Source organism: Aythya fuligula, chromosome 1, assembly GCF_009819795.1.
Source record: "Aythya fuligula isolate bAytFul2 chromosome 1, bAytFul2.pri, whole genome shotgun sequence".
NCBI lineage: Eukaryota > Metazoa > Chordata > Aves > Anseriformes > Anatidae > Aythya > Aythya fuligula.
Window position 1 is genome coordinate 48,230,447 of NC_045559.1, and position 144,179 is coordinate 48,374,625.

Sequence of the window (144,179 nt, forward strand, 5' to 3'; positions counted from 1 at the left end):
TTCAGCTCTTTCTAGTCACCCCTCAAGCCTTCAAAAGCTCATGGCCTAGACCACAGGGGAAGGCATACTGCACTTAAATTTTTACTTGCACTTATATTTGTTAAGGCACCATTCATCTGAGAATCCCTTAAAATAAACTCAGGTGGTTGAAGAATCTACAACAGGCAGCCAGCAGAGTAAGGAACTGAAAGAAAAGATATTAGTCACTTGATTGACACTTAGGAGAGACATTGATTTGGTGGTAATGATTGTCAGAAACATACATTTTATGGAAATAGGGGAATTTGGTACTTGTGTTGTGCATACTTCTGTGGAAAAATCAAAATAGAACGGAGATGTATTCTACTGAAGCTTGAAAGGTTACAGTATAAATGACATTTACCTAAAGAATATTGTTTAATTTAAAATCATTTTATATATAGTCAGCTATATCTAATTATAGAGAAAACACCATTTCATTTTATATTGACTTTAAAAAGTACAATTCTATATCTTCTGGATTTTTCCAGAGGATCAAGTGAGCAACGGGTGGAGATGTGAGAAAGATGCTCCTGTGATGACTCCTGTCTAGTTGTAAAACTTGCTACATTTTAACTACTATTTAGCTACAGATGGACGAATCCTGCACAATCAGTAATTGAGTGGATTCTATTATTTTCTGCATTTAATTCTGTGGAATTAAACATAAGATGCTGTTCTCCTTCATCATCCCCTAAACTTATTGCTTGATAATTTTTGAGAACTTTTTATCTATTCTTACAGCATGCACTGTGCTAGCAAAATAAGGCCATTCTCTGTAAGGTTGTTGTAATAATAAAGTTCAGCAATGACTGTGAGATATACAGATATGATAGAGGGCCAGGAAAGTTCTCTGCTGCTGCCAAATACACCTCATCTCATGTTAATTACCAGTTTCTCTCAATAGTTGGAATTACTGGGTCTTTTCCCTGGAGAAATTTTAGTGAAGCTACTTTATCTTTTGATGTACTTGGATCTGAGTGTATCTCCAGAAGGAAAAAAACAAACAAACATTCCAACTAATGTGTTCAGACTTGTGCATTTTTAAATCAAAATCACATGTAAAGCTTTGGAGAAAACATATTGGTTTTGCAATGTAGTATAATTTTGTGCACATTTACACTTCAAAAGGTTATATGGGGAAATCCTAACTCAATTGTTGATGAAGTTTCTAATAAATCAGAGTCCTGAACACATCCTTCAGTGCTCAGTTACAAAAACTTACTCTGCACTACTTGGCCAGTCTGTTGATATTTGTATTGCCATGAAATTGCAGACTCAGCAACATCCAGCATGCTGCTGCCGACCACAAGTTTTGAACTACTGTAATGACCTTGCTCAACAAACACACTCGTTATTTTTGACACAGAGGCAATTTACCAACCAGCCTGTACTCTTTTGGGTTGACATTCCCAGAAGTTATCATGTATTTGGAGGGTTGCTTAATGTATAGCTAGTAGTTATTTTTGAACTGAACTGAACATTTTGTAACACTCCTATTGACTTTTTTAACCCGTAAATGAATCATGGAAAATTACTTCTGCTCCTTACTGTGAGGTTAGAAACGTGATCTTTTTGGATGTTTATATGGGGCACTGTGATAGGGATCTCTTTACACTGTACCAAATCAAAACAGAGCCTGGCCCATGGCACATAGCCCTGTGATTTACAAGCTGAAACAAGTCTTAGTTCCAGCCTCCCTAGTAACTCAGGCTTTCAGATAGAAATACAATCTCCGTATCTCTGAAGCTGGGAGAACTTATTAATCAGAGAACCTTCCCTGAGGTGATGTGTCCTTGGGAAGGAAATAAAAAAGGGGGGGAGAGGGCAGTATTGTAACTAATTAGGTCAGTTAAAGTTCCCTAACCTTGTCAGATCCTCAGCAATTCTTTACTGCTTCCAGCATGCATGCATTCCAGCCAACAAGCAAGAAGAGTTAAATTTCTCCACTAACATGCACATACAACATCCTGTAACTTTTAGAGTGGAAATTTGATGGTATGATGTTAAATAGAAAAATGCAAATTTCACACGCCATGTTTTAAAACCACGTGCACACACACAAACACACAACTGTTCGTGAATGCTGGTTGGATTATTCCTCTCAAACCTGGGAACTGAATGAGCCATTTCCTGTGTGCCTTCCAGCTACCAAGAGATATTCAGGGCCCAGATTTACTTTCTGTGGCTTTTTTTTTTTTTTTTTTTTTTTTTTTTTTTGTCCCTCTCCCCTGTGTTGACAAAGGTCTTTCAATATTTTATTTAGAAAGAATTGGAGAAATACTGTGTACTGTGCTTGCGGGTGCACTGTAAAACCATTAGCTCAGACCCTGATGGATTCTGCCTGCAGAAGTGCCTGTCGTGGGTTGGCACCCTTGGGCAGGGGCTGTCCCAGCCTGGGAAGGGGCCTCCCTTAACCTCTGCAGCTCTTAGAAATTCAGAAATTAAGTGTTCTGCAGGCTTTGATCAGCACTGCAGCTCTGTACATAGGCTTTTCTCCCAGTTTTGTTGCAGTCATGACCCTATGCAGTCACAGACTTGGACTTTGGTGTTTCCAGGCTCTGCCAAATGTCCACTGATGGTCACTGGTTTGCATCCCAGTACAGGCTGGGTCACTACATCAGGAGGATACTTGTTGGAGCACAATGTCTGCTGTTTTATCAAAGCTCTTCTTTTGGTATCTGTGTTCTTACCGTTGCCAGTATACAGTTCATAAATTTTTCTTTTCAATGTATACCTTAGCCTTTTGAGGTTCAGTTTAGGGGCTTAAGTATGTGTTACATAAACATACTGAGAACTAAGTGTCAGCCAGTTCAGCTATAAAATTAGTCAAATAGAGTCTGGGTAATTTTTTATTGTGAGGAAGGGGTATTTACTGTTGAATCATAGAATATCCTGAGTTGGAAGAAACCCATAAGGATCATCGAGTTCAAGTCTCCTCTCATCTTTCAAACAATAATTCTGCATTGCCTTTTTCTTTTTTTTTTTCCTACTTTTGAAAATAACAGCTTACCTTTAGAACAACGACCTTATCTGGAAAAAACTACCTTGTGGGCAGCTGTTTATCATAGAAGCCAACACCTGAAAAAAAGAGGTCATAACACAAAGAAGGTTTGAAGCCACACAGTATTTCTTTTCTACTCAGGCTGATTGCCATGGCATCCACCAGGTGTGGACGCACACAGTGCTGCATTCATAGTTGAGTGTAACCTAGGACAGGTCATACCTTTTCTGTCTGTCTGAACACCAAAGAGTGAGCTGTGGCACCCCTGGCTCACAGCAGAGCAGACAGATTACGGCTGAAGCAAGCATGTGCACTAATTCACCTGACGTCCCCAAATTATGAGATTTCCTTATGTTCTCACATGCTTATCAGTCTGCAGCCAGACCTCTATCATTATCAGGCAACAGAGGTGGACAGGAAAATGAAGTCAGTGCCAACAGTGCCAGAGATTTGCCTTCAGAGAAGCCAATCCTAGCTGGAGGATGAGTTTGGTTTCTGGTCTTTGTACATGCTAAGTGTTGTAAATGGAAGAGAGAGGAGTACAGAATCTGGACAGTATCTGTGGGCCACTGGGTAGTGTTTTTTTTTTCAGAAGATGTCTCTTGTAGGAGTTTCTGCAGGCCTGTTGAGTGTCAAGGGGATTCGAGGTATCAAAATGAGCTGTATGCCTGTTCCAGCTGTATTTCTTAAGTTTTGTGGTTAATCAGAACCTATCAAATTAAAAGAACATGAAACTGCAACAGAGATGTACAGTGCAAGCAAACAAGAGACAAAGAACAGCTGAGTTTATTGCAAAGCGAGAGCCACACTGCTTTTATGGCTTTTCACTGAAAATCTGCAGCCATGTGAGTGGCTCTGCAAACTGTGAATATTGCCTGAATGGAATGCTTGGCTGTTACAAGAAAACATATAAAATGTTGAGCACACAGAGGACCTGCCTCCCGTCATTAAATAACACAGCTGGCTTATGTTCACACTAATACTTTCCTGTGGAATTTTCTCCCCGCATCACTTGAAGCCCTTGACATCCTGTGTAGCCCTTTTCCATTTTGTGCTCAGTCTGTGTTTTCAGTGGAACTGAACTTAATGTGCTTGTTCTGTTTTGGTTACGCCTAGAGGTGGGCACGACTGGTTTTGGATTCACCACATTTTAAATTAAACAGTTCTCTGTCCTCCCTGCAAACCCCAACCCCCCTCTGACCATGGAAAATGTTTAAACTTTTTTTCCTGTGTGTGTGAGCTTTCACCCACTGCTCTACTTCCTGCTTTCAGCCAAAACATCGAGGTGGAGACATCAAAAGGAGAGGGCAAATGCAAAGCAGCAGTTTTATAAAAGGGGCCAATGGGCATGAAAAGCAGAACCTTTTCTGGCTTGACCTTGAAATGAATGTTGAATGTTTCTTTGGTATTTCAAGAGCTAGATTTCTTTATTTTTCTTCCTTTTCTGCAGTAAAATCTGCTTGATCTGGACACTTTACTAAAAAGCCAAAATTATAATCAGTATCCTAAACCTTGTACAGCTCTGTAGATCACCGCAGCTACTGCTTTCACAATTAAGTTCAATTAAAGGAAGGGGATTCCAATTAGAGAAATCACTTGCATTGTAATGGTGTAAAACTGGGAACAAAGCCCTTACAAACTGTGCTGCAAGCCTTCATCAACAAGCCAGGGCAATGAACAGTCTCATTTGCATGAACACTATGCAATGACACTTGGCACCTTCAGTGCATCATACATCAATATGCAAATGTTCATCAGTAACTAATGAAGCCCCAGAAAAATCAAACAGGGTCCAGGGAAATGCTTAGTGGGACTCAGTGATGGAGCCCAGGATTTTTCTGTCACATAACCCTGTATCTTAGTAAATGTTTCTTGATCATTTATGGGACCCATGAACCACCTTATTTTTCTGAGGATCCACTCGCTCATCATCAAATGAAAAATATAAAATTTCTATCTGCCATCAAGTATTTGGCAAGGTGCACAGTATTTGCTTTCTCACTTCCCTTCAGTATTTGACTAAGCAAATGATAGAAATGTTTGTTACATATATAGCAGCGTATCTTTGTCTATATTACTATAACTTCAAAAGTTATTCTTTTGAGATCTGTTCCTAGGTTTTCCACCCAGCACTTGATTTCCATCTTTACACTCTTTCCCTACACAAAGTGTGTGTACACCACATATTCATTGTTCAACCTGGAGAACAAGTTAGATTTTCTAAGTCAGTTTCTGCTGATACTGAAAACTTACCCTTTTTGCAGTGCTTTGCAGTAGTTCCTGCTGAAGCTTTTCAATAGTTTCTCAACACTTTTCCATAATTCTTTCTGAAGGACAAACATATTCCTCATGGCATCTGATGAATACAGAAATTGTAAGGACAGCTTTCAGGTGGAAGACTCTCACTTGTGTAAGACTATTTTACATTTGTGGACAACATATCATTTATGGTGTTATGTCTTGAATTAAGATACAGGTCTTGTACACAAAAGCCAGGTTGTTTTTCATTTGTTTTACATGTGAAATTGTTTTACTTACTGTGTTTTTACCTCACTGCATATGCATAAAGAAAAGAGATCACTACATTTTATAGGTGTTATTTTGATATGTTGAGTGGACAAATATTCACACTCCCCAATCTCTCCCAATAATTTGAATAGGGTCTTATCTTTAAAATGTACATGTTACCAGATGAATCATAAATGAATCTAGTGGTTATCCTGGAAAAGTGGATATTTCTAATGTTTTGTAATTGTTTTTATCAGTAATATTTTATCCCAGGCTGTTGATACTACCTTGCTGCTGGCTCAAAAGGAACTTTTAAAAATACGTTTTATACTTCACTCCATGTGTGAATTGAGTCTTTATATGGGAAATCTCACTAACATATAGTACTCCCTGCTGACTACACTGTTGACAGCAGCCAGTAGAGAATTTTATTTGATTTTTTTTTCTTAATTTTGCTTCAGCTACTTTTTCATGGCAACTAAGCCAAACAAAATGTATTTGAAAAAACACTAGGTCAAAGCGATGATGAATAGGTCACATTCATAACATTGTAGTCAATGGCTCTATGTCTGGGTGGAGGCTGGGGACAAGTGGTGTCCCTTAGGGGTCTGTCTCGGGACCAGTGCTTTTCCATATCTTCATCAATGACATAGATGATGGGATTGAGCGCATCTTCAGCCAGTTTGCAAACAATACTAAGCTGAGTGGTGCAGTTGATACAACAGAAGGAAGAGATACCATTCAAATGGTCCTGGACAATGGGAATAAGTGGGCCCATGTGAACCACGTGAGGTTCAACAAGGCCATGTGCAAGGTGCTGCACCTGGGTCCGGGCAATCCCAGACATGAGCAAAGGCTGGGAGAAGAACTGATTGAGAGCAGCCCTGCAGAGAAGGACTTGGGGGTTCTGGTGGATGAAAAGTTTGATGTGAGCCAGCAGTAAACACTCGCAGCCCAGAAGGCCAACTGCTTCCTGGGCTGCATTGACAGAGGAGTGGCCAGCAGGTTGAGGGAGGTGATTGTCCCCCTCTGCTTTGCCCTTGTAAGGCCCCACTTGGAGTGTTGCATCCAGGTCTGGGGCCCCCAGCACAAGAAGGATGTGGATCTGTTAGAGTGGGTCCAGAGGAGGACCATGAAGATGATCAGAGGGCTGGAGCATTTCTCCTGTGAAGAAAGGTTGAGAGAGATGGGGCTGTTCAGCCTGTGGAAGAGAAGGTTCCAGGAAGACCTGACAGCAGCCTTTCAGTTTTTAAAGGGGGATTGTAAAAAGGATGGAGAGGGACTCTTTACTTGGGTAGATAATGATAATTTAGTCTTAAACTAAAAGAGAATAGTTTTAGGTTAGACTTTAGGGAGAAACTCTTTACTCTGAGGGTGGTGAGGCAGTGGCACAGGTTGCCCAGAGAAGCTGTGGATGCCCCATCCCTGGAGGTGTTCAAGGCCAGGCTGGATGGAGCTTTGTCTAACCTGATCTAGTGGGTGATATCGCTGTCCATGGCAGGGGGGTTGGAACTAGGTGATCTTTAAGGTCCCTTCCAACCCAAGCCATTCTATGGTTCTGTGATAGTGTTGTCTGCAGTTTCAATGAAGCTGATTTGTGTTATCTATAAATCAGATACCTGCATTTTAAAAGATAAATGAAAACAAAAGTTTCAGCTCTCTGTCTACAGAATTAAGTTCAAAGTTGTTTTCTGCTTGATACAGCTGGAGCAATAGTCTTTTATTTGTGAACTGTCTGCCCCAAACACTGCTAAATGTAATTCTTCTCTTACTCTTAGGATCAATAAGCATTCAATGCATCCATACAAAGAGCTGTTCCTCTGGAAAAACAACTTTGTCTGGGAAGAGCGAGGAAGAATAGCACACATGATGGTTAAATTCCTAGGTTACTATCCTAATAGTAAAAAATGTGGGCCCATATCCCCTCCAGCAGAGGAGAGAATGGAATAAAAGTTCTTTGCCAGGGTACGAGGAAACCTACTCCTCGACTATGTAAACCTGCCCCAGATTAATATTTCAGACAAAACCATGAGGTGCATTGGTTCCAGCTTCATCCCTTACAGTAAAATTTGCTTTCTCTCTCAAAGTAAATCTCTGTATGATCTTTGATCAATTGCATCAATAATGCATCAATTGATGCATTACCTCTATTTTCTGATATTAACAATAGAGATGTGCTGACAATGGGAGGGTTTGATTGCTGTGTCTGTTCATTGCAGTTGTAAAGGATGGGATTCAACTCAGGTTAAAAATTAAATATACTGTGTACAGGGAAGTATCTGTATGCAGGGAAAGTGTATAAGCTCTCTGTATTGTCAACAGGAATAAGCTCAATGCAGCAGGAATAATCTGGAAAGTGATTCATCACAGCCTAAGATAGACTCTAGGTTCAGTTTGGATGCCTAACCATAGCCATCTAGAGCTTTTGGAAAGGGAGCAGGGAAACCCACCCTGCCTTTAGCTGCTGGACAAGAGAAGTCATGGGTCTCACACAGCTGAACTGAACTCCCACTGTGTGGTGAGCTGAGTAGCTTTTTCACTTCACTGGCTGTACTGCTTACACACTTGATCCAGTTGCCTGCACACGCCAGTATCTGGTGTAATAGCAGGTGCCCTGGGATGGCATGCTGGGGCTCCAGAAAGAGATGGATCTCCTGTGGGCTCTGTGCCATATCTGCCAGCCTGTGTGGATGTCCTGGGTCTCCTAGGACATGAGTGAGCACAGAACTGAGCATTAAACCTGACTTGACTATAAAGCTCCACTGCTTAGAGGATTAACAGACATCTGCAGACACAAAAATTGGGGTCTAAATGTCAGACTGTACTTGAGAGCCCCATCTCATTACATTTGAAATAATCCATTTTGATGGAGACCAGATTCATTAGTTAAGCCAAGTGCTCAGCTGCCTTGTGTCACAGACATACAGAATAGGTGGAGTTTACTATTGAATATGTCTGAAATTGCAGATAGTGCCAATGCGTGAGAGAATGGCAGGAGGCTGAGCACAGAATCTGTGTGTACTGATCTACAGCTGGTGTGTTTTCTTCATTTATCATGTTCCTTCCTCTTTGCTGAGGAAGAACTTTGCTGAATTGGCTTTTTTTTTTTTTTTTTTTTTTTTTTTGTGTGTGTGTGTGTGTGTTGGACAAATCAGACTAGTTCTTTGCATCATAAACAAGAGGCTTGCCATCCTTGAACTTAATTGAATGTCAAAGACACGGTTTATCTACCCTCCTTAAAAGAAGCTGAGGTACAGTGTGACAGAACAGTACTCTGGCTTCAGTTCATTTTATTTAAGCTTGTAAAATGTCTTTGCATGGTGTTTCTTAGATGTATTTGAAATAGAATTTTGTGTGTGTATTTCTGCACCAGAAATTTATTGGAAAAGACAGAGAATCTCTTAAATCATATTTTAAAATATGCCCTATGTGTTACAAATTTATGCTTTACAGTATCCTGTAAGAGAAGATATTTCTTGATACTCTAATCTGCCCACTAGCCTCTCATGCTGTATATAGGAAAATTGTGAAGTGGTAAACCTAGATCAAAATTATGTCAGCTTAGTCCTTTTCATCATGTTTCTTCCTCTTTATTGAGAAGGAATTTAAATATATATTTTTTGAAAATTCTCCCAGGTACTGAAATTACTTATATATACATGCATATATTACATATACACACACCTATGTAAGGAATATTTCACAATATGATATCATATGTTGTGAAACTATGCATACTTCCTTAACTCCTTAAATAATGTTAAGAAGTTAAGAACAGCAGAATAAAAGAAGTTAAATATGGGTGTCAGACTGCTACACAGAGAACTACCTCTATGTGTTCATTACTTTAGAAAAAGACAGAATAAAAAGAGGAAGCGTTAAAGTGTTAATGCTTTTAAATTCTATTCTGAAGTCATTTATATGTCAAATCAGTAGGGCAATTTTATGTGAGTTTGTAAACTAAACTGCCTGAATATTGTGAGGTAGATTGTTTAAATAATTTAGCAATTTAAGTTGAAAGAAGCAATAGAAGTAAAGTTCCTGATAATAAATTGCTGGCAATTTCTCTATTTTGCACTATAAGAAGTTAGGTGAATTAGCTTGTCTTTTCAGTATTAAAAAACAACAACAACCAACCAAACAGCATGTTGGCGTGTGTATTTTATTAGATTTATCTAAGATATGCTTTCAAAAATCTCTTAAAATGTATGCAGAAATATTTGTTTTGTCTTACTGCTTCCATTTCTTAAAATGTTAAATGGTATAGCTCTTCTTATAAGTAGGATTCTATTACTGATACTTTTTTTTTTTTTTTTTTTTCTTTTCATTTTTTTCACCTATTGAGTAATGAACTTATTGAACTTCCAGAAGTCAGGGAATTACTCTCCCAGAGCTGGATCTATTTTCCTTAGCATTGGTTTCTAACATTTATTTGTGAGGAAGCAGACCGAGAAAACAGAGAAACGTACTCTGTTCCATGCTATACATGGTAGCAAGCTGTCCTTTGACATTCACTCTGTCCAAATCATACTTTTGCATCTTAACAATCCACTACTTTTTCTGGTCACATTCACAACTCCAAAGTCTTATCTTTGTTTTATGACTATTTCAATCTCTGGTAACTAGCCTTTGCACAGATTTTGAATCACTGTATTACTACACATCATTTGCCTTTCCTTCTCTGCTCTTGTCTGCATCCTCCATGGCTTTAGATGTAGAGCTTAGGGATATGGTTTAGTGGGGACTGCTAGCATTAGGTCAGAGGTTGGACTCGATGATCTTGAGGTCTCTTCCAACCTACAAATTCTGTAATTCTGTAATTCTGTAATTCTTCATTGTTTCACAGTGATGATGCAAATAATGGTCCTGTTACACCTAAACTTAGAGGAAATAACACTTGTGCCTGAAACTTCAGGCAAAGTTTGTCTGAAAGCGAACGTGCTCTTGTCTGAAAGGCAAACACAGACATTCCTACACCTTCTGCTGCATTCACTGCGGAGTCTATTTATTTAGCTCAGTCTATTACTTTTAAACTAAGGCCATAAAAGTTCAAGGCCTAGTGGTGTTCCGAAGTGCTATTTGCAGCCCTGGAGAAACTTTTCAGACCTCCCTGGGGTGGTGCTCCTGCTCCCCTGGCGAAGGTGCATCCCTGTTACTTGGCTTGGCTATGTTGCATCATGATGTGCCACACTTGCCAGCTGGGATATGTCTTCCAGCAAGAGGGCAACAAGAGGTGTCTGCCTGTAGGCAACTCTCTGTGATTAGCTGAGAGGATTATAATTAGGGGGTGGCAAATTGATTCCAGTCCAATAGGAAAAGGCAACAATGAAGAGCCTTAGCTTCCTTGTTCCCATATCCCATTGCAGTTCTCAAAGAGCCTAAAGGATCCAAGTTGTCAACACTAAGATCAGCAAAAGTTTCCCTGAGGTCTTGACACAGAACCGCAAAGTATCGCCACTTCTGAAGCTGCGTGGACCATAACCCCTGGCTGTCTAGCTGGTGTCATTCACATCCCTGTTACCTCAGAGTAGGAACAGTACAACCTTTGTCATTGCACATACAATGCCCGGAGAAAATTAACCAGTTGTAAGACTTTTGCTGGCCTCGCACTGCTTACTGCCCTTCCATGGCACGAACTCTTTATCCTCTGCTGAGTGCAATCAGTTTGTATTCAATATTGTGAGTGTGATGTAGGAGCTGAGGCAGCAGGTCTACCAGGAACTTGTCCTTTCATTTAGTCTGTGACTCAGTACCCTGGAGATTAAGGTTGAGCAAGGCAGCAGAGAGACTTTTCAGACGTGTCTCTCCCTAGGTTCCTCATGGCTGTTGTAACTTCTCTCCTGGGGCCCAGCCAGGCTGTGAGGGGTCTGTGCCCAGTCATGGAGGGGAAGGACAGCTCAGACAAGGAGGAAAGATTTGTGACAGGGCCCATCTGGACTGGCAAATTTTTTCCTCCAGGGACAGGAACCTTGAATTTTTAGCTCTCTCCGAACTATGTTACATCTTCCAGTTGCTGTGGAGTAACAGCTTATTCACACATTCATGTGTAGGAATGTGTTACTGCATGAAGTGTGTCTGCCCTGCTGGGTACCTCAAGGCACTGCAGAGTGACAGAACTGTGCCAGGGTAAATGCTGGTGAGGACACAGGATGAACAGCTTTAGGAAGCTGGCAACAAGGAGAGAAAAGTGTATGGCAGAGAGTGGGAGACGATACCCATTATACTGGCATACATTCAGTGGTGATGGGGGAGACAGAGTTCGAATCATGGTTTCAGTAACTGGAGGTATGAAACCAAAGGATGGCAATGAGTTGTGGAAGTTGAAGATGAAGGGTTACATGGCTGTGAATCAGGGAGAATCAAAGGTGTTATCTGGAATAAAATGGCTTAATTTTAAGTCTTCTTACTGCCTGCAGCATCTGTGTTCCTGTGAAGAGGAATACAGCACCTCTTATGAAGCAGTGATGAAGAGGTCCATGGTTGACTCATGGAAACTATTGTACATTGCATTTCTGAAAGATTTCACACCTCATGATCACTGGAAAGATGTAAGCCATGATGACCCTTCACTTCAGTTGGAGAAAAGCAGACTTCTGTTACAGAAATCTCAATTGTAATATGTACTGAAGAATTTATATTAAGAAAAAAAAAGTAAAATATCATATCTATGTACAATGAGCAGAGCACTCCAGAAATAGTCCAGCAGAGTAGAGGACAGTGAGTTACTACTGGAAGGTGAAAACAAAAGAAAACAGTCAAACAAAAAAGGTAAGTAAAGGGTGAACTAAATCTTCCTCTCATCTTTCTGAAAGCACTGTAAATTAAATATTCAAGAAGGGGATCCAGAAAGCTGATGGGAAGTACTGAAGCTGGAATAACGGGGATCAAGAAAATCATATTTGCCTGTTAATATTATAGAAGAAAGAATCTCCTCTGGGATAGTAGTGGGTATCTATTGGGCATATACAATGCTGAAACTCTGAAGTGAATGCTTTCTTGTCCCTCCAGACCTTCAAGTCCATAAATCTTGGAGTATTTTACCTTGTCTGTCTTAAGTTCTTTCTTGGTTCTTCTGTTAGGATTTGCTGTCAAATGGAAGGAGAGTGCTGAAGGGACTAGGGAGATAAAATTTCTAACTTTGACAGATATCCCATTAAAAAGAGAGAGCTGACAGTCATTTTTGACTGCTATTTAATCAACAGTGCATCTAACTATTCTCTTCCTAGAGACTGATATTTTAATTATTTTAATTCCGATGGACATAGGTGCACTTTATTTTAACTTTTAATGTCTGATCAGCAAAACATCAAGACAGATTTGTGTACTTTTTTCCAGTCTGAAACTGAGAATGCTTGGATTGCTCTTGAATCCATAACAGCGGGTCTGGGTGCTAGGCGGAAAGCCGCTGGTTTGGTTTCTTCTTTTGGCCTGGCTGTATTTCTAGAAGGGACTGCCACTAATTTTAGAGGCAATTCTCTGAAAAAACAACACTATAATAAAAACAGTAAAGGAAAGAATACAGGCTCTGGTTTTCAAATTTCTGTTTTTCCTTGGTGGCTGCAGAACAAGCACGTTTAAGAGTTTCCTTACTCATGTGGATGGTTTCAGAGGGCACTCAAGGAATTTTTGTATGTGAAATGTGTGTGTGTGGCATGTATAGCAACTTTCAATAAACTCCATATTCAGGTAATGGGAGGCAGTGTAGGTTTTTTTAGGAGGGGGAAGGGAGGGCAGGAAATCAATCTCAAGTGGGACTGATTCCAAACACTGACCACTTTTATCCTGACTGCAATTTTGCCTTGACCTTTCCTGACTAATGCAAAATGAGACTGGCTACGTGGAGAGTTTTTTTGCAGTGTTTATACTGTAAGAGTCACGCTGACTCAAACAGAACCCGGCTTGTGCTCTTCCACTGAGCCACATAATAGATCCTTTGAGAGGAGTGGTGGATGTAGTGTGGAAGGTCATTGACTCTCAGTCTCTGTACATGCCAAGAGGATGCAGACGAATGGTGGTGTGAATTCACACTGCTCAAAAACACCTGATCACAAGACACAACAGGGCAGCTCAAAAACAGACAGAAGCAGCAAGGTTCTGGGACTTCCTACAGAAAGCTATAGGGACACATCCCCTCCCCTCCCCACAACAGATTAGGGCCACAATAGATTTACAGACTCTGTTTTACCTCTGCCTTTGGATGGCCCTCTGTGGACTTTTGAATCTCTTCTCCAAAATGCATAATTCTTATGAGAACTGCTGGAGATGCTGGGCCATCCCATCTATGTAAATGATTTAGGAGTCACACCTGTGATAGTGTCTAAGATCAAGACAACAATAAGTGCTTTGAGCCTTGTCCTAGCTGGAACTGCCAGGCCCTGTCACTGCACAATCAGCGGGGGGAAGGAGAGCGAATACCAAAGTCACACACCCACTGCAGGTAGTCTGTTTGCCTACAGGTCACAACCACTTTCCCACAGTGTCTGAGCTCTGGCAGCTCCAGACAGCAGGGGTTTTACTCATCTCCCACTTCACTTTCGACACTGCAAGAGGCAGGATAGCTCAGTCAGCCATCAAAGTGAGATTTTTTTCACCTGACATTAGTCATCTGAAAATTGGAGACCAGTGTAAGCAAGTCATCCAAGCTCTTTCTGTCCTGCAGCTGCCTCGATTCACCACAGGCCCCTTAGGCCTCAGGATGGCATGAGTCAGTCCAGCCCCTCTTCATCTCCCCATGGGGAGCAGAGGGAGCTGAGAAGGCAAGAGTTTACAAAATGTCTAAAATTCTGAGATCTTCTTAGGGAATGTAAAGACGGCTCTACCCCATTTTGCTCTTCTCTGGTGTCCATCAGTTACTATGTGGGTGCTGTTCCTTTTGCCTTCAAACTCCTCGCTTCTGCAGAGAGCTTGCACTGTGAGAGAGGACAATGCCTACAACTCGGGTGTGCTTCTTTAACAGCTGTAAGGTCACTAGGACTATTCACATGTGTTAGGTTAGATGTATAGTACATTGGGTATGTGACTTGTTAGTGTTAATCTGCATCTGTTTCTTTTTATTGCTGACTGGGGACATATTTGTACAAAGAATGGCCATTTCAGCAAAGTCTACACACTCCCTAAATTCAGATCTGAAGTCCTGCCAAGCATCTGTGGATGGAAAGAAGTCAGTATTGTGAATAGCTTGTCCCTTCCTCTCATTGTCATTTGTATTAAATTAGTGATATTACTGTTGTCTGTAATACCTAGGGGCTGCTAATTAGATTTAGGGTCTCATTCTGCTAGGTCCTGTGCAGGCAAATAAGTTGTTACTGGGTCCATAGGAAGTTTCCAGTTTTGCAAGTCTGCCACCCAAATGCATTCAAAAGTCATTGCTGTTCCCCCCCTCTCCCCTCTCCCCCCTCCTTTTTTTTTTTTTTTTTTGGGGGGGGGGGGGGGGGGGGGAAGCACAGGATGGAGGAATGTCAAGGTGGATTTGGTTTGCTGTTTGTAGCATGGTGAAGGGCAAGTGGCCATGTTACGGTGGTCAGAGCTGAGGAGAGCAAGCAAAGTTCTATGAAACTGGTGGCTGCTTATCTGTAGCACTGCATCTACCTGGTAAAAGTCATACCTTCCCCTGGCAGGCTGGAAGCTCCTGCAAGCCCAGAATAAAGGGCTGTGTCCTCTGTCTGGCAAAAGACACCCCAGCCCTCCCATGATCTGTATGTTCTCTGAGAAAGCAGGAAGGGACACACTGATGTGGTAAAGGTCAGCCGCCTAATCTGCTAAAACCAAAATGATAACATTAAATGATGTAACATATTTTAAAGTAGAGAATGAAAATGATACGTTAATTCAGCAGCAGTACTGTTACTGTTCCTGCCACCAGTTTATTTTGGAAACAGGTGTCTCAATAGGACCCAAAAGATTTTTAAAAAGTGTTGCACTTTCTAATATTGGGAATACACTGTTCAGTGATAATCGTCTCATCTTCCATTTATCATAAACATTTCAATTTCTAGGAATGAATTTTTTGTTTGTTTGTTTGTTTTTATGTCTCCCCCCCTCCCCCCCCCCCCCCCCCCCCCCCCTTTAGAATGCACCGCAGTGTAATACATGAAGTCTGTTATATGATCCATTGTTTTATCACAGGCCACAAATAACTCAATGAGCTAAAACAGTATATTATCCCTACTCTTAAATACAAAATCTGAAGTCTGCATTTGAGAAGGTACATGACATAATTTCCCTAACTTATTTTTTTTTCTTATCATCATTTCTGCAAGCCCAAATGAAACTCTTCCTTGCCTAAGATGTCCTCATCCTCTCCCCCTTTTTATGTGCATGCACTTTGTTCTGTTCTTCCCTTGTGTACTCACCGGACTAGGACAGTTACCAATTCTGACATTGATACTGACCTAGAAAAGTATTCACTCCAAGCTGTGCCTGGAAATAAAGCACTTCTATATTGAAAAGATAATGTAGATTTTGCAAACAAATGTAGACAAGAGAGGACAGATAAGGTTTTAGGCCTGCCAGTTTGACAGCATCCCGTTGACGTGCCAAGCCTTTCTAGCTGCGAATGGATTTCCACTCCAGCTCTGTGCAGAGCAGAGCTGGGAGGCTGAGCAGCACAGAGTGATTGCCAGGCTGGCACAAATGTTAGGTGTCGCTTTTTACCCGCTCTATGAACCTGCAACTATTCCTGTGAAATGGAAACCGAATATTTCAGCCCTCATGGTGTACACAGCAAGCTTGAACTCTCTCCGAACTTGGCTTGTGTTGAAGTCTGGAATAGTTCAAAAGGGAAGAATAGATGAATTGATAAAGGGGAAAACTGTATGGCTTCATGTTCTGGGTAACAGTGCCTGTATTGCTGTGCTAGTACAGCCAGATCAGAAAGCTGTTGCAGCCTGAAAGAAAGCTTACATACATGATTTTTATTTTTATTTTTTATTTTTTCTGGGGCTCTACTGGTTAAAGTTATTGCTACCTTGCTGGTGCTACAGGCCAGATAACCAGACATATCGTAAAATAAAATAAAAATAAACAAAACAAAACGAAACAAATACCATCAATTAAGGTAGCAAGAACACCAATTCAAGAAGTCATGGTATATATTTTTTTCTTTCTTTCTTTTTTATTTATTTTTGTCTTCTATCATTTTCTGGCAAGAGCTGTGGAAAGAAGGAGCCTAATAGATGCCTGTGTTTGCTCCCACTGGAAACAAATGGCTCTTCTGATAATGTTATCTCTGGGACTGACCTTAAACTGCCAAGTTCACTCCATTTAACATATCTGCTGGGTTAACAGCCGGTTGGAGCATGATCCCAGGATGTGCCAGGTGCCTGGGACAGTCTGTTGACGTCAGTGCTGGGGGGATGACTCTGTCCTGAATGTGTGCAGGAAGAACAGCTCCAGTGTTTATCCAGATCTTGTCCACTGGCAACACCAGTGGGAACGGCAGCTAAGTCTCTTTGAGGGTACTTTGAACTCCAGCAAGGAGATTACCTTTCCAAAGACCACTCTCTCAAATTAGACTTTAGCTTTTCTCTTTCCTTGTCCTGGCCTTGTCAGAGGAAGTTCTGTGGGGGTAATCAGTGGGGCAGAGCTGAAGCCCATTGGAGACTCCTGCTTCCTTTCCTCTGTAAAGCTCTTTAATACATTACAGTGATATTTCTTGGGAAGAAAAGACAAACAAAGAAATAAATGTGTATGTTTTGGCAAGGCAAATTAGGGAAGGATAAGCACTTTATATCTGCTATTTATTTATTTTTTTGCCATGTGCACAAATATTTATAATTGAAACCTGCATCTATGAACTGTTATATGGTCAAATAAATTACTATAAATATATTTTATATTTATATTTATTGCATATTATATGCAATAAAGCAGCATATGTAGGAATTTTTTCTTTGAAGAATTGTGTGGCTTCCATTCTCATTTCCATCACACATTCCTCAGTCATGCAAAGAAAACTGACAGTCTTTCTGGATCAGGATTATTCACTTAATTTTAAGGGGTATATCAGTTCCACTTGCCCAGACACTGCCTCAAAATTCACAGCCAATAACCAGTCAGAAAGGAGCATTCATTACAAAGCAGTAATACAGTGACATGAATTCTGAAGTTTAAAATTATATATTTTTATTTCATTAAATGAAAGCTTTTTAGACAATTTTCTTTACATTTCTTACATCAATATTCTTGTTTGCCGTTGCCTTTTTTTTTTTTTTTTTTTTTTGGCCCCTGTGAGGGTCTAATTTTCTGATGTGGGGTGGAGTGCAATTCTGTCTGTTCAGAATGGGAGGAAGTGAAGAGTTTTTGCAAAAAAAAATAATAATTGAAAGTGCAAGATCTCCACACCAGTTTCTATTTTGGATACTGGTTGTACAGAATAAAGCGCATCATGGAAAACAACTTCTCTATTTTTTTTTCAGCTCTATGGCAAGATGAAATCCTGGCATGAACTTCAGGGTTGTGATGACCCTTTATGTCTAGATTTGCCTTACCTACCCTCAGCCATATAAATGCCAGGTATTTGGGCTCAGCTAGCCTTCTGTAGCCTATGAGGACAGAGCAGCCCCAGAGGGCATTTCATCCAACCTTCCTCCAAAGACAAGCTTGGGAGGGGGCAATCCTCCTATGCAGAATACACATCTCTCCTTCAGGGTTGTTATTAGGCCTAGATGACTAGCTTCAGTTAGACACCTACCTTTCCAATGACTCATTACATGAGACAAATTTGATGCTGATCTAGGTGCAGGGGGAATACAAGGACTATGGCACTGCCCCGCGCTACCCACCAGCCTGGAAGTGCAAGAAGAAGGGAATTTGAGTCTAGACTGACTGCAACAGGGTGGCCTCTGTGCAAAGGAACCTGTGACTTTCCTCTTGGTACAATTTTATGGTACCTCTGTTGCCAAACCAAACAAATTAAAGGCCACGGTCTGTACATGAAAAATGTAACTGTATAAATGCAACAAAGATAAGAAATAAGCTCCAGATCAGAACTAAAGACAAGGCTGAATATATTAAGGTCATATTGCAATAGATTTGTTATATGTATTTTTGTTATGTGTCTTGGAGGTTTTATCAAATGCTGATATGCTATATTGTTAGAGCTGATCTCAGAAGTGATATAGGTCAAATGAACATTGCACATTCAGTAAAACTTCATTGGTGTGGTCCACCTTGTGGTAAAAGAACAATCTTTATTGGAAGATTATTTATACGTGGAACAGAATCAGGTCCTCCCCAAACTTGAAAAAGGTGAAATGTAAAAAGATGGGTTTCTCCAATTACTCCTGTAATTGTGATGTTGGCATTCAGAACCCAATGGAGGCAGGGGAGTCCACAGGAGTTTCACTATTGACTGTAATGGTGAGTGGCTGGGATTCTTGTCTGAGCCTTTCTCAGTGCACAGTAACCACTGCCACGGGAAACCACTTCGTTTGGCTGGATTTTAACCCCCTGCTGGTAAACAGTAGTTTGAAATACCAACAGGAATGGCAATACTTGTCAATGTCAGAGCTTTGGTGAGATGAAGGGGAGTGGCTAAACATTTGATTGACTGAAAACGATAGCATCCTTCCACAGAAATGTATTAAGCTGAATGGTGTAGACAAATGACCAGTTCACACCTCCTGCCAGTTTTTGTGATGAACAACCCAGCTCAGACATGGTGGGGAGAGAAAGGGGGAGGGAGATGTGAGAATGAGAACAGTCTCTGAATCAATATCTGTTTTTTAAAGATATTTCTGAGAACTGTTGGCTTGGGAGTTGTTCATTTCTCTGACTTATTATTCATTTTCCTCCACCTGGAAAAAAGAAAAAAATAAAGGTATTGTTCATCATCAGTGAAAAAAGTCCATCAGTGGGAGGGTGAATAGCAGGACAGCTCTTGCAGGACTCCGCAGCATTTGCCCCTGCCTCCCCCAGCTGGAGAATCCAACAGCTGTCTTCATAAATACTGTCACTCAGGATTTGAATAGTTTTACATAATCTGGTCTGGAGTGGGGAATCCAAGCTTTTTACTGGTCAAGTGGCAGGTGGGGAATTTAAGCTTTTATAATAGAGCCACAATTGCTGCTCCCACAGGGATTTTCTTTTACTGTCTATTGATTTATTATAAGCTCCAAAGTAAAGACCCCAGGATTAAAGTGGGGGCTGGGGGAGATATACTCTGAAGGTCGGAGTGTGAAGATGGAGAGGAAATCTGGGTCTATCCTGCTGATGCTGCACTGGCCCAGATGGGTGGCCTGCATGCCCTGTTTGTGACCCCTGTGCTGAGGAGGAGAAGCGTTTATAGTGCTGGGTCACCAACTGACACGAGAAAAGGAGAAGCTGCTATTTTAGTTATGGGACTTTGGTTTTAATTCTCTCTGTCTGTCTGTCTGTCTGTTTGTCTCTGTCTCAATATCAAAATACGTGCCTAGCTCCTCATCTTGTCCTTGCTCTGACCACAGCTCATGCCTCTGCCACCACGGTTTCACCAGAGGGATGGCCATTCCCAAGCAGCCCAAAGGCCTTGCTGGCGCAGCCCCACGCAGTGCCATGGCTCATCCACCCCCACTGAGGGCCTGGCACAAATCTGATGGCAGCATCTGAGGGAAATCACAACTGAGGAGATGTAGATCTAAGACAACATCAAAGGAAGTGCGAAGTACATCTCTTTATAATCACACAGGCGCAGTGCAGTGGGTTTTTTTCAGAATAATAGCTCACTGGTACTGTGTAAAGCATGCCAGCAAAGCAAACATGGTTAACTAAACAGTGCTGGGATTAAAGCGAAAAGTACATATTCCCTTGCTCACGCTTAGCTGACCATCCCTGCTGTTTGCACTGGCTGTGACGTCGGCCTTCAGGTGGGGGCATGTTTGCACGTTAGAGATAATGGAGCCAGGCTGCAAGGGGCCTGCCCACTGGCCTCCCTCTTCCTCCACGGCACTGGTTCCAGCCAGCGGGCCCAGGCTGGCCTGCCCCACGCCAAGACCCCACGCCAAGGCCCCACGCCAAGGCCGGCAGGGTGATGAACTGCAACCACACAAAGCAGACTTTCATTCACTGGGAACAGGTGCAAAGTGTCCTTTTGTGTGAACAGCTGGGAAAGCTGTAACCCTTCCCCTGCCCATGCTTTGCGTTGCTGCAGGCTCACGCTGCAGGAGGAAAAGGGTCAGAAGATTTCAAGCAATGTTTTCTACACCCGCCTGCTTGCCTTGGAAAAACTGCCTTTGACTCATATCACCAAACAGCTTGCTTTTTCTTTTTTTTTTTCTTTTTTTTTTTTTTCTTTTTTCTTTTTTTCTTTCTTTGTCTTCATTGTGTACAGAGCTGCTTCACAATAAAAGCTGATTTTAAATGCCTCGCTACACAAACTAATTTTCTGAAGCTTACCTTTGCCTTGCAAAGGAGCTGCATATACGTTCTAGCATCTGCTGCTGGGAGTCAGTCAATGGCTTTGAGGTTGGTCTTTGGCTATGTCCTCCACCGGACTCTGGAGTTCAGCAGAGAGTACTAGTTACTCTTTTGTTGCCCTAATGGTGAGAGATACTGGTAATGAAGTCCTCACTTCTGACAAGCATGTAACTACATACTTAAGACATGTAGCAGTAGTTCAGTGAATTCAAGTAAAGTTGTAGGCCGGCCATCATCAAAGGAACAAAAGAAAATAGGCACCCAAGATTGAATGCATCTCAGTGGGGAGGATGATTTAGTAATCATAAAACCCAAAGCAGACCCTTCTTCAGTAAAAAACTTTCTCTTATATTAGATTGAGTGCAAGAACATTTTATTTTATCAGATTCTTTGCATTTAAAAAAAAAAACTGCAGACAATGTATTTTTATTTCCATAAATAGGAAATAAGGAAGAATAATGCCAAGGTGATGCCAAGCACAAAAAAAATGAATGCAAAATGACTTAAGCTAGTGGGACAAGTTAAGGAATTTAGTAGCAGAGCAGTCAGTAAATTACTGGTTTTGAAAAAGCATATTATTTTGTGGGTAACCATCTATAACAATTTTCCTTGATAGTTATAAAATGGCTATGTGTATTCAGCGGGAATTTCATAGCATCTTTAAAACCTAAAAGATCCTCTAAGTTAGTTGAAATGACATATTGAAAGCCAATGTAAGTGCCAAGCAATTGGTTATATGACAGAAATTTAAAATTAATAGACTTTGGTAAGCCAAGAGAATTATCGACTGCTCTCACTCTCGCAGTGCTCTTTCTTACAAAATACTCTGCCTTGTACATAACAGGAAGACAGATACATGTGTCAGCATAATATCTCACATCAGCCTGGGAAATCATTGACATCAAAAAGATGGTTATTAAAACTTGGTGTATTTCTGGTGGTATATCAGAGTCAGATGCAAACAGTGACAGCAATTGGGGAGATAGTATTTGCATTATTGATCTGTTTTGATTATGCTTGGACAATGTGGGGAGCTTTGAAATTTTTACTGTGTAAGGAATATGTCTCACAAATGCCCATTGTTTTTGGTTGGTCAAGGCTGTCTTGATTGAAGTACTTCTGAGAACATGGGGAATTTTGATGAATTCAACTGAACTAATTATTGCATGTTTTCTCTTGGTATTCTGCTGAATCATACTTTCCATAACTACACAACCAACCATGGATTAAATCCTGTCTTTAGGTTAGATCAGTGTTTTTGTCATCTACTCCTCTCCCTTCTCACTCAACTTCAGCATCTGCCCTTCAACTTTTCTAACACATTGGTAGCAGGAAAAATTTGGTGGGTTGCGCTGGGTGACACATGCATGGGAGGAGGAATGCAGCTGGATTTGTTGTGTTTGTAAGTTGTTCCTTGTTCCCTGGCATGAAGAACTAGGCTGGATGGAACTGCTCTGTGGTCGAGGGGATTGAGTGCAGCAGTTATCAGATGACACCAAGTTGGGCATGAGTGTCAATATCTTTGAGAGTTGGAAGGCTCTATGGAGGGATCTGGATCAGCTGGGCTGATGGACCAAGATGAACTGTATGAGTCTCAACAAGGCTAAGTGCCTGCACTTGGGGCATAACAACCCCATGGGTATGGGACCTGGCCGTATTGGTTGGTAGTTGGCTGAATATGAGCCAGCAGTGTGCTCAGGTGAGCAAAAAGGCCAACAGCATCCTGTCTTGTATCAGAAATAGTGTGGCCAGCAGGACTAGGAAAGTGATTTCCCCTTGTATCTGGCTCTGGTGAGGCCGCACCCTAAATACTGTGTTCAGTTTTGGGCCCCTCACTACAAGAAGGACATTGAAGTGCTGGAGTGTGTCCAAAGAAAGGCAACAAAACTGGTGAAGGGTCTGGAGAACAAGTCTTATGAGGAGTGGCTGAGAGAACTGTTTTTTTTTTAGTCAGGAGAAAAGGAGGCTCTGGGAAGACCTTACTGTTTTCTACAATAACTTTACAGGAGGTTGTAATGAGGAGGAGATTGTTCTCTTCTCCCAAGCACCAAGTGATAAGACAAGAGGAAATGGCCTCAAGTTGTGCCAAGGGAAGTTTAGGTTAGATATTAGGAAAAATCTCTTAACTGAAAGGGTTGTTAGGCATTGGAACAGGCTGCCCAGGGAAGTGGTTGAGTCACGATCCTTGGAGGTATTCAAAAGATGTGTAGATGTAGATGTAGACATGGTTTAGCAGTAGACTTGGCAGTACTATGTTAACAGTTGGACTTGATGATCATAGAGGTCTTTTCCAACCTAAGTGATGCTATGATTTTATGTTAGGTCTCCAGCAGTAAGGTGTAAAACAGAGGTAGTACATATAAAAAATGAAAGCACTGTACTAGAGAAATACCTTAAAGGACACCCTGATTTCTACCTCTTTTGGAAAGAGACCAGCCCCCACATTAGTTCTGCAAAACCTTTAGTGTGCCTTAGTGAGACAACTGGCCAGCCTAGAGAACTGTAACCCCATTGACCCCCCGCCCAGAGGCCCCAGCTCCTGCAGAGAAGGGTGGAATGGAGTGCAACTTTGCAGAGTGAAACTCTCCAAGGAGCTGTGTGTATGGATGCTGATCCAGAGAACTGCTGACTGACCCTGAAAGATTTTCACACTGAAACAAAATCTGTTTAATGTTTGGAATCCTGATTTTAAACAGGCAATTCATGTGTGACTTTTCAGCAACTTCAATGGGCATGAGGAAAGTAGGGAAATCTCAAAGACCTGCAAAGAATTCTACAAAATGTGCTCTCTGCAATAAATTTAAAGGTCATTGATCTATTATTATCTGGGAATAGGAACCTGTATTACTGGTGAAATATCAGTGCTGATTTTGTTTTTCACATCTGTCAAAAAAATCACGAGGTAACACAATTACTGTGAACTCTCTATATCTTTTCCTTTTATCCTAATATGACACTGAAATCCCTTTACAAGAAAGCCCAACCGGTGAAGATGTTATATGAAATAATGTGGAAGACAGGTACAGATTTTGATGTCATGCTTCAGTTTATGAACTATATGTATGGTATTAGGAAAAATAGAATCGGTTCAGTAATACATAATTTGCATAATATAACTTACCCCAGGCCACATGAAACTTGGTAGTTACTGTTTTAAAGTATTGTGATCTGAGGGCCTCTGAGTGACTGTAAAATAACACAAAATCTGTCTGTTCCAGTGTAGATTTTTGCCTTCTTTGTTTTGGTCTTCACTGAAATCAAAGAAAAAACAGAAGAAAAAAAAAATAAATAAAGTGTATTTTGCAAATTAATAGACACAATAACTAGAGAAGCTAGTGGAGAACTAGCACCTGCAGCTATCCTTAACTATTTTATATTGGACTTGTCTTCAAGTTATTTGGGTTTTTGTTACTGCTCTTTGGAAACCTGGACAGGCAACTTTAAGCATCAAAGGAGAATCACTCAAATTGGAAGTGTGAAACTAAATGTTGTTTTCTATTGATCTGCAGTAGGGTGGTGTGTGCATCATGGCTTAAGGTGTGAAACCCCTTAGCAATGTGATGTGAACTTCTTGTTTGTGAAATCTGAAACCAACATTAGATTTGGTTAATTACATGCCACTTGTCGTATGTTGAGGGCTTTTCTTCCCACAAAACTGAATTAGAATATAGGGATGGGTAACCCTCAGCTCGAGTCTGGCCAGTGTGCAGGAGGCATGCGTGAATGATTAGCTAGCATGCTAGTATCATAGAATCATGGAATCATAGAATGGTTTGGGTTGGCTTTCTGGGCTGCAAGCATGCGTTCACAGCTCATGTTGAGCTTCTCATTAACCAGTACCCCCAGGTCCTTCTCCTCAGGACTTCTCTCAATCCATTCTCTGTCCAGCTTGTATTTGTGCTTGGAATTGCCACGACCTAAGAGCATCTCTTTGCACTTGGCCTTGTTGAACTTCATGAGGTTCACACAGGCCCATATCTAAAGCCTATCCAAGTCCCTCTGGGTGGCATTCCTTCCCTCCAACATGCCAACCACACCACACAGCCTGGTGTCATGAGCAAACTTACTGAGGGCGCACACAATTTCATTGTCTATGTCACTGACAAAAATGTTAAACTGTGCTGATCCCAATACTGACCCCTGAGGAACGCCACCTGGATATTGAGCCATTGACTGCAAACCATTTGAGTGTGAACATCCAGCCAATTCCTTATCCACTGAGTGGTCCATCTGTCAAATCCAATGTCTCTCCAATTTAGAGACAAGGATATCATGAGGGAATATTAGCTGCTGCAGGAATATTATGACTTTAAAAATCCCCATCCCTAAAATGTTAGTGCAAAAAAGAAAACATATAGGTGTAATGTTTTCTGTCAGAATCATGTTTTTATTAGTGGAGCCTGTAACACTGTAGGAGGTGGCTTGATTAGATGAGCAAACAAAGCTGGAGCAAATGCTCCATTTTGAAATGAAAAATGGAGTATGAGATGCCTGCATGTGGAAAACTAAAAATGTATCACATCAGCTGGCTTAGGAAGCTCTCAGTCAAAATGCAAGTGGGAAGCTAACCACTGCAGCTGTTGTCTTGGCTATGAAAGTAAAATCAATAAGACATCAGGGAGGTTAGGAGCATCAGGTAGGAGCCAAGATCAATGAGCATGAGAGGCAGAACTTGGAGCCCTGGCATGAATCAGGGTTTTTAATGATACCAGGCTCCCCTCTCCACCAGGGGAAAAGAAGTCTTCAGGAGGGATTGAGATCCTAGGACTTCATCACCATTGGAAAAAAAATAATCAGAAGTCTAGAAAGCTGTACATGAAAACCACCAAAAGCCCTAAGATCCCCAAGGCAGCCCTAGCATGAGGCTCACAGATGCTCAGTGGTCAGTCAAGTGTCATCACAACACAACCCTGCGTGCACTTGCCAGAAGGCTGTGAATCCACAGCCTTATAAAACACCTTTAGATTTTGGTGTATTGGCATTTTCTCATGACAGTCTTTTTCACCTTATAATGTTCAGGCAGATCTATGATCTCCATGGTGTACACTGCATACGTCAAACAGCATTTCACTGAACATCTGTTCTGCATTGCACAAGTAAATGTGGGTAGAAGTTCACCCCAAAATGATGTAGCCAATTCCAAGGGGAAGAAAGTTATAATGGGAAACTTGTAAGAGGGCACAAACCTGGCTATAATAGTTTCAGACACATCCAGGATTTATGACCAGGGGGTTAAAGCTGTCCTAAACTCGCTGGCTGCAGTCTATCCTATCCATTTTCTAAGATACTTACAACTTCCCCATTCACTCACACTCTGTGTGTTGCACTGCTTCACGCTTGTCACCAGAAACTCCTGTCCTTCAGGGTGCTTCTATCTGCAATCCTTGTGCTCTCCCTAATTTAGAGTAAGTGAATTGATAGAAATAATAATTTAGCTCTGTAAAAGTGGTCTGGAAAGCCCCATACTTCCTTCTTTCCTGCAAGTCAATCATCACAGTGATCATGTGGGTTCACTGGGGATGTTATACAATGCATGAGTCACTGGCGGGAATTTTCTATCAGATGTATAGGACCAATGCAAACCAGGGGCTTTTCTGTTTCCCTTGCATACTAATTTGCAAAATATTAAAAATCCATTTCTTTTTACAGGAATTACAACATTAAACTTATTTATTTTGATCTGAAGGTAAAATGAGAAGCATATTGAGGTATCTGTTAGGTATGTAGCAACTGAAGAGATGGGAAGTAGCCTTGCTAAAAGTTAATTTCTGAAACAGTGCTCCTTCCAAAGAGGAACTGATTCTTATTTTCTAAGTATAATAATAACAGCAACTACAAATCTGAACATAGAGAGAAAGACCTGAAGAGTTTTTTTTTGTTTGTTTGTTTTTTTGTAATTGGTTTTGTACTAAAAATTTGTCAAGACAATTTACTAGAAAGGAAGCATGCAAGACTGAATTTCTCCAGTTGTACCAAAAAACATTCTGGAATAGAGAGACCCAGAAACTTTGAGGTGTCTAAGATAAGACTGAGAGAACAGAGCAGAGGTGTTGTGTTTCATTACTATTCCAGTGGTAAAACATTTAAACTCTGTGTTTAATTCTCATTTACAAACCTGGAGTAATGTTAGCACTTTGCTTTGTGAAAACCTCCAAGATTTAAACACTTCAAGGACTAGATTATTAGTATCATTAATAATTAAAAATAAAATAAAACAATAATAATAATAGTAATAATAAAGAATAAAAATAATAAGGAATATTGTATCAGTAGTTTTAAATTTAACTATACTTATTTTTAAATATTTTAATCTTCCCTCTAGTCATATGAGAAAGAATATGTCTTGGAAACATTTATTTTGAAATTTAATATTTCTATGTCTTATGTTCTGTGTTGAATTTAAATTTGAATTTATTAATTTAAAAATAAATATTTAAATGTAAGTATCAAATTCTTGGAATAATTTTCATTTTAAATTACTAAATTACGTAGGCTTCTAACATTAAAACTCTTTAAGATTTTTTTTTTTTGTAGGAAACAGATTTGGAAAAAAAAAATCCCAATGGCTATTGCTGAAATCCCGTCTTGTGTAATGACCAGCTATAAATTTATAAATTCAGATAGTTCTAGAGGCTCTTGTTCAGTTTGTTTACATAGTCATCATATATATGTATATAGAGAGAAATCAACTTGCAATCATTTTATGTTCAAAGGTCCGCACAACTACAAGCTGTCACAACCTTTCACCTCTGTGAAGCTGTTAAGTATTATAGCTGAATTTTATAATAAATCTATAGCTAAGGTTGCACATTTCTGCACATTTACGTTTCTTAGAGCTTTTCCAGTTATCTGGAAGAACGGTGAAATATTGGGGCTGAAATTCACTGGGTTTCTGGAGTAAATATGTGATGTAACAACTGCTCATGGTGCTCGAAGAACAAATTGTCTTCTCACAAAAATCTGTGTATAAATGAAGGCTGCTAAATTCCAAGGAAGGAAAATAGTTTGGGTGTTACTATTTGATAGATCTATATGGAAGACATTTAAAGGGACTATTTTGGCTAAGCATGAAACAATAGTAAGACATAAGTCTTCCTGGGAAGAATGTTGAAAAATGTCTTCTTGGGACTTTGATGACTTGGCAAAGCACTAGCTGATGACATGCAGGGAAGCATCTTGTATTAGCAGAGAATGGCAGGAAGATAAGCTAGTAAGTCTTTTAGACACTGCATTCTGGACTCTCCCTTTCCTCCCATACGAGTAGAAAGGAAATTAAAAAGAAAAAGGTGATACTGAAAATATGAGAACATATTCCTTTGTGACACTCCCATTACTTCCTAATATGATCTCAGCAGGAAGCTCTGCAGCAATAGCTTTTCTAGTTAGATTATTGATAAAAAGTGGAGGTGCTAAAAGAATAAGAAAGAAAAAAATTATTAAGTTTTAACAAAGAAATAAGTTTTGGTGGAAGTGTAGAGTAGACTGAGGTACTGCATTCTAGCTGCTTGTTTGTGTTTTTTTTTTGTTTTTTTTTAAATAAAACTTCATCTCATGCTGACATTAGATTTCTAACATAACTGTAGGACAATGAATAGATAGTAGTTAAATATAAAGAATAGAAGATATAAAATAAATTTAGACATAGCTGGGTACACATCTGAACTGAATTTCACTAGCAATCCTTGAAAATTTTCTAGTTCCTTCTTGTGGGATACTTGATCAGATGCAGCAGCCTATCTGTCAGGTGTCACCCTGGCAACAGAGGTCTTGAAATGGTTTGTCCTAATAGAAGTTACTTCTGAATATAATTACTATGAATAGAATTTTATCATTGAGATACTTCTATTTCATCACTTCATATTGTTTTCCAGTCTCTCTTACTTTCCTGTGGGGGTAATCTGATTCTCATTTAACCTCAAAAAATGAGGTGAAGACCAGGGCACTCAGCTGTGGACCTGACAACTCTCATTACGTGGTTAGTAGATAGATGTATTTAGCTTGTATCTACTCAGAGAGACAGTTGCATGGCTATATCCCCTGTTACAATGATGAGACTCCCACTGTGCATAGGGAATTGGATGAGGCTTTTTTTTTTTTTTTTTTTTTTTTTTTTTTTTCATTTTTGAATAGCCTTGCAAACTTTCTCATGGTGAAATTCAATCAGATGGCAATTTTGTACCCTATCTCCTTCTCAGGCTATGAATAATCTTGGAAACAAAAATTCTAAAATGTAGACACAACTTTTGTTGATACACCACAATCCTATTCTTAGACCATAATTAAAGAGATCTCTGAGCTGGTGTTTATAACTTGATGAGACTTCAATAAAACAAATGTTGGAGGGATGAGTTTGGAGTGGGGTGAGAGAGCAGTCTGTGTGTTTTTCTGGCTATTAAATGATAACTGCAAATAAGTTCAAAGCAAGAGTCTTCCTGTATTCTGAAAGCACCACTTAGTACATTTTCAATGACCATATTTTCATATTACCTTATTTATACAGCATGGCAATTTTGTTTTCATGTTGATGGAAACTGATAGAAAATGGCAGAACAGGGAAATAATAATTTCCAATAGGCTGTTGCTGCTTTTCCTGGAATAGGAATACATGGTCTGGGAGAGAGACTGCATTTAAACCACACTAGTTCTGATAGGGAGCAAGCATGAGTCATACCATTTTGTTTAAAATAAATCATTGAGTATCTAAGTATCCCATTCTGTTTTGCAGATTGAACTAAACTGCTGAAAAAAAGATCTCTCTCTCTCTTTTTTTTTTTTTTTTTTTTTTTTTTTTTTTTTTTTTTTTCCTGCAGTCATAGTCCTTTTAAATGGATGTAATGGATGTAACCTCTCAACTGCCCACAGGCACTTCAGTGTACCAACACCTCCTTTCCTTACACAAACTCTTGCATATGTTTGAATGACTGTATGACTGGTTACGTCAGTAACCTTGGGCAGGAATATCTTTGCTGGGAAGGAAAATCCTTGGGAAAGAACAAATGCCAGCTAATTCCATGTGGCTGAGTTTGATATGATTATGGAAAAAATAATAATCCTCACTTAAACAAAACAATCAAACACTTCTCATTTATACAAGAGTGACTCTTCTATAATCTCTACTAGTATCAGGGAGAAAAAAGTCTTTCCCAGAATATTCAGAAGAATCATCTGTCTTTAAAGATTAACAGCTCTAATTTGTGCTTGGTCTTTGGGGCTTTTTGTTTCTTTCTGGTACTGAGATGCTAAGCAGTCTAGTAAAATAATGAAATATCTTTATTGAATAGCTGCACTGTGGTTGGTCTCAGTATAACTTAGCAACTAATGAAGGCCTTTAAAGTTCAGTACAGCCCTCAGCCTGTTACCACAGGAAGAAATTTAAAACACTAGAAAGAGTATTCGCCTGAAAGCAGGACACTATTGTGTGAGCAACTGCTGTCTCTCACACACACTTAATTCCTCTGCTTTTTCTTTCTCTGTTTACCTATTCCCTCAGCCCAATATACTGGCCCAAGGGTAGCTGTCTGTCTAATAATTTATTCAGCAATCTTCTGAAAAAGAAGCTACCCATGAGTCATTTCACACTCCCCAGGCCCTCTATAAGGAAAACATGAAAGCTCAATCATGCATGCAAACTGTTTTCTTTCCATTAAAGTAATTGGTATATCTCTTGTGAGGATATATGTCACACAACTTGGCTTTATATTGCCAGGCAGTGCTTACTGTGAAGAGTGGTGTGCCCGTGCAGTCAGCCTCTGCAGCAGGTGCCACACAGACCTGCTGTGACTGTCACCCCATTGCGCTTGGAAGTGCACGGTTTCATGATAGATGAGAAATGTTTGCCCACTGCTTCAAGATAATCTTAGGCCTGTTGGCAGTCTTTTACCACCCAATCTCACAAGAATCCTTTTTTTTTTTTTTTTTTTTTTTTTTTTTTTTTTTTTTTTTTACTTCAGCCTTTATCTGGTTTTCAACAAAGCAAGCAAAGATCCCCCCCAGCCCCTGGTTTCTAAATCTTCCAATGCGTTGCCAGCAAAGCTCTTGGTGATTATAGAAAATAAAGCAAAGCTGCTGTGTACAGATAAAAAAGAAGACTCCGTGAGTATTCTACCTACCTGATTTCATGATGAAGCTAAATGAATAATAGTTTTCAGGTTAGAGCAAACATAATAATTCACATACTGCTGCAAGGTATATTTTCAGTAGCTTAAGTAGCACTTGTCTTCTTGATCTTGTTTTTATTTTATTTCGACAAGCACATCCTGGAACACAAAACCCTGCTGGTGCAGGCAACTGTTCCATGTAATCCCTTTCACAGAGTGATCTAACTCAAAGTCAGGTGGGTTGCTTTTCCCTACTGTTCCTATTAGAAGGCTGTTCAGGAATTTCAGTCCTCTACTAGTTAGAAAGATGCTAATTTCAAGTCAAAAACTTACTTGTCACCATCCTTTGCAATTAGCTCTTATACCACATTGTCCTTTAACTTAAATGAATCTCCTCTCATGCAGTAATGCACTCTGGGATATACTAAATAATCTGATCTGTTCACAGCACTCATTTTCACAGGCTAAACAAGACTCTTGCATGACAAACTTTCAAATCCCCAGCTTTTCTGGTAATCCTTTCTTTTCCAGTCTGAATTCAGCTCTATCCAATATGTGAGACCAGAACAACACACAGAACCCCACAGGTGGGTTCACCGCTGCCCTGTACACCTCTGTTAACTATGATAGCTGACCTGCTCCACCTAAAATTATTTTGCCTGATGCTTGTTACAGCTCCATTTGTCTTACTACAGCCAAAAGACAGTGATGGTATCTGCTGGTATCTGAGCAAGTGGTGATGTCTCTACATCAAAATCACAGCTTCTACTGCTAAATATCTTTCCATTTGCAGCAACTCATTTCTCCAAGACACACAGAATTTCTTATGTATCTACATTCTTCCTATGTTTCCAACACTGCTCAGCTTCATGTTGTCAGGGAAATTTTTTAGCTTGTCTCTAGTTTCTCTGACAACACAATGAAAAATTTTGCTTAAATCATAACTATTAAAAATAAGTATCTATCTGTTCTCTTTGGGATTTTATTTATTTATTTATTTTTAACATACACATTGTCTTTATTTAGCACATACCTAAATAGACTCGCATTCCCATATCTTTAACAGAAACACACTAACGAGAAGGACAGAGACCAAACTTTTTCTTCACACTTGGATATGGCTGGCATTAAAGAATGCATTAGATCAAAGTGTGTGTTTCTCCCACCTGGTTTTGGTGATCAGTTTTCTACTTTAATAACTTTTTTTTTTTTTTTTTTTTTTTATATTCCACTGACTGACATTTAGTTGCTGCAGTAGCAAGTCCCTGACAATTACATTATCCCACTGGGCTTGTTTAGCACTGCAGAAAGGAAAAGTGGTTTTCATAAGGTGGCATTGTTGTCTTCAGTTGTTGTCTCCCATAGTAAACACTGAAGATGATTTATAAAACTAGCAATGGGGGTAAAAGGAGAAAAAAAAAAAAAAAAAAAAAAAAAGGCAGATTCAGGGGCTAATCTGAAGGTAAAGGAACTTTCAGACAGATTTAGGCCATACAACTGCCCTCTTTAATATTCTGCAAATGGTGTTGAACCTTGTGGTTCCCCAGCTTGAGTAACATTTTCCTGAGAATTACCTCTGTTGTAGAATCCTGAGTAAATGTCAGGTTCTCCTTTTCTGTCTTCTTAGGGAATTCCCTTTCTTTTCCCATTTCTTTTTGGTGTAAAGTTTGAACTGAAAGAGTTATTTTTTTAATGTGCCCAAGAGATATGTTTAAGTAATGATGACTTTCGAAGCTGGGATTTTCCCTTTTTCACTCTCAATAAAACCATAGCATTTCCAGTGTTAAATGATGTAAGAGGTATGCCCCATTTGGGGAACTGATAGATCCCAACACTACCAAAATCCAAAGCACATGTCTCTGAAATGAAGGCTTGTTTCTTCTTCTCTTAAAAGTACCTGTCCATCTTTAGTAAAGGGTGGACCCTGCCAGGGAGAGTTCAATCATGGCATGAAGAGTGCACTGACTTAAGTCATATGACACTGGTGGGATTGGATTCACTGGAAGAAAGGACCTGAAACTTGTGTTCTTTCCCTGATTTTATTAATCTGAAGGAAGAAAAAGTGAAACACTGTGTTGCAGCAGGATCAAAGTTTATGACTACACATCCATTCTGAAGGAAGACTATTAAAAAAAAAAAAAAGTCTTAAAATTCTGTCACAAAGCAAAGTTCAAAGCAAATTAGAACAATTACGAAATAGTTTGGTCTAATTCAGAGGAGAAATGTGTACATGGGCAAAATATGCATCCGTAAGGAATTACAGAGAAAGTGGCATCATAGCTGTAATTCAGCCCTCTAACAGGATTTTGGAAACCAAACACACCAGGCTAAGAATCTTTGTTGCTGCTAAAGAAGTGTAGCAGGTTTCTACCCTTCCCCATCCCTTCATCTGGAGGAGATGTGTCTAACATCACATGAGGCCAGAACATGGTGAATGGGGTGCCAGATACATGACAGTGTAGCCGTAGCTCATTGTCACTAATTGTGACCTGTTTTGTCCCAAATATCCCAACAGAAGAAGGCAGGGCATACAGGGAAAACAAGAACAGATTGTCTCCATCATCTATGCTCATGTACGAACACCATAGGCTGTGTTTCCAACATAGGATTCATGTTTTCCTGCCCCCTCTGCAGAAAGGGGTTTGGGGAGCATAAAAGGAGACCAGGTGCACCTAGTCCTGTGGATCCTTGTGGTAACTGAAAACATGGACAAAGAGATTTATTTCTGTAAGTGAGTCAGGATGTAGAACTTTTATCCACATAAGTTTTGTATAACTACCGCAGAAAATTAATCACAATGCAGGCATATGGTTGAGAATACATACCTTTATCAGTGCCTGATATAGGGTTTTTTGTCATTACTGTGTGTACTTATGGGATTTTTATAATCCCTACCATGGTAATGACTGCAGACCTAAATGTGTTCTGTACTGGCCAATGTACCTGTATACCACAGCTTCCTTTCAACAGCCCATCATGCTTATTGGAGAGTTTCATTGCCTAAGGGGATGTAGTATTCTTTAATAAAATATGTGAGCTGAAGTTTGGGTGCTTCTTGTAACTATCCTGCAGAGACAGCTTGGCTTTTAATTTCACCAGATGCCCAGTACACAGGCTGAGGGGAAAGACAAGACAGGTGAAAGGTACTGAGTCCGGACTTATGCAGAAGGTAGCTGCTATTTTTTTTCCACTAACATTGGAAGAATCCCCCATCTGACCCGAACTGAAAGAGATACTGTATTTGCTGCCACCAACAGCTTTGCTGTGATGGCAATGATCAAAGGCTCTCAATGTTGCCATTATCAACTGACTGAAAGAAGTAATGTTTGCAGCAGCACTGGCACATGGTCTCTCTATCTTAACTAAGATCAACTTTAAATCACTCAATGAAAAGAACGTACAAACTGTCACGGGCACCACAGTACAGAGTGACTTCACGCAGCTTGCTAAGGGGTTCTAGCTGCATTTTAACAGAAGGTCTTAACAGGATGCAGGATGTGGCTTCTTTCTTTGACAAGCATATCTCGAAAAAAAATAACCTTTGATTACCCCTAGTCTGTGCACATGTGCATATTTATACACAAACAAGCACCAGTAGAGGAAACCGCACTGTTCTCAGTTTTGCAGATCAGCTGTTTGACTTCATTGTGTACCTATCTACCCAGTAATCTGAGATCACATAGCAACATAAGTGTTACTGGGCCAAAAATAGTCCTGCCTTCAGCAAACTTTTCTCATACTTACCTCTGAGCAAAAGCATGTGTAGGAAATGGTGTCTGTCAGATAACAACAGCTAATTATCAGAAAATGGGGGAATGCATGATTAGCTTTCATTAGAGTTATATGCAGTTAACAAGTCAATTGCTCATATGCGTACAGACTTTATACAGTGTATGTTCTCCATTATATGTTATTCAAATATTTCAGTAGTGCTTAAGGTGGTTAACAGAGTTATTTATGATAGGAGCTACCTTACAGTGAAAAACAATTCAACTTCTATTTTCCATCATCACATTCTTTTCTGGGTTTTGTCCCTTCAGAATTTCAAGAAAATGAAACCATAATAAAAAAATCAGTTTGTGAGATTATGTTGAGAGCAGCATGTTTCTGGCCTGTAATCTGTATGAAGTTGTTTTGCATAGAATGCATAATGTGGTTTTGCAGTGCTTGTATGTATATGTATGGAATACATATATACACACACGTATGAGTGTGTGCCGTCTGGGGGACTTATAAAACAAACAGCAAAGCTTCCACTGAACTCAGTGGATTCTGAAGTCCTGACTACCAGGACTACTGCAGCACCAGTTACTATTGTCTCCAAGTGTAAAATGCAGAGAAAGTACCCATGGTATGTATATGTGTGATGCTGTAATTTTAATTTGTCTCAAAGATAATGCAAATTAGCATATACTAAAAGTTGAAATACAGTTGATAGTCAGATCTAAACTTGTAACTTATAATTTTACACTATAAGTGATCTTTTATATGTCATCACTTATGTACAAGTGATATAAAATATATCAGCTGAAACATTCTCCTATTAGTTCCCTGAAAAAGAACATATATCCCTGAAATTAATTTCTTCTTAATAAATACCCAGAGACCATTTTTTGCAGGACTTCAGTGAAATTCACCATTCAAATAAGGAAATACCCTAGCACAAGAAAACTTTTGAAAGGGATAGGAAAAGATTGCAGATTTTTCAAAATGTGGATATACATATGGAAATATTGGGAAAAGACTTGATAGCTCAGTATAAGAGTGCAAAAGTCCCATGAGTAGTACCCTTTATGATTACCAGAGTCAAGGCAGAAGAATCTTTATTTACTCACATTTACTCATTCTGCCTGTAATACATGGGAAGAAATCAATGCACTCTACAAAGATATATGGAAGTGAGCAACCTGAATCTCAGTTCAAACAAAATTTTCCATGTTAAGCAGATGACACAACTGGGACACAGCCTGGAATTAGTAAATAAAAGTGGAAGAATGTGAAGATTCAAACAGTTCATTTACTTCTGAAAAACAAACCATGCTTGCAAAAAACTAAGATGCTCCCTTCCCTTCCCTTCCCTTCCCTTCCCTTCCCTTCCCTTCCCTTCCCTTCCCTTCCCTTCCCTTCCCTTCCCTTCCCTTCCCTTCCCTTCCCTTCCCTTCCCTTCCCTTCCCTTCCCTTCCCTTCCCTTCCCTTCCCTTCCCTTCCCTTCCCTTCCCTTCCCTTCCCTTCCCTTCCCTTCCCTTCCCTTCCCTTCCCTTCCCTTCCCTTCCCTTCCCTTCCCTTCCCTTCCCTTCCCTTCCCTTCCCTTCCCTTCCCTTCCCTTCCCTTCCCTTCCCTTCCCTTCCCATCATCTGCCTGGTGCCTCAATCTGGTCTTTTCTACAAGTCTGTCTGTTAGCCAATGGTAAACACCTGGAGAGTTTTTGAATTTGGCACCATTATTTATGTATCATCTACCAGTTCCTATTTTCTTCCTTCTGCACACCTACCTTCAAGCAGATTTTTTTTGTTGTTTATTATTTTTTTTTTCTGACTTCAGAGAATTCTGTAGTTAGGAGGCAAGCTATCAGTCTTAGAACTCCAAAAAATGTTTCCCATACAGGGGTTAGCACACTGATATTCTGAGTATTCTATGTCTAGAACTGAAGAATGGAAATTGTAAGTTCTATTGCAATGCTGTGGTTATTAAACAGAAATTTAACTTTCAGTTTATTGAACTCCCAAACATGTATTTACCAGGTTTGTATACTTAATGGACATGGTTCCATCCTGATATTTCTTGGCTCCTGGTTTTCTGTTCAATAACTACATTTTCAGTTTGAATTGCACGTTGAATGCTATTCCAGGTTATGGGTTTTTATTTGTGTTGGTATTGCAACTTTTTAAAATCCCCCCCCCTTTTTTTTTTCATAGCACATTAAATGAATATATCTATCATCCTCATATATTCACAAATATTTGAAAGCAAAATAACAATTCTGGTATTAATATAATTAGTTAATCAGATTTGTTATAGCTGGCAGTTCTGAAAAATGAGAAATTACAGATTGTTTTACTCTTCGTGCTTAATTGTATAGAAAAACAATGTTTTGGAGTCTATTTTGGAGCTCTGCATCCTACCTTACTAATTTGTCTATTCTTGGTATGCTAAAGTAAAACTTTAGAAAAGAAAATCTGCAAACTGTGCAGAAGGATATTCTATCTGAGGAACTGAAGCCATGAGGCTGAATAGATATGTGCAAGACCTATACTGCCGGGGGACTGATTCAGATAACTGGCAAATTGATATGAAGATGTTCATTTGTAGTTCATGAGGAACACAGCAGCTAAAAAACTGTGTCTGGTGAAGCATGTGTGCAATGCTGTATTACTGCATAATATCTTGGCCTACCTTTGGTCAACCTCAGAGAAACCATATAGCACAAAGGAAAGTGTGTGTCAGTGAAAAAAATACTTTTTACCTGAATTTCAGAAATCCCTCTGTACAGAGCTGTCAATGTAAAGACCCTCTTGGTGTAAATAAGTGTTATTGTCATGGATTGAAACCTAGGAAGAAGAAACACTTTTCTCATGGGTCGTTTGTTAGAAAGGTGAGGAAAGGAGACCATAGAGTCCCAGAGAAAGAGGGCTGATGAGTTCTTAATTTAAAAAGTGAAAATTGAAAGTAACATAGTTGTGAACTGGGAAATCTCTCCTTTTATTTCTGTAAACAGGGTGATGGAGAAGCCAGTTGCTTAAAAATTTGATGTCTGTAACTATTTAATCAAATTACATGTCACTTTCCTCTTGATGTTGGCAAAAAATATCTCAAGTGTCTTACAGTTCTTCGTGAATAAAATTGCTTTCTCCCACTCTCTTCTAAAAATGATTTCTCATTGTTTTTCATTGTGGAATTTGAAGTGCAGTTATTTTCTGAGGCGTATCTCCTGAATGTAGGTCAGCCATTCAGCAAACAGAAGTCAATACCATGTGGCTAAGAAACAATCATATGACTCCATTTAGCAGTAAGTGGTGGCTCTTTTTGGACAACGAATTTGATTTACTATTACAAATAGGGAACATTGTGATGAGTCCAGTGAGACTTACTAGCTATGTGTACAGTCATTCATCCAGCATTAGTATTTGCAGCTGCACATACTGTACTTGATGGGTTCCTCTTTTCACATAATGCTGGTCTCTTGACACTCAGAATCACAAATTTGGGGGAAATTATGCTTTCTGACATACTACAAACTTGAAAAGTTCATTTATTTTCCAGAACATTCTCAGCTATTTAAGCCAAACTTTCTTCGTGATTACTTTATATTCAGTAACACTGTTCATACCTTGGCATCCTACCAGATACACTTTGGGGCTTTTATAGTGGTATGAGAATGTTTCCAAAATAATTTTCTGGTTTCCAAAGAAAATATGGATTTCTCTCCTAGTCTTTGTATTCATTCATTAAAACTCAGCCAGTAAAAACAAATATTTAACATAAAGTTGTAGAGCTTAACATTTGGCTGCAGTGCTGAGAATATTAATACAGTCTTTACATGTATATTACAAATCATGGATATTGATCCTAAAGAGACATTCACCCAGTTTTAGCTTTATGGTTATGACTAGTCCCACATAGGGAAGGAAACTATTCACAGACTTATGCACATGTCTTGTAAGAAGAGGTCTTTTCTTTAAGGGAATAATATGGAAGTTATTGCATTTACAGGCTGAGCTAGAGGGGAAGTCCTTTTGTTAAATAAACATCTCCCTCTAGACTTTCAGAAACCCATAAAGGTGTTTTTAATGCCCTATGGTGATATATCAAAAGGAATCACCCATAATTACTTTTGGCCCCATAATGCCTAAGGGCTCTTCACTGCTAGATGCCGTACAGAGTAGACAGTCTATGCCCTGAAGTTCTTACCATTGCATTCCCTGCTTACTGCCGCAGTTATAGTGGAATAACCATGCATGTAACACTCCTCTCCCAGAGGAACGTCCCTCTGCAGCCGTGCCATGCTTGTGCACAAAGTTGGGAGATGCAGCACGATGTGACATAACTCCGGAATGCCATGAACAAAGAATGGGATCCCTGTGCTGCAATGGGATTGGGAGTCTTTTTGGCTTTGTTTTTGTCCTGTTTTGGAGAGGTGAGATTTGGTTAGGAAGGAGTATAAACTACTGAAAGGAAATTCTGAGGGCAATGAGGACAAGAGGATGCACAGGAGTCATAGAATCATTAAAGCTTGAACAGGCCCTAAAGATAGTCAGGCCCAACCATCAACATAAATCTACCGAGTCCACCACTAAACCATGTTCCTAAGTGCCGCATCTACACATTTATTAAATACCTCCAGAGATGGCAATTCCACCATCTCCCTGGGGAGCCTGTTCCAATGCTTGGCCATCCTTTTTGTGAAGAAATTCTTACTGATATCCTCGTTTCCTCATGTTCTATCACTTGCCACTTGAGGAAAGATCCTGACACCATCTTTGTTGCAAACTCATTTCAGGTAGTTATAGAGAGTGATGAGGTCTCCCTTTAGCCTCTTTTCCAGACTAAACAACCCCCGTTCACTCAGCCACTCCTTGTACGTCTTGTTTTCTAGGGGAGAAGGGGAGAAGGCAGTGAGAATGGCAGGAGAGGAGGGAGCTGACATGAGGAGACTGCAGCTGTGAGTGAAATGTGTTTAGGGCAAACAGTGAATTGGCAAACACCCTAGCCTGTTACAGTTTCAAGGCAGTAGGAATTCTCTGATCAGTTTTGAAAAAGAGTGTTATAAAACTGTTTTCAATTTACAATGAATTTTTCATCCAAGAAACTTTTATTTATTTATTTATTTATTTATTAAACAAAAACTATCTTCTTCCAGATGAACTTTGATCTGGCAGACCAAGCTGATATAAACACACACCACCATTGGGCAGTGCAAGCAAGGGGTAGAAAGTCTCCAAAAAAAAAAAAAAAAACACCAATCCAGGAGACAATAGGACACTCCTGGTAGGGTCTGGCTTCATTACAGGCAGGGAGAAAAGGAAGGCTGAATGGAGGAGAAGATGGAAAGTAGCTTTGAAAAGCTCAGTATGGCTTTAACAGAGTTGAAGTTGCTTTGGCCATTAGGTTACTTGCCAGCCCTGGTAAGATGCTTCTTCAATAGGCCACAATCCACATTAGCTGGGGTACATGTGCATGACCATCCATAGGGATACCCATCGGGAGCACCTTCTGCTCTGGCTTCATATTATACTACACAATCAACTCTACTAGCAGGAGACAGCAAATAACAGCACACCTCATTATTATATAACTGATCATTCGGTTTGTCTCTAGTGGATATGCAGAAAGATGAGAAAAGGGGTCAGCTAGCTCCTTAATTAGTACTCTTCACTTTGGCCAGTCTCAGGCCACCTATTCTTTTGCCTTGGACTGAAGATGACTGAAGGTAATCTAGCAGCATGTAGTAAGAGGGATGGTTTATAACTGGACTGGAGGCAACAGATGCCTGATCACATCTCTGTTTTCTAGGAATGGCTAAGCAGAAGTACATGAGAGTGAGAGGAGGGAGAACAGCCATTGTGATCTAATGTCAGCCAGCCTGTTGAACCCCTCCATTGCTTCATGATCTTCTCGTTGGTTGTTTGAGACCGAATGAGGAGATAAGGAGGGTATAATTCAGCTTGGTGGCACCTGGTACATTATCAAGCATCATAAACCAACACAAACAGTGCTATATTCTACACTTATGACTCCCTTTTGTTTACTTGAATGCAGAAAGCAAAACTGGTCCTCAAATCAAAATCCTCATCTATTTTTTTTAAACATACACAGGCCACTTCCTTATGAAGTACAGCAATGTAAATATAGGATCAAATAACCTGCATTTAGCTGCTCCTGTACAGCTGCAGTGTTAGTGTGTTACAGAATCTGATGTGGGGTAAAACATTTATATATGCACTGATTTCTGCAGCCTTATCTTTAAACACCTTGTGTTCAACATATGTGAAATGATTCAGAAGTATTCAGTGGTGCCCTCCTGTCTGCCACATTTTGTCACACTCAGATGGAGATAAAACAAAAACAAAACAAAACAGAAAACCTCAGGGCATTTTAGAAGAGCCACATGAGTGATATCCTGGACCTTTTATCCATTTCATGAAAGACATTAGTGACTGATAATGATAGCCTGTCAGATAATACTGGAGCCAAAAATTAATCTGCACTTGTTAGCTATAAACCATTTATTGCAAGGGTTCCTAAAGTCTGAATGCTTGAAAAAATCAACAGAAAAAAGGCCATTATTCTGTCACCTTGTTAAAATACAACTTTGGTGGTACTGTTCAGAAGTGTTTACGGTGTCACAATGGATATACAGGCAGTGCAAAGTCACAGCACTGCAGAGAGCTAGCTCACTTTTAATAACATCCATTGGGAATATTTTTGTGAAAAGCTGTACTTTTCAAATTAATTTTCAAGGTTTTAAACTGGAAGCAAATAAATGGACAATAAGACACAGGGCTATTCTGAAGCTGAGATATGATGTTGAGTTAAAATCTGTGGTAATCTTGTTAGAGATGCCTCACTGTCAGATTGTTTTAGATTATTTCTATAGGTAACAGAACAAGGAGTATTTGAAAAATGGAAACCAAAACAGATATCTTCATGTTATTACTCTAGTATTGCCATTTGCTGCCTGTTATCTTCCTGAGTTTTGTCCTTTATTTTCATTCTCATTTGTTTCTAGTGCTCTTTTCTTCAACTCTTAAGCTATCATGGAGTGAAGTGTTATACAATTCCTTCATAACTTCATACTCTCCACACAAACTTCTATTGGAAAAACAGAACAAATCAAACAAACAAAAATGTTGTCTTTTCAACCGTGGAGAAATGTTAGTAAAGAGAAGGTGTGTATAAAATCCTTGCTTCTTCATCCCCTCCAAACCAGTTATAATTGGTGAGGAGTTTTATTATTATTATTATTATTATTATTATTATTATTATTATTATTATTATTATTATTATTATTATTATTATTATTATTATTATTATTTTGGTTGCCTGTGTTGCCAATACATTTACCTACAGAAAATCACCATCATGGCAGAAAATCAGAGAATGGTAGTGGTGTCTACATTATACATGTAGAATGTATAACCAAATAGAGAGATTGGGAAGCTCCTGAAGTCATAAAGTAAAGGGGAAAATAGATGTAGTTTAGTTTAAACAGGATTTATTTAAGATTTAAGCAGATTTTTTTTTTCCTTAGGGAATTAAGATGCTATTTTAATGTCTATTTCCAGATATTTTACACATTGCTGCAATCACTTTCAGATGATTTGAACATATGCACAGTTATTATTGTTTATTCCTTCTGTCATCTCATACATTTTCATTCAGCTGCTCTTTATTTTGAACCCTCTTTGATGTATCTTGACTTAGGTCTTGCCAAACAGAGAACTCAAACAAGAGTACAAATACTTCAAAAAGACTTTCTGGCATTACATCTTATCCCCCCAGCCCCTCCACCTCCCCCCCAATCCCCCTTTCTTCTTTCCTTTTTTTCCCGTCCTTACAGAAGAGCAGAAAGAGGGGGGACTCTCTTTGGGGAACCAGACTACCATGAGTGTATGTGATCATACAAAATATTAGACTGCTTCCCCATTTTCTTTCAGGCATGCCTCTATATCTTTCTGGTCTTGACGCAGCTCATCGCTAAATTCATGGCACTTGGATTAGAAATTATCTTATTGGTAGGTACCACTGCCTACTGCAGGACTCCTAAACTTCCTTTGTGATACAGAATTTCTTAGACACACGGAGTTTTGTTAGTTTTTGTTAAGTATAGAAGTAGCTGCAAGAAGAATTAACCAGAGGAACTTTTTGATGGTTACTCTACTTTGGACAAGGTCAGGTTCAGCCTTGCAAAGCTCCTGGTCCGTATCCTGAGGACATGCATGTAGAAGGATGGCATTTGGGAGGTGAAATAACTGCTTAAATATTACATAGACTTAGCTGTCCAGCTCTCAGTTATTCAAATAATTCAGTTAAGTTTTATTCCCTCTTCCATTTTTTTTCATGCTCGGGATGAAATCTGGTTGCAACACAGCTTACTCTCAGGTAATTTACATTTGATTTACTTGTATCAAAATGATGTTTGTTAGAAAATTCACTTAAATCACATAACACTGGCACTGTTCTGAGATCTAAGCTACTTTCATTCAAAGTGAGAGACACCTGCAGCACAGCGAGTTCCATCAGGGGTTGTCACCCACAGCCCTGCCTGTGGCTGATGGAGAATCATTCGTACACCTGGTGTATGTTTTTTGTCTCTTCACAAGAAGTATAAATAGATTAAATTAATGATTCTTTAGAATTACTTATTTCTCTTCCTGGCCAAAAAGGAGGCTATGTTACCAGGTTAGAGATAGGCATCTGCATTTTAGGCACTTTTCGTGCTTGGAAGCCACACATCCTAAATTCATACTGGAATAAACTTGTTGTAAACAAGATTTCACTTTCTCTTGATGTGAACACAAAGTGAATAGTGAAAGCATTAAAATTAGCATAGTACACCCAACTGAGAACACCTTTGGTGCAGTCACCACTTCTGATTTCATTCTGGAGTTCCACATAGTGAAGGAAAGACTGAAACTGGAACACCCTTGTCTTTTTTTCCTGCATAAAGAGTTAAGAACAGATTAAGTGTCAAAGATGGACTTTTGCTTTGGGATGGATTCTTCATCAGCTCTGTGAGTGTCAGCAATCCTCCTTGGTTCTCTTTCTTGGACTCGGAACAGTGCATTAGAGACTTGGTTATGGGATAACATGTGAAGTCTTTGGCTTTTCTATTATTGCCCTCCTCTTGGGTCATCTTTGTAGCACATCACCCTTTCTTACTCCTAAGTATTATCTCTTCCACGTGTCTTTTTGAGACTTCTGATCTTATCAATTTCTTTATGTTGTTGACAATTTCCTTTTCAAATCATTGATACTTTTCCCATGAACTTTGCACATATCTGTCTGGCTTACTCAATTATTACTTAGCTTAACATTTTCTCCAGCAACCACAGATTACCATTTCCAGCACATGTTGGCATATAAGATTTAGTTATTTCCTCTAATCTTCTTGCTTGTAGTGTTGCTTTTCTCTGGATTTCCTCTTCTGTGTTTATACATTTATTTATTTGTTCATTTACTTTTTTATTTCCATTATTGTAATAGTTTGTACTTTCCACATTATTTGCAATTTCAAACATATCAATTTTTATTTGGCTGTAAACATCCTGATGCCTCTTTGACATTGCAGTACCATTCCATCTAGATGGACTATATGCTCATATTTTTGTTTCATAAGGTAGCAGGGCATCAAAATTCACTATAAGTTGCTGGTGCATCTCAGTGATACACATCGCTTACATGACATGAAAGCTGTCTCTTTTTGCAATATTACTACTCAGAATCAGTCATGAGGTGACTGGTCAATCCTTCGTGCTTTAAGGTTTGAATTAGAGGGAATCAGGTGTTTGGGATTAAACATACATGAGCTTCCTGCTGAATCAGAGACAAGAATTTGCCCTCCATTTCCATTCACATTAATTTAATCCAGCTGAAAGTTTGCAAAGCACGTGCTACCCAGACAAAGAGATCTAGAAGAGGAAGAGGACTCATAGATGTTATGTCTTTGAGTAAAAGAATTAATAAGTTATTTTGAAACTGACTTATTTTTGATATTGTAGATTTCCATAATGTTTTACTGCTCAATATACTTTTACTCTTTTACTGTTTCATCTAAAAAAATCTGCCTTTAGGAAAACCCAGGAAATCCAGTATTCCTGGAGCAAATTTTCTTATAATCATACTACTTCAAATGAATGCTGTTAGGGTAAGGTAATTCAGAAGGCGATAGCATCCCAGCAGTAGAAGCCCCATCCTACATAAAGATCTCTTTGAATGACTCTGGTCAGACTTGTTCTCTGTGTGCAGCAGTGGGGCAGGCTCTCTGTAGAAATGCAGTGATCAAAGTCAGACTGAACTGACTAGATTTTTTCCCATGAACAGAATTTTTTCACTTTAGGATAATACCTCTGTCGTTGTTACAATCCTCTCCCTTTTTTTTTCAGCCTTAATGGTTCCACTTCAAAATTTGCTGCCTTTGCCATTCATCTAGAGGGATGCTGATTGGATAAGTAGTTACTCCTTGGTGCAATTCCACAAGGCCCTTTCAAAGCACCATATACTTCTGAAAACAAAAGAAATGAGATTAGACTTTCAGTATAAGCTTGATTTAGGAATTTCTTAAATCCTGACCTTATAAAAATGTAATGCAAAAATACAGTAAAGCTTCTCAGTCAAGCAAGACTGAAGATTTCCATACACAGCAACTGGTCACTGCTTTTCTGTGGTTTGCTTCTGGATTCTGTCCCACACTATTCAGAGTTGTTATTCTTTGAACTACTAGCAACAGCAGATAAAGAAACACCCTTAAGCAGAGTGCTTAAAGTTATTTGCTAAATTCTGAATCATATCATATGATACAAACTTTTAAAAATAAATTACACAATGTTAAGGGTGGTCAAAACAAGCCACCTGAAAAATATTACTCAAGGATTCATGATTTTTTTTTCATCCCATATATTTGAAAAGAATGCACAGTACACACCCATCAGGAATAGTGACTGTAGGACTTAAAGGGAGTAAATAGATTTTTTTTTTTTAATAGTTCACACCCAAGTTATTGGCAAACTGTTCAAATTATGCAAACAAATCACCAAGATTATTTGTAGTCTTAGGCACTGAGTCACTCACTTGAGCAATGAACAATGTAGGCAAAATTTCTAGCTCAGGAAAACAACAAACCTGCTTTATTCCTGTTAATCTTGAATTGTTACGTTTATAAGGAAAGACAATGGTTTATTAAAAAAAGCTAGTTAAAAATTTTCCAACATAGCATAGAGATATGTTATTACATATGTTATTACACTGCAAACAAAACCTGGCATTGAGACATGTCCATACATGTCTCAATAAATAAACTACATTAAAATTATGGAGTATCACAGAATCACAGAATTTCTAGGTTGGAAGAGACCTCAAGATCATCGAGTCCAACCTCTGACCTAACACTAACAGTCTTCCACTAAACCATATCCCTAAGCTCTACATTTAAATGTCTTTTAAAGACCTCCAGGGATGGTGACTCCACCACTTCCCTGGGCAGCCTGTTCCAATGTCTAACAACCCTTTCGGTAAAGAAGTTCTTCCTAACATCCAACCTAAAACTCCCCTGGTGCAACTTTAGCCCATTCCCCCTCATCCTGTCACCAGGCATGTGGGAGAACAGACGAACCCCCACCTTGCTACAGCCTCCTTTAAGGTACCTGTAGAGAGCAATAAGTTCGCCCCTGAGCCTCCTTTTCTCCAGGCTGAACAAGCCCAGCTCCGTCAGCTGTTCCTCGTAGGACTTGTTCTCCAGACCCTTCACTAGCTTGGTCACCCTTCTCTGGACTCGCTCAAGGACCTTGATGTCCTTCTTGTAGCAAGGGACCCAAAACTGAACACAGTACTCGAGGTGCGGCCTCACCAGAGCCAAGTACAGGGGGACGATCACTTCCCTAGCCCTGCTGGCCACACTGCTTCTTATACAAGCCAGGATGCCATTGGCCTTCTTGGCCATCTGAGCACACTGCTGGCTCATATTCAGCCGATTATCAACCAATACTCCCAGGTCCTTCTCCGCCAGGCAGCTTTCCAACCATTCCTCTCCCAGTAATTTAGATTTTGGTCCTGAACTCAAAACAAAACTTTAAAAGGAGTACACAGCATTACAAATCACACCATTACAGCAAGATAAAAAAGAGGTTAACTCAGAATGAAAGATTTTGACTTCAGCAAAATAAAATGTACTAATTCCATTTGATAATATTTCTTCTAAAGAAAATTCAGAATTTTAATCTTTTAAAACATAGAACTGAAACACATTGCTAAGGTAATAGAAACCCAGTGGATTTGTGTTGCTCAAATCTGATCGTTTGCAACATCTTGCCTTTCACAGCAAGACACTGTATTCACACTGTGTTCAAATGCAACTGTCTTACTGCCTTACCTCTTACAGCTGTGTTGTGGCTTGTCAAACTCAGATTTTCTCAGCTGAGTTTGCCTCTTCATATAAAATGCTAGACTCATCAGAGTACCCAAGGACTTTTCAGACAGGGAGGGCAGTCTTGTTCTTGACTCAAGAAGTGGAACTTCCATTTTATGGTAGAGAAAGAGTACCAGGCTTACCAGGAGGATAAGCTGGCACTGTCTGTCTCTCCCTTGTTGAAAGGCAAAGTGCATGCAGGAAAGCTCACTTCAATGTTTTGGAAGTATTGAAGCCCAAATCCACCAAAGGTTTAAAAACAAGATATAATACTTTTACATTTCAAAATATTAAGCATTGTCTGGGTCTGTGTGTTACTGAAAAACAGAGGAAAGTTTTCATATGGAATATATTATTAAGAGATTGACAAAATGTAAATTCACTTCTGAAAGAAATACTTACATTTTTATCATTTTAGGAACTTTTGTTATACAGCACCTGCTACATGGAGTTGTCTCATAGCTGCTGCAATAATGTAAGACTAGTAACAACAACAATACTCATTGCTGTTCTTGATAAAAGCAGTAGATGTGGATAATGCTAGCACAACTGGAATAAATTAGTAAAGGAAACATGCAAGCTGGTGTGAGAAAATATCCTGACAAGTGAGAAACTGCAAGTTCTGGACTTTCTCTAAGGGAAGTAGTGGCAACTTCATTGCTTAAGATGTGTAATGAAACAAGACAAGTCACTAAATAATACACTGTAGGAAAAAACAAAACAACAACAACAACAAAAAACACTAGACAGGGACTGAGTAACCTTCGCATCTTTTCCATCTTCAACCTCCTCATAAAAATAATAATAATAAAAAAGATTAGATAATCTTCTTGGAAATTTCATGAACCCAGATCATTATTTGCAATGCATTCTCTCAAGCAAATCACATCTCCCTCCATGCTTCACTGAAGGCACCTGTTCTGGCCCACACATCTCATAATAGATATGGTTGTTACCCACTAACTACTTTTTCTATGCTGCCATCACTCATACTATGGCAACTTGGTAAGTATATGTCAGGGCAGCTCTCTAATTAATAATGTGATATATAAATTCAGTTTGTCCCAAACCAACCAACCACCACCAACAAAATAGGTTTAAATTTAAATAGTTACATTCAGAAGTGTCTATGAGTTCCTGTCCACTGAATTCAAGTGACTCCTGGGACAGAATATATCCAGATTGCATTTATGGACCATATTTTTTGGGTCAGTCTAGACAAGGCTATTCTAATGCTTCTCAGTAGCTTAGATAGAATTCTGCCTTTTCCTTTTGTCCTCATACTTGTGACAGTCAAGCTTAGAGGGAAATTAGTGAAACAAGATCTGGGAAAGTCAGCTAAGTTCAAGGGAGCTGGTTAGAAAAGTGGGGAGACAGAGAGGCTACAGAAAAGCAAATGATGTGACAATGGCTAGAAAAGGTCTGTCAGTTTTCAAGGAGTCTGGATTTGGAATATGTGCAGGGATTAAAATGCAATTGGAGGTTTAGGGAAATGATTGCTACTTCTGCCTGCCTCTGAGGAGCAGCAGGTTGGGAGGTGCAGGTGGGAGTCAGAAACCAGATGTTCTAGCTCACGTTTCCAGAACAGTTGTTCTCTTGGCTAGAACAGCAAAAGTAGGAAGGATGCTACCCTGGGCAACCTCCTGTTCCACTTTGGTGTAAAGCTATTCCCACCTTTTGCTGCTGTGATTTATTCTGGCTAAGCAATACTATAAGCAATACTATAAACCTAGCATAGCCCTAAAACTAGTATACCGAGCTAACCTAGTGGTGATCTGGGATTATTTCATGCATAGTTTCTGGAGTAACAAAAAACTGGGAGCATATTCCAGATTTTGGTACTGAATGCAATATGAGAATGAGAGAAAAATACTTGGAGTCAAGATCCATAGCGAATACTGAGGGGTAGAATTTGGTGCTTGGAATTAACTCATGTGACATAACATAGTTATAATGCAACTATTTAGTTCTTAGGGAAGGATCTGATAAGGGTAGACATTTGAATTTTATTGTATTCTAATAGCTTTCCCAGTTGATTTGCAGAAAATTGTACTCCACCCTGACAGTAGCATGTACAAGGAAATAGTAGTGTTAATGAATACAAAGAGAGATGTCCTTTGTGACCTTGTTTTGTAGAGTCTTATTTAAGAAGATTGTTGTATTATAACAAATTAATCTCCACAGATCTCTCAACCTTCTACTTCCACATTCTACTAGCTTAGTGCAAAGAATAGTCTTGATTTTGGTTTACTCATGCAAGAAGGCCATCAGCTAGGGTCCTCCTATAGCAATTCAGTATTTATTATCAGTCTTTTATTACATTTGACCTCAGTCAAACACAGCTGGGTGAGGTTTAGCCCTGAGTTATTAGACAGAACATACAGAATGAATAAGTAAGGTCCATTGTTCTCATTTTTTCAGGGTAACCATTTTTCATAACTTAATGCCTTTAAGGACTAAACTTCAAAGGCCATTTCTGCTGTAAATATTCAACTCTTAAGTAATTTTCATACAAAAATAGGCAAGAAAATAAATCAGAAAAATACTTTCTAGCTGTCTCTCAGGCTCCCAAGGTTAATAGTCTCAACATTTTTTTAGATAAAGGTTTTGTTTCCAAGGCAAAAACATATTATTACTGGTTGTTTGCTACAGCATAGGACTGTTACCTAGAGTGAAAGAAAAATCTATCTTGCTCTTCTAGGAAATTGCTCTGTTCAGAAGTACTGGTCTTGAGGCTACTGTGCTCCTCTTTACTGTCTGACTGTTTGGATAATCCAAGGTAGCAGATCAAAACATTGGCAAAACATTATATTCCTGCATCCTTGACAGGTGAATGGAGCTTTCCTTATCTGCCTATGTTTGTCAGCTGGGTTTGCACTTTCATTTTTGAAAGTGCTACATATAACAATTGTATCTTTGGCCATTCACTACTTAGGTGCATAGAATATATGACTAGAGAATAAGAAGGCTTGAAAATCTCTTTTAAATTCATGGTTATTTGTGTCCCCACATATCTCCCCTGGCCTCATATATTCCTTTTCTTATAAAGGTTTCTAAGGAGGCAGTGTCCCTTCTCACATACTGTCATCTGCCTCTTACCTATGAACACACTTTACTAAAGGATTTGATCTTTGCAAAGTACTGAGATATTGCTGCTCAAGGCGACAGATATTTTATGAGTTCTATATTCAGGAATATTATCTCTAGACATTGCGCTAAACCAGAAAGCAGATATTAAGCTTTCTATCTCTTAATGCAGTGTTTGAAGTCATATGCTGATATCCCTGGAATGGTGTCAGATTGAATCTCCTGGACCCTAAGCCACTGGTCTCTTTTATTGGACAGCCTCTCTGCAGCTATTAGTGTGTTTCATGTGTCATGGTTAGTGTTCTGCATCTGCTTACCTCCACGTATTGACTCTTAGAGTTTTTGTGTTGGTGACCTAATGGTTTATTTTGTTCTGCTTGTGACACTATAGTGAATTCTGACTTTACTTGGAGTCTATTTAGCTCTTAAAAGATAACTGTCTGACCAACTAATAACTGACTGTTTTCCTGTTAAATATTTGCTGAATTGACTTAATAAAGCTTAGAAATCTGAAATTTTCCAGGAAACACTGGAACTTGTGTGTATATATATATATATATAGAATTATATTCTCAATATAAAACATTCGTACAAATTTTCATTAAAAAATCTTACTGCATTCATTGTTTATGACAGACTTTGAAGTTTAGAAAGGAGAGGCCTTGGGCTAGAGATGTGTCTTTTCTTGCTCCCATGCAATTCCAAAGAAGTTTAGCAGAGATGTAAGCTGCTAGATATCACCATTTCCTGTCTCTTACTTGTGTTCTTCAGAGCAATGTTAAGAGCCTGCACATAATAAGTGCAGATAAACATTTTAAATAGCTAGGGTCAAAAAATACCACCAAAGGAAAAAACAACAGCAGCAGAATGGAAACCGCAAGCTGATGGCCTCAGGAAGATAACTAGAAAAGACCAAATTATCAAATTATTTTTTTCTATGCCTCAGAAGCCCAGCTGGAAAGAGCTCATCCTAGCAGTCCATTCCCATTTGTTAAGATCATAGAATCATATCATAGAATGACTCATGTTGGAAGGGATCTTAAACACGACCTAGTTCCAACCCCCCTGGCACAGGCAGGGATACCTCCCACTTGATCACGTTGCCCAAAACCCCATCCTGGTCTTGAACATCTCCAGGGATGGGGTATCCACAACTTCTCTGGCCAACCTGTTCCAGTGCCTCACCACTCTCTGAGTGAAGAATTTCCTCCTCACCTTTAATCTAAATCTCCCTTCTTTTAGCTTAAAACTATTCCCCCTTGTCCTGTCATTATATGACTGAGCAAAAAGTTGCTCTCCATCTTTTTTATTAGCCCCCTTTAAGCAATGAAAAGCTTTAAAACAGCCTACCACTAAAGTACTGCCATCAGGCTAGATTAACTCCAAGCAGAGCAGAAGGCAGGGATGAGGCCTCCCTCATCCTGAGTTACTGGCTTCAAACTGCCCTTTCTGCAAGGGTAAGTGGCACCTCCTCTGCACCTTTTGGTGCCCTGCTTTAAATGTGAACTATGCAGCTAGATAGAGGCACTTGCTACTTTCCTACCAGTCCATATGTGATTTGAAGAACAACTCTGGTCTTTGGGTATGCCTGAAATGAATATGCTTCATCAGGCCTCTAAAGGCATCTTACTCTCTTTGCTTACTGAATATGGAACTTAAACTGCTTGAGTAGGTGAATTAGACTGCTCCTTCTGCATGCCTCATTTCATTTTCAAGCTGCTATTCTTCCTGCCAAGATGGACTTGAATCAAAAGGAACTGTAAGTAATGTCAAGGAGGAAGTGGAACAATGGCAAGGAGATAAGGCATCTTTGGGTATAACGTCAAAAAGTTAAAAAAAACAATGGCCAAACAATTGGCTGGGGAAATATTAATTCTAGGTGCCAAGCAGAGTTGCATAGGCTACTTGCTAAGGCTAAGGATCAAAATCAAACATTTATCAGTTAAAACTTTCACTTGAGAAAGGCTGGAAAAGAGTGAAGGAGAGGCAGTTGCTAGGGAAGCAGCAGATTCATACAGTAGAGATGATCAAAATACAGGTCTTACGTTATGGGCTGACCACAAGAGGTGCAAGGAACAGTAAACTGAATAAGAGTACCAAGATTGTGTGGCTTTTGTTGTTGTTGTTGTTCCTGTTCACCACATGCCTATTGCAGAGTTTCTCTGTAAGAAGTTAAGACATTTAAATCAGTAGCTTGTCACCATGTCTATAGGCAGAGTTTCCTGAAAATCTGTGTTGTGGGGAGATACAATAGCCTGGGTCACTGGTGGGTGGGAGATTTGGTTAGTTGGGGGGTGCCCAACTTGCTTCTGGAGAGAGCAGGGCAGTTACAACAGGCTTGGGAGCAGTCTTGGGGGATCATGTAGGTCCCAGCAACTCACCTGTGTGGGGAGAGGCCTGGAAGCAACATACATGAGTCTGGGGAGGTCTCCAGTGCTTGGTGATACAGAGGATGGGCTCTAATTCCCAATTTTTCTCCATGTTCTAGGCTGCTGGTGGCCTGGGACAGCAAAATGAAAATTTCTTCTGTGTAGCAAATGCAGCTGTCCCTGCCAAATCAATCATACATGTATAAAAAATAAAATAGTAATAATAAAAAAAAGAAGGTTTCATTAGAGATCTAGTCTAAAGTGCTGGATGCCAAATGTAAAGAAATAAAGTGAAGTCAGCCTGTTACCTCTCTGGGGTGTGCAAAAAAGGAAGGGAAAGGCACAGTTCACCCTACAGCCAGGATACCCAGTGACATATTTAGTCCTGCAGATGAAGTGCTGGAGGTCTGTGCTGCAGGGCTGAAAAACAGGATTGCATCTCTGATGGCAATGTGCATTGGGAAGAAGAGATCCCTGTATACAGTACAATTTGTTCTACCTTCTAATTGAACAAAAAGCAAATTTAGGAACTTATATTAAAAAACCTTCTGTTAACAGAGATGTCACTCAGACTGCAAACAGAAGAAGTGAAAAGCTAGGAAATGTCAAAACAATCTCTTTCCCTGAAGCTGTAATCAACCCCTTGCATCTATGTGTTATGATATATTTTGTAGTTACATAGCAGTGTGCACTTTGTCCGAAGAATTCAGCACACAGAATAATCACTACAACACATAAGCAGCAGTTAACAAACAAAAATAACTTCCATAAAAAGAGGAATATTTAAAAAAGCATTCTAGCCAAGCTAGCTGGTCACTGCCTTAAAAAACAGTATTAGCCTCAAAATGAAAAATCATCCATCAAGAAACCCTTGGTATTAAAACAAAAAAAAAAATCTAGTTAAACAGAAAAATAAAATGTAAATTTGTCCACATAGCCTTGTTGCTGAAATGTGTATTGCTTTGCTAAATAAAACTGACACTCTGTGATATTGCAGAAGTGATTAAAGACCCACAGTGTATTCTTCCAGTGGAAAAAGCTATATATAAAGGAAAAGGAAAACAGAAGACTTTTAGTTCATTTGGCCCTATTCATAGTTTATGTGATGAATGACTACAAGCCCAGATGTTCTAAAGAATTGTGAGCTATTTAAGTCACCTTTAATGCTTGTCATATTAGATAAGGTTGCTTCCAAAATACCATAAACCAGTGATTTTAACAATTGCCCAAGGGTTTATTTATTGTGGGTTCGTTGGTCAGCATGGTGTGGACCCTGATTGCCAGCTGCTGAGATACTCTACAAGAAGTTAGGTTATATAAATACTGTCTGAATACCATTTCTCCTTGTAAACAACTTTAAATGAACGGGGTCAAGGCTGTTGTCATCAGGCAGTAAAAGCTGTGGAGAGAGGCAGATTGTGGTTCAGGAGGCAGCCTGAACTTGGGAGCCTCACAATGAAAGTGGAGGATACTATCTGCCTAGGTCTGTGTTACTGAATCCAAGAACAGTTTGTATCCCCTTGGTCCCAGTATATCTCTGTAACATGTCAAAACTGAGTCCGGCATGCTTTTTTATTCCTCTTGCTCCTCATACCCCTCTTGTCACCTTTTGTTCCCTACACCATCCATTCTTCACAGCAAGGAACCTGGAACAGGCTGGGGATAAGGAGAAGCAGCAGTGTGGCCAGGCAGATTCCCAGGGACAGCACATGGCTGCTGTGTGTTAGGGTGGCTCCCTCTAATAGGAGAAGCAGGCTGCCCCATGGGAGCAATCCTTCGGCAGAGATTGTATTCTTCGCAAAGGTGAAAATGGAAATTTTCCCAAAAGAAAAGGTAAGCCCTATTTTCCATCAGGAAAATGGAGATGACAGATCCCTGTAGCTGGTCCGAAAAGGTGTTCTCAAGGAGAAAATGGACATGCAAATACCACTTTCAGCAAGATAAAGAACTTCAATTCCCAAATAGATTATTATTATTTTTTTTTTCCCAGAATTCTTTCCCCATGACATAACTTTGTTTTTGCTTTGTGTGCCTTTCCCAGATGATCCTTTTTCCTCAAAAATGACATTTTCAGGAGATAGAAATCACATTTTCCAGTCAGCTTCTTTCCAGCCTTAGCTATAACTGCCTCTGGCTGAGGCTCTGGGGTCTTTTATCAGGTGGTATCCTGGACACTTATGAAGTTGCTTTGCAGCCCAAGAAGAGCTCAGCTGTGTTAGAGGACTGGAAAAAGTCTCAGCAATTAGTAACCTCTTCGGCTGACAGCTTGGAGAGTGAAAAATGGACTGAGCAGCAGGCAGAGTCCCTGCTGTGAGAGTCCTTGGGTTGGATCTCTGGCCTGGGATACCACAGTGGACTTGGCTGAGCTGACCAAAAGCTGCCGTAATCCTGTGTCCTGAGCCCAGCTGTGCTACCCTCTTCCATGGGATATGCAAGTTTTATTCTGTCCTTTCACTGCATTGCCTCACTCTGTGACCTTCAGGAAACAACTCGCCCCTTGTGTTGGGCTAGGAGGCTGCAATCAACCAGTGCAAGGCTGAGGTGACAGAGACATGGGAAGGGGGCAGCGCACGCATCAGGAGCTGGGGTATGAGCAGGGCTGGTGTTAGATTGGCACAGGTCACCCTTAACCTGTGGTCTGATGAGATAGCAAAGGTTGTTTGCTGCATCCTAATGAGAGAGTCTCTCTCCTCCATGCTGCCCTCCTCTCCAAGCTCCTCTCATTCCTCCCTGCTGTCTGGATGTGCCACAGATCTCACCAGCGCACTACCAGCTCTAGCTGTAAATGGATATCTTAAAATTAACTTTTGTTAACTTAGAGCAGAAGTCTTCCTGCTGCCTAGCTTTCATCTTGGCAACCTTTTTGTGACCCTGTCACAGGAGGACCCACAGCTTTGTCTTTCTACTAGCCCTTGCCAAGGGCCAATCGCTTGCTACATATTCTCAGCCTTCTTCCCCAGCCATTGGTGAGTTTCCTGGGTTGACCTCAGACCTGGACAGTTCCCTTGTCTGGTCTGATGATCCCTGGGCTATCAGTAGAACCCATGGCAGTAACTGCCCTGCTCTGCCTATCAGTCAATGGTGGGACTGTGCCCCTTTTGTGGGGTCACCGCTCTGCTCATGATGGGGTGCCCTGGGCCCCCCACTCACCTGCCCTGAGGGAGCAGAGCTGCAACTCCTGCTCCCTGATGTCAGGCCCCTTGGCTGCCCAGCCGCTACTGAACTTTTTCTTTCTCATGGCCCTAACCTTAACTTTAGCCTCAGACCCCAAGTAGTGGGGGTAGTAGTACAGATACCAAATCTGTAGGGGGAGGTTATTTTTGTTGCCCAAACTTTCACTTGGCAGCCTCTTGCAATTCCATCCAAATGGATCACAAAGCTTTTTTGCTCTGATAGCCATTTCCCCCATATGTGGCCACAGTCTTAACCCCAGACAAATTCTCAGACTACCTCTGCCATGGGCAAAAAGAAAAAGCACTCACAAGGATTTCCTTTCTTTACTCAAACATTCCATAGACAACCTCTTTGCAGCCCTGCTCCAACTGGACCCTTAGGCTTTGTCTTACACCTTGTGTTAACCATAACCCTAAAAGTGGCTGAAGCATTTACCATTCTTCCCACTGCCAAAATGAAAAGGGTCAAATTCTTCTTGTTGTGCAAACTTTCTCTTGGCAGCCTCTTTGAATCCCCACCACAACCCTATCACAAGGTTTTGTCTCCTGTCTTCCCGAGAAGTGGCCACACACTTAACCCCAGACAAACCTATCTGTGGCCAAACAAACAAACAAAAAAATAAACAAAATCAGGACAGAATTCTTTTTGTTGCCCAAATCTCCCCAGAGAATCTTCTTTGCAGCCCTACTCTAAGTGGATCCCTAAGCTTTGTACCTCTTTTTACCCTAACTCCAGATATGGTCTGACCAAATAGTCTGGGACTTCGGGTAACATGTTAGACAGAAAATTTCTCAAAAGACAAATATCTTTTGCTGTCCAACTTTTTCCTTGGCAATCTCTCTGCAATGCCAATACTACTAGAGCCCTGGATTTTGCCTCTCTCCTAACCTCAGCCTTGCCATTTGTATGTATTGTATATTAGAAAATAACCCCCACTACCAGCCTAGGCAAAGACTGTCTGAGGGAAAATTCTCTTTGCAGTTCAGCCCTCCCATGGATTATGGCCTATGGCCACAGAAGTGCAATAGCAATTAGGCTGCCTTTTTTTTTTTTTGTCTTGGGATCTCGGTCTAAGGCTTAGCTAATGGGTTTAGGGTTGAGGAATGATTATTAGGAAGAAGATAGAGTGTAGGGAGCCAGTTAGAGAGGAGATGCTAAGGTGCGGCTCATGGAAGGTTTGAAAAAATTAGTCTTACCTAAGACTTCTTCATTTTGTCCAGGGTAAGGTTTCCTAGGATTAAAGCTTCAGCCACTTTTAGGGTTAGAAGAAGGACAAATTATATGAATCCAGTTAGGAAGTGCTGGAAGGGGCTTCCAAGAGATGGTTTGGGCAACCAATTATGTTTTCCTGAGAAGTCTCTGATCACTCTATGAGTTAGTGTTAGTGTTAGTAACTTTAGGGTTAGCAGAGGCACAAAGCCAAGGGGTCTAAGTTATGGTGGGGTTTTAAAGGTACAGGGAAGGTTTAGGCAATGAAAAAATAAAATTCTGATAACCAGTTATTCATCTTGGCTAGAGCTAGAGGTCCTTTGGTAAGGCAGAGCCATCACCAAGTATTAAGTCTGAGGTAGAAGAGAGGTGACTTCTCTCAGTTATTTTATCACTGAGGTGACTCCTCAGTTCAGTTATGTGGAGGTTGCTGAGAGGCTGTTAATGCAGAGGCGAGGCTACAGAAAGAAATCTCTCCTGGGAAGTTTTTCATCCCAGGCAGAGATGGCCTTTGTTGTCTCATTTCCCCAGAACTTTCACTTGTAGGACATCATGTTTATTTCCATTAAAACACTTTCTGAGAAGTATGAAGTACAGATGTGTTATGATGTCTTGATATGTGTAAACTGAAAATAAAATTGCAAGCAATCCTAGAAAAAATGCTCTCCAGCTGGAAAATAAAAGTTGAAAAGAAATGTCCTGTAATGTTATGGAATATAAACTGTTTATTAAAGGGTCCCTGTGGAATTTCAAGTGAAGTATGTAAGCAGTAAGGAAACATAAGGCTCATTACACTGAAGCTAGTGTATGGGGGTGAGTGAAAGACCTTCCTAATGACCTGTAAGAGAGGAATGCTAGGAGTGTGAGGTTCTGATTACAGTTATGAACATAGTAGGTGATTTAAAAACAAGCAGTGTTTTTATGAGATTCACCTATGAATTCACATAATATTCTGGTGGTAATTCAGGAAAATCCCCCAGTTTTAATCTGAAGTGAGAAGATGGATGCAAGCCCGGCCCAAAAGCACCCATCCTAGCTCAAAGGGAACCATGCCTGTAAATAACAGGAGTGACAATTTCTTGCTGCTGCTGTGAAATCCCCATACCTAAAAACTGAAAAGGAACTTGCCCAGAATTGAGAATTTCCCAGGGTTTTAAAAGTTCAAGTTTCAAATTCCCTGAAATCCAGATTTCGTGTTCTGGACCCAGTTAGGCTGGTTTGTTTTGTCTTTGGATTAGTAATGTCTGATGAGGAAACTGAAAAATACTTTGCTACCTCTAATATAATTTTATTGGGAGGATAGACTTTGCAAATTCTGCTGGAGATCAGTTCTTCCTTTGCACTGAGAAAGCTAGCTCATACTTTATAGGGGCTTCACAAGCATGAGAGCATTTTCATAACATAGCTGAGGTAGAAACCATGTATATCATGTTGCTGTAATAATGTTATTCACGTTCTGTTAACGTACTCCAAACTTAATCTCTCCCTACCATCATACTGTAGCAATGACGAAATGATGGTTATTTCTGTGATTCCTGTTTGCTGTTAGCTGCAGTAAGCGTCACCCCCATTTCAGCTGGGATAACTTTTCCTTCTCTGTCTTTCATGTTAATAGTGAAAAGAAACTCAAAGAGGAGATGATCACCAACTCAAATGGCAGTACCTGTGTACAAACAGATGATCATCTGGATGCCAAACCAGCACCCAAAACAGCATTCCCAGCATTGAAGGGCCAAGGACAAAAGACTCTTATCATGTGGCAATACTGTTGAGGGTGTCACACAGCAAAAATATGGGAAGTTGTGAGGAGGAAGGGTATTTAGTAGTCAGTTAGGGGGACCAGAAAGAAAGAAATTGCATTGAATACTATCTGAGCAAAGAAAAGTATGTATGTGTATTTACCTTTGTATAACGGAGCAGATATCAGGACCAAAAAGGGCAAAGACAGAGAAAGACTCTAGGACTCCTTAGACAGTTCCATCCAACTTCAAGAGTAATGGGGAAGCTGGGGCAGAGAAACCAGTATAGGAGTATCCAAAAGCTGATCAAAAATGAGTATTTTTGCTAAATGGCAAAACAACAAAAAAGCGATCAGCTTAGCAAAAGGTCCACAAGTGGTGAATTCAGCTAGGTTTATGCCTCTCAAATGTGTCTTGTTCCTTTTCAAAGTTGCCTAAAGGGCTGTACAAATTTGTTGCCCACTCACCTTTGTAACTGGACTACAATTTGTAGATGACATTCATAAAAATGATCTTTGTCTTGGTTAGTTCTTAAGCAATACAGTACTGTGCTTCTTTCACAAAGGCAGAGGCATCTGAACACCACTATCATTTGCTGTGGGTGCTGTGTTACTTTTGGGTCTCCAGCCTTGGGTTGTGGCAAACCAAAGACTGTGGTTTTCTTCATTTCAGTCTGCCTGTGGATCTGGTTTGTTGTCCTGGTATAGCTCACAGGAAGCACGAAGAGTTGCTCTTCAGGTATAGTCTGTATCTAGATGGAAGGAGGCCTGCCTTTTGAGCACTTAGTTAGAACTTTGCTTTCAGCAATCCCACATAAATCTCTAGTGTAATAAATCATTTCAGAATCTCTTCTTTGTCTTTGCCTTAGAGGAAAAATCACAAACAATACGCAGATACGCTCCTCATGCTTTCTCAATAATTTTCCTGTCCAATGAACTACTCCTTTTCAGGGCCAAATGGATTAAATACTCTGGTCTTTTTCTCCTGTGGGTCTGACTGACATAGTTTCTTCTTCATATAGCTACCGATTGACGTATATCTAGGGTTAGCAGAAACGGGTTTTAATGCTAAAAAAAAAAAGAAAAGCAACAATAAACTTGTTTATCAGCACTGAAGACTGAAAGCCATTCACTGTTCTTCACGGTATTTAGCCTTTACCACGTCAAGCACTACTGATTTTGAATAGGACAAACAATTTGCACTTGCACAGTAGGCACTCTGAGCTCCTCTATTTGGTCTCCACTGCAATTAACGTTGAAATAATGATGTGTAACACATTTGTCAAAGAGGAAAGACATGCACTAGATTTTCAGAAAGACATATTTGGTGTGGTGTTTATTACTTATGTAGCTTAAATCTGTAGACCTAAGTAATAATTCTGTCATTAAATGTTGTCTCACCAACTCCTTTGTCCTTTGTCAAAAAGAAAAAAATATACTCTTTTTAAATTCCAGAGCATTAACATACAAGTCTGTTAATACAGTGAATTCAGAAAGCTGAATTTGTGTACTTTGCTTGATCTAAGGATAAATTCAACACGCATTCTGTCTGGCTAATGATAGGTACTGAGATTTAACATTAAGAGGTATACATGAATTCTACCCACAAGAGTTCTTGAGTGATGCCTTTTGAAACTTAGAGTCTACATACAAACTATGTTAATAAATCACAGTATCTGTCCTTTGTGTTTGTATGATATTCTTTCAACATGTTTACATGCTGAGTAGCTAAGAAGATGTGCTCACGGATGATAATCAGAAACAAACTAAGAAAATGCAACTAATTTTGAACATGGTGATTATTTCTCAGCCAGTTTTATTAGTCCTGGCATGACATCTGAGGTTATAAAATTGTCACAAGTAATCCCATCTAAGAATGCCCATTTTCATATAAACCCATGCAAACATATTTTTTCTTACCATAGCTAGTTCATGAGTATCCACACATAGTGATTCTGGTTATAGCTCTTGTACCTCCATTGGCTATTATTTTTCACTTCCATGACACCCAGTTTTGGGCTATCTAGAAATAACTCTAACTATACGCACACACATACAAAGAAAAAAAAGAATGAGCTGTAATATTGAATGATAAATTGTGAAATCCTAAATATAATTTCTTTGCATTTTTGTTTGATTTTCTGGTAATCCAGACTTGTGCATCATAATCACGCTTACATGCTTGCTCTATATCTGGCATGTACAGCTGTTCATGTACATTCTCATGCATGTGTTTTCATTATTTTGACCTATTTAACGTATGATGGGGGAAAAGTGAACAGAATATTATATGTGTATTTGAATTGCATGACTCCATGTATGTGTGTCTGCATGTCTGTGATGTGATGTGATGTGTGTGTGACCTGTGTGTGATTGCTGGAGACTGCTTACATGTGCTAAGTGCAGAGACCACATGTGCAAACATGTAATTTAACATTATGAATATCTGCTTTCAGCTATATTGTTTTTCACACAAGGGATTTGGGCATTTTGTGTTCAGAACGGCCTGCCTGGCATTAATTTTTATAGCTAATTCCCTTCAGTGTCTTATTTAAATTCACTTCTCTTTCTGTGTATTTGAAGCAGAAGTCCCCTCTTACATAATAAAATGCAGCACAGCCCCACAACATGCTCCATGATGCTGGTTGGTCCAAGGTGCAGCAGGAATACGCAGAGCACAACGCCTGCCTGGAGCCAGCCTCCCCCAGACCCACAGCAAGCAGCAGGCAGCACCTTTTCTCTGCATCCTCACTTGTTTTCATGCACTGGGAGTAGGAGGCCATGAGGGCAAAGGGCTTGATAATGATAAAATTAAGATGCAACACTGGGCACAATCAGAGAATGTAATGCTGTGCTGAGCACCTCGGCTTTGTGAATCTCATGTTTCTGTTCTACATCTATTGGAACTCCTTTCCATGTCTAAGTCTGTGGCACTCCAGACCCAGTTTGAAATATAGGCTTAAACTGTGTTTAAATTTTGTTTTGGTGCAAGTTGTGTGCATGGTATTTGCATCCGAGAACAATGGATGCAGTCATATTTATATCTATATTGTCCTCCTACTGGTTAAACCAATATTTAAACAGTTCTCCTGCTGGTTTCCAAACCCGATCTCAAAGCATGTCTTTTTTTCCATAAGGAAAAAAAAAAAAAAGCCAGAAAAAAAAAATCACAGAAAAGCCAAGTGTATTTTTATTTTGCTTTTAGATCTGTTTTACTGTGAGAGAACAGCCTTTCTATTTTCAAAGGGATGAATTTAGAAAAATGGGTGGATTTTCTACTAGCATTATTTGAACTTTACACAATTACCTGTCTTAAATTTTAGCAGATGCTTCCCTTCACAAAATGTATATAATGATATATTCATTGCATATTCCTTGTTTCATAGCAGTTGGGGATATGTTCAATAGTACAGTTTTAAATGCAATCTGCCAGACAACAGTTGTTTTCTATTAATCATCTTAGCTGAAATAATAGAAAGACTTTAAATTGTGAACGCCAACTGTTCCCTTAAAAGCCAAAAGCTAAATATCCTCTGTGCTTGTCTGTTCATTGTGGTGAAATAAAAGGAAAGTATTGTGATGATTAGATACTTTGGGGCACCTTCCAGAAATGCTACTGTTACTGCAGAACATAATGAGGCATTTTATTTTCCAGAAATTGCACAAATTAAAAGGAAACATAAGTCACCCAGGTGTGCCACATGACTCTGGCAATGTAACATAATGCTTGATGGTAGCTGAGGCAGAACTGTTCATTTACTGTAAAACTTTTATTATTATTATTATTTATTTTATTTATAGCTGTGCTCCTTGGCAATAGTGTTGTGGAGTCTTGCAGAAGGATGAAGGGCCAAGAATGAGATTGTACTAATTCAAAGAATAGATTTTTTTTTTTTTCCTTGGATTTGGAAGTCAGAGGCTACGAATTGTGAGGAAAACAGTTAAAATTAATTTCATACTAATAGTTTGTCCAGAACAAGTCTTTCTACAAGAATGTCCAGAGTCTTTTGGGCTCTCTGAATTTCTGATGGTAGCTCTTTGTATGCCCCAACAGCTGGTTGCTTCTTTTAGAGATGTCACGGATGCTAGAGATTTGGCTTAATCCCAGTTGGAAGTTTTTTGCCTAATCAAAGGTTGAATAGGTATTGTGCTTCCTACCTTACTAAATGCTTGCTGAGATTATCCTCTGTCACTTTCTATGCTTATTATCACTGTATCCCCAAAGAGCCATCCTCTCTGATGTGGTGCTTTCAGAACTGTTATTTCATCATTGAAAAGATGGATTCCAAATAAAAAGGCACTTGATACAGAAATGACATTTCATCTCAAGAAGATAAAAGGAGCTGCCTGTAGCTAGGTCCAGATTGTGCTACTTTTCTTGCACTTCCCTATTGATTTTTGAGCTTTAGGCCTTCCCTAGGCCTAAAATGGAGAATAAGTGAATTCAGAGAGATTGCATCCATTGAAAGATCAGAGATTGAGTGTGAGATGAAGATGAATATCAGTCCTTGGTACAGAATATGATGTCTAGAGAGAATCGGCTGTCAGGGAGAAAAGAGAAAGCAGGATGAAGGGTCAAACAGCAAGAAGGAAGGTGAGGGCAAGCCTTGAAAGACCAGCTCATATTGTGGTCATACATGATAAATCTGTGTCCCATCCCACTGAAGCATTGTCATGGATAGTCTGTCTTCCTAGCAGTTTATGTAACACCAAGTTTGTAATCAGTGGGTCTAGGATTCCAACAAAGCTGTTTTTGCCTCTGTCCTGGTGAAATTAAAAAAATATCCTCCTGCAGTCACTCTTATCAGGCACACACTGCCCATAATCCTAAAGAATACTTTTCCCTTGTAAACATCTCTGAGTCAACATGCAAAATGAGGGAACTCCTATTAAAGAAAGACATAGAAACTGGTGAGCTTGGCAACAGGATGTAATCTGAATACAACTAAAATCAGCTCAGTTGTTCTACATCTGTTCACTCAAATCTACCCTGAGTATTGAATGCCCCAAACTTCTGCAATGAGGCCACTTCATAGATCAGTGCAGCATGATACGCAAACTGCCTCTGACTTTGTAGGAGTGTCCAGCTTCATTACTAATGGAGGGGACTGTTCTGGTCATGGCTGCCAAATGGAACCAGGTAAGTCATCTTCTGTTATATCACAGTCCTTTCAGTCTCTGCTAACAAATTATCTGCTACTGAGAAACACTTTCTTTGCCATAGTATAAGTAGAAAAGACTATTTGGCATTTAGAGATGACACCTTGTTTTCTTACAGAAAAGGAATTTTCCCCAGCCTTCTGCTTCCACTTCCCTAAAGAAGCTGAGCTCCATCCTCCTATGTTCACACATGGCAGAATTAGGGAGACTTAGCATCATCATTGTTGGGCTTTCTGAGAATAATTATGTTGAAAATCTGATGAAAGATATTTCCTACTGAAAAAAAAATAATGTTGATGATAAAGAAACTAATAGTTTCTGCCAGCTGAGCCTGCTGAGCTGCCTGGCTTCTCCCTTTCAAGCATTCGCTGGTATGCCCAGCTTCTGCGGCTGACACATTCCTATCTCTTGGAACTGATGGTTCCTCAGCTACTTTGCTTACAACCCATTTGGCTCTCCAGCAGCTGGCACCCCAGATGATTAAGATTTTGTGGAGATCTACTTTGATTTTCCCCAAAACTTTTTTTGATTTTTTTTTTTTAATAGCTGACACATTTTTTTTTTTACCACAAAAGGATTTTCCTTTATGCCATCTACATGAAAGATTCTTCTATCAGAATGGGGTATTTCTGACTGAGTGAATTATCTACAGTTCCTCCTCCATTGTGGTACACCAGTTGCTGAGGTCTCTCAAGCCTCCAGGCTGGTATGTGAAATCATAGTGCGTGAAATCATGGAGCAGGATCAACAATGTTCAGTGCCTGAGTTTTGACAGGTCTACAGTTACAGTCAAAACATGACTTTTACAGAGAAATGACACCCCTTTGTTCAACATATGTTTGGCCTATCAGCATACTCATTGCAGGTTAGCTTAAAGGAGATGTAAAGTAGTCGTAAGTTTCTCCATTGTAGCAGGGCCTGTGCCAGCTCCGAGAATAATACATTCTGGGAAAAACTGGAGGCAATATAAAGGCTTGAGATCTGTTTGCCTGACACTAAGAAGGTGGTGTCTCTTGATCTTGCCTCATGTAATTCTTACTCAAACAATAGAAATTTGAGAGATTTTAGAGATACCTCAACCTCAGACCTAGATCACCTAAATGAGGTCTATTGGGTTTATGTGGCAATGTTTTGGTAACCGGAGGGCTATAGAGGCAGCCTCTGTGAGCAGAGCCCAGCAGTTGCCCTGTATCAGATCAGAGCCAGCTCTAGATGGCTCCAAAAGATACCTGCCACTGGCCAGCGCCAAGCCAGAGAGCAATGTCGGTTGTGCTTCTGGGAGAGCAGATTTAAGAAAGGAAAAATAACTGCACCACAACAGCTGGGAGAAAGAGGAGTGAGAAATGTGAGAGAAGCAGCTCTGCGGACACCAAGGTCAGCACAGAAGGAGGGCAAGAGGTGCTCCAGGTATGCAGCAGAAGTTCCCCTGCAGCCTGTGGAGAGGCCCCTGGTGCAGCAGGCTGTCCCCCTGCAGCCCATGGGTCCCACATGGAGCAGATCTCCACGCTGCAGCCCGTGGAGAGGAGCCCACGCAGGAGCAAGGGTCTGGGGGGAGCTGCCGTCCATGGGGGTACCGTGCTGGAGCAGTTTGCTCCTGGGGGACAGACCCCATGTTATGGACCCATGTTGGAACAGTTCTTGAAGAGCTGTTGCCTGTGGGAAGCCCACGTAAGATTAGTTCAGGAAGGATGGCATCCCATGGGAGGGACCCTGTGTGGAGCAGGGGCAGAGAGTGACTGTGAAGGAGCAGCAGAGATGAAGTGTTAGGGACTGACCACAGCCCCCATTCCCCGTTCCCCTGTGCCACTCTGGGGGAGGAGGTAGAAGAAAATGTATGTGGGGAAGGTGTTTTTAGTTTGCTTTTAGTTTCTCACTGCTCTAGTCTGTTATCAATAGGCAATAAATTACATTAAGCTCCCAATGCTGAATCTGTTTTGCCCATGACTGTAATTGGTGAGTGATTTCCCTGTCCTTATATCAAACCTTGAACTTATTTTTTTTTCTTTTTTTCATATTTTCGTCCCCACTTCTTTTGAGGAGGGGGAGTAAGAAAGTGGTTGTGGTGGCATTTAGCTGCCCATTGGTGTGAAACCACCACACTAGGGAACTGCAAGGTATTTCCTATCTGACAATCTAAATCAGCATTAAAAATATTTAATGAAGACTACCTGAACTAAGAGACAAAACCAAGTGTAAATTTAAGAACTGAATAATTTAAAGCTACCAAACAATCTTAAAAACACATACAGTTGTTCAAAATAATTTTTAACGTTTTATGAAATCTATATTATTCATTACAAAGCAGCTGTAGCCTGGGTTGGATGCTGACTGGATTTCATGCACAAAATAAGAGATGAAATGAGTTACTACACAAAGAGTTTGGAATATAAGCTTTAAATGCCACAACAGATAAGACAAACAGAAGGATTAAAGGAAATGTAGGAATCTCACTGATTTTGATCAGCAGCACGCTGAGGTCTTATCTCCCGTACCTACTCTATAGCTCGGAAAAGAAAGGAGGAAAGTAGTACCTTAAGGGCTAATTTGGAAAAGTAGCAGAGGAAAGCTATTGTTTACTAAGTGAGGAGGACAGAATCTGCGTCAGAACATTTATTCAGTATCTTAATTTTTCTCATTGTTTTGTCCATAGTCCTATGTCTTATGCACTGGTGATCACTCAAACACTGCTCTGAATTGTTAGACCAGTTCCTGACATGGTTTTGGCTCATGGCAATTCCTCTCAGATAATTGCAGAGCACAGGAGTCAAGCCGGGTAGACACCGTGGAGAAGTCCATACCGTTTTGGAAGCTGAGATGAGCAGTATGGACAAAGGCCCTCCGTGCAGTTGGTCCCAGGAGCAGTGAGTGGTCCTGGAATATTAAATAATTGTAGCCAGTATATCCAAAACACAGTTTACATTGGCTCCAGCTACACTTCGAAGTGCACCAGTGCTCTCTGTGTTAGACCTCAGGGTGTCAAACAAAGGACTCCTGTTATGGCTCACTGCATGTGAAATGTTGGTTAGAGTGACTGGTCTTGTACCACATTGACAGTCTATGGCTGAAAAATTGACAGAATTCTTTTCTCTAGCCTCCTCAGTGTAAATTTTCACTTTCTCTCCCTTTTTATTTCTTTCCTGTTATTATTCACTGGGAAGCAGATACAAAAATAACTAGAAGAGAAGACCCAGGTGTTTTTCTGTTCTCCCTGGATCATTTAGTTGATGATTCTCACATATAAGATGTGTGAATATTCTGGGGAGCAGACACCCTCTGATCTTTCCCTTTTCTAATTGTCACCAGTTCTTTCTTACTCACTTCAATGCCTTAATCAATTGACTATTGTGTCAGTCCCTACCTGCTCGTTCTCTTGGCCATATGATTCTCAATTCTCTTTTCTCTTTTTTCTTTTTTCTTTTTTTTTTTCCTGTATGTTGGCTTGATCCACCAAAAGCTTCAGAGAAAGAAGTGCTGAGCAACCATCTTTTGAACTAAGGTGAGTTGCTCAGGGGTTATAACATTTTCTGCAAGGTCAGAGGTGTGAATTCAAAGTGCCTTTCAAGTGCTACAACTGCTTTATAGGTGTTGCTTTTTCCAAAAGCATGGACGGTCCCATTATCACCAGATACTATCTGTGGGTGGAGTTTACCTACTGGATCCCATGCCAGTAAGAGTAGGGATGACGAGTTCATGTATGATATGGGCTTTAGGCTTTTTAAGCCTATGGTATTTCAATTCATAGAACCTTAGAAAAAGTTAGGTCAGACTGGACTTCCAAGAATGACCTAGCTCATCTCCCCACTCAAGCAGAGCCAACTTCATAAGGTAGGTCAGGTTGCTCAAGGCCTTGTAACATGTATTCTTTTAATTGTCCCTCCTTCCAGTGCTTCAATATTCACATTGAACCGTCCATTTCTGAAATGTGTGATGGTTCATTGCCTTTTGTCCTTTTACTGCATAATTCTGAGAACCGTCTGTTTCCATTTTCTCTATGATGCCTGTTAGGCAGTGGAGGACAGATGCTTTTTGGAATTTTTCCCCGGCTAAATCAATTTGGTTCTTTTAGCCTATCCTGTTGTATTTTCTGGACACATTATCCTCTCATTGGCCTTCCAGAGGACTATCTCCAGTTTCCCTTGTATGGAAGAATATAAAACTGAAGAGGGAAATAAACTCTGCCTTGACTTGCTGATTATCTTGCTGTACATGGTTAGCGGTCCTTTTTTTTTTCTTTTTTTTTTTCTTTCTGCATTAACAAGCAGCTTGCACATGATTGACTTGTCCTCCATTATGTTACAAAATCTTTTCTGTACAGCTGCTCTCCAACCAGTTGGTTCCCAACCTCTGTATGAATCTATTCCATCCCAGGTACAGGATTCTGTGTTTGCCTTTTTCAGCTTCATGAGGTTCTAGATAGCCCATTTCTTCCAAAAGTTTGGGTCCTTTTGAATGATAGCCCTACTCTTCACTGTGTCATCTGCTTCCTCCAGTTTGGTGTCATGCATAAGGTTGCTGAGGGTGCCTTTTCTCACTCACTCAGCTTGCTGATGAAGATATTAGACAGTATTGTGCCAGTCAATACTCAAGTCAAAACTGAAGGAACATACTCGTAACTGGCCACCTGCTGTACTTCAAACTATTGAATACAACCCTTCAAGACCAACAGTCCAGTCAGGTTTTCTACCAACCTTGTGTCCTTCCATCTAGCTCATATCTCCTCAACCATGAAGATACTATGGAAGAGTATGTCAAAAGCCTTGCTGAAATCTAAGTAAATGATATTCACTGTTCTCCCCTCATCCACAGTCTTTCATCACAGTAGGCAATAAGGATGGACAAATGCAATTTTCCTTTGATAATTCTGTGCAGATTGTTTACAATCAGTTATTACCCTTCATGGACCTGGAAATGGCTCATCTGAGGCAGTGATTTTAATGTGGAAAAAATGTTTATACATAATCAAATATCCACAAGTGCAGTGGAGAGAAAAAGAATGATGGGTGTTCTTTGCAGCCATGATGATGTTCTGTCAATGTGTTGAATGTACAGTGTTTTTCACTGTATAGGGTTAAGAAGCAGGCTTTGTGCTGTTTCTCATTAAGGTGACTCAAGTATTTGGCTTCCAGGCTTAAAGGATATCTCATGTCATATGTATACTGCCACATATGTAATTTGTTGGGTAGGAATGGTTACATTGTCGAGATGGCACAGAAATTCCTAACAATTTTTCCTGCCCACAATAGTTTTCCAGAAGACAGAACATACCACTGCCCATGCACGTTAAGTCTTTGGATGAGCTAATACGAAATACTTCTGTTGTTCTAATTTCCTCTTGTGTGTATTTTTTTCCTGGCTTAGAGTCAGTGACCTAATTATTTTCTTCATTCTATTCGAGGCTTTTGCGTTTTCCAAGCTATTCACATCAGACTCATTGTGGAAGCTGTGCCTTTTATTTCTGCTTTGTATTGCCAATTTGGGATATGTGCATTGATTGCCCTGTTGCTCCTCTTGTCTCCAGTCCTGAGGGACAGCTGAGTATGCAGAGAGTACAAAAGATGACTTTTGTAGCATGGCATCTCCTGCAAATGACCAAGATCTTTTACGAGACCCACTTAAGGGAGTTCTTGCAAACCCACATAAAGCTTTTCCCATAGAGTTTACACTGGAAAGAACCCAATTAAAAGTAGTACCTGAAAGAAAGTAAGTTTGCTCTCCAAGTGTTTTGGCTGGAGAGCTAAAGCAGTCAGTGTCTTTCCATCTGTTTACTTGCCTTTTAAAAGTACTTGATCAAAAACTTTTTTGACAAGGTGTGTATGGTGTTACATTTAACTTAAAAAATATACAAACAAAAGACTCCCTAGTTTCATAATTGTGAAATCCTCAAACTAGTACATGCATGTTTCCCAGCCTAGACTGAGGCATGCTTAGGCCAGTTCAAAGGCATGTAGAGAGCAGACCCAGCATTTTCTGTGTTTGATTATGATTCAAATTCACCTTTATATTCCGGTAACTATAGGAGGTTAACAAAGGCTAGCCTTGCTTTTTTTTTTTTTTTTGATTCAGCTGCACTTCTAGGTGCATATATATATATATATATATATATATATATTTGCTCTGTGTTTTCCAGCAATTACTATGTTGTAGTTCCTTGTGGCTACCTTAATAAATAACTGTGTTCAGACTCAGACATTTTCTTGTATGGTAAGGAGATTTTATGCATTTGCAAAATAATCTCCATGGCACCACTCAGGGATTTAGTGTATTAACCATCACATAGACTATTTTAAACAGTCTTCCTGTCCTGACAAGAATTGGTATGAGCAGTACAATCACTGTTTTTCTTGGGGAGAGGATCACTCAATTCAAGAACTCAAAAAAATTAAAATAAAAAAAAAAAATCCCAAGCAAAATGAACTATGAACACACATTCGAAGTTTTAACCTAGGAATAAATTGCATCTGCTTCATAGAATAGCTGAAAACATAAAACTAACCAAGTTATACAGAAATTAAGTGCTGTAACTTCTGGTATAAGTTATACATATTGAGAAGCGTTCACTTGATCTGTGTCTTGTTTCTGTGTGGCTGATGCATTTTCTTGAGCTGCAGAAGGCTGTATACTTGGATCCTGTGACAAGCTGGCTTCTCGAGAAGAAGGCCAGCTTTTCCACATTCCTACAGACATTAAGAGCAAATAAGCTGACTGTCATAAGTGCTGTACTACCTTTAATTCTCAAGCCTTCCTGTCAGTCTAACCAATACTGCTTTACTCTTAATCTTCAGTCTTTCCCATACTCTTTCTAACTACAGGTGTAGGGTTTGCATTATGTGCTGGTGTGTATTCGCACATATTCTAAAGTAAGAGCAGCAGAAACCATGTGGTTTGAAACTGAGAAACTCCTCCATCACTTTTACTTCAGGAACTTTTCAAGAAGAGAATGACAGAGAAGTTCCTGTCTCAGGTATTTTCTTCAGAACACTGTATTATTCCTTTCACTGCCAGTGTTAGGAAAAAAAATGGGGAAAAGGTATTTTTCATTAAAAATAAAATGCAGGAACACACGCATCTTTCTGGTTTTGCTTTGCTTCTGAGTGATGAAACAACTCAGAATACACAGAAAAAGGTGTCTGACATTACTTACAGAGCAAAAAGGAACAAAGTTGCTGGCTTGTAAAAAGGAAAAAGAAAGTCTTGAGATGAAAAAGTCATATTGTCCCAGTCATAAAAAAAAAATGTTGTGTTTTTTTGTTTGTTTGTTCATTTTTTTCCTTTCATCTGAACTCTTGAAAAAGTGCAATTTTACTTCAGGATGTTTTGGTTCATATCACCATGTTAATTTTATTAAACAGTAAGACCAGACAGGGCTTGAATATTGCAATAATTTATGCTTAGGTGTATTCTCAGGCATGAGCCTGAAGGCTGAGTGTTATCAAGTCCCATAATATTTCACATAAATTATGTGGTTTTTGCTTTTTGTTTTGTTTTGTTTTGTTTTTCTCTTGTTCTTTTTTGTTGTTGTTGTTTGTTTTGTTTTGTTTTGTTTGTTTGCTTGAGGAAAAGAAAAAATATAGAGAGACTATAGGGATTTGAGCTCTACAGAGATCACCACAGAGAGCCAGTCTCCTCTGCTGGGATGCATTTGACTGGGAATGGCTATAGGAGTCATCAGAAGAGTCTCAGCATCTGTTACTCTAGGGTGTTTTGGGAAAGCTCTCACTGACCCTGCTCTAGGAGGAGGTGTAGGCATGCTGCGGCTTCCTGAGCACTGAGCCTCTCCTTTGCTCAGGATGCTTCTTCAGGAGCTGTGGTACCCAAAATGCAGGGAGCATGAGGCCTCAAAAGGCTGAATCATGGACCTAGTGCAGGGTAAATGCTGGGATGTCTGATTCTCACTTTATTTGTGGTTCAAAATGCACACAGTGAAACAGATGAGAGCTAGGAACAAACATGCTTAGTTGATGGGACCCGGTTACTGAATTAATTCTCATGGAGATTACCTGAATTTCTAATTGAAATTTGAGACTAACTTGCATCTCACTGGTAGACTAAATCCCATCTCTAGTAAAAGACATAAGCCTTCTTCTGAGAAAAAACTTTTCATGACAAGGGATGTCACTCACTACATCAACTGCTTTGTTTATCCACTCTGAAAAATACTCTGAAAAAGGCACTATGAAAACCACCTACAGAAAAAATCTCAAACAACCAACCAGAGAAACACAGACAGTGTAAAAGCAACGATGAATAAACAAGTATCCCCCACAAAACAAAGTTAAAGCATTTCTCAGGCAGAATTTTACATGAATAGGAAAAAGGCAGAACCTCTCTAAAAAGCAAGAAGAGTTTTAACATCTCTTCTGATTTTACATGGAAGGGACAGAGATATTATTATATTGGGGAACAGTAAGCAATATAATAATATAAAATATAGTCCTTGGAGGTCAAGCAGAGACAGCGAGAAGACAGAAAGGGTTGTGAGTTGAAGGCTGGAATGTTTTTTGAAACTTCAGCTTAAGTTGGATAAGGAGTGAGGAAAGAGTAAGCAAGCAGAACATTTTTCCAAATATGCAACGAAAGGTCCCCTTAGTGGCCATTGAAAATTAGATAGCAATAATAGCCACATGGTAGCACTTAAATGAATAGAGAATAAGAAGCCGTTCAGCAGCTCTGAGTGTATCAGAACCTCACCTTAAATAGCCTTCCCAAACAACATTTAAGATTCTCATCAAATACAGATTAAGTATCTTTTTCTTTCTAATGATGAAGCACACAACAAAGTAGAAACAGATTGATCACTCTCCAAACTGCCTACATTTGACAATATATTTATCTCATATAAAATTCACGTGAATAACCCATATTTTTTAACAAAGACTAGAATCTATGGAGGTTCTCCTAACACCACCAACTTAAACAAAAGTAGGTCCATAAGATAAGCTTTTCAAGTACATTTATCCCTCTAATTACTGAAATTTTGTAAAGCTTCAAACTTCAGCCCAGATCATAAAAAGAGTGTTGCTCAATTAATAACACTTTTCCAAATGTCTCAGCTCTTTCTGGGTCATGCAAATTTCAAAGGGCTACCTTTTAGTCAGGACAAGATCCCTTCAGGTTCAAGCCATTAGCACCACAAGCCAAAGCTGAAAGGGGAAGGAAAACAACAGATGCCAAAGAGGGAGAAAGAAGGTGGGTGTCAGATATACAGACAGATGCAATATAAATCTGATATTAAAATTGGAGACTGTTAGCAGGAGCCAGAACTAATGTATCAGCAGTTGTCCAGTTTGTAGATGGCAAAAGACAAATTTCCAGGAACACCTGCTTTGTAGAATAAAGAAATGTAAAAAACATTATTTAAAAACCCTGTAAAAGGTAATGAGGGAGAATAGTGACAAAAGCAGCAGAAAGTAATGTGGCAGGGGTGGAGATGACTTTGCTAGCCTACACTATCCTCATTATTAGGGCCCAGCCAGAACACGTGTGGAGATCCCATCGCTTCCCAGTGATGCCCCATTTGGTCCTGCCACCATGCACAGCTTGAAAAGATTACCTTCGTAGAGTGTCCCCTCTCTGTCCTCGCCACACAGGGCTGGGAGCCCAGTGTCCCTCTGACATCCTGTTCCCAGAGGGATTCCCAACATGGGCAGAAAGGACAGAGGGGGCCCTAAGGGAAGCATGGGAGGTTTCCCTGTATATGTGTTCTGTGAAGAAATCTCTGGTGCAAGAGATGACTGACTAACAGTAAATATATTTCCCAGAAAAATAAGCCTTGTGCTGCAAGTACTAGCTACAGCTCCTCATTTTCTAACCCTTGGTCTGTCAGAAGCTTGCACTGCAGATCTGGGAAGGATGCTTTTCTCACCTGCTTCTATTTCCCTTTTCATAAAATTGGGCTGGGAATTTTCATATCATAACATTTTTTTGCACAGTTATTTACCCTTCCATTCCTTGCTGGTATGAAATCAAGTTTTTGTACAACTATTTCATTATTTTTATATATATATATATACATATATATATATATTATTTTTTGGTGGGGAAGGGTAAAGGGAGGAGAACACATCACCGGGGATTAGCCTGTACTCCATGATTTAAGCACAAGACTCTATTTTTGGAGCAGGGCTAGCACCCTTGGACTAACACCTTCAGGATATCAGTTGAGTGCCCTATACACAACACAGTGGCTATTGAACTCTTGAAACTCTTGAACTCTCAAAAATTAATTCTACAAGTCTTTTCCAGATGAAATTTTCATCCAAACCAATAAGTTTCCACAAACAGATCAGTTTTAAAGAATTAAATTTGTAATAAAATTCAAGTTATAAAAATAATTCTTAATGAACCTTGACCCTAGATGAGAAGGAAAGCAGCTACAACAATTGCCATTTGGTGAAGGACCATATGCTTTTTTTATTACCTAACTTTTTATTACCAGACTAGCAAAGACTTACTGAAATGGGGAGAACTGAGGAGAAGTAACTCCCCCACCAGCATGGCCCAGCATGGTAAGTGATGGAGGGCCACCTTCACCCCCCCAGCATAACCACATCCAGTTCTTGTGAAATGTTGCAGTCTGCTGATATGATTTATTCTGCTTCCTTCAACCCCACAAGATGTTTGAGTTTAACATGCAATAGATGATTACACTTCAGAGCAAATAAAGCCCTCAGTACAAAACTGTATCCAGGGTGTGTACATGCTACTGATCTTGTGTCAGCAACAATGAAAAGAACAGGATTTTTCTTTCTTTTTTTTTTTTTTTTTCATTTTAGATTGATTTTTTTGTTTGTTTGTTTGTTTGCTTTTTGTTTTCCCATGCATTATAGTACAGAGATGTGGCAAAGTAATCAAGTACCACTTTTGGTGGGAATTTTTATTAAGGCGTGTGATGCTAGTTCAGTTCTTTAGAAAGCAGAGGTCAAAGTTCACTCAAATAATTAGTGCTACTGAGATGGGCTCACGAATGGGATTTCAAGTTCTTTTCAATCAGACTGTTGCTATATGTCTCTTTGTGTTTTTGAAAGTACCTTACCTTAAGTTCTTATTTGGCTACTGCATATCTTCTTTACTTTCTTTACCTTACTTTCCTCCTTTGTATGAAAGTGATTCATTTTGTTTGCTGAGCTGCTTGAACAGTGCATTGTCTGGTAGTGCGGTAACTACATGGCAACTTCAAGGGTTACTCCACTATATCTTCAGTAACATGAGTTAGAGTTTGGTCACCACAGGGCATAATTCAGAGCTGATGTCAGTCAATAGCAGCCATAAACGCCTTGATGTATTCGTCATTGCCATGAATTGCAGTTTACAAATCACTCTTTCTTTTGTGAGAAAGTACAACAACAGCAAATAAAGGAGACGCAGGTGGTGCTCTACAGTATTCCCCACTTTTGTAGTGTTACTCTCCTATAAGCCCTTAAGTGTGTGTTTACCTGTACATTTTCCCTGTTTCCTAGGAAGGAGAATACATGGGGGCTAGGGAAGAGTGGATTCCATCCCTGGCTCCACAGTGAACTCTGGGCTGAACATAGGGTATGCCTAAAAATACCTCTTCCCACTTTTGGGAAGTGCTTTGAAGTCTGCAGCTGAAAAGTGCCACTGAAGAACTGGGTGTTTTGTGATTACTGTTTTTTTACAGATTGACATTTTCTGCATGCTTAAAGTTCACCTGCTCATTCCCCAAAATACACCCAGACAGGGCAGAAAGAGAGTGAGAAAAAGAGACAGAGAAACAAAGCTCCCATAGCACAATGGTTGATCTGGGAATGAGCAAAAATCTCTGCCTCTCAGTGAGCATCCTCAGTTAGTCATGCCAAATCTGCTGCTTGTGCAAACATGTTGTCTAGGGATGTTTCTAGGTGCTGTGGCCACAGTGTCTTTGCCAATGCCGAAGACTTCATTATTTTCTTAATTTGTTGCAAGAAGATGGGTAATAATAATAATAATGATAAATTCATTTCTAATGATCCATTTGTAACAATGCTAAACTACAGAAAGTGTGGGACCTAAAAACCTTAATGGTGTCTCCTTTAAATGCATATTTGTTTCTCAGTGGAGTGTAATCTCTATTTCCTTGATTGATAGGGCTATAATGCCTAGGAAAGAGTGGAATGGATGGGCCAATCAGAAATGAAGAGCTGAGAAAAGGTCAAAATGGCAGATCACTTCACTATATTTCTTGAAAGATGTTGGGTATTAAATGTCAGATGCAATCTTTGTCATGAAAATGAAGTAACAAGCCACTAGTGTGACCCTCTCCTTTGAATAATAGTCTTGTCACTTTTTCTAATGCTCTTTCATCAGGGTTTAAATTGAAGGAGAACACTGCCTATCTTGTAAAATATTTAAATAATAGAACATGTTCAGGAAACAGAGAGAAAGTGGGAAAGGAGGGAAACAAATCCCTTGTAAGATATTTCATTTTCAAACTCGGCCTCCCATCTAAAATTTATTTTGTTGTGGCAAAACAGATACTAAGAGTGCAGTATATAGTGGTTTCATTATCATTTTATTAAGATGCTTTCCACCCCAGTCCATCTACCACCCTTTAACCAACCCCAGTCCATCTAGCATTAAAACAGGCTTGATGTCACTTGTCTCACTATGGGCAGGTATTTCTCATTATTAAGTGAGATGGAGGAAACACCTATGGAAATGAAAGAAATTTGACAGTCTTTACTAGAAAGATGTCTTCCCAGTCAAGATATATAAGCCTTCCACAGCCTCAGTGCTACCTTTTAGCTTTGCTTTTTATACAATCACAGTATTGCTTCAAAGATTTTATCCATAAACCTTAAACTTTCTACAGAAGATTCAGCTTGGTCATTCATTCGATGCCTGGTACCTCTCTGCTCTGGTAGACACTTACACTGGCAAGGACCCTCCCAGATTTCTTGGCTCCATCCTCTTTTAAAATTTCCCAGCATAAAAAGTGTTTTCATTTTTGAAGTACACATTTGTAGAAATATATTATTAGACTGATATTCTGAAGCCACCTTTTCCTTATAAACATTTTGTTATCTTTTCAGTGCGTACGCTTACTGGAAGTGGCGCCAGGGTAAATAATGTGAAAAGCTGCTGGGAAAAACAGACTTGCCAAAGCTCTAATGAAACTTACTTTATTTATACACAAAAATAAACCTGGAAACACAGACTGAATGCAGGTGGGTGCACATGCTTTGTATAAGTGACCCACCTTGGGTTGAAGCATCATATATCTACCCCATCCTTCACACAAAAAATTCACATCCATTTGGAAGGGAACATGCAAACTTTTTTTTAATTATTATTATTTTTTTTTTCCTGTGGTGCTATTGCTGTTTTTTCATCCTTATAGTGTGGCTAGGGCTGTACATGGTTTAACTTACATAAAAATGAAAAAAATCTTTCAGATGAGGCATAATCACAACAACCTGCCATCAGTGCAGAAAGCAATTTGCCCTTGAACATACTGGCATATAACCCATAGCACCGTTGTCTTGGTGCTATCACAGACAAAAGATTGCGGTGACTATGTCCAGCCTCTGGAGCAGACACACATGAAGGCATTCCCGTCAGTCCTCTTCCTGATGGTTTAGACAACATTGTACAGATTGCAGCTCTACTTCTTGCCTCATGCTTTCATTTCTTTCTTCTGAAAGCACAGGCATGGAATGATGGGATTCACATGCTTGTGTTCATCTTGTTATGGAGCAAGAAAGTGATCAGGACACAAATCAGAGCTGAGAGCTGTGACCTGGAAAGTACTCCCAGCTCCTCTTGTAAGGATGTGTTATAGGTATAACTTTCATTTCTCAACTGAGATCGGTGTGACAAATACTCTGTGCTGAGATTATGGATTGTCCAATTATCTATTTCCTTTTTCTCTGGACCCTGGGTTTCTTCTCTGTGTTTGGCAAAATAGCAGAGATCTAACTTGGTCTCTTACATGCCAAGTATAAAAGTCAGTCACAGACAGGAAAAGAAACACATGGATAGCTCTAAGAGTAACACATAGATGTCACTAGGTAGGAAAGAGATTGAGAAATTAAAGGCTTAAACCATGAATAGAGCAATGAAAGGGTAGCTTGTTCTACACACATTTTATAGATTTTTCAGAAGAAAACTGAAAGTGGTTGAATGGTAAAGAGTGAACTTCATGTCATGGGTTTGACCCACTACCCATTTTCACTCCACCAAGAATCATAGAATCATGGAATCATTAAGGTTGAAAAAAACTTCCAAGATCATCTGGTCCAACCATCACACTACTACCAATGTCACCCACTAAACCATGTCCCTAAGCACCAGGCCCAACCTTTCCTTAAACATCCCTGGGGATGGAGATTCCACCATCTCACTGGCAACCTGTTCCAATGACTGACCGCTCTTGCTGAAAAGAAATGTCTCCTAATTTCCAACATAAACCTCCTCTGGCACAACCTGAGGCAATTCCCTCTAGTCCTATCGCTAGTTATCTGTGACAAGAGGCCGACCCAAAAGCCTTTCTTTTAGGTAGTTGTAGAGAGCAATAAGGTCTCCCCTGAGCCTCCTCTTTTCTAGACTAAACAACCCCAGTTCCCTCAGCCACTCCCCATAAGACTTGTGTTCCAGGCCCCTCACCAGCTTCATAGCCCTTCTCTGGACACTCTCCAGGGCCTCAGGAATCTTCACCTCTTTCCCTGGCTTTGCTGAAATTCTTATATAACACACAGCCTTTCTCTCCCCAGTTGATATCTCCTTGCACTGCATTTCACTTTCCTTCTTTTCTCATTGTCTCCCATTTAATGGGAAGACTGATTAACAGGCCCGGAGTGTATCTTTTGTCAGCTGCTCTGTAGATAACGTTATCTTGAATAGCTCAGCTCTGGTACAAGTCTGTTGGTTGTGCAGATGTCAGACAAGACAATGTGCTGGGCTCCTGATTCCACAGCAGTCTACTTAGAGTAGCAACTCAACAGGATAGAAATAAATCACTTTTTTATGTCTTTACTGGTCTTTTCTCACCTCAACTGTTTGTCTTATGCACATTTTAAAGAGTTGCAGTAACAACACCTCAGTTGATTCTTCCCCTCCAACAAGGGCAATCACTGACGTATTTCATATGACCTGAAAGATTGCCATACAGGGATTTTTTCACACATAAAAATTCCCTGCAAGTAATGGGAAAGGGAATAAGGGATGCTATCAAAATGAAATACACTACATTTAAAATAGTTTCATTGTTTTTTCTTCTGTATCTTTATTTTCAAAAGATATTACATTATTCTTTTCAGGGATCGTTGCTGTGAATATGAGGCTGAGATCTCTGATGACACATCTACAGCTTATTTAATAGTTTAGTCTTGTACAAGACTGTGTCAACTTCTTTGGCCTGTGGAGATCATTCATTGTCTTTATCCTTTCAAAATCATGCTGTCAGAGCAGGATAGAAAAAAAGTGTCATCAGGCAAGATGTTCTTTTCCTTGTAGAGCTCAGATGAAACCAACTCTGCTTTCCATATACATTTCCCATTTTGTCCTTCATCTCCACCAGCAGTCATAGAGACCTGTCCACTGCAGACCCAAAGGGATCTGTACAACCACCCAGTGGTTCATCAGAGGTGATCGTGACCATCAGCCACCATTTTTATTTATTTATTTATTTATTTTGTAGAATACAGCAGAACACTCTCCAGTACCTCAATTTTGAAGACATAAGAGTGCAAAGAAAAGACCTTCCTAGAAGCCTTCTGACTTGGCTCAGATTGATGCTTTCCATTCACTTCCCCTTCAGACTGCTTCAGGGAGAAAGCATTGAACTGTAAGCAGCAGTCGTTTCACTGGAGTGCAGCAACCTCAAATTCCAGCCATGACTTTCTTATTGCTAAGCATTCTTTACCACAGCAAAAGTATTTTTTTTAATGGGAACCAGATTTGGGTCATAAACTTTAAGCCTATCAAGCTTTATGTTAGCTAATATTTACCTTATTGTATTATATTTTTTTTAACTCTCTCTCAGTCTCTCTCTCTCTCTGGTAAAAAGACATTACTGTAAGGGGAATGTAGGCAGGCAAATAAAGCAAAGGAAATCAGGAAATACTATGAACTGCATGTGACTCGCAGCTGCAGGGTTCCTCACAATAAAGAGCCCTGCTTCAACAAAGTGGCTTATGTGCTTTAACAAATATCAGCTGTTTGTTTGGGGTCTAATGAACAAACTAGAGCCAGAGTGACAACTGCTTCAAGTAATTATGAAGACAGCTTGCAAACTATGGCCCCACTTGTTTCAGATTCTAAATGACGACAGTCGGGCTGCTGTTGCTGCCAGCTTTATTTCTGAGCACTTTTATTTCCATATTTCAAAGGTCAGTGTGTGGTGACGATGGCAGCCAAAGAAAGCCTGTGTGAACGGTATGTGTGTGCCCATGTATTTGGGAGGGAGAAAGAGAAAAAAGAGAAATAAAGGAATTTTCCAACATTACCAATAACTGCTGCATTGATAATAAACCCTTAATGAAGCATTTATAACATGTTGAAACCCAGGAGCCCAGATGAGATTGGCGTTCCCTTGCTGCAGACGTTATTCGTGTGTGTAGCCAGGGAAACTCTGCCTTTAGGAGTTTACAGTGCAAGTGGGAGAGATGGCGAAACAGAGGTCCCAGGGAAACAGAATGGTTTCCTTTTACAGAGATCTGTGGAAACATGAAAGAGCTCATCAAGGCACACGGAGGGTTTTATATCTACATTAAACCTGAATTGACTGGAAAACCCCTGAATCTCAGACAATTGTCATCTTGCCTGATTACACTTTTTTTCTATCCTGAATCTTTGACAATTGCGTCTTTTCTTTCCCCTAATATCAATGATTTATATTTTGTAATGCTGATGATTTTTTTCTTATACAGAGGCTGAGGATGTTTTTGTATATAATAATCATATAAATAACCAACTGTTGCACTGATGAGATTATCATGTATGTGGAACAATGCCTGGTGGACTTTCTAGAGGAAGTCTGGAGCAATTTTACCTAAGTACTAGTCTGATTTGTCCACAAAGTGATCGAGTTTTTATTTTGCATACTTTCCTGTGTTTAATAGATTTATCCATTAAATATCTCATGAGATTAATGTGAAATAGCACATTGGAGGTGATGAAATGGAGGTGATGAAATGGAGGTGATGGCATAAGCAGAAAGCTGAAAGGACTTGATTCCTTTATGAGAGATGGAGATCAGAAACCAATTTTGTCCCAGAACTGGGGTCACATTTCAGGCACATGTTCTGCAACAGAGAGATTTGTGGGAGAAAGGTCTGAAGGGAGTATGAAAAGAATGAGAAAGTTAAGGGCCTGGATACAGGAAGGGCAGGAGGAAACACATTCTGTGGAGATTTAAAGGCAAGAGATTTGCATGTGATGCAACAGGAGTTAAGCCACAGTGCTGATTTCCTATGGAAAGATTGTGGAATTGTGTGAGCCACCTAGGCAGGCTGGAAAAAGAAGCCAAGCAGGGTCAAGGCAGCATCTTGGCTGGACTGAAGAGGAAGTCAGGTCAGCAGCTATGAAATCGTTAGTGAAATGGGAAGAAGGTTATAAAAACAGGGAGAACAGTCTGACAAAAGTAAGGAGGCATTTGCAAGATGATACTGATATAAAAATGACAGCAGTTACCCTGGATGTTGGGAGGGAATATGGCCAACAATCCAATGGTTGGAAGACTTGGATAAAGGGAAGCCTGTGAATTATCTTCTCAGATGTTTATGTATGTGACCTGAGATCACAGTGACAGGGAGAAACAAAAAGGAAAGCAATGCATCATGTCCTTCTCATCAGGCTTATAATCTTTTGCAAGTTGTGTTTTGTTGTTAGTGTTTTGTTTTGTTTTTTTTTTTTTTTTTTTCCAAATTAAAGGAAATTAGAAATTTCTTCAAACAGACCCAAAAATAGATGCATAACAATTGATGAAGGACAATAGACTGCAGCCAACAGTAGATAAATGCTCCTTCAGTGAACTCCAAGGTGTTTATTATTCAGATGTAAATAGCCTTGCTTCTAGTGCAGTCCACGTTTGGCAGCTGCCTTCCCTTGATTTTCTCCCTGGCTTGGAAAAGACAGTCATTTCACTTGAGCCCAATCCCAGGCATCTCTTTAATTTAGAAACATTTTTAAGCTTACGTCTCATTGTAAACTGCTGTTTCTACAATGCCTACTATCGATTTGACTCCTTACAGGGTTTTTTGTTTGTTTGTTTTGTTTTTTACTTATTTAAATTTTGGTTTAACACATGTTTAAATTATGCTTTTATGTGCTCATGACAAGAGACTGACAAATTTTGAAATATTTGTTTGTCTTGGTGCTCCTGCTCCTTTCTGGAGAATTGTCTTTTCCGTAACAGATTTGACCAGTTCACGAGTGACACATCCCTGAAAGAAAAGCTCACATTGGGTTACCTGTGTCTGAGGAACAACAGGAGGAAAATAGCTGATAAAATAAAGGAAAGTGCTCAGTTATCTGACATTATAAATGGTCACCAATGTACAAATGGATGTGTGCCTAGTATGTAAAGTTTTTAGTCTGAAAAGGTGAGAAAAAATCCTACTGACTTTGATTATTCCCTCCATAGGGTAATTTGCAATATCTGCTTGCAACACGAGTTATAAACAAACTATAACTAAAATTTGAATCCCTATGTAATAGTCCTTTTCTTACTTTTTTTCGTAATAATAACTTAGTCTTCCTCAAGCTTCACTTGGCAGTCTTCCCAGTGTGTCTTTTTGTAAGGTGGCCCAATTAAATTCAACAGAGAGAAGCACGTGCCACTCTGAAGTAACCATTTTGTGAGTGGTCTTTGAATGTCCTTTATTGCTGAGTGCATTCAGTTTCTGTTTTTCTCCTGATAATCTTATTCATATTGCACATGCTTACATAGGTTTCTCCAAGGGCAGCTCAATCTGATCTGCTCCAGTGCTACTAAAATGAGGGAGGCAGGGAGCTATTTTTCTAGCTGTCTCTCACAGGTGTCATTAATGGGACTTTTTCCATTTGAAGTCCCTGGAAATTTTTGCCCCTTAGCAAACATGCTGACACCATGTCCTGTCTTCCATCTTCTAGAGTGCAGTTGTGTAGAAATTAGTGTTAAGCTTAAATGCATATATGGGTTCAAGTCTCAGTAAATACCACCCAGGGGAACATAGTATAAATAAAACTTTTAAAATTAAGCTGTCTTTTTCTGTTACTACTGAGTGATTAGGTTTGTTCTCGGTAACATTTCTATGTTTCTATATTTCTAACATTTTATAAGAGCAAGTGTAGGGTCCTACACCAGGGAAGGAACAAGCACAGGCATCAGTACAGGCTGGGGGGTGACCTGCTGGAGAGGAGCTCTGAGGAGAAGGACCTCGGGGTCCTGGTGAATGACAGTTTGGCCATGAGCCAGCAGTGTGCCCTGGTGGCCAAGAGGGCCAATGGGATCCTGGCGTGCATTAAAAGGAACGTGGCCAGCAGGTCAAGAGAGGTGATCCTCCCCCTCTACTCTGCCCTGGTCAGGCCTCACCTGGAGTACTGTGTCCAGTTCTGGGCTCCCCGGTACAAAAAATATAGGGATCTCCTGGAAAGAGTCCAGCGGAAGGCCACAAAGATGTTATGGGGCCTGGAGCATCTTCCCTAAAAGGAAAGGCTGAGAGACCTGGGTCTGTTCAGCATTGAGAAAAGAAGACTGAGATGGGATCTCATCAATGTTTATAAATACCTGAAGTGTGGGAGACAGAGGGATTTGGCCAACCTCTTTTCAGTGGTTTGCGGGGACAGGACAAGGGGTAATGGCCACAAAATGGAGCACAGGAAGATCTGCACCAACATGCAAAAGAACTTCTTTATGGTTAGGGTGACAGAGCACTAGAACAGCCTTCCCAGGGACGTTGTGGAGTCTCCTTCTCTGGAGATATTCAAGGCATGTCTGAACGTCTACCTGGGCAGCCTACTCTACGGTGCCTGCTTTGGCAGTGGGGTTGGACCCATGATCTCTCAAGCTCCCTTCCAACCCCTACAATTCTGTGATTCTGTGATTCTACAGGTTTTAGTAGTAAATTGTAATAAAGATGTAATAATACTAAGAAACCGTGCAGTAGATAGTGAAGATAAGTATTGTCTAGTGTATATCAAAACAGTTAAAGAACGAGATTTAGGAAAACCTCAGTAGAGCATGATAGCATTTAATGCTTAGCTTGTTTTTTTCTTGTTTTATAGAGTTTAGCTGTTTACTTTGAAGCTTGGCTGTTTGCTATTCCCTTCAAGGATGGATGTCTTAAGGAGAATACAGAGGAGATAATCAGTTGCCCAAGGCCACTCAGAGAGTAAGTGATTGAGATGAGACTGAGATATTGGCTTTGATTTTCAGGGTCACTGAGGTGAGCAGTGTTAAGCCAGGCTCTTATACCATACTTATGACTTCATAGCAGACTCTTTCAAAAATACATTACTGTTTAAAACTGAAGTATAATCAGCTATGCTGATTAATGTGGCATATAATCATAAAAAGTTTTAAATACAGGTAGAAGTAAACAATTAAATGTAACTTATGATGAATTTCAGGGACTTCCAATAAAGTAGGCTAGTAATAATAATGTTATTGGGCTTTTTTTCTCTGTGGAGAAAAATATCCTTTGTCATGGACTTACCTCACCTGGGACTCGGTGGGCCAGGATGAGGCAAACTGTATGCTTTCCCTTCAGCATGTTATGCTTCTGCATTATTTACATCTCCTAGCCTATTTATGAGAGATGCAATGTACCAGTGCAGAGTGGCTTGTAGGGAGGAGGGTCTTGTTTTAGAAGCACGTTGAGTATGCTGGGAGCCTGCCATTTTTCTCCTTAGGTAGTCTCTATCTTTATTCTTCTCTGATGAGAAACTTGGGCTTTGATGCCAAGAAGCACAATGAAAAAATCTGGTTTTCCCTTGCCCATTGTCTTCCTCTTAGCTGAACCTGAGAATACACCTATTTATTTCTAAAAGAGGATAACTCAAGAGTGGTAAGTTGCTATTCCATTTTTGTTTATTTTCTCACATGCAGCTTCTGCTTTCGAATGCAATGAATGGATTTTTTTAGTACTTTTTAAGACTGGGTTTTAAAAAAATAGGCAATTACAGCATGGCAATTGCATTTAAAAACCCTGCCACAGCTGCCATTCTTGAAGCATTTCTAGCTTTGTTTTTATTATAGTGTCAGTATCCATTCTGCTTATTATCATCTACATTTCTCTTCATTACCAGTGACAGAGAAAAGAAAATTAGAAAAACAACAACAACCATAACAAAAAAAAGTACTAAAATCTGTAGACCAAGATGAAAATACTGACAAACTAAGTTATAAGGGATTCCCCCAGATCTCTCTTAGGACCTTTAGACATCATCAAAGGGAGACATTTCTGTATTTCAAGGCCCTTAGTGTGTTCTGTGTCCCTGCAGGCCTATGTTTGCAAAAAGAGGAGGAAGAGGAACCTTCACTCACTTCTTCATTAAGCAAAATCTTTCTTATTTTCACATTTGCTCTACAGGGTGATGCCACTCTGTAAATAGACTTTAAAAATATAAATTTCTGAGGCGAAGACTTATGCTTCGCATCTGAAAGTTAAACGCAATATGCTGATGGAACAGTATAGTGCCTAGTTTTACTATTTCAGTCAGTGTCTGAAGAGCAAGAGAGGCTAGGAGATCCTTTCTTATAAAGTTGTTTTGAAATTACTGACAGTGGGGCAATCTGACACATTCTGAAAGCAAAATATTTACCCAGAAATACCTTCAATTCTTTCTATGTAGTTTCATGCCACTTATTTACAGACTAACATTTATCTTAAGGTGACCCATGGACAAGTAATTAATTTCCACTGCAAGTATAATAACAGTATTCAGAAAGAAGCAATACCATGGAAAGTCATGCTTCACCTTGCAGTGTTAGAATATTCCATGGTATCTCCAGTAATATTGTTCAAACTTTGGACCAAAAAATTCAGATGAAAAACCAAGAGGTAGTACAATAAATAAAGTCTAGGGGTCCACAAGTAGAAGAGATGATGACGTGCTATAGGCTTAGCTGCCAAGAGAATGGAGAAGGCATTTTCCTGGAATCAGTGTTTCACAGAAGGAAAATGGCGTGATGAACGTGATTATTCAGTTTTTGCATGAAAGATAGCTGGGCAAAACTGAAGAAATGTTGGTCAGTGAACTGAGGTAAAAAGTTGGTAGAGTATCTTCTCAGTCTCCCACTGAAGGCATATACCTATTACCTGTCAATGTGTGACAAAGTGTTGGGAAGATGAAGAAACTGTGTTTATCAGCTAGTGAAATTGGGATGAACAGATAATGTTTTCTAGATAGTGGGAGTATGAGTGAATAGAAGTTTAGTGAATTTCCATTTAAAGGATCATTGTATCCACCCTTGTATATAACCCTCTCCAAGGGAATCACCAAAGGTGAGTGTACATAAATTAGGCAGAAGAGTACTGCCATGTATCCAGTCGTTTGGCCCACTGTGAACATAACAGGTCTTTACAGAAGTGTTTCAGTTACTCTGGTCAGCTGTCGATGCCAGTTTATAGTTTTTGTCCTAACTTAAAAAGCAACTAATGAATTGAGTTTCATCTATGTAAAAGAACAAATATCTCTGACATCTGGGAGACTACAAATTGCAAATATAAAGATTTATTTGTTTGGGAAAGGAAAAAAGGTGGAGAAAGAAGGGTTTGCTATGGAAGGGCCTGGCTATAAAAATCATGCAGATACAAATGCTGACCGTATTTTTGCATGAATGGTAAATAATTTACATTTTATGGAACAGTCAAAATTTCAGATTTATTCCTAAGTTTATATTTTCCAAAATCCTTAACCCAAGCAGAGTTTTATACTTGAAGACAGTAAAGTGGCAGTGACCCTGAGATTCCATAGGGACTTTACTGTTGTTATTGATTTGTATGTGGAAAATCCTTATATGTTTACACTGCCTTATCACTGTGCTTAAAAAAGTAAGAATTACTAAAGTGAACTTCCACCCAAAAGTAGAGGTAAATCTGTGGGTAGAATGAGGAAAAGTAAGTAGCAGAATAATCTTAGTACCAGGATACATGTATTGAATTCAAGTACTGGCTAACATTTTTCTAAACTCTGAGTGGGGGGCTGTTAATGGACTTTGTCTCATAGAAAAGAGAGAGTATTCAATGGTCTCTGAAAAGGACATGACCACTCAATAATTTAATTTATACCTGTCTAATTTTAAAAACAATGTGGGTCAGTGCTAGCATCCACCTTAGAGACATATCCCTATACAGCATGCCAACTTTATTACATAAACAAAGCATGGAGCATGGAATCCATATTATATACTAACCATGGGAATTTTGAGGACTAAAGTACATTCAGTTCTAAAATATATTTGAAATTAAGTTTAACTGAGTAGGTGAATCAGAAGACTCCCCATCATTATATCTAGACTAACACAAAAGCTAACAAAGGATGACATCAATGCCAAAGTTCATTAAGCCCGTATATATTTATAAGTTGGGTATGAACATCCCCACACTATTTGTTTACTTTTAAACTGTATGTATGTATGTATTTTTGTATTTATTAAAAATAATGCTACTTATTTTATCTGTTCTCTAGGAAAGACTGTGTCTTTGTGCTTGTCTCCAGTTTCCGGAGTTTACTTGCCCTTCCTTCCTATCTTCTGTTTTACCTGTCCTTGTAACTTTTGAAGAGATTGCACCACAGAAACCAAGTCCTGGTAACGTCCTTGCATGTTGCATGAGGCAGCACATCATTGGCTTCATACGTGGAGTCTATAGGAACAATAACAGCTTCAAATATATGTGGCTCCTCCTGCTCTTGTTTGTGGGGCTGGATTTCCTGTGGCAACATCTGAAGACAGGCAGGCACCCAGTTGGCACCAATGCTGCAGAGGGATGCTAACTGCCCCTACTGCTGAGGTGCAAATACAGCAAACCTTGTGACAATTCATTCAATGCTGCTGCAATTCCCAGCTGAGAAAAGGCCTTCCATGCAGTACCCGGCTTGGTATGACTGGATGTCTGCTGGGGCCCTATGGAGACACTGGTGTCATTGAGCCATGGGACATGAATGTAATCGCTCAGGTTAGTGCTGGTTAGGGATTTATGCAGCACTCTGACCCATTGTCTTGACAGCCACGGTTCTTCAACTGTTGCTTTCCCTGACTGGTAACTGTGAAAAGCATATATGAGCTGTACATCCATTGAATCCTTTTCTGTTACTGAGATCAGAAAAATCACCTCTGCATTTGCTAATAATACTACTTAGATAAGTACATTTTTTCAAATGCTGTGTTGCTGGCACTACATAATCATGTTATAAAGTTAATTATCTCTTGAATTGGTTATTTTAAAATCTAGCATTAAACTAAGGAGAGATGAAATTGATCTGCAAGAACTTGATGGGGACAAAGCAAGGACTACAGAAAATCAGAAATATTATGCATAATTAAGAAAACTGTTAATAATAACTTTAATCAATGAAATTAGAGATGGAAAGTCTGCAAGGTCATGTATTTCATCCAAGGCATCTGAAAGCTTATTTCCTTATCACTGTGAGAAGAGTTTTCAATTTCATTCCTGATTTTGGCTCATCCTTCACTTCTAGCTAACCAGCAAAATCTTTCTGAATTTCACAATCTGATACTACTCTTTTCCAGAAATCTTAAGGCAAACTGAAGATGGTATTTTCAAGAATGAAGGGTTAAAAATATGAGGGATTTCCATTTGAAAACACTCATTTTAATCTGTTATGGCTTGGCCTGGAACAGCTTTGCATTTATTTTCTGTCCTGGTCCTTAGGAACAGCTTACACCTTCGGAGGACTACAATAATTCCGGGGGAGGGACTGGGGGCTACCAAGGTTCTCACTGAGAGAGGGTTGTGCTGTGCTATGACTTGGGCAGTATCCTCAAGCTCCCCCAAAAGTTTCCACAAGGCTTCAAAATAACAAATAACGTCACTGTGGTTTAGGTGCAGGTCTTGACAAACCCAAAGTAGAGCAGCTGCCCTGAATGACATTTTACAAGGTGGCAATATGTCCATCTAACCCATGTCTCCAGCCTCAGCAACAAGCCAGATCAGGGGAAACATCTAGGAGTAAAGAGGCTTCTCTGGTACTATCTCTGCTGATAAATGACCTTAGAAGTAATTGGTTTTGGGTGGCACTTAAGGCTTCCACTCTGACATATATTTCTGCATCTAGGTCAGCTGAAGTTCATCATACCAAGTCTAAGTAGATCTGTTGCAGCAATATAGGCTTATATTTACTCCTAGCTCAGTTTGAAGAAGTTTTTGTCAAGAAAGACTGGGTGGGCAGGGAGAGGAATGTGCGAAAAGGTAGAGAGGACATGCCTGTTCATGAATCACAAAAAACGCATATATGGTATGATCCGTATAACCTGAAAGATGTGACAAATACCAACTGTTTCGCCTCCTCTCTCTCCCATCTTGTTCTTCAACAGTAACATTGATAGAAGTAGGGTAGGTATAGGAAAACTGAGTGATGGGAAAAATAGTTAACCACCTCAAGCTGTGGGTGTAAACAGTTTTAATACAATTTTATGTACATACTCCAAATACTGCACCTACTTGGCAAGAGACTCTTCAAATTTTTGAAATAGAAGAATGTTTGCCCATAGAGACCAGATATACCACCCTCAGAAACCTGATTTATACCAACCCTAGTTGAGACTGTGGACCAGGAATCTGAAGTATGTAAAAAGAACAGGACTAAAGAAAGAGGGAAAAATTCAGGGGCAAAGCGGATAATAAGCATTTTTTTTTCTTTCGGGGGGGGGGACAGTGGGAGAAGAAGGGGAGAGGAGGAAGAGGTTTAAATGTAAACACAGAAAAAAAGATACTGAATAATAGTGTTTGGGTGCTTTTCCTGTTTAAAATGACTAATCTCCCTAGAGCCATAGGTCATAATCTAGGCAGGATTGACTTTGCCCTGCATCCTCAATTTTCATCTCCATGGGAATAGATTAGCGTTTAGCAGCATTTGCTACATCAGGAAATGGTCTCATTCTGTGCAATTCCTCTGATCAAGAGCTTTTCCTTGCTCAGTACACTTCTGTGATCGACTTAGGGTTTCTTTTTTCATCAGCAGCAAAGCCTTGTGCATTATTTCAAACAAATGATGGAGCTATGGAAATGTATCACTTATGTAATTTAATCTGTGCTTTTTGCCTCTCACAGTAGGAGAATATATATATGTATATATAAACAGGCTTTTTCAGCTTTTTGTGCTTTGATTGTCCATATGCTCCTTTTCTTCTACCCTGGATGGAATCTGTAAGCATAAAACAATAAGAACCAACAAATTAGATCAGTGTTTAAATTAAGGCAGTTTATTTCTATTTTTCACAGAATTCTAATCAGACCTGCTTCATCCAACACAGTTGCTAAGGTCATTTTTCACTTGAATTAACGTAAAATTAAGATGAGTAAATCAGTAGTACATATGTTGTTTAGATTAGTTACTGCTTAAGTCTCTCAGCTAGCCAGACATATGGATAAGCTAGGCACAGATTAAACAGGTCTGCGTTGACATTAAAATGCTATTCTTGTGATAAATAATGTAATACAAACAAGTATACGACAAATGTAACCCAGACTACATTCACAGAATCACAGAGTCACTTTCACAGTAATACTGATGCTTCCCCAGGACTGTTCTGTATGTGTCATGCATTGGTTCAAGGCTTGTTAACATATGACAATAAAAAAAAAAAAGTTAAGTTTCTTTTAATTGTCTCCCTACGTAGCTGTGGAAGAATTTTATAACTCTTCATGTTCAAAACAGTAATTGCCTGAATAACAAAAAAAAAATGATTTGTAGCTTTAGGTGTTTTTATCATTATTATTATTATTATTATTATTATTATTATTATTATTAATTATTATTTATATATATATGTTATTTTTTTTTCTGAAGAAATTAAATTTTTGAAAAAGCCATTCTGCTCAGCCTCATAAAGTCAGTTCTTCTTTATATTGTGTTGAAGTCACTACCAAGCATTGCAATAGGCCTTTATTTTATTATTTCTTTTTCTTCTAAATTGTAGGCTGCAGGAGTAGCCTATTGGATGCACCTTATTCTGCATCTTTGGACTGAAGTTTGCATTTTTCAGTCAGTCCTACTGTTGTGTTGTATAGTTAGGACAACAGTTTTTGTTGTTGTTTTTAAATGTTATTATACTTCTTTAATTATGTCATAGTGATGGGAAGCAAAGGCTCAGTAGTTTTAAGACCAAGTCTCTTACTTCCGTAGCCAAGAAATACTTGGTCATTATTCTCTTAGGCTTCCTCTTTGTTTACATGTGCCCAAATCCTAGTTAAAGCAGCGAGAGACAGCAAGAAGTCCGGCTTCATATTCAACCCTTTGTTGAACATCAGAAACTGTTGTCATAGTGAGAAGCATTGACACATCTGGCAGTCTCTGCCCAGGCCTCCAGTAATAGGGGTGAAATAAACCCTGACTGAGGAGAGGAAAGCTTAGTGTGTTTGTTGATGCTTTGCATGGGTTTTGCAAATGACATTAGTTTCACATTTACATAAACTCTCCACTGCAAATATACAGATCCATTACTCCACATAGCCTTGTGTTATTTCAAGGAGAAATTGAACTATTGACCTGTGTTTTTAAAATAAAGGGTGGACAATGATCATATTTTATCCTGTAGCTTTTGCACAATTCTGAAATTGCAACACCAAAAGAAAAAAATCTTTTTGTTGGCAAAAATTCTGACCACATTTATAGCTAAATCAACTTCATATCAAAGTGGTTGTTTGCAGTGGTGTAAATGTACACTTGTTTTAAGAATTTGCTTTTATGGTGAAAAACTAACAAATCTACTCTTGGTTTCTAAAACCTACTACTTTATTTTGTTCTGCATTTTGTTCTGCTTTGCACATACATATATTTATGTGCAATACCAGGAGAAAATACTTTTTTGATTGTTTCTTGCAGTCAACAAGGATAAAGGGCTTTCAAGACTTTGCAGCAAATATTACAGCCTCTTTCCCCTGAGACTGAAGTATCAATAGCAGTTTGAAGTTGTCAATTACTTTTTAAAGCAAGCTGTTTATAGACTATTATTCCCAAGGTTTTATTTGCTTGCTTTCTTTGCAAGTAAGATGATGGAGGACAGTTACCCCAATTAAACAATCTGTCACCATCGCTTCTGCTGAGTTCTTACTCTTCAGCTTACCCCAAACATCCCATCTTTGTCTTCTGCCTGAGTCCACTTATTTCTCAGTCCAACATATTTTCCTACAGACTGGAGGGCTTGTAAATAAACTATCTCATCCATTGCTTATGGACATGAGTATCACATTAGGAATACATAGTGAACAAAGCATCTAAAATTAGAATAAAAAAAAATCTTTTTTTTTTTTTTTTTTTAGATTTATTATTTTCTATTTGGAAGGGCTCCATGATGCGGCCATCACTTTAAAATCAAAAATGTCTTCTCTCTTATGTGACCTACTTCAGATTAATTAAGGATTTTTGAGGACTGAAAAACACTGGGTTTCACAAAAGTCATTGGACTTGGTAGAGATATTTTTATAAAACATATTGCCTTATAAGGAAAAAAGAAAAGTGGGAAAAATTAGAAGAGTCTTTTAATCCTAATTTCCATGAAAAGATGAAATTGTGATATTCTTTTTCTGTAGAATTTAGCATGGTGCTTTCACATGCATTGATACATAGCCTAGGAGAAGGATAGTATGATGATATGGTAGGGTCATGATATTTTCTGGGGTGTATCAGGAGCGATTTCCAGTGATGAAAAAGAAGCATTAATCCTATCATACAAGAGCCAGGTAAGACAAAATCTGGAGTTTCTCACTGATCAGTGAAAATTAATTTCATAATAACAATTGAAGATGAATACAGGAATTAACAAATGAAAGAAAAGTCTGTCTTAAAATAAAGATGAGCAAGCCAAATGATATATTCATGTAACAAAGGATGGCTAGGAAAATAGTGTTCTTTATAAATATGTCAGTGTATTCTCTAAACAAAGAGGGAGGGGAGCAGTTTAAGCTAAAGGACAGTCAGTGCTTGCTCTAGGGAAAATAAATAAATAAATAATAATAATAATAAATATATAGTATATATAATAGGGGAAAGGGGAGGGGTATAATCTAGCAACAATAAGTAAACTTGACTGAAAATGGGGTGTGTGTGCTTTTGAGACCTCTCAGGAATAAAACTCTGGACAGTTTTCCTGATGGGAGTCATAATTGCAAAAATCACAGCAGTTTTAAGGAGTTTGGTATTTTCATGGCTTGGCTTACACAATGTGGTTGCCTGTAATAGCTGAGGATTGGTCTCATTAACCCAGAAAGTTCTCTATAAGAAATGTATAAGAAGTATAAGAGATGTATAAGAGTATAGAGAAATGACACTGAAGTCAGTAGTTAAAGTCTTTTATGTTCATGTGTGAGGGATGAAGAGCCTACGTACAATTGTAATTGATTTTCTGTTGTTGTTTTATAAGTTTGTTTTAATTTCTCTGCATGTAATGCTTTGACCTTAATGGTAGCTTGAAATAGTTTCTGTGGAAGACATGTATGATACAAAGATATATGTGCTAATTAATGCCACACATAATGCCGTACTGCTGCTCAGTAGAGAAAAATATTCTATGATAAACAAAAGAGTGGAGTATTAATATATTCCCTTGAGTTCAACACCTTTAAATAGGCCCCAAATTGCTCTATTCGTGGACAAAGCACCAGTGCGTTGGTTTCTGTTGAGAAGCTGTGCCCTGAGTCATCGGTCTGTTTGAAGTGTTTTTCTTTTTTTTTTTTAGTTACCATAGTAACATTCAACATTTTTTTTTCCCGATTGTTCAGTTTCAGAGGAATTTTAGAAAACTGCAAGGGATGAAAACAAAACAATACCTAGGGAAAACACAGCTGAAGCACTATAGGGGAAACTCCAGGACAACAGATGCTAATTTGTGAGCTTGCAGAGCTCAGTTTTAGTTATCAACAGGAAGTGGTGCTTCTGTAGCTGCTGTTTGGTTTCTGTTCCAGTAAATCTGTACCATTTTAACAGAAACCAGTATGTGGTTCAAATATTTATGAGCTAATGTATGATTAATTCATGAGTGTCTTTTTTTTTTTTTTTTCTTCATCAGAAATGATATTGTGGTAATGAAAAATATGGTGACAAAGTATATGAGAGGGAGAATGAGAAAAATTGCAAGCGAAGATTTATCTGCAGTTTGTTTTTTCATTCTTTTTACATGAGGATAATTATATGTTGGGTTTTTGTCCCTTCTGAATTTTGTGTATGGTATAGAAAAAAATAGGTATATTTGTTTGTACTGCATGTTCTCTCTGGTTCATTTGCTGCTGAGTACTAGAGCTGAGTTGGGTAATACATTTATTATTACCCTGGCAGAGTCTGGGAACAGGAAATGAATGTCTGCTGTCAGGGCAGGAATGGTTCAAAGCCCTGTGAGGTCAACAGATGATTTTCCATTTACTGCAGTGGGTTTGGATCTGTCTGTTTATCTCTGGTAATTCATTATGGTCTCAAGTGAGGTAAAGGGGCTGCAGAATCCAATCCTTGTATGTGTGACTATGGAAAGGCAGCCTGCAGTTTTTGATGTATTATATATAAGAAACAACTGTGTGCTTTTCTTACTGAAACATGTAACTGAAGGTTGACATTAGAGAATGGATTATCATGAAGGAGGCAGGAGTTTAAACCAGTAATAAAATTAAGCAAATAAGCTGCATAATCAAATCAGAACTATAAATTGTTAAGGAAAATGGGATCTGGTTTATTATATTCTTGTAGTAAATTTTGTCTTTGATTTATAATCTCACCTGCTACAATTGCAAAAATGTTGAGTTATGTTACTATATCTGTTGGGGAACATTACTGCATATAATATGATTCCTCTATTATTGCAACTAGAAACCTGATTAAAGTAACATCTGGGAGAAGAAAATAAAATCCTATGTACCTTATTCTTCAAATCTGCAGGATTTGTAGCACTCATAAATATACTATAAGCAATGCTACTTTTATTTTTTCACTCAATTTTTCACTTTTTTTAAAAAACAAACAAACAAACAAACAAAAAAACCTGACATCGTTTATGAGCTGGAGCCCCTTCTATTGCTTGGCTCTGTAAAGGGGTTTTATTACTTAAACATATTTTCTCTGTTCAAAATCACTTTTTACTAATCACAATGATTTCTACTTCTCTTAAAAACAAATCTTCTGTTAAACAACTTGGCCTGGAGAAAAATGACTTTAATTTCAGAGACTGCATTAAACTTCGGGAGAAGCCAAATCAATAAAGGTGAAGGTCATGGAAACAGATGATTAGAGCAAATAACAGGCAGCTACTGTACAATAGGGTTATAAAATAAAACAAAACAAAAATCTATTAGAATACATCAAGAAATTAATTTATGAATAGATTCCTCTTACGAAAGATGTCAGTTATCTCCTCAGCTTTCCCTCCTCCTCCCCCCCCCCCCCCCCTTTTTTCTTCCTCCCTTCCCCTCAGCTCCTTTCTCCCTGCCCTATTTCTGCCATGCTATAAACTAAATTACTTTGTGGAAAGACTGTGAGCCCTGACTGACTAACATGGCAGGTTTTCAATGCCCTCAAATACCTTGTATGTGACATGGAACAAATATTGCTTTAAAATAGCTGAGAAATAGAAAACTTCCACAATCTATGTAGCTGACGTCTGTCTCTACATGCATGTAATACAAATTCTCACATACGGTTTTTCACTGATTTTGTTTGGGTGGGAGTTAGGAGAGAGATCGAAGTATGGGTGTAGAAATTGGAGGGGTGAATAGCAGCCACACTGACTGAGGACTTGGTTTAGGTCTAGAGCTTAATAACAGTTAGGGTTATGGCTTGAGGTGATTAACTGGTTCCAACCCATCATTAATCTGCAGGAGGTGTCTTTAGCCTTGTTCATTATTCGTAAGAAATGATACCTTAGCAGTTTGCTTGAACTTTGTTCTTTTGTTGTTGACAAATGAGTCTGAAAACAAATGTGGTGGAATCAAAACCTGTGGCATGAAGGCACTTGTCTAGGGCTCATGTCAGGGGCTGCCCTGCGGATGGGGGAAGCTCTGGTCTGACCATACTGGCAGGAATCTCATTCCTAATTCTGCTCCTACATCTCTGATTTTCCTTCCTTTCCTCTCCAGGTGTACTGCCACACCTACCAGTTCTTAACACTATTAAAAATCAAGCTGCTCACTGAACTATATGTGGACGTGAATCTCATCCTTGTGTTTTAAAATCAGGGTTACTTATTTTTACAGAGATGTTCCCTTTGTCTGCTCCCAGCATGTTTCACCTTAGGTTGGCAACACTGGAAGGACTTTGCAGGAACTGATGGTCAGGTTTGATCTCAGTCCTTGTATTGGTCTCAGCCACCTGCAGATCTTGACAATCTACTTTGGCAGGGATGACAAGAGCAGCTCTGGAAATTTCACCTCAAAGCTGTTGATACAAATGCACAAAGTTATTAAGCTAAATCTGGAGAAGGCATCAATCATTTTGAAAGGAGGCTGTTTGATTCTTTCCTCAAAGTCCAATTGGACCTGATATCAGCCTGACACCTGCCTTTTATTCTGTACAGGCTCATCACAGTCTAATTCTGCTACATTGCTAATAAGGCCAGTGACATATAAAAAAACAAAACAACAGCAGTGTTAGTGTGTATGAGGGGAACAAGGGAGATGAGAAACAGAAAAGTTTAGAGATTTAAAGGTACAGGTCTTTTAAATACTGATTTATACTTGCTGTACTCTTACAGGCCAGTTTGTCACCTCCACAGAGGTATGTGCACAGTGACTGAAACATACAATTATTCTGTAAGATTAAAAAAAAAAAAAAAAAAAGGGCAAATAACTCCTATTCTGAGAGATTACCTACTCTAGAATTAAATTAAACTTGGTACAAAACATAGCTAGCGTTGCAGTAAGCCTTAAGCTTAGCATACTAACAAAACTCAGGACAAGAGGCTGTGCTGCACCGTGGACTGCTATGGTGACTCCAGTGTCCTGCTTGTTTAAATGACCAAACTTTACTCACACACTATAGACTGCTTCCTGTGAGTTGAGAGGTTTTTAAAATTGCATTATAAAATCCACACTGCCTGTGACACACATTGAATTTCTACTATGCTGAGCCAGACAGGATAGCATGGTGGTTTTTTGTTTGTTTGTTTGTTTGTTTGTTTGTTTTCTGGTGCATATTTCAGAGTAATTGATAAAATTTATGATTTCTTACAGCCCACTCCAAAGCTTTAAGTACTGAAGCCAGTTTGAATGAGTACTTTGGACCTGATCTGCCTGCTGTTGTGATTAAAGACTGTAGTGTAAATAACAGGTTAGTCCTAATGCAGAGGATGTCATAGAGGACAATGGATAAAGAACTACTTGCAGTAGTTCACATCCAGGCACAAGTGGCTGGGATTCATTACTCTGACCTAGGTCAAGTGTGCTGCTGTGGCTGGGGGGCCTCATCATTCCCCTTACCCTAAAGGTGCAGACCTGGTGTGCCGAGGAGGTGTTTCTCCGTGGCTTCCAGAGCTGCATTTTCTGGGGCACTTCTGTACTGACTGTCCCTCATGGTCAAGGAAGACCGTGATAGTCAGGTGGAGAGGAATTTCTGATCTTTTCTGGCAACAGGTTGAAGTATATTCCTGGATTGGTGCTCTGCGTCTCTCACAGCATTGTGTGGGAGGCCAAGATAAACCTCCTTGTACCAGACTTATCCTCTTGCCCTTTGTATTCCTATAGCAATGGCTTGAGCACCTGCGTTCAAGGCTGTGTGCAATACCTGGTCCGTGGCTTGCCCTGACCGTATAGCTGTGCTGAAGGCAGAGGAGGAATTGCAGGTGCTTAAGCTGCTACTTGTCAAAAGTTTACTGTTAAATATACATAGACAGCATGAGAAATGGGGCAACTGGAGCTCTGGGAGGCTCACAGCACACAAGCAGCTCGGACACATTCCTGGTTAACTTCCCACTTTGCTGGCCATGTGTTTTTGGAAAGAAGGGCTCTGAAATTTGTGCCATCAAATCAGATAAATGTAGCCTGAAGCTCTCTATAGTTGTGGACACTCCTATGGCTCTCAACCGAAACTGAGAAGTAAGATTTGGGGTTAAAGGTACTTTCTGATCTTGTGTCTCCTTCACTGTCTCATATTATCTGCCCTCTTTTCCACCCTATTAACTGCCCTCTTTTCCACCCTATTAACTGCATGAGTGTACCCTTTTACCAGCTTAAAGGCCTTAAAGTATGGTATTTCAGATGTGGATGAAGGGCAAATCAATGTGCAGCTCTAAGTAAGTCACTCTGATAAATTCCTCTTCGGGGTAAAGTTGTAGAGGAGTGCTGCATGGCTTTTTTTGTGCCACTTACAGAAATATCAGATAAATAGTTGCAATTTGTCAAAAACTCAGTTACCGTAATACATTTGTGCCTGAATACAATATTTCCCCTAGATTTTATGTAAGTTTACTTAAAAAAAATAATTAAATAAATCAGAATGTGTTTACTTTCAGCTTTATAACTAATCCATAACAATTTATTTTGTATGAAAGGTTAAATGACTTAATAATGGCTTTCTCAGAATATTTTCATATTTTCTGGATGTTGGAAAAGACATGCTTTTTTTTTTTTTGCTTTTTTTTTTTTTTCCTTCTAGTTAGGCAGAAAATACATCATTACATTCCTGCTTTAGCTATGTAAATGACTTTACTGATAAATTAAAATTGATATTTCAAAGCTGTAGTTTATTATAGCCTGATGGCATATAGCCCTTATCATTCAAGGCAGTATTTAACTCTGAATAATATATTATGCTAACTCTCTGAAATTGTTATTATGAGATTTTAATGCACCATAAAACATGTCTTATGATCTTCAGCTTGCTAAAATGTCAATCTTATTAAACTAACATACATCTTGAAAAGCAGTAGTTTGACAAAATCTGTCTTTATATTTTGTTTACGATATTTCATACGTGGATTTATGTGTAAGTATGGAATTTCCAACATCTAAATAAACGAATTCTTTCTCTCTCTTTCTCTCTTTCTCTCTCAATCTCTTTCCTGCACATATAAAAATGTAACACAGTGAGTTCCCAGCCATAACTGGGAATCCTAGATTCTGTCAAAATTTAATTAGATTTATTTGTTAAATAAACAGTGTTGTTGGCAAAGCAGCTAAGATACTGAAGCAATGCATATGAATCTGTTATTGTTTTTGCACTTAGCCTTTCCAAGTTGTCTTGTTCTGATTTGAAAGTGTTGGTGTTTTGTCTTAGTTTAGAGGTAACTGTTTTATTTTGACAATTCTGAGGAATATGTATTAGCTAATCTTGAACAAGAGAAGGACAGGGAAGAAAAAAATATGGGGAAAGAGTGGTGCGTATCTTGCAACATGAAATTTTGCAGAGGTTAGCAAAAAGAAGATTGTGAGTCATTGTCTCCAGTCAAGCAGGCCTAGTCTGTGTTTTCACATTTATTCCTACTCAGTCTCAGAGCTGTTCTTGGCCTTGTGAGGACCACAACAAAGTACAGTCAATCAATTCTCCAAACTAGGGCTGAAAGTTCAGCAAAATGTCTGCCAACATAAAGTGGCTAGCTATCCATTAAAGTCTGCTGAGGCAAGGTGACACTGCCATCAAACTTGTGTGTGTGTGTGTGATGATCAGAGTGGGACAGAGAAGCTGTCAGAGAGATGTTGCATCATTCTTATATTCCCATGACTGGTCAGTGCAAGCAGAGGAGTGCTCTGCAAGTCTTACAGCTGGACTACTGCATTACACTCACTGACCACAGCTGGAGAAATCAGTCCAGGGCTCTGTTCTGCTCAGATTGGAGTTTAGCAAATGGAAGTCCCAGATTAAAATATTTTCCCTCATTTGTGTTTGTATTAGTCAAAACCTAGTAATTCTGGTCTTTCGATTTGATGAAATTTGAGAAGTCCCATATGAATAATGTTTTAGAGGAAATCCTTATTTACTTATTTATTTATTTTGTGAGAATGGATACCTCACAAGGCAGATTAGATATTTTTTCAAACTAAGTCATTCAACATACTTGTTATTTACATGTGTTCTGCTTGTTTTTCCTTTAGAAACTGGAAAGTTAGTAACCATAATCTCTATTCGTTCAACATGTAGAAGATATTTAAGTTAAAAAAAACTGGCAAAGGCAAAAATGTTCTTACTCAGTTCTACTAGTTAATTAGTCAATGGGATTTGGACCAGAAAACTCTGCAAAGAAAAGCAATTTTTATTTGAAGCTAAATATTGCCCAGCTGCCTGAAAGCTCTACCTGTGTACTAGATGCACTATCTTAACACAGTAAGCTTTTGTGAAATAAAAATGTAGCAACAGGTGTCCTTGCACATGCATTATGTTTTCTGGTTTTTATTCCAACAGATTTCATTATTATCATGCTTACCAGTATAAGGATATATTATATTTTGTGTCTTACCATGTTCTGAACTGATGTTAAACACGACACTTGAAAGCTCTGCTGAGATCTGTGTTTATATCATTTGAAGACACATGCTTTTAAGCACCTACCTAAACACTTCTAAAACTATCTAATCCATGACTTTTACATTTAGGTGTTCCATTTTATAATAAATTTTATCATTGCATCCTTCAGGTGCTGCCTTTGGTTATCCTGATTACACGTCTATAATGATCAGAGACATTATTTTCTGATTCTAAAGTAACAAAGAGGAAGAAAAAAAAAGGAGGAAAATAATGACCAGATATAATGCTGAAGGCACAATAATTGAAAGGAAGAGCAGTATTCTTCATATATTGCAAAGGAAATGGGGGCTGTGCAGTTTAAAGGAGAGGTTACAGGGTCTATTGCACAAGAAAATTTCAATTCAGGGCCAGCAGTGGCCACCTGCAGTAGGGAAGATGCTGGTGAAGAAGGGGAAACAAGAAGTATAATGCATGGATAATAGACCTCATAAAGAGAAGATTCAATAAAGCAGCAGCTGGAGAGACATTCTAGCGCTACAGCAGGCTTTGTTAGGTGTGTGCTGCTGTTTGCTGCTGCTCTCGTCATTCCTATTGAAAAAAAAATCAACAAGGGAGTAGGTTGTACTTAGAAAAATTAGATTGTGTTTTGCCCTTATTATAGGAAATGTGCTCTTTGTGTTCAGTAGATAATAACTGAAAAATCTATTTGTTATTATGGAGGGTTGTGTATATTTGGTGTTATGGGGGTTTGTGTGTAGTTGCTTTCATAAAACAAATCTCCAATGAGTCTTTCTTATAGAGATTTCACTGAAATAATTGTCTGGTTTTATCTAAGGGAAATTTCTGGATTTATACCCACAAAGAATATTCAGGGGCAGACACAAACTTCTCCAGTCCAAAACAAAGATTTGCAATGTGTTCATAATGACTGATTTACAGGAGCTGGATATAGACAAGCACAAAAATATTTATAGGTGAATGATTTATCCTGGATATTATTGACACTAGAGAACAGCAGACAAATGGCAGTATGTGAAAATCTGTGAAGATCTAGTCATCACTAAAGAGTTCACTGCTGATTAGTGAATGCACGTGGATCGTTCTTAAAATGAAGCATATAAAGCATTTCAAAATTAAAATCTTCAAAACTTTAGCAAATGTGAATAAAGCTCCACTGAAATGGATGGGGAGTTGCACATGCACATATCTGGGAGGGGGGAAGATTTCTGAGCGTGTTTGGCATAACTACTGAAAGCACAGGGGTGAATGTGCACCAAGATGTGGGAATAAATGGGAGAAGACATTGAACCGCAGTGTCTACTTTGGTCCTTACCTGGGATCCCTGTCAGCCATCCTCTACCCCACAGGCTTCAGCACCCGGGCATACACCAGATGACCCTCTGTAAGCTCTGGTTGACCTCAAGGCAGAATATTTTAAATTGATGAACTTCATGCTTCTTCATATACATTTATCACCTTGTATACTTACAAGCCTATTTCAATGATCTGGTATCCAAAACCTAACCAGCTAACCAGCCCCTCTAAACAAACAAGGGAGCTTTGTATCTTAAGGTAAAAGTGAAAAGATAAATTATTCTCTAGGATGACAAGGAAGAAATGAGTCATAAAATATTTCCATCAAGAAGTTGTTGACAGTTTGAAGATGGCAAATAATTCAATGACTAAGTGAGAAGTCTGTTGTATTTCTTTGTTGTGTATTATTTGGGAAGTGTGATTTTTATTTATATAATTTCTGAGTAACAGAAGAGGAGAAAGGATAACTATTAGAAAGAAAGGATAACTAACACATTAGAAGGGTCTCCCAGACTGCAAAGTGAAAGAGGTAATCGCAGATAGAGGTTGCTAATGAAGGAAATGAGAATGCTCACAGGGCAGGAAGATGAAAAAGAATGGAAATTTATGTCATTGTATGAACAAATGCTTCTATTGCTTTTGTTTTAAGTGTGACTCTAGGGTAATCAATCACAGTAAGATTGTCACCCATGCAAGTTTGAGTGTAAGATGTGACAACTCCTTTATATTTGGAGAAGGATTGAATACAGGGAAAATGCCCTCCATATGTAACTTGAAGAGGAGAAAAGTGTTTACAAATTGAATCCAAAGTACATCATATGATTTTTATTTTATTTTATTTTTTGAACAACATTGATTTTGTTTGTCTATATGCATGGATAATAGACAAAATATTGTAGCAATGAGAGTCCAACAAATTAGACGCATCATCACAACTCTGTAGAGATTGATGACTCTATGGCAAGATTCCACCAGTAATGTAGAGTGACAACATTTTTGACAGGCTGGAGATTATATTTACCATGACACTTCTATACATAGCACATACGACAACCCCCTTGTGACATCCTTTCCCCCCACCCCCTTTTTTTTTTTTTTGATTTTGTTTGGTTTAGTTTTCAAGCAAGCAACAACAAATATGGTCTTCGCTTCATCCAGACGTCTGATATTAGAACAAGGTTTTAGCTTGGACCATTACAAAATGTTTTGCTCAGCTGTGACTAATATTTGGTCAGGGAAATTCTTCAGGGAAGTTTCTACATGGAACTGACACATCATGTAGATGACTCAGTTATTAAAATGTCAGTCTTCCTTTTCAGTGAACAACATGGTACTATGGATACCAAATGGTATCCATATTAGATTATCCCAAAATGGGAGGTATTAGAAAGATCTTCATTTAGAGCAGAGGTGCTAGCTCTAGCTAAAGTGAAATCTGAGGCAACAAATTTCTTTTGAGGTTGCCAGCATTTATTCATAACATAGGTATGCCTGTTTTTAGATGTTACTCCTTTGTTTCTTTGTGTACAGAGACCTAATCTTCTCTTTTCTTAGTGGCATCCACAGATACAAAATGCAGCAACATTATTTTTTGCAGTTTGCAAAGTTTTTTGTTTAACTTGGGCTTAAGTTGTGGATATCAGTTTCGAAGATATCAGTTTTGAAGTTAAAAATCAATTTATTTTATATTTTATTTTATTTATTTTATTTTTATTTTATTTTATTTTTATTTTATTTTATTTTATTTTTTAATTTGAGACAATCATTAATAGTGGCTGATCATGAACTCTCTCATTTTACCCATATTTTTAGAACTATTATTATTATTATTATGCTGGATATGCATTGAAGCTTTCCCTATAAGTTAAGCATAACAATAACAGGAATAATCTTCTGGCTTAATGCAGCATAAAAATTATTAAGATGTTACTGAACCTTCTAATTTAAAACTTTCTCCTGCAACTTGTCCTCCAGTAAATAGTTTCATTACCCTCAATTTCTTTTGGAAATTGGAGACGACATGTTACTAAGAGACTGCAAAGCTTGATTCAGTGTATATTTTGCAACTAAAATACAAAGGTCTTAACAATATTACACAGTTTAGACACAGCAATAACACAAAAGGTGACTTTAATTCTCAAAATGAGTGCTGCATTACTAATCATTCAAAAGAGCACATTTTCAGAAAATAACATTTTCCAAAAATCAAGATCAATTAAGATATCTCAAATAGGGCTTTCAGAATCCTTGGTTTATTAAATTCAAGATATGTTGTTCCCAATGTTCTAAATACTTTCTGCTCTGCTATTTTAAGTGTCTGATTGACCTTGTCACTCAGTGTTCTGCTTTATCAACTTAGTAATATCTGTACTAAAGCTGTTAGAGTATTTTAAAAACAGTATCTTTGGGTTTGGGGTTTTGGGTAATATTGATCCTTACAAATCTCAAATCATGGCAAGATATACTTTTGGTGGATGCTTCTTTTTAGGTTTCCCTTTGTCTGTCCAGTAGAAAGCTAAAATGTTCCTGATTTGTTTTCCTGTGTAGTACATGTTAGCATAATATGAAACGGAGTAAAACAAAGAGAGAGAAAATCCTCAATGTATTTAATTCCAGCAATTTCTCTAACAGAACAAGAATTCAGTATTCATAAACATTCAGGTAAATCTTTCTTTTTTCTTGCTCCAGCCAACTAAGATTGGCTTGGATCTCCAAGCCCTGAAACTCGCCTCTTCCTGCCCTAAAGAGATGCAGGCATCATCCAGGGTAAACACAAAACTCCAGGGACTATGTGGGAAGGAAGAAGTTTCTTTCACTCCAGGTTGTTTTTCACATATAAGACTTCTGCTCCTTTCCCAGATGGCCTAAATAAATCCCTAATTCTGAAGGATCCTAAGTGATAATAACTAGAACAGTGAAAAAGTGTGTAATAATAGGCAATAAACATATTGCCTAAAACTTCTGTTGAATGTGTCACTTAAGAGAGAGAAAAAAAAAATAAATAAAAAAAAACAATCAAGCAAGCTCTGGTAATTTCTTTTTTAGTGAAAAAAAATGCACCAGGAAGACTAACATCACATTCCCTTAGGTATGAATAGTGCTAGAATAAAGTCTGAGAGCTCTTCTCTCCTACAGTCAAACACAGCTGCATAAGCTAGAAAAACGCAGTTAAAGTGCAGGCTATAAGACAAGACATACAAATAATCACACTTTTCGTTCCAAAATCCCCTCTCCTCTACATTAAAGGTCAAGCAGAACAGCTCATCTATCTCCTGGTGTTCATGGCTAAGGACATGCATGGTAATCTTCCCCAACACCAAGCAGTGTTCCTTAAAACAAATCATTCATCCTTAAGCACTGAGGCCTTATAGAGCAGCTGCTTCATAAATTCACCAGAGGAAGATGATTAAGTCCTTCTATGGCCACTGTATGATGCACAGACCTCTTGGTGCTCACTCTCTGTGCTGTTCTCAGTTCGAGGTGTCAGTGACTAGAAGTCTCTGTGAGATGCAGTTCAACACTGGTGTGCCACAGGAGTTAGCCTTACTATCATCAAAAAAGTGCAAAAAGAACTAGGGGCCTTTTGGGATGCCATAAGGCCTCTACTCTGGTGCAAAATTGAGTTTTTTTCATTGTGCTTACTTTTGTACCCTCTCAGATTTGTCACCTTCTTATCTTTCTCTCCAGTCCTCATTTTCTGCCCCTTAGTCCTGCTTGTTTTGCTGCCTCAGTCCTGTGCTAGTGATCCTTCCTCCCTTTGTTTTAGCTCCATTCCCCCTTACTACTGAGGGATGCCTCACAATTGATATTGTAACAAGATTAGTAATGCTTCTGAGACCGAACAGTGTGCCACATTTGGCTGATTCAGACCTTTCCCTTCTTTCTGTGTATAACATCAGAACAAACAGTACAGAGAAGGCTCCAATGATAGTAGTGCAATAACCCACTGCCATATAGGGTGGAAAGTCTCTTTTCAAAGAATGATGTTATTTTCCTGTATTATTGGTTTTGGTGCTCCTTTCCCCATTATACTCTGCCGCAAGACACAGATGCAGATGTGCCCTATGTTCCGGAGAGGACAGCTGGTTACTGTCTAGGTGGACTTAAAAATTATCCCCACATGCCATTCCATCATCTTTGCAATGTTGCATGCAGGATATATATTCTTTGCACCCAGAAGTGGCAGTAGTGGCATGATTTCTTTGGTGTTCTGTAGCAGCTGTGTCAGGCAGCCAGGCTTTGCAAGGATGTCCCTTGAAAATGAGCTCTTCAGGTCTCCATCATAATTAAAATCCCTGAGGAGTAAATACAATCAAGCTCATTTCTTCAGCCAAAGACATGAAAGCTGAAAAGGCTGACAGTACAACTTCCTACTGAACCCAAGTGAAGCAGAAACTGTACTTAAGAATAACAATTAAAAAAATACATATATGTAAAAGGAAAAAGGGACTAAGTGAAGCTGAAACCATAGTAGTGACAAGACAGATTGCCATTTTGGAGGAGAGTAACAGCTTTTCTATTGCATCTGTGCATGATCTCACTCCTACATCTAAGGAGCTCATTATACCCTTTCGTAAAATGAATGCCCTGGAAAGGAGGGATGTGCAGCCGAACTTAAGACAAGTTCCGTCATCTCTTCTCCCCTGCTTTGAGCTCTCTGAAACATCACACTGTTCTGCAGCTGCTGTGCAGCATCCTAGTTTTTCAAGTTCCCCTCAGAAGTAAGTGCAGAAAAGAACTTTTTCACTTCCAGGTTTGAATAAAGTACAAATTCCTAAGAGTAACGCAAATATATTTGACTCATTGAACAAAAATAATGTATGTAGGCAAACCTCAATATAGAATAATAAGCAAAACTGACCTATGATGTATTTTTGCCATATCCTACCATTGAATTTTTTGGGGTGACTTCAATTGCTTTTTATCAACAGCATTTATAAATTTGACATACATATATATATAATAAGAAACGGTTTTGTTAAAAATACTTTCCCAAATCACATATCATACTGTAAGATTTTAGTTAATAACAACACATCTAGAGCAATCTGTTTGGTGTGAGAGGGGAAAAAAAGGATAGACTATACTTGAAAGTTACCCATGGCTTATGTTTCAATAACATCTGTAACTTTGACTGCCTCAGTTTCTGGGATCCAAACGGAGGCACTTGTCAAGAGAGCTCAATATGTCTGAAAATGCAGAGAGCTTACTCTGGAAGCAGTGGCTCAACTGTTGCCAAAATGATTATGAGTATTATTATTATTATTATTTTATTTTATTTTATTTTGTGGAGGCATTGTGGTATAAGTAACATATAACTGTGTTCTTTAAAAATATATGTACTTGGTATGTGCCTTTACATGTGCATGCATCACTCTGCTGCCACTTGAGATTAGCTTCAATTATTTACAGCTGATGCTCCCACTTAAGGGGTAAGCTCTACAAACAAACAAGTGTGCTTTTCCTCTTTAATATTCTGTATGGGATAAAGATTAAATTAACACTACCCACCACAAGTGTTAATGGTTATCTTGACTCTCTTCAGTGCTGTTTTAGCATTCTTAGATAAAATAAGCTTGGGTATAGGACTGGTATGGAAAGGAGAACAAATTTACCCCAATCTGTGGGAGAATTCCATGGTTCCCTGATTTTATTTTGTTTATCCACCCTATTTATTGAGCTTTATCACATCTGTGGGATTTCTGGCACTTTGCTGCTTTTCTGTACGTATCATTTTTGCAATAAGGCATTTTGCCTATTTTCCAGAAAACATTTTTATGTTGTCCATCTCATTAAAGAGAAGGTTTATTTTCCCATTAACTCCTAAAGAAGGCAGAACTAATCAGCTGTGGAGTTTTAGCCCACTGATCAATGCCATCTGTAAATTGTGGTGGAAGGCTAATTCCTTATTTCTGCACTACAGAACCATAGGAAATAATGCAGTTCAAGACCAAGGACATATCCTATGCAAGCAGACAGACTCCAGCCAGCATAAACTGTAAGTGCAAAGTTAACACTTGGCTCTTTGAAATGAGCTCTGACCTGACAACTGCAATAAGCTTCTCAGAACTGGGTCAGAGAGAGTGGAGGGGTCACAAAATTAATTAATGTTCTTCTGAAGCAACATGATTTTGTTACTGTTGTGCGTGCAGCCATTTCTCCCTGCTTCTGCTCTGAACTAATTTACACAGAAAAGTTATGTGAAATACATCTCTGTACTGATCCTGCAAAAAGCACAGGAATGTTTTAAAAGTATATAAAATCACTGCTGGTACAACCACGAGTAAGTCTTTTTAGCTTTTTTTTTTTTCTGCAGATAAAGATTTTTCTGTTTTCTCAGAAGAGATGGACAGCATTTCTGTCTCTTTTGAAAATAAGGCATATGTCTAAAATATTGGCTCTTCGGCCATAGCTCTCACAGCTGTGATTTTGGTGCTAACAATTAAATGACTACATGGCTGACTACAACCTGCTGGATGATGCCTCTCTGAGTCTAAGTGGAATGGTCTCACAGTAAGCTGTAAAGTGTTAAGACAAAGGGCTGACCTTAATGCAAACACCAGAGCCCAGTTACCTCTCCCTTCTTCCTCCTCCTCCCTGATCATCGAATGGAGCAGCTGTAAAGTGCATTCTTCTGATTCTTTTCATCCAACTGCCTTGTACTGGCAGCCTGTTTACTGTCCAGCCTTCGAGTACAAAGGAACTTGTATTGCTCTGTGTCTGGGCAGGTGGTGCCTCCTGTGATGAGAATAGTCCTCGGACTGGCTGCATTGAGGCTGGAAGTGTGATACCAGCAGTGTGTTTAAGCACAACTCTCCTACGGGGTGAATCACCATCAGTCTTTGTAGAATTTGTAGAAGCAAGTCATGGAGGCTAGTGAAAGGCTCTTATGGCTTTCTGATTGAATAAAGCCTCTTTTGGAAACTAATGTATATGTGTATATATATATTTAACATTCCTCAGGAGGAATCTAAACTGGCAAACACTCCACACCAATAAAATGTTGCAAAGTATCTCTTGAGTATGCACTTCTTGCTCCAAGGTCTTCAGGGTTTGTTGATTTACAGTAGAAGAAGGAGTAAAACTGGGTGACTTTAGCAACCCTGTGAGAAATCCAAATTTCTTTCTGCTGTGGAATTTTCCATGAAAAGCTATTTAAGCCACCCGTGTTGGGAAGGAGATAAATCAATGCTGATGGGACTGAAAGGAAACCAGGAAGAAACAGGGTGCAGACGTGTGATCTGGATGCAGGTGGTGATTGCATGGAGGAGGAGGAGGATGCCTCTGCACAATGAATAGCACAGGGAAAACTATCTGGAAACATCCCTGTCTTCTGTGTCTTGGCCCCGTGGGAATTTCCTAAGGATTTAGGGCGAGTTTGGAGCTGAAGGTTGTGGGTGGCTTTGGGACCTGCCTTCCTGAACGTCAGCTGAGCAGGGAGGGTTTGGCGACGGCAGCTAGCTCAGCATCCGGGTGGCTAGATGAAGCCTGGTAGCTGCTCTGCAGTCCTTCCTCTCATGGCAAATGCATCTTCCTGTTTGCTTATGCTCACTTGAGACCAGATGACAGGGTTTTATGCATTTGTTGACTTTTACGCTATTTGCGTGAACACATGCTAGCCCGCAACACACTGTGACTAATGGACAAGGTATGTGATGTTCGTAACTGGGTGTTTGCACAAGGCTGCTGCCTGCAGGACTGTAGCACGGGGAACTGAGAAGAGGCCTTGTTTGGGTGCCTGATGTGCTGAACCCACACTTCAGTGCCTGGGCTACTATGGCCCAGTTTTTGATGCTGAACCAAACCAGTGCTATGGACTGGTGTGTGCACAGGCCGGCCTGCCTGTACACTTGGCCAGCGTACATCTGTGTGCAACTTGCATTTACACAGAAATACATGACCACAGAAGTTTTCAGAGTGTTTCACCCCTCTCTGCCTGCTGCTGTGGGAAAAAGTATTTGTGAACATCTGTGGGAGCAGAAAGTAAATAAAAGCGTTCAGGTGTGCAGGTGGCTGATGTGCATCTTCAGCTGCTCCTTACTGTAAATCTTCACTTTTCTCCATGAATTTAGCAGTGTTGTGTCTGGGATGGTGTAATATAGCTTGTCACCTTTTGTGATCAACTAGTTTTAAACAAGAAATAATTTGTGTTCCGAAAATGTTTTAGTTAATACTTTTTAATTATTTGTTTGGCAAATACCTTTATTCCCAGGGCCCTGTTAACTAATGAATAATCAGTCTAACAACTGCTTCCCTCTTGTTATTTTAAGAAATGCTTTTAGATGTCCTATCCACTTGCAGTTGTTAGCCACAAATATTTCCTTTAAAGGTTTGAATAGAAGATGTGCCTTAACTTTCCTTTCCAAACTGAAGTGTTTTAAATGCACTTGCATTCTTTCATTTACTATCTAAGTAGTTGCTCTCTATCACTAGATAAAGCTGGCTGCTTCAGCACACTTGAATCTTACTACAGCTTTGTGGGCCAAAACTTTCTGTCTAAAACATTTCCCTCCCCTTCCCCTCATTCCCCTCTCCCCCCCTTTTTCCCCTTTTCCCCTTCCCTCAGAGTTCACAGCTTAAATGATGGAATTATCTGAAACTCTGCCAGTAGCTGTGTCCTCCTGCTTGTTAGCTAGGGTCAGACTGTCTCCATTCAAGACAGACAAATCCTGCACTGTCCGGCTAAAAAAAAAAAAAAGGGCAGAATTCCTTGACTGTCCCTATCTCCCATCATGTAAGGCAATAGAAGGCTATAAGCTTAATATCTAAATGAAAGGGATTTATTTTGTGTATGGTCAGCTGAAGCATTATTGGCTTAGGTGACAGTTCCCCTAATTATGGTTTTGTAAGTAGGCATGTAGCGGTTGGCTATTGTTTACCTGGAATAAAACCAGTTGGATTCATGATTGTGACAATACCTGGGGATTAAACTGATGTCCTGCAGTTTTAGCATCTGTGCTCTGAAAAGAGATGTGGGAGCATATACTCTAAACGTTAATCTTTTCCCATTGCTTGATTATCCAAGCGATATCTCCCCTCTGTAATCAGCTTTGGAAACAACAATAATAAATCTCACTTGCTTGATTATTTGATGGGGTCTAGTAAATATTTGAACAAAATAATATGATGCATCTACAAACAATTGAAAAAGCAAGAGTTCAGACAACCTTGTCTTCCAGAAGTGATAGCAGCTACTCTTCCTCCTGTGCCTCTTCACCTTTGATTGACCCAGTTTCCATCTGTGCACAACCTTTTTGCTGTGTCCTGACATAAACAATGCCTTGCTGACGGTGCAAAATTTGGATTTTGTGAAGCTTTGTCTGCCTGACCTGACGGGGGCTATGTCTGTGCTATCTCCTTTGTCAGATGTTAGGCTACTTAATGCTGTTTCCCTGGTCTAGAAGCCTGTCTGCTGAGAACTGTTTCTCCTTAAAAATCCAAATGCACTGGGAAAACAATTTATCATCGTATTTATTTTTTCTATAACCATGAACAAACTTTGATAGTCTTGCAAGCTCCAGAGCTCTGATACTTCAATTGCCACTTTGTTGCTTTTGCAAATGGAGGCAAAAACTTCATGCTCATTTAGCAGAGGAAACTTACTGCAAGGGCTGTACTTAGTCCAATACAGGTACGTCAGAGGTGAGTCTGCAAGGAGAACAACTGTATTTTCCCTTTACTGGTGTAATCTATTCTGTGCAATGAGTAATTTTCTGACAGTCCTTAGAAGTCCCGTTGAAAGAAGATGTAAGATGGCAATCAGTTAAGAAGAGCAAAATTTAGTTCATATCTTGCGTACGTAAGACAATTTCATACATTTTAAAAATGTTTTCTATATAATTCATTATATAATCCAAATACTGGCAATGTTATTATATTCTGATACATTGTAAGATTAATATGTTAACAAATGAAAAATATTTTTCTGTTTTAAAAAATAATGATGGACAAAAAGGACTGTGGTATGCAAGTACAAACTCATATTTATGTGTTATTTGGGGTTACCTCATTGTCTCCTCAGCAGATGTGAAACAAAAATGCAGGATTAAAGGTGGAATTGGACTAATATCAGCACCAGAACAAAATGGTTGAGAATAAAGTTTACCATGATGAACACAATATTTAACAGTTCTAATTTAGCTGCAAAAGTCACTTTTAATCTGTCCTGTACCAGGAAAAGAAAGGAAGGAAAATATGTCTCAAGCAAGAAGCAGTATGCTGGGTTTAAATGCTCTGTGCTTGGAGACTGACTCTGGGTCAGTTTTTGGAGTGTTGGACTCATCATTTTTCAAAATCACCAGATTTTCCTTACACTGTAAAAACACATTTTCCCATTGTTTTGTTAGAACTCACAAGAAGCACAGCTAAAATCAAATGTGGTATCTTTGAAAGAGGTAGATAGGCCTTGTAGCACACCTAGTCCAAATGTTGATCATGGGAGAAATTCCTAACTGGGAATGATTTTGGTTTTATTATGAAACCCTTTGAACTGTCTTACAACTTCATTTGGGTAATTTCTGTTAGGCTGAAATTATGCAACAAGATTTTCTTGCTGAAGATAATTATTTATTCTTACTATGTCAAAAAAATGGACAGAGTAACACACGTGCTAACAGCACATTTCATTACTAGTACATAGACTAAACTGCTGTTCACAGCTAAGTGTTCTCCATTACTCTTTGGAATCTCCTGTCCAGTAGTACATGACCACTGACATAAAACACAGCAAACCTTCTGGACATAAACTAAAGTTGAAATGAACTCCCCCTGAACCAGTGTTTACTAGATCTGGCCATAGTATACATGTTTCTGTGTGTGGGCAGGAGGGAGCGTCAGTCAGTTGGTCAGTCTGTCTTCTTCTTGGCTGCACGTTTTGAGTAAGCTCAATATAGAAATCTGTCTTGAAACATTAACTTATGTTCTGATTCAAAAGCAAAAAATAAATGTGCTGCTCTCCTTCACGAATGTGCTTACAGTTGGGTAAACCTGTATACTTTCCAGAAACAAAAACCTGCAAAACAACTTTCTAATTATTACTAAAAAAAATTAGTCAACTGAAAATTCATTTTCTTTTGTAACTGAGCTTGGTTTTGAAATCATTTACAAAGCAATGGTTAAAGTCCTACTAGACAGGTTATAGAGCTCTGCACTATTAAATATACTTATTTTAAACTGGGTTAGTCTGTCCTTCGGGGCAATGCCACAATAGTGAAGGTAGTGCCAAAAAATCACAAGCTTGCAGAATATTTACTTGGAAATAAGGAGTGTATTGAAAGCCAGTGTCAGCGGTTTCAAGATCCTGCCTCCTCCAACCCCATGATTCCAGGCAGTGGGAAGCACACCTGGACAGGTTTCCAAAGGCTTAATGTAAGCAGCATTATGCAGGGGGTGGGAAGGGCTCAACTTCATGTGGCTGCACAGTTCAAAAAGTGCTTAATGCTTTTTTTTTTTTTTTTTTTTTTTTTTTTTTTTTAAAGGGTTTAATTTTGTGTGAACAGGCAATCGGATGCATCATAGGAACAGCTTGTTTCCTTTTAGTGGAATGACATGGCACAGCAGTTCCCAAGCTCTAATATGTTGATTAGGGTTGTGTGTAAACTACAATCAGGTGATAGCTGAACTGGTTTGAAAATATAAAATCAGAAGAGGAATCCTTTTAAAATGCATGATTAAGAAAGCTGGTATAACCAGGTGTATGAGCTTCAAGTGCAGTGTGTGCTAGGAATGATCTGAGTGCTGCTGATAAATGTGAGACTGCAGTAAAGGAGCTGTGTTGGTGCTTCCCTCCCTGGCTGTACAGTGCTGAGCACTGCACATTACAAATAATAGATCTTTCTACAGAGAGTTAACTTATTCCTTAATCACCATGAGGGCTGTGGTTGTGCATTTGAATCCCAGCTCAAGCATTTGCAGCTGCTCTGACATGTACTTTCTTTGTGCCCTTGGAAGCCAGCCACCCCCTCCCCAAAGAGCAGCCCTTATTTTTTTTTACTTTTCATGCCTTCCCTGTGCTTGGACTTTGAGGGGAAAGTTTCACTGTAGTTTAAGAAAAATCACTGCATTCAACTTGAGATAGACATTCCAGTTTAGAGAACACACTTTTTAACAAGAACACATGAACACTAGAAAATCTGCTGGTATTCTGTAAAGTTTACTTGTGTGTGTGAATGCATGTATGTGTGTGTACTTTATTTCAAGAAAATATACTGTGATCTAGAAAACTGAAAGGATCACTTGAAATGTGTCTCCATGTTAGCAGCACTTGTTTTTATTTCATTTTTAGCTTAGGAATATGAATTTTTAAGAATATATACAGGAAAGCAAACGACTACATCAGCCTTCTTTCTTTAATAAAGTGAGAGTTATTTCCACCTCCTCCATGAAACATGTCTGTGCTAGTGTGCAGCTGGCTGACATTTGTGCTTATCTATGCTGTTGTCATTTTTGATTGTTAGATTAAACTTTGGAAAAGGCAGGGGAGAGCATTTTTGTGTGCCATTTATACAGGTCAAAAATGATTTCCTCTATGCAGTGAATGTAAGAGAGAGAAAGAAAACAAACAAACAAAAAAAAAAAACAGCCAAGTATTTCTTTTTAGTAAATGTTGAATAAATGTCCAAATTGCTGTGAATCTAGTATCTCAAATACTCTGCAAAATAATAACGTCATGGAAACAGACAAACTTTATTTTTGAATGAAGTTTCATCTTGCATACCTCTCTTTTATTTTGGAATCACATAACTTCTGGTGGAAAAAAAAAATAAAATCCATGTAAATAGGGAGAGAGCTTGTTCTCTGTTCTTACTATCGTCTCTGACAACACCAAGGTTAAGAGGAAAGCACAGGTGTTTTTTTTTTGTTGTTGTTTTTTTTTTTTTTTTTTTTTTTACTGAGGAAAGGCTTTGATTAAAGCTGGTTTGGCTGGGAGAGCACCTAAAGCCACACTTCTGAAGATCTCGTTAACATGACCTAGTTGAGTTGCAGTGGAGTTTGACATTTAGATGCACATGCAAGCATGCACAGCCTCAATATGATACAGAACTGACAGTCAAATCCACAACAGTTAGGCTAGCTAACACCTACCATTTCCTTTTGGCCTCTGACAGCAACTGTTTTTTGAAAGCAGAGTGAAAATAATGTCTTCCTAAAGCTCCATTGAATAGGGTACAGTTCTTGGCTTTTTGCTGCAAGCAACTGCATTATGTGAATGAGTTATAAATTGTTAATTTACTTTGTGCAACATATGCAGTTATACAGGTTTGCCTGTGTTTCATCACAGAGGTGGTTTCTTTACAGAATTCATCTTATCTGCAGCTGAAGCTGTCATTTGTTGCCCTGATAATGTACTTTCAGCTGTTCTGAGGCAGGAGGGCTTGCTGAAATAAGGTGTAATTGTATTTGTGGTGTATTCCTCAAGGATCCCCTCAGCATAGGCATGCTGTAGCCATTTGGACTTGGGAATAGCAGGTTTTTCATGGATCAGTTTTTGAGTAAATATATTTGCATTTTCCAAGAACGCGTTGTTCTGGATAAAGTCAGGGACCAAATGCTAATACAACACCATCAGTGGGACAACTGGCTGTATCTGGGGTCTCTGATGACCCAGGATCTGTCCAGGAACTGCAGATGAGACTGTGGGCTGGCTATGAAGACCTCATTGGTTATGTTAGGGGAGCTATAACGTGCAGCAGCTTTTAAATGTCTGTTCTCTGTACAGTATGATGGGCAGAGCTTAGTTTGTATTTCTGGAATCTGGACCTTTGCCCCAGGAGGATGGTTTTATTCCTGCTCTGACTCAGTGGGAAGGATCAGTTCTCCAGCAAACTACCTCCATATGACCCTACGGTGTAGGGAACATGCAATACGGTGTACACATATCTACTTGACAACTCTTCTCCCAAGGTTTACAACTGTGAGGTGAACAAAGTTCCCTCATGACACACACGGTGTAAACACCACTTTCTGAGTTTCAACACTTCCTCAGTGTTTCCTCACCTTCAGAAGCTCCACCTAGAACTGAATTCAAAAGCACATGGGAGGATGAAGTTATGTGTCATACCATACATAAACATGGATCTGGGGATGGAGGAAGGTATTTCTACCTCCCTCCTCTCATATTTATGGTATTCCTTTCCTCTTGTAGACTACCTGCTTCCCAGGACAAGGCTGACGAGTGCTGGTAAACAAATAGGTACTGAATAGGTAAGGGCTCTCCATCCCCCAGCAGACATCTGCTCTTTGTGCTGCCTGAGATGCCACGTGGGTGACATGCTGGTAAGAAACTCCTTCCTCCTCCATCCGGCTCCAGGTCTTTCCTTTCTGCTCAGATGCCGCTTGTGGCTCAGACACAGTAACTGGTTTAACAATAAATTTTCACTGTTTGTAATTCAAATTATTTTTTATGGCTACTCTATTGCCATAAAACAATTTGAACAAGCCTTTGAGCCTTTAAAGATATTCTTACCTTTCCAGCAGCACTCAGCTCTGTTCTCCCAATTGCCTTATTCCTTGCCATTACTAAGGGACAAATGGTCAAGGCAGGGCTATGAGCTGATATCTACTCCCTCCCCTAAAAGCATGTCTCCTCTGGGTTTGCAGCAATTGGACAGCATTGTAATGACTGTGACAAAGGGATGATGGGCACTTGGATCAAGCTTGGGCTGGCTTTCCATTATTTTGAACAGTGCAATTGCTGCTTGCTTTGGAGAGGTATGGATGTTTTAAAGCTTAAACAAAAGGCCAACTCCTTCTTATATTTTTCTGGATTTTGAGTGAATTATTTTCTCATTCTTACTGTTACTATAATTCTAGCTCTTTAGTGTGTGAACAGTACTCACAGAAACCATGGCTACACCTGTTAAAGATACAAGGGGGGTCTCAAGCCTGACATCTAAAGTCACTAGCCCTTTCTGGAATACGTCATCAAAAATCTGCAATATTTTTCTTAACATAAGAAAAGCAATTCAGAATGCACTACAGATATCTGATGACCAGCCTTTAAAAACGGAATATGATTCAAAAGTTGATGGTAAAAACACGAAACTTTAGCATATAACACTTTCTCTATGCTTTTGTTCACCTAATACAGTTAATCATAAAAAAATAAAATATTAATAAGGAAAATATTGGAAAAAAATTATTATTTTTTTCAGTATTAGATGATGCGTATGTATTATTGCAAAACACATTAATTTATATTTGATTCACAACTTGTGCTGTCTTTTAAGCCTGAGTTTAGTAAACTTAAAAAAAAAAAAAAAAAAAAAAAAAGTATTCTCATGTCATTTATCTTGTGCTTTTTTGCATTCCTAAAGAAAAAGGTCATGTATACATTTGGTGAGCAAAAAGAAAAAAGAATGATGACCTTTATTTCCAAGCAAGGAAATGTATGATATGTTAAATGCTGGAGAGATGAACTCATGGAAAGAAGTCCTATTTTATTAACGCCTTGTCATTTTTTTTCACTTTGCTGATTCTATCCAGTTCTATTGTTGCCTCGAAAAATGACAGAAAATAGAATGTCTGAATTATGTGTTGGCCCTTGCAATGCCATATGTGATCTGCTACTAAGCTCTGCAAAATCTACTCTTTAAGTTGGATCCCAGATTTGTCAGGGGGTTAAAAATCTGTTACAGGCTGTAGGCACATTCTCCCTTCCCTTCCTTCACTGCACACTATGCATAGGCATAAAAGTATATAAAGTGCTCCTTATGTAGATTTATTTTTTTCCACAGCAGAGATGTGTAAAGCCACTGCATCAGAGTATCTGTGCCTTTTTATGAGGCTTCCCAGGAGCACAGTCAATAGCTTGGAGTTCCATGCCATATGCTCTTCTCATTTGCCCATAGAGAGAGACACCCTACAGTGGTCAGTGCACTACAAATGCCTAAATAAATTAGGCGAATATAGAACAGAGCATACATTAATGCAGCCTCAGGCAATACAATATGTTAATGGAATAACTGCACAGTACAGTGACCATGAAAAACAAGATTAATGAGGTCAGTCAACATGGCCATCCTAAGGAGGAGCAGTGAAGTCCAAAAGGCAGCTTTTTCACTAGAGGTGGATTACTCCCTGTAAACTGTTCCTGTAGGAGAAACTCGTCTAAGCTACAGGACCCAGAGCCAAGTCCATGAGACACTGGTTTCCTAAGGAGGTCCTTCCAAAATTGGATGTTGGGCATTTGCATGTACTGCATAGGGAGAAAGCTTCTTCTCACCTCACCCTTATTTTGAGATACTCTGTGATTCAAGAGTTTCTGGGAGAAGATGGCAAGCAAACAGGCTTGGCAGTGTCTCTTTGCCTTCAAGTCTATTTACAGTTCTTCACCAAGAACTTATTGGTCACCTTGGTTCAAAGCAGCATTCAAGAGCTTCAAGCAAGGGCAGAGAGAGCTATGCTCTTAAAAACGCCTGTTGTGAGAGAGCATCTGTATGTAGATACTTGAGATACAGCTGCTACCTGACTTCTCCTATTAGGAGGTGAGAACTTGATGCCTTTTTCCAGCCCAGTCCATTCTGACTGTGTACAGCCAACATTGTCCATGATCCTCTTCTTTGTTACTTTTGTCTCATCAACGCTTCTGCCATAACAACATGTCTGAGGAAAATGCAGATCCCCAAATACACACTCTCAAGCATTTCAGTATTTTTGCTTGATCATGAAATTCACTTAAAGTATTTTCCTCAGATTTAGGGGGGATATTTAAGAGTATTTTTCTGAGTATTTTTTCACTTTATGTACCCTCCCCCCCCACCCCCCCCCCCCCCCCCCCCCCCCCCCCCCCCCCCCCCCCCCCCCCCCCCCCGGTTCAGAATAGATGTTTTGAGTTCCTTATTTGGTAACACATGAAAGTGTGTCAGTTTTTTTCAGTAAAACTTTTTTTTCTTTTTTTTCCCTGGTTTCCCGTTTCCTGGTTTTCTGTTTAATTATTTATTTAAGGCTCAAGATCAGACCCTGATACTTCCCTTTGACTACATTAATGATTTTAAGTCTAAGTTCCATTTTCTTCAAAGTTACACATTTAGCAGCCAATACTTTGACCATAGGGGAAAGAAAAACAAAACAAAGCAAAACACAACACATGGTTGGCTCTTCATATGACCTCTCACAAGTCTTCAAAATGTGTTTGAAATCCTTAGGCTGTAATCTCAAATTCCATCTAAATCAATCCATTATTTGTCCTTTTGTTTCCCCCCCTAGGATTCCAAATGTGGCAATGCAAGTAAAATATATACCATTGATCTCTTCAGATCACAGAAGGCCATTTAGGAAATATGAATACTTCTTTACACCTCAAGTGTCTAAATCCATTGGCCTACTTTAAATCAAAGGTTGAAGGGAGTGTGTAAGGAATTCATATATAATTTTGTCATCTAATAGGCAAACTAACCTACTTCAGAAGGGGAAATCTCATAACAAAACAGCTACTTGGACTGTTTATATGCCATTAATTTTTTTGGCAGTTACATTATCAGGAGCAATAGTATCTGACTCTTGCTAGCTCTTTGCTTTAGCTTAGGGCCTTAATTGAATTAAAGGGTCAGAACATGAAAGAAGTTTCAAGGCTCCCCTGTGTGTAACTTCATGCTAAAATGGTGAACAATTAAAGGAATAAGGTCTTTTTTTCCTTTTTGCAATTCCCAGTTGCATTTATTTGAAAAAGATAAGGCAACTCTGTTATCCTCTGGATGATAGAATCGGGGTTGATTTTGCCATACAAGCAAAGCAGGTCATTGCCTAGGGAAAAATATGGAAAGAAATGAATCTTCTATAATTATATTGGGGATTTCTGAGGCAGAGCAAAGGGAGTCTTGTTTGTCAAGGCAGCAGAGTCTAAATTCAGCTCTGGACAGACATGCAATTAGAACGGCTTGTTCAGGGTCACAGGATCACTTCTTGTTCCTGAAATGTGTTAAAATGGATAACTGAGGCATCTTTATAAAAAGGTGTGTCAAAAAAAGGTATTTTATACGTTGCTATAGTGCTGACAAAATGAAATGCTTGTATATGTGTTTTTCTTTTGCTTAAACCTTATGCTGATGCTTTTTACAACAATTTTAGTTTTTTGGTTTTTGTTTTTTTGTGTTTTTTTTTTTTTTTTTTTTTTTTTTTTAATGATGTGACACAATTAGGGGCATTGAAACCATTAATGAGACGACCTCTTAATCATGCAGGCTGCTCCACCCCAGTGCAATTTTTGAAGTTTAAGGAAGCCATGCTTAGAGAAGGAATTGCAGTTGTTGCAATCTGCTATCACAGACAGTGACCCAGTATATTTAAAGCATGCTTTAAAAAACAGTTTGGAAAAACAGGTCATAGAGTTCATGTTTGTCCTGTCATCAGGCCAACTGTTGTGCCTCAGATGGGAGATATAGAGCTGTGACTTTAATCTGTGCAGGGTAGCCCTAATCACTGATATATTTAGAGTCACATTATCAGCTGTAAGGTGGACCTGATTGCTACTAAAAGCACAGACCCTCCATTGTGCCTGCTCTCTGCTTGGTATAGCTGCCATAAAGCAGGCAGCAAAAATATTCTGAGATGACTAGTGTCCATCTGACCTGTTGATTCTGGGGCTTTCTATGGTGGGCCCCACACTGTAATCACATTGCTAACACCACAGTAACACCTTTCTTCATGCTTACAGAGCATAAGTAGCCAGACACATGCTATCCTTCCTTCTCAGCAAGCCCTTACTCTCCACGGTCCCTGGGATCATATTTCTCCCAGTACCATATGGAGCAAGCTTTTGCAAGCTGGTGGTGGTACCCTGGGTGGACTGACTGTAATCTGTCCCTGACTAGAGTGCATCATGGGGTGCATGGGCACTAGAGACCGAGTTTCTCAAGAGGGCTCTTTGGAAATGAATCTCCTCATTGTCAACGCTTGGCAATGCTTTAATTTCCATCACAGTGTGGTCCCGAGTGCTTGAACTGGATTGCTACTGGCTACAGCTGAACCAGCTGAACTGGGAGAAGTGACCCAGAAGCACACCCTGGAGCTCTCCAGACACTAATACACATATAGCCCATGGGACCAGACTAGAAGTGACCTGAAGGGAACCCCCAGAAACTGTATAGTGTGGTTGTTAGGTCCTCGGCACCAAATGTTCACTCTGGAAATTTGCTTCCCTTGATCCACAGCATAGGCTTGGCCATAGCTTGGGAGAGCTGCTCTTACCAGCCATTTCGAACTTTTGAGGTTATGCTTTAAAAAAGCCTCTATTTTGATGAGAGTGTACAGGGGGGGAATTAGTTAGGCCAGAGCCAATGCTTCAATCACTCAAAAAATTGAGCTATTCTTTACTTCTTTATTGTCTAGGCCAACACATCTTTTAAAATCCCCTAGTGTTGGTTTTTTGTTTGTTTGTTTGTTTTTCAATTTCTATTTACCTCTGTGGGAATACTAGCCATTCCGCACTGCAAACAAATAAGGCAAAAATCATCAGCTGATTTTCCTTTTCAAAAAAAGGTTATGCTAAGTAGAGATAAAAACAACTACTCATTTTTCATGAGCTCTGGAATGTATGAATGATATACCCAAATAAATGTGAAATGCTCCACTACTTTCAGGTATACATTATCTTTGCTTCCTGTTCTGCGTCCTTGTAAGATGGAGAGCATTTACAATTTAATCTTTTTTATTTTATTTTATTTTTCCTAAGGGATGTCCTTAATTCTCTTCAAAATACTACCTGTGCATACGAAACTTAAGGTAGAAATGGATTTATCTCACTTGCAGAGTAGGACTTGTGTAAATGGAATGTTCCCAATTGAATAGTAAACCTTAAAGTCTGTTAACTCAAAGCATTTTCAAAATTCTTCAATTCTTACTATCAATTCATCTACTTCCCAATGTTTTAAAGCTTTGTCAGTTAAAACCGAGAAAAACAACAACTGTGAATATCAGTCAACAAGTCAGAAGTCACATGAAGAAAAATAAAATTGGCTTTAAAGTTTATAAAGGAAAAGTTATTAAACCACTCACCACAGTGAAAAATGTAAACTCTTATCCTTTTTCTACAGAACTCCATGGCAAAACTCTTCTGGTATCAGAAGAAAGCCTGATGAATTTGGGAAATGTATACACGAGTGAATGGTTCACATTAGTGCACAGTATTGAGTTGACCTTATGCTTCAAGAACATCACCTTTTCAAGGAGCTGGTGCAATTGATATATAAACCATGAGGAGGTTAAAAATTATAACTATAAAAATATTTGGAGAAGACTCATGCCAGTTACAAAACAAAAGTATTCCTCTGCCTTTGTTTAGTTTGCTTCAAAAAGGAGTCCACGCAAAATTTTCCTCCAGACAGATTAAATATCTGCTTGTTCTCCAATTTTTGGAGCTAATGAACAACACTAATGAATTTTTATGTGACCATCCATAAAGATATTTGCTATAGGTAATCTTTTATTTCTTCATCTTCATAGAGAAGGGTGTTTACTTTGATCAGGAATAGTAAAACTGCTATTGTTTTTGTTCCAAAACCTCCACTGATGGCATCAGCATATCTGTGGCCAGTGTAACTTCTCTATAGCTGGAGTGGCGAAGGTATAGCAAGTTTCTGGCATTTACAAACATGTGGTCAAAGTGATTTGAGATGATTAGATTCAGAATGAAATGAAATGAAATCCACAGTTGTTGAATTCACAGTGTATCAAACAAACCATGAGCTGGCTGCAGGCGAAATTCCTATCTGCACCCCAAGGACATGGGATTCTTCACACCATCAAAGCTCTCAGATATTGAGCCCTCATAGCTGTTGTGTTAGTCTGAGGGTTGTAATTACTCTACAATCTTGATCAATTGAAGTTCATCCTTGCTGTACTTTTAGTCATTGGCTGTAACATTGAGGTCACACAAATAAAGCAGAAAAGTAAGGTTTGGTTTATCATTTTAAGATTGTTTTGTGTCCAAATTTCTGCAGTAGTCTAACAATTTAAAATGTACATTAAAAATACAGTTTTCAATCACTATTTCTTACTGTATATTCCACCATCTTTGAAAGAAAAAGATGACCAATCTTCAGGAAATATCAGTTATTACTAAGCCATCTTTATATAAACTAATGACATTGCCTTTGATACAAATTAGGAAGTTGCATGACTTACAGCCAGATCATTTCCTCTAGGACTACAGCAACAGAAGGAGCTTTCTTATGATCATTCCTGAACATCCTTACTTATTTATCTTATGATCACTCCTGGACATCCCTTACCCCTGAGCATTTCTTTATAATGTGATATGTATATAGAAAATCTAGGGGGTATGTACCCGCACTTGAAGGTAGTTTTGAACAATTCTCCTGGAATTTTATGTTATCGTTTTTGTTTGTTTGCTTTGATATTTAGTATACAACAGAAGTGTTTGGGTGCTGGCAGCACCAGCTCTGGTATGGTCCTACTGCCTACATATGTACATATACCATATGAAACTGAACCTCTGCTCTGGTGGGAGGAGATGACTCTGCAGGAAATACCCTACAGCTCCAGGGTAACAAAACTGAGTGGAAACAATGAAGGCATGTCTATGCGGAGGACAGGAATGTGCTGCAGACATTCCCTGTCTTGGCCTTGCACATGTTGTTTTCTTGGTATGAAGCAGCACAGTTTCAGGCCCTGAGCTGGCTGCAATTACGTGGCACCAGAGTGGGGCTGAGACAGCTGGTGGGGCTCCACCTGCTTATGGCATTGTGCACCAAGGAACATATGGTGTTCATGTTCCATGTAGATGGGCATGGCTTTATGTCTCTCTTCTCTCATTATCTCATATGAATTTCCACTTGTTCCCTCTCTACTGACTCCTAGCTGAATGATTGGACACAAAAACCCAAGGTGAAGCAATTGTTGCTGCAAAGACATTTTATGCAAAACTTTAAAGGATGCTTATGCAACTGTAGTATCTCTCATGTAATTATTTGTAAATCAGGCTCCCATGAAGAACTAAATTTATATATATATATATAAAATGATCAAGAAATCTGCTTAAATAATTCAAAATTAAATTAAGATGCAGAAAATAAAAGAAAGGAAAAAGTACTGAAACAGTAGGTTCATCTCCTGCAAGCTCAGGCTCTTGTATTAATGCATTGCGTAGTTGTGAAGAAAATGGCTTTCTATCTTTGCCTGTGTTAGATCCTGCTGGAACACTCTGTTCCCTGCTCTGAGGAACACTTAATGCCGCTCGAAGCATGTGTACCAGCACTACATGGAAGAATTGAGCGGCTCCTCCCACACAGCCAGTCGCATCTCCTTTCTATTGTAAGAGGGGTATCAAGCAGCTTTTTGTTCCTCTGTCTCTGGAAATACATCAGAGACAAACACGGAGGGAGGGTGGGGTGGCGGGGAAATGGTCACTGTTGAAGGTGATGGTGGAAGCAGGAGAGGAAAAGATCACAAGGCTGTTTTTTTATTAGATTCAAAAATACTATGTACTTTTTTTTTTTTTTTTTTTTAATTAAAAAGCTGTGCTTTTCTTCCCCCCCTTTTTTTTTTTTTTTTTTTTTTTTTTTTTGTATCACAAGACTGTTTGAGACATCTGGTTAATCTAAATCAGAACTAATGGCCTGATTTTGTTGAGGTGTATGTTTTTGCTCTGCTCTGCTGTCAAGATTTTTGTTTTAATTTTCTTTTTTATTATTTTTTTTAACAATAGAGGTAAAAAAACATTTTATTTTCAATTAGTTAAAAGTAAACTACTGCTTATGCTTGTATTTTAGACCTTCTGCCCTCTTCTCTAGTGTTATAAAGCATGTTTTGAGACTTATATTAAGTCAGTTAGATGTTTGTAAAAATTTTACCATTATAAATCCTTTTTTTTTTTTCCCCAAGGAACTGGCAATTTATAGGTAATATAGGACAAAAAAGGCTCCTCAGTTTTTAGCACATCTCTCAGAAAGAAGAAAAAGCATGCAATGTGAGCTCTGAGATGCAAAGTCCTGAGTCCTAAAATCCTGATCCTGTTCATTTGCAATTATATGGATAAATTCATCAAAGTCAGGCAGTTTAGTCACAGGAGTGATTTTAGGAAAGTAAGGTTTCCTAAGCCAAGAAGGTTTGTTCACTGCTTCTGTGGAGGGTGTTGCATGGGGACTGGGCAAATAATTTTAGGCATGCAACATATAATACAATCAATTTAAAGGCAACAATGACTACATTTTCACACAAGCGTGTTTTAGGTCTTCATACATAAATACAGTTGAATACAATACAGATACAGTTACACAACTAAATAAGAGGAGGTTATCTGTGACTTTTTTAATAAATATTTTTTTCCATCTGCTCATATCCAGAAGATCTATTAGTACTGAAAGCAAGGTAATATGCAAACTCTCAATGCGATGTTCTCTCAGACTGCCAAATCTGTCCAAGAGAACTAATTATATTAATTTTTCCCTGAGAATTCACAGGCTAAATTTCTGTCTGAGACTGATTAAAATGCTTGAGTTAATATCACTGCAAAGAAAAGAAAAAGCTGTAACAAGAGCACTGCCATGACTACAAATGATAATGAGAGAGAGAATAAGTTGTGGTAAGTGTTGGCTAGGAAAAATGAAAAAAATTGATAAGTGTCTGTTTTTACAGCAGTGTATTCATTGCATTGATATGCAGGATTTAGATATGACAGACCACAATGAAAGAATACAAAAGTGACTAATCTGAAATCATTTGTCCTCTATAGCCAAATCCTGCATTGAATGAAACACTTTCAGGAGCACCCTATTTACAACCAAAAAAAAAAAATCATGTCTAGCTTTGGCAGAAGGAAAAATATGGCTACATTTATCTCCTCTCACATTTTGCTCTTTACTTCCTACCTAGCTTGTGTCAGAAAATGCTATGGGTTTGTGAGATAGAGGTGTATGTCTATCTGTATATTACAGTCACTGATTTACTGGTTCTTCTGTCTTTAAAGTGAATAGGGGGTAATGTCCTTTGTGGTCTGTGCAGGCCTGGCCTAAAATCTCCACTGTTGCCATCACAAGGTTTCCACATTTTGCCATTCTGAGGTATCTTTGAGAGAGGCAGATTGGCTGAAGGTTTGTACATCAAATCTGGTCCAAATGAGCCATCCATTTGGAAATCTATCTGGTTTCCAAATCACAAACATAAATAAAGCTGCTCAAGCAATTTTTATGACATAAGTGAATGAAAGATTATTTTTCTGGATATCTTTAAGGATTTTTTAAAATCTATTTTTTTACCACATCATTAAGTGAAGTACACAAGCTGCAAATACTAAGGAAATATGAATACAGTAGCAGGACCAACATATTGTTTTCTTAATATCTTTAACTATATTAATGAAGCTTATGATTGAAATCTGCAGACAATCTTAGTTTTAATTCTAAGGTACTGGAAATACTGTTACAAAACTATCATTCAATCCATGTTATTTGACTAACATAGCAAGGCTGGTGGACCCTTCACAGCATGGAGCTCCATTCTGGAATTGATACCTTTTTAAAAAATATGCAGAGATGTGTTTCTATGGATCAGATGTTTAGATGCCTATTCTATTGGCAAGCATTATGGAGAACATCATGTTATAATCCATAATGATTTTTGCTGCTTTTACCACAGTAGCTGATAAGCTTCATCCAGCTGTAATATTGTGTCCCTGCTGATGATTTCATGTCTGTGATATCCTTCTCCCAGCAGGCTGCCCCTGTTGATCTCCCTCTGCCTGACCCCAGGGGGGTGAAAACCCCTTGCTGACTGGTACAGCCAGTTTGGGCAGTCAACAGCACAGAAGCCCATACACAGCCACTACAGACATGGAGATTTTGGGATAATTTCAGGCCTTCCTGAGGCAATACTGCAGGACGGAAGAGAAAGCTCTGGGAACCAGTGAATTATAAAGCTATTTACTTCGGCTCCCATCCCAGCTGCTACATGAAAAGCTATAAAAGAGGCAAAAACCTGGAGTTTGAGATGACATCATTTGATTGCAGAGCACAGCAACAAATGGTTAAATCATTCTCTTAAAAGCTCCTTTTGCTTAATATTATTGTTAATAACTTTCCCATGCAGGACTGCAATCTCTGACTGTTTATCTCATCTATATTAGTCTCTCCTGTTTTATTCATAAGTGCATACAAATGAAAAAATGGATGTGTAATAATGGTTATGTATAACTCTGGGTTGTGAGGAGCTCTCTATTGACAAGCTTTCAAATAATCTGCTTCTATTGTCTTAATATTTTTTTGTTGTTATTGCATCCAAACAATGATTGCTTTACTAAAAACAAGCACCACATTTGCTGCCACACCTATTATCCCATGTGGAAAAAAAAAAAATCTTCTTTATAACACAAACAGAATACTACTATTTTCTGATTTTGCTTTTTATCTCCTACATGTACATGCTATCACAAGTTGTTTGCTGAAATCAAAGGAATAGAATTGGAAAACACTTCTCCTGAACCTGTCCTTGCTGGATTCTGGTTTCTGTGACTTAAGGCTCACACCACAAGGAATATTTGATCTGAGAGCAGTACCTTTTAAAATCAGACTTTATCTCCAATAAAGCAAGCTTTTTTTTTTTTTTCTGTACAGAATACATGTAGCAGTATGTCATTTTCAGACACCACAAGTTGGTTTTCTTGCCATTAGTTTTGTAGAATGTGCAATAATTACATCCAACACTGACTGCTTCCCCCTGCACCTCCAGGTCTTTCCATCCCTCTCAGTCTCCCTGCAGTGGTGGAGGTGCTTGTTGGGTGATCGCTGCAGTGCAGAACAGGACTCTGGCTCAGCCGACTCAGCCCACTAGCTGAAATATGGGACTGCTTTGTGGGAAAAATGTCTTGAGGGATTTGGTGCCTGATAAACCAGCCTAGAAACATAGAGTTGTGTGTGTGTCACATGTGAGCATGTTGGAAGGAAAGGGGGATTCCCCATGTGGTCACAGGGAAGACCTTTGCCCTTTCTCTGACTCATACCGGTCTAGCTTAAGCTTTCAATAGCACAACATCTCCATTCTGGAAGAACAACTGACAGGCTTCTTCACCCCCAGACATTTTCAGGATAAAACACTAATTAGTACAGCGCTGTGGTTACTTTCAATGTCGTAAGGCTGGGTTGAGAGAAAGGCCTGCAACCAGAGCCGAGGAGTCCTGTCCCCGGCTGCACAGTGGCTCCTCACAGCAGTCTCCACTGATAAAATATTTCTGAGCCTGAGCCCAAGCTCGAATCCAGACATGTCTTATGGCAACACAAGATGAAGAGCAGCCTGCTTTCAAGGAAAAAAAAAAAAAAAAAGCAAACAACAAAAGCAGCCTAGGCCCAACATAGCCCTTGACAGGAAGCTAAGCACCAGTGAACTCAGCAGTGAGGTGGCCCAAATGTTTCTGTCTCCTTTTTAACACAAGCCTTGTGACCAAAGTCTTTCTGAGAAAGACTTTCTGAGATGTCTCTTTGGAAACTTTGCAGAACAAGGTGGGAACTCAAAGCCCAGCTATGGGGAGCAGTGTGGACACAGAGGGTTGCACACAGACACCCCGGGATTCAGCTGCCTCCTAGAACAGCAGCTCAATGTCTCTATTACTGTGACTGGGTATCCAGAGCAAAGGCTAGAGAGAGCTAAAACATTAATAAATGTTTTATGCAACCCATGGTGAGCTTTTCTCTGCAGAAACAAAAAACAAGGAGGCAATGTTTTGCTATAAGCTTTCAAATGCTTGCTATATGACAAAAATAATGTGGTGTTTTCATAACATCAACCTACACTAAAAATAAACTCTATAAAAGAATGGATTAATGATATATCATAAGTACTGCAAACAGTACTCTTCAGCTAACAGGTGAGAGAAAGTTTATGTCAAGCTAAGGCACATATACAGCTTTTTGGAGACAACATTTTTTTTTTTTCAGCTGTTACTTCTTTATTAGGTCAACGCTAAACACTGTAAAATCATAGCTAGAAACACAGTGGAGTGGGAAGAGAAGAGACCTAATTCTTTTCTGTGCTGAAAGACTTCAAGAAAATACCACAAAAAAATCCTATAGCATCCTCACACTTTCCTGTGTTTCCTTATTCTGTCAGGAATATTTTCTCAAATAGGAAAAAAAAATTCCATGCTGCACATGCAGTGCATTTATTTTCATAAACAGGTATATATTAATTCAGACTCTAGGACCAGAACAAATTAAAAAAATCAAACATTTCTCATTCTTCTCCTTTGAACTCTTGAATCTTCCCACTTACCGTGAAGAGCATGCAGTAGCCTCCTTCAGAAAAAGCTGGGAAAAGAGTGTGTTGCAATAGTTACAGGGTGTGTAGTGTGGTGTGGCACAGATAAAAGTAGTTGTATTTCTATTACTTGTTTCCATGATGACAGAACTCACAAAGCGCTAGGCTCTCTCCAAACCAATAGTGAGAAACAGTGCCTGCCAAAACAACATGAAAGAAATGTTGTAAAGGTTGCATTGTATTGCTTAAAAGTTAGGAAATATCAGAAGCTGGGTTGCCAGTACAACCTTAATTCAACCCTTCTGTGCATATTCATTATGATACAGTCTTTAATTACATGATCACAAACTCTGTTCTTTATTTTCTCTCCCTAGGGCCTCTGCTTCATTTAAAGTATCAGATGGGCTGAATAAGGCAGTTGTTAAATGTTTACATTTCTCCTCTTCAGCACCCTGCTGTCAAGGTATCAGTGGGTATCTTGCACTATTGACCAGGCAAGCTTTCTCCTCTGTGCCTGGAGTTGCCAGGACAGGGGTGCACAGCTGAGACCTGGCCAGAGAAAAGAAGAAGCACTTTGTCTTCCCCAAAATGCAAAGGTGCCAAAGAAGCTCAGAGCAAAATAGTAGATCACTTAAACACATTGGCATTCTGGCAGGAAGCTAAGGTACAAACCAGCAGCCATCCTAAGGTACAACTGGCTTCTCTGGCATTCTCCAGTGAGGTCCTATCAAGGAAAGTCAGCTTTTCCTGATCCTGTGAGCTGTATGCCAAACACTTCATCATCACTAAGAGCCTGCACACATTAAAGATGAGGCTCTCTGGGAGTGTTTCACAGTCAGGAAGTGGCAGCAGCTCCTTACCTATCCCCCTGCAGCACTGAGTTTGAGGCTGACGTAGCCAGACTGGGAAAACAAGACAGTTCTCTGCATCAGAAGCTCCTTCTGCCTTGCTCCCTCCCACGGCCAGTGACGAGGTCCTGCTGGCAGGTATCTCACCGAGCCTTAGCCTCGAAGTTACATGTGAACTGCTTGCTGTTTTGCAGTAAGAACACCAAGGGAGTTCATTCCTCACTAGCAGACTGGATCTATGTGCACAGTCATTTATCCTTTCCACAGACAAGACCCTCCTTATAGGTGCTGTAATGGTTTGGAAGCAATCAAAACTATCAGAACTTCTTGATCAGCAAAATGATCTGAATTTATTGAATTGCAGGACATTTGAGGGAAGACCTTTGATAAAGTTTAAAATAAAAATGAAAAAAATGAAATTTCTCCCTCTCTCACAGAGTGTGGGACAAGGTGCATGCTGCCATTTTCTTCATGTAAAATTCAAGTATGATGATTCAAATCTGATCTGAACAGTCTTGCTCTCCATAACAGCTGTGGCAAGCTGAGGAGAGCTTGTTAAACCTGTTTTAGGGTGCTCCTACATAAGACCACTTATCTACTTTGGAGTTCCTAAAACTCCTTCTGAGTGTTTGATGCTGGTTGGCACTAAGGAGGGGAGATGAGAAACTGGCCCAGATGAAGCTTGGATCCAAGCAGAGGTGGCAAGTGCCACATGCATGCTACACTCATTATTATTTTGTTGTTGGTAACGTATTTCCAGTAGTTATTTTGTTGTAATTGAGAAGCTCTGACAGTAAGGTCAATTTTGTATGAGAGAAGTGGGATTTTCCTGTAGGTTGACTGACCTTGTTGTAAAAGAGAGTCATCTGCTGCTTTGAGGTCTGAAAGGAAACAGCAAATGCCAACCTATGCACTGATCAGAAATGGCTGCTCTGGCTGTTTCTTACACATGCTGGGGAAGCACTGGGGAAGAAGGGATGGCTGATACCTGTGGAGCAGCAAGAAAAGGGGTCAGCCTGCCAGCTCCTCCCTTCTCACAGGACAGGACAGGCTGTGATCGCTAATGAGATATACTCAGAGGTTGGTGGCGGAACAATAGATGAGACCGCACTCTGAAACTACACCAAGGTTTTTAGTATGCAGTAAAGCTGTGGACTTAAGCTCCCAAGATTATCTTTTGAAGGTATTTTGCAGATCTCCCTTGTGCTTAGAGAGTCAAAGACAGAGTCCCTTGAGGCTGAGTGCCTGGGATAGAATCACTCCTGAGCGCGGAGAGAAGGCTGGAAGCGCTGCTCAGGTACACCTCCAACATCACACCACCCGAAGTGCTGTATTTTCACCTTTTATTCAAAATTATTTCACAGATTTATTTTATGTAGTTCGTTATTAAAATTACTTTTTGCTGAAAAAATAATTAAAAAGATTTTTTTTTTTTAAATGTGCCTCCAGTGGCTGTGTTTCTGCTCTCCGGCTGGAAGCAGCGTACATGTAAACACCAGGCTGTATTGCATTTGCACCTTCGCGTAGGAGCAGGGTGTGCAATAACCGAGGGGAAGAGCGAATTTTCCACATTAAAAAAAAAAATAAAATAGCTGCACTTCGAGCTTTCCACAAAACACGTTGCTGTTCTCATCCCCCCTTTGGTTTTGCACTCGTGGGGGTGCTTTACCCTCTTCCTTCTTCCACCTTTCTCCGGCAACAGCCCGCCTGGGGCCGCGGCGGGGCGCGCTCCCGCGGGCCGCGCCGCTGACGTGTCGCTGCTCTCCCCGGATACAGCGCGGCGCCGTGCCCTGCGCGCCCCCGCGCGCCGCGCGCCCCCGCTCTATTTGTTTACAACCGATTACGTCACCCCCACCCCCCCCTTCCCCTCCCTCCCTCCCTCCCTCCCTCTCTCTCCTCCTTCCCCTCCCCTCCCCGCTCTGCCCCTCCCTCCGCCCGGCTCCGTCACAATGGTGCGATCGCCCCATTGGCGGCGCCGCGCCCCCGGCTCCCCGACGCCACTTCCTGCCGCGGGCGGCTATAAGAGGCGGCGCGCGGCGGGCGGCTCCCTTCGCCCCGCGCCGCAGGAGATGCGGGCAGCGCTGCCGCGGCCGCCGCCGCCGCTGCCGCCGTGCCGCAGGAGGAGGAGGCGGAGGCTGCCGCCCCCGCCATGTGAGCTGGGCGCCGCCGCCCGCGCCTCGCCCAGTTAGAGCCGAGCCCGGCCCGGCCCGAGCTGAGCCGCCCCGACCCGACCCGACCCGTCCCGACCAGACCCGTCCCGTCCTGACCAGACCCGACCGAGCGCCCCCGCCGGCCGCCGCCTCCATGCATCCCGCCCTGTACACCCGGGCCAGCATGATACGCGAGATCGCCGCGGCCGTGGGCTTCATCTCCAAGTTCCTGCGGACCAAGGGGCTGATGAACGAGCGGCAGCTGCAGACCTTCAGCCAGAGCCTGCAGGAGCTGCTGGCAGGTGAGGGAGGGCGGCCCGGCAGCGAGGGGCAGCGGGCGCCCCCCGGGCTGTGCGCGGAGCCCACCCCCCCCCCCCAGATCCGATCCGCCCCGCTCCGCTCCGCAGACAAAGCCCGGCCGCGGGGCCCCCGGGTCGCTCTCGGGGCTGGTTTCGCCCCGTGAGGAGCCGTCGGGGCAGGACGGGGCCCGGTTCCTCTTCTGGAGGCACCGCGCGGCCGCCCTCAGGCTCCGGTTGGGGTCGGTGGCGCCCGGATCCTGGCTGCCCCTGAGGCTCTGTAGCGCCCAGAGCGGGTCGCAGGCGCTCCTGGCAGGGGCCGGTGCCTTGTGCCGCGGGTACCGCCGAGCTTGGGGTGTCGGGAGGGGTAAAAGTCCAAAGGTAAGTGAAGCCGTGGGTACCTCGCCCCGGAAAACTGGCCGGGAAGAGTGCTGGTGAAATACAGCTTGAGTCAATAAACGCTGCCCAGCCGCTTCCCTGGTTATTTTTAGTCACTCTTACGACGTGAGGAACTAAGCCTGGCTGTGATTCCAAAATTATGCTGAAAAGGCACTTTTTTTTTTTTTTTTTTACCTTGGTTCGTGGTGTTTCAAAGCCCTCAAACTTCTCTGCTTTGTATGTAAGATCTTTGTTACATTTATTTTTATGAATACTAGGAAGTTACGTTTCACTCCTTTCTTAAGGCAGACATTGTTCTCCATGTATGGTAGAATGAAACAATAACTTTGTGCGTGCGTGGTCCCCAAGGGACCCTGTGTTCATGTAAATCATCAGCAAAATAGAAGCCACGATGATTTTTCAGGTCACTTGATTCTGAAATAATAAGCATCTCAACATCTAGAATTGTGAAACTATGCAAGAGAACACTGATTGCTGCACAGCCTTGTGAAGACAGAATTAAGGAGGATAATCTTTTTTTTTATTTTTTTATTTTGTAGAACATTACAAACACCACTGGTTCCCAGAAAAGCCATGCAAGGGATCAGGTTACCGATGTATCCGGATCAACCATAAAATGGATCCTCTCATTGGACAGGCAGCACAGCGGATTGGATTGAGCAGTCAGGAACTGTTCCAGCTTCTTCCAAGCGAACTCACTCTATGGGTTGACCCGTATGAAGTGTCCTATCGTATTGGAGAGGATGGCTCGATCTGCGTGCTGTACGAAGCTGCACCAGCAGGAGGTAGCCAAAATAACACCAACATGCAAATGGTAGACAGCAGAATAAGCTGTAAGGAGGAACTTCTCTTGGGCAGAACTAGCCCTTCCAAAAGCTACAATATGATGACTGTATCAGGTTAAGATATAGTCTGTGGATGGATCACCTTAAAATGGATGGATAAATTTGGTTTTTACTTTGGGTGGGCACCTCTGGGGATGGATTATGGAATTTAAACCATGTCACAGCTGTGAAGATCTGGCACACGTTAGAGTGGTATACTTTAAAGTGACAGTGCCATAGTTTGGACAGTACCTTTCAGTGATTTAATAGCCTGTGAGTCAAAATGATTACAACTTGCTAGAGAGTGAAGAAGATCTAGGGAGGGTCAGTTTCTCCAAGACATCTTACTTAATTTCTACACCAATTCTTTCAACCCCAATCTGTATTTATAAAGCGAGTCTCTGCAGTAAGTCTTGCAGAGTAAATTTGCACTATTACATTTATTAATTGTTAGCATTTTTGGCAGCTCAGTAACAAGACTTATTGTTATGGACACAACAGTACTGGAAATTTTATCTTTCAGACTTTTACCTAGCACTTACAGATATGTATAAATGTACATAAGATAAACTAGTAAGTATGACCTGGGGAAATGGTCAAATCTTTACATTGGCCTCAAAAGTAGCAAGTGATCAGAATCTGCCATGGCAACAGGCTTTAAAAAGACCATATAAAGACACTGTCTGAACTGTGGTGTTAGCACCAGCCAGCTATCTGTACATTTGCTAGCTTGTAGTTTTCTAAGACTGAGTAAACTTCTTATTTTTAGAAAGTGGAGGTCTGGTTTGTAATTTCCTTGTTCTTAATTGGGTAAAAGTCTTTTCCACAAACCACCATCTATTTTGTGAACTTTGTTAGTCATCTTTTATTTGGTAAATTATGAACTGGTGTAAATTTGTACAGTTCATGTATATTGATTGTGGCAAAGTTGTACAGATTTCTATATTTTGGATGAGAAATTTTTCTTCTCTCTATAATAAATTGTTTCCTATCTTGGCATTTTAATTAATCTCTTGTCGTGATTACATAGGATCAGTTAAACTATTTTTGTCTCACAGTAGATGTAAAATAGGTACTACAAAGGATTAAGAACGTGAATGGCACCCCAACACTAGGGAACACTTGCTACAGACATGGATTAATGAAGACTTCGCTGTACATAAGTTTGGGAAGTTTAGGGGAACACAATGATTTACATGTCACTTTAAACCTTTTAAAATGAGTCCGTGTGGAAGTAACTCCAGGGCCAATAATTCCAGGATATGAGGAAAAGGTACAGAAATAACATCCACCAAAGATGACTTGAATAAATCCAGAGGATTAAAATTTACTTGGCTTCCTGATGAAGGATATAGCAAACTTAAATGTCCATTTTGACCTACTTGCTCACGAGCTCTCAGTTCTTCCTTGATGGATTCCCTGCTCAGTAAGAGTTTGGGGACAAACGTCCCTTAGCCTTAAGAGCAGGTTAACCACTCTACAGAAAGGTTGCTCGCCTTTTGCTTTCTTCAGATGCAAGACTTTCACTTTAGAAATCATTAAGATGGGATTCAACAAAAGGTATGTAGATCTTTTTTCCCAAACTTAAAAGGCTGGTTGAGGTAAAGTGAGAAGCCCATACTTATGTGTATTCAAAGTTAGTGAATGATGTAGAGATGTGATTCACTTAAGCACTACACTAGTGTCATTTGTATACTGCACAGTGGTTAGTTACACTTGAGAGAAATTCCTTACCCCTTTATTTACACTTGTTAAAGTGCTGGAGTAAAACTTGAGAAGAACTTTTTGTTCCTTATCTCCTACGTACTTTGTTCTGTGAGTGTTTAATAAAAGGCCTACCCAACTCAGTCACTTCTGTTACGAGAAAAATTCTGTTGCGCTGAAGGAAAACAATCATTACTTGCCACCAGAACTTGCTGGCTGCGGGTAGGACTGGACTTCAGTTTTACCACGTATTTCAGCAACTCCTGCTAAAGCATGACCCTTTACAGTGCGGCCATAGTACCGTTGCGTCTCCCGTTTAAATCTTCTGATCTGTGATCTAGCTGATTTTGTAAGCAAAACATAAGACTGAACTGTCTAGTTTTTCTTATTAATTTATTTTCCACCTTTTATTTTTTTTTTGAAAGTTCAGCTCTACAAATACATATTCAGGTCATAGATAAAATAAGTATGTCAACTGTCAGCACTTTCTTGCTAGTAAAACTCCAACAGTATTGTGTAGCAACACTGATTTCTAGGGTAGACTTGTGCAAGCGTAATGGCTATTGAAACTATGAACTCTAAAGACCTTACTTGTTACCCAGTGCTGGAGGTAATAGAGATCAAAATTTCAGAATGAGCTTGCTATGAAGTACTTGCTCTTGCGTAGAGTCAAGTATAGGTTCACATCTGTATACCTTAAAAATCCCATTTGTAAGACATTGCTTTAATCTTGTGAAGTGTTTAAGACTTATTCAAGCAATGGAACTACTCAGATGTTTCTGTTGCTTCTGTTTCTGATGTCTTTGCTACTGCACAGCACGAGCAGCAGCAGAAAGGCTAACTGTATGGCTGGTCTCTGACATGAGCTATGCAAATTATGGAAGCATCAGCTGTTGGTGCTTTCTTTTTGATAAGTTAAGCATAGCTTTACAAGCCAACAAATATTCCATCTGTGAGGCTGGCATGTGACACTGAACTAAGAATGAGTGTGCCATCCCTTAGATGGTTAACATTTTAGTCCTTTTAAGGTAAGGTGCTTTCATTCATGCCATGATTTTTTAACTGCAGCTGTAAGTAGTAATTGGTACAACCTGTGTCCTCAGTTACTGGGATTTCTTCCAACTCGAATTTAAATATACCTCCAATGTGCACACAATGTGCCCTTGTCTGATTTTAAAAATACTTAACATGCTGTGGCAGCAGGGCATAGGAAGGGCTCTGAGAGAAATGGAGTAACTGCCAGTGCTGTTGCCAATCCTATGTTTTGGTTCAGGTAGAACAAACAGTGCAGAAAGCTAAATGTTTGTCACTAGGATTTCATTTAAGGTGCCAGTATGAAGCCTGCAATGCTCTTATTTTAACACAAATATTGGAGATGAGAGAGCACATTCAAGACCTGCTTGCCAAGTGCACGTTAGTTAAATTAGTTGGACTTTCTTTGTGAAGTAGTGAATAATCCTTTTGTTCTGTTGGTGTTCTGAGGGAATGCTTGGCTGTGTGAAACTTTAATACTAGAGCTCTTCTTAGTCTTACTTAGCATATGCTAAAACTTGTTGGCCATTCAGTGAATTTCTTTTTAAAGTGTGCAGTCACCTCCTAGCTCATTCCAGGTGAGCAAATGTTTCTTTTTCTCACAGCATGTTTCCTCACTGCGCCATGTGTGGAGTCAGGTCCTGCACACTTGAGTGTACTTCTGTTTCATGTTTAGTAATACTGCTCCTATAACAAGTTGCATTGTGTGTATTCTTTAAGAATCTCCATTCTTCACTTCTCCTTGAAGGTTTTTTTTTTTTTTCCCTGCTTATTCCAGAGATGTACATCTGGCTTAAGCAGTCTTTCAAAACACCATCTTTTTCCTCCTGTAGTTCTTAGGGTCATTCTTAGGTCTGAACAAGGAAGTAAAGGCTTCATTGGATTTCTAATAATACTGAGTTTAGCTTTCTACTTTACTGCTGAATATGCGAGGATTTTCTGGTAGATCTGTGTGATGGGCCTCATCATGCCACAGGATTTTCTAATGGTTGGTTTGTTCTCTTGGTCTACGTGAGAAGTTGGAAATAACCTACGTGGGGCACTGTTCTGATGTGAAAATACCATCATCGGCATCTACTTGTGTCCATTTTTAATCATATTGCATAGTTCAGAAGATAAAAAAATCTCTTCTAGTCCTTGCTAAATGTTCTTTTGGGAGCAGAAGATCATATTGTGCTGTCTCGTGTCCTAGCTCGTGATGACAATTCTGGATGCTAAATACTGTACAACGTGTATATTCTTGACTGCCTTAGTTTAAAATGGTTAAAAGAGTGGCCTGAGAGATTATTTAGAAGCTGGGGGAACTGTACTGCAGTAAGACCTTACAAAACAGTTTACTGATGTGCAAACCATAAAGAATCCAGTTAATGGTCCTAGAGTGGTTAGTTTGTGCTGATGCTTGTAAACATTTCTGTCACCAAATTAAGCAGATGTCACTGAACATGAACACCAAATCCGCATAAGGTGTCCTTCTAATTAACCTTACTTATGCCCTGAGAATATGATCGCTTGTTATTGCACAGGCTAGCAATGAAAAAAAAAAAAAAAGAGGAACATTGCTTCTTTTCTTTGCTGTGTATCTATGTAAAGCTTATTTCTGAATTTCCATAAATCAAGCAGCACTCTACATTTTCCAAAGTTTCCTCTACTTGATGCCATAATTTTTAGCAAAAATAAGTTTATATTGGCAGAAGCTGCCACTTGACTGAAGAACATTAAAGCCGTTTTTAGTTTAAAGAGTGAAACATATAGACTGGAGATAAATAGCTCTCCTAAAAAGGAATGTATATTTACACATTCTTGGGGTAATAGCAGAGGTTATTTTTACACGTTTCAGATTTACATTCCAATGTGGCATAAAGCGAACATTGTGAAGCAGGATGTTAATTCAGTGGCTTTCAAAGGTTGGTAGAGCAAGCTGGGCTTTGACAGTAAGTGCTGTATTAATGGTTAGCAGTGACAATTTCATCAACAAAGGAATTGCAGGCTATAATTAACATCAGTTGCTTTGACACTGTGCTCTTAATGTATGGTTTCAACCTTTCTTTCAGTAGCAGTTGGAGAATGCACTGTGACAAATTATTGCTGATACAAAGTAGGTCAACAGTAAAATGGCTGACTTACCATCAATGAACACATCTAAATTATTGCAACTTCGTGTCCAGTGGAGCTTTCTTAGTGGTTAAATCTTTTGTGCCCTCCTATTTTTGAAGCGTGAACCTTGTGTACAGCTTTTCCTAACTCCTTATTTCCTAACCATTTAATGTTTTTGTTTAAACAAGAACATTTTGTCCCAGCTGCTGGGAAGAAATCCACACAAGTAGTAATACTGCATGTGTGACAACAGATTCTTGTAATAATTGTAATCCAGTAACTGCAAAGCTGGCACAGAGAAATGAGCCTCAGCTAATGAAAACAAGTAAAATCCCACATCTCTGGGTTTTGACGTGTTCACTGAAAGTCACCCACTTGTGAAAACACAAGGGAAGGGAGTAGGACTGTGATGATACTGGATGAGAAAATAATACGTGCACAGGGAAGTGCTTTTACCTTGAGAGTCCCGTGATCAGCTGCTCAATGTCTCATCATAGCTTGCAATGACCTTTTAAAAGTTTTCTTTAGAGGTGTAGCTTTATCTGATGCTTTTATCTCTGGGATGTCAGGAAATGGCCTCTAGCTTTGCAGTTTCTCTGGGGCATTGTAAAAGCCAGTATGATTGTGTTATGTGCTGATGGTATAACTGAATAAAATTATAAACAACTATTTAATCTAGTAGGATTGTAAGGACACAAGGGAAGAGAACTTTAGCATTCCTGGAACAACCTTGAATGTACGCAAGGAGCAGCAGTGTCTGCAACAAACAATAGGGGCAGGGCTGGAGGATGCTGCTCAGCTTTTACTGCTGCATTCCAAGACTCAGCACTCGCCCAAATCGGCTGTAACATGGAGCTAGGACTTGGGCACAGCTTTGAACTCCAAGATCGAGTTAAAGATGGGTTTCTAGTGCCGAGAGTATCACTGGTTGACATGGGTTGCAACTGAGAAACTCCAACAATGTGCCCTTGCTGTTCTGTGTTCTAAAAAAAATCCATTAGTTTCACTTTTTATAACCTAAAACCAAGTAATGATTGGTGTCTGTCTTGGTGTTCTACTGGCTAATTAACAGGTTAATTAACAAGCTTTTTAGTACTATGAGAAGAATTCTGAAAGATAACATTCCCTTTTTGCACTCCTTCCTTCCATCTTGAAGTTTAAACTAGTTCTAATATATGTATACATATACACAAAGGCACACAAATTTCTTATATAAATATATACTTATTTAATAATTAAAGTCTTTTCAGTGGGTCACTGTAAGTCCCTGCTTCTTGTGATTTAATTCACAGGTCACTGCAGATGTTTTGAAGACTTGAAATACACGTGCGTGTGTGTGGGGGGGAATGATTCCCCTTATTCAATTCTGGTTCCTTAATACATTAGTATTAACAGGAAAGTGTATTCCTATTTTTCTGTTCCAATTTTATACATGTGATGTTGCAGCTCAATCAGTTTGCTTATTAGTTGAGCAGATTTTCAAGATTTTTTTCTGTAGTGTTTAAAAAAAAAAACAAAACACAAAACAAAAACAAAAACAAATTGTAGTTATGTAAGGGATTATTTGCAATATTTTAATCAATTTAATACAAGGTTGAATTTAAATGAAGATAAAACTAAGTTGCTTTTAGAATTTTGGTTGTATTCATGATAAAGCTTTGTAACACAGGAGAGAGATTTCTCGACTTCGTGGTGAGCAGTTATCAGCAAAAGGTCCATTTCAGCTGAACCTACCACCCTTCCTAGATGAATACATCAGAATAGTTGCTTCTGTTCAGTAACATTTATGTTCAGTGATGTGTAAATTAGGAATTGGTCTACAAGTATGAAAGGCTCTGTATCATAAGTGCAAACTAAAATCAAGCAATCCATCTTTGGTACACTTAATGTTATAAATTTATACCACTGACATTAACCAACCTTTGCAATTGCACCCCTAAATTTAACTTGTTATTAATCTGTTTTTTAGCCCTTAACTGTGTGCTTCCTTTCTCATTTACCACCTATAGTCTAACTCCCTGGCTTGCAGTCAGTGTAAAATCATTCTGTTTGTAGAATTAAGATCAGTAGAGAAAAATAAGGTAGTGGAAATGGCAATATCAGTCTGAATCATGATGACATTAAAGAAAATGATAAATTTAGTGCTGTGTTTGTAAAGGTTCTGATTCTCTGTGACTAAGGTACCAGACTATAAATTTTGATGGTATTTATCACACTTTATATATTTAACCTGGGTGAGGCTTTTGTAATAAGACTGAGGAAAAGCATGTTGCAAATATAGAGGTGTTTTTCAGGGGGACACCTGAACAAATATATCGTCTTGATTGTTCATGCAAATGTTCCTGTGAATCAAAGGTGCTCCACAAATGACAAGTCCTGCATCACAAACATCAGAACACTGGCTCTGAATACTGCCGGTGATATTTTCCGCAGTTATTCAATAGAAAAATATGTGCCTGTCATTCAAATTTGAAAGCACTACTAGCTGAGTTTACTGAAGTTGAAGAAGTTATTTTCAAGCCAAGCTGATGTGTGTACAAAATGTCTCTGAATTATAAAACTGATGTAACCCTATGATAAATTCTGCAATTCAAATTTGCTGATTTCCTTTTCTTGCCCTTTCTTGGTACATGCTCCTAACTACCGCAACATCCTTTTGTAATCAGTTTGCAATCAATAAAAGGAAGATTTCAAATGGGATTTGCACTTTTCTAATCTAAGACCCCAGCCTTTGTGCATCCCTAATTTCACTGTTCTGAGTACTCCTGACTTACTCATGTGAATACGTCATCTGCCATTTAGTATTTTATGAGATCAGCTATGTGTCAAAAGCCTTCTCAGTGAGGCAGAAAATGTGTTTTTTATTATTTCCATAGGCACTGGAAGGCACATTCAAATCTTTATTATTGACTGAAAAGAAAATTTCCTCTTATTACCGAAGAATAGGGACAGTGAATAGGCTGAAAAGTGAATGCTGCACACCTACTGCATCATGATCTCATTCTCAACATGATTGCCTCGGTGCTTGCCAGTTCCAGTGCTCATGAGTCACACTCCAGTATGTGATTTACTTAAAAGCAATAAATGTCAGCACTTTTATTTACAATCTGCCTTTGAAGATTTGGAAGTCATAACTTCAACATTTTTTTTTTCTACAACTATGCAGACTAGAAATGATCTTTACCTTTTTCTTTTAAATGAAAGATGAAAGCCGTGACTGATGTATTAATAGGTCTGACCTAGCTGCAGTGGGCTATGTTACTATCCAAATCCAGACTTTCCACTGCTTTGCCAGAAATTACCATTCTGGTAGGAGGGGTGGCAGAAAGTGTATCTGGTATGTTTCTTGTTTTTTTTTTTCTGATTCTTGCTCAACATGAGCTGAAGTTGTTACAGTGGCTAGTTTTGTGCCATTCTAGACTCCATCACACGAGATAGGGGCCCAGTGCTGCTCTCACATCTGCTGGGGAGATGGTGGCCTCTGGCAGATGGCTGGGCTGTTGGGGATGTGATCATAACGCCCAGACGCGTGAGTCTTGCAAGCTGCTGTTGCCACCTGACTCCAAGAGCTGGGACGTATGAAGCAAGCACGCTTGTGCTGAGATGTCAGGAAAGGGTCATGTATGGGCTGTGGGGGAGGGAAGGGAGTGGAGGGAGCAAAGACCAGACAAATAATCCATACAGTGAGTCAGTGGGAGAGAACGGGATGTAATTCCAGCCTAATCGTGACTCACAGACGTATTGTTTATAGTCCTTGAGAGAGTGTCTGATCACGTGGGCTGTAATATACACATTTTTATGCTGTCCTTTGAGAGAAATACGGGAATTTATGAATAAAAAATAAAATAAAATTCCCCAAACCAAGCTTATAATTTTGGCTTACATATTTTTTTTTTTTTTTTTTTTTTTGTGTGTGTGTGTGTGTGTGTGTATGTGAAAGTTTCCATTTATTCTAAATCACATTGCCTTGGGCTGCTATGCTAGTAAGCTTGGTAAATTTTTCTTTGAACTGTTTGCTAGGAATCACGAAAGCCTTGTAGAGCTGCCTTTAGGACACCTATGTGTCTTAAAATACAGGAAAGTGGAGTGCTGCTCTGCAGCGTTCATGTTACCTGCTTGTTAGGTGGCACAGCAGTGGTGCCTTGGGAACCTGACTTGGCACATGCACAATTCAGTGGATAATCCTATCCTTCAACTTCACAGTCCTTGAGTTTGGTATGTGTTTGACTGCATCTACTGTTAGGATATATTGCTCGAGTCCAAGATAAAGGACAGTGCTGATTTCCAGGAATTAGGTTCACAAGTGGCCATTTTCTCCACAGCCTGCTTTCCAGACGTAGCTGTGGGCAGTGTGGATTCAGTCTGGGTTGCAGATAAAATACAGTCAAGGGTAGGGGAGCTGCAGTGATAAAAAAGGTGAAGTCATTCTATCGGGATGTAAAGTGGTAGTAATATAAACTGTAAAAAGGACTTTTAGACTAATGATTTCTGAAAACACAAACCCTTCCAATGCAAATTACTCTGGGAGAGGTAATTGTGGTTTGTTGGCTGTCCCAGTGTTGGACCTGCACACTGCTTTACCTTCTCCAGAAAGTTCAGGTTGCTAAAAACATTTACCAGCTCTGTTGCTTACATGCTGCATGTATGTAAAGTTTCACCCATACACTGGTACAAGAAGCGTAATTGTTGCTATGAAAGAGGAGTTTGCAGTGGCTTAAAATATTTTTTAAAAATCTGCAAATACCTTGGTATGGTTAAACAATGATTACTGCATAATATTTATGCAATAGTGGTGGATACATCCAAAGGCAGAAAAGCACCCTCTCTTCTCCCTGCAAGCTTGCAGAGAATTCTTATATTTCAGCTTTTTATGTGAAGTTCTGGCTTTTGGAAAAAATGGGAATGAAAGTAGAGAACTGGAGAAACTTGACTGTGGAAGGTAAAATGAAAGTTAGGGCATGTTAAATCTCACTTATAAGTTATAACATCCTTAAGCTACAAATAAATGTCCTCTTATGAACTAACTTGGCATTGACATCATCAGTTTGAGTGGAAATTAATTTCTTTGGTTTTTATCAGGAGAGGCTGATCTGCAGGTGGGGAAAGTAATTTCAGAAAGGCTTGTCACTTCTTTCACTAGCACCTTGCACCCATCCAAGAATGCCTCTTCAAGGCCTGTTGGCTTCTCTTTCCCAATATCAGCTCTCTCCAGTTGTGCCCATGCCTGAGTTTGAGGCCTCTTTCCTAGGCTCTGCTTCAGGTCAATAAAGAGAAACAGACTTTCTTTATGGAAAATCCTCAAACTAATTGCAGCAGCCTGTGCTAGAAGGGATGTGCTCTTAAATAGGCACTGGTTTCTTTCCTTCATAGGAAGAAGGTGAGAGAACTTGTTCAGAAATCACTGACTCCACCAGGTTAGGAGAGTCACACACCAGTCTTCTGAACAAAGTCCTTCGGGTGATTGTTTAAGGATTATTTAACTTGGATTGCACTGATTAGATACCTACAACTACTTTATTCACTGTTAATACCCCTAAAGAAGAATAGCTTGCCCTTCTCACATGTTTCTTTTGCAGTCCAGTGGAATTGAAGTACCTTAGAGGAAATCATCAGCAATATGTTTCCTGAATTTCAGGAACATGCACTCAAGTAGTGGGAACAGTGGAAAAGTATTTCTGAGAAGTTGCAGGGTATGGCTTGTCTCATGGCAGCTTCCCGTGCTCTGTGAACGTGGGCTGCCCAACCTACTCTTGGGGGGGGGGGAGGGAGGGGAGAGGGGGTATGTAGATGAACACTTCTCCCCAGGAATGTAAGTATTTCTTTTAATTCTCTTTTCACTCTTCCACTTTTTTGAAGTCAGTTCCTAAACACAGGGAGTTTTGCTAACCAAGCAAAACTCTCTG

General features: G+C 39.5%; 1 protein-coding gene across 1 annotated transcript; it reads left to right on the top strand.

The window, feature by feature from the left end:
- The first annotated feature begins 131,845 nt into the window (after nt 1-131,845).
- Nucleotides 131,846-134,451, top strand: BTG1 (BTG anti-proliferation factor 1). The gene is made up of 2 exons (XM_032202544.1): nt 131,846-132,229; nt 133,162-134,451. The coding sequence occupies exons 1-2, from the start codon at nt 132,082-132,084 to the stop codon at nt 133,524-133,526; spliced, it is 513 nt and encodes a 170-aa protein (XP_032058435.1). The 5' UTR covers nt 131,846-132,081; the 3' UTR covers nt 133,527-134,451.
- The last annotated feature ends 9,728 nt before the right edge of the window (nt 134,452-144,179 follow it).

Coding starts and splice junctions, on each gene's coding strand:
- BTG1 (XM_032202544.1), top strand. CDS start 132,082: ATGCATCCCGCCCTGTACACCCGGGCCAGCATGATACGCGAGATCGCC. Junction 132,230..133,161: donor CCTGCAGGAGCTGCTGGCAG/GTGAGGGAGGGC, acceptor TTTATTTTGTAG/AACATTACAAACACCACTGG.